Here is a 128,312-nt window from a genome sequence, read left to right as displayed (position 1 = left end):
AGCTTGCCGCGCCTTTTGGCCTTCAGAGCTGCCTTCAATTGGTCCAAAAGTTCAATGTAATACCTTGCATTGATGGTGGAACCATTTTGAAGGCAGTCGACTAGCAGCACGTCCTCCTTATCCCAGAACACAGACGCCATCACCTTATTGGCTGATTTTTGCATTCTGAACCTCTTTGGGCGACGAGAACCACTGTGACTCCACTATTTTGACTGCTCCTTGGTTTCAGGGTCATACAAATAAATCCAGGTCTCATCCATTGGGACAAGTCGATCCAGGGAGTTCTTATCAGTCCGGAAACGCTGACAAATGGACCGGGAAGTTTTCACTCGCATGCTTGTCTGATCTGTTGTCAAACATTTGGGGACCCACTTTGCAGATAGTTTCTTCATGTTCAAGTGTTCATGGATAATGACACAAACACCTTCACGAGAAATCCCCATAATGTCTGCTATTCCTTTAGCTGAAATTGGCCGATTCTCCAGTATGAGGTTGGGCACAGCATCGACGATCTCCGAAACACCAACTCTCTCAGTCATCCAGGACGTTCCTCATCATTGGTGCTGAAGTGGCCTGTTTTAAATTTGGCAACCCAGTTTTTAACTGTAGAATATGAAGGGCATTGATCCCCCACTGTCTGCGACATATCACCATGAATATCCTTCGTGGTCTTTCCTTGCAGAAACAAGAATTTTATCACTCATTTGCTGTTAATATCGCCTTAGACTCCGCCATTTTGTTTTCCCATGTGCCTAGATTACTGTTGCCATAAGCTACAAACACAAAATTTTGAAACCATATATTAGACATATAAGGCTTTCATGTGATGTAACATTCGTTACCATAGAAACAAAATAAGAACACAAAGCCAAAGACTTATCAGCACCCCCTTGTATATATATCTCAATACCACTGCTTGCTTCTTTTGAAAAATATTTCATTTTTTAAAAGTAATACAACAAAAACTACTATACAAATCTGATACCAACGTTATAATACCGACCCACAGAATAAAGTTATCGTGTCATTTTTGCCATAGTGTGTGAAAACAATACCCCCAAAATCGCGCAATTACATTTTTTTTCCATTTCACTCCATTAATACATTTTTAAAAGTCTTTCAGTACATTATATGGTATATTAAATCATTACTTTGCAAAATGCAACTCAAATCCTCAGACAGCTATATCATTGGAAAAATATCTTGTACTTTAGACCCCAAGCATCAATTAGACCAGAATGTACCAAATATATCAGAACATTGCTATGCACTCCTCATAAAATCTAGCGCCCCATGAATCCAACAGTGAGAACCTAAAGGGATTAGCCCAGCAGGCCTACAGAGAGGTTAGTGTAGTGTAGGTCCCATCTTCAAGAGGTCACCTTGACGTGGCAGATGGGCTCACATGTTTTGATCAAAATGTGTGCTAAGAACCTCACGTCTTCATATGTCAGTAAATATAACAAGAATGTAATTTAAATTCAGCTACTAAACCAGATGCCCCCTGCCTGGCATTAAGCAGAGCAAGACTGCCACCATCTTACAGACCAACACTACTATTATAGGAAGCATGTTGGCATCTATAATAGACTTTATTCACTCGAGTGTATATTGGCCGCCGTTTTCATGGACGGCCGATATATGCTACCATCTGATGCACTGGATTGCAATGCATCAGATCAGGTGGGCGATCTTCCACCATGTAAAATCACCCGGACTGCCAAGATATCACATTTTGGCTAGGTGCTGTTATGCTGACCAGGAAAGATAGTGCTGGGACTTCTTCCTGGCCAGAATATAATGGCTGCTCCCATAGACTCTTATGGGAGCCTATGACAGCAGCCGGAGAAGGGAAGTGGGATGTAATTCCGCAGCGTGACTGCTAAACTCCCACCCCCTTCCTTTCTTCTTTCTGCCCCTTGCTAGCTGTATGCAATGGGAGGGGGCCTTCCTGCCGACAAGGGGCGGAGAGGGGGCGGGAGCTTAGCACACTAGCTCCTGCCCCATCCAGCCTTCTCCCCTTGCTGAGAGCCGGTGGGGGAAAGGGGGGAGACAGTTTAGCAGAGCAGAGCTAAACTGTCTTCTCCCTCCCGATGGCATTCCAGGCTTGACATATATGCGCTGAACCCAAGCTGTCTGAACGAGCGCACAAGCTTCAGACTTGTGCGCCCATTCATGAGTTTTTATGGCACGTAAAAATGCCTATGCTCGTGTGAATAAGCCCATAGGGCGTATAACTGACATGGCGTCCAATGTGCAATTACCCACTAGATGAAAATAAAAGTACGTCCTCCCCCCATTCCTTCCGCTGCCGGTCTGTCGTGAGGTGGATTGGTCAGACTCAGCTGAGGCGATCAACAGGGTGAAAGCTTAAAGGGGTTCTGTCAGCAAAATAAAAAAAAATTATACTCGCCTGCATCCTGCCCAGGCATCCCTTTAAGTCTAAGCTGTGGAAAAAGAAAAGTTAAAAAAACAAAGCATACTCACCTAATCCCGTTGTACTTGGTCCCTCCGTTGTTTGGGTGCCGAGTGAGAGGTCACCTCCCAGCAGCTCCAGCGCGCACATGCGCACTCCTGCGGACCTGGCCGCGTCTAACTTCTGCTGTCCATGCCGGGAAGGGGGGCACATGCGCACTCGCCGTCGACTCTCCTAGGACAGAGGTAATACGTGGTCAGGCCAATCAGAGGGTGACGTGTTGACCACTGACCTGGGTGGCAAGACTTGCCGTCCGGCAGTAGTCGGAGCAGGGGCAAAAGCTGCCCTGTGATCGAACGACTGCCGGAGGGAGAAGAGAAAACCAGCAGGATCTCGGTGACCAGCCCGTAAGGCACAGGTGAGTATGAATTTTTTTTTTCCTGACTGAACCCCTTTAACCATTGCAACGCGGGGTTTTACAGATGGAAACCCTGCAACTACTTGATTCCAACGAATGGAATAACATGAAGATGTATTCAGACACTTTGGTTTACGTGCGGTTAAAATGACATCAAAAAGCACACCTAAACACAATCTGCATACAATGTTGCCACGCTTTGTTAGGAGACGGTTATAGTTTTTACCGCAACAGCACAAAAAAATGAGGCAAATCACTATAAAACCAGATTCTGTATTTTCAGGTCTGTTTTCAATCACAATTTGTAACCACAGTTGAACCGCAGTGTCTGAATACACCCTACGTGGGTTTGTAGTCTGACATTATTTTAGAGGATCTTTGTGAGATCTCAAAATACACAGGATTCCCCTCCCATCACTGTGTAGGGGCTCATTACCACGAGCGGAATATCACCGCGTATTACAAGGTGAATGGAGTCAATGAAAGTACATTGATTTTCATTGCTCCATTCACATTAGCATATATACGTTGTGTATAATACGCGTGTAAAAAAGAATGCAGCATGTTCTATTTTACAGCATATTACACACATACAGCCCTGTTGTACAGCCTATACATGCTACTATCTGATCCAATGACAGCGACCGGAGAAGGAGGGGAATTTAGCAGCATGACTCCTCCCCCCTTCTCTGCCCTTGCCGCTGTTTGCAATGGGAGCAGGCGGAGCTAAACCCCACCCCATCCCGCCCACTCACATTGCAAACAGCCGGAGGAGAGAGGAGGTGAGCCAGTGAGGGCTTGTATAATTAAAAAGCTTGTTGCCCAAAAACAAGCCCTCAGACAGCTATGTCGATGGCAAAATAAAAGATTTTGGTCCCATAGCAAGTAAAATAATTGCTTCCCATGACAATTCCAGGTTTTGCCCAAAATAGAAAAGCCTTGTGCTTGTTTCACACTCGGCAACTTTTCCATGACCATGAGGCCAATTACCAACCCACCTACTCACTCACAATGCAGTTAATCTGAAGATAGGGGTCACCCAGTAGTAAAAGGTATATAAATCCAACCAAGCCTGGGCCCCTTCTTTGCAAGGGCCATATAGTAGTCACATGATTTGACTTTATTGTATGTGTAAATATAAGAAACTTTCAAGCATGTATTATTAGGGAAAACTTGCATCGCTCTCAGGTCCTGATGCCCCTCTGTTATTTAAGGGGGCAACAGTACTACATAAGGCTAAGTGATATATGCGGATCTCACACTACTGACTAGGAGCTGTATCTTGTTCCTCTTATATATGGAATATTGCTGCACATAGAATAAGGCCGTGTGGGAGGTCCGCAAATCAAGCTGCCCACAGGGATGCATTAGTGTCCGCAAAAGAATTAAAAACATGCGGATGCCATTTTAACCTGTGTGTGGATTGCACACGCAGAAGAAAATCGCAACATGCTCCATCTTCTGTGGATTCCCGCATGGACGGCTTTCATTGAAGTCAATGAAAGCTGTGCGATCCACGGTACACCCATAGCTGACACTGCAGATGTCCACCGGATCCTATGGGAAAGCAGATCATCTGAAAAAAAAAGCACTGCAATGCATCGGGCGTGTCGGCCGCACTGGATTTGGAGAGGTAAGAAGATGACCCATGCCCGCAATTAGAATCCATGCGCGCTGTGTCTCTGCAATAGTTCATGAACACTCATGGCGGGATAGCGCACGTGATGTTGAGGTTCTTCTCATGATGATGTAGGGGTTGAGGGTGATGATAGGCATTAGGTCAGAGATGGTGATCATACTGAAGACACTTCTGGCCTCGGCCCCTCAATGTTAATTTATTAGTAGATAATTAGTCCAGATTTGTGTTGAGCAATTAATAAAATATTTGGGTTGGGAGTACCTGACTCAATTTCATAAAAATTTTTGCAAATCCGCTTGATCGATTCCTACTCCTATTGAAATCAATTGAAGTAAAAATTGTCTGTTTCTATGAATGTGGCTCAGTTGCTAGCACTCTTACCTTTCGTGCTGGGGTCATAGGTTAAAATCCCATCAAAGATACTGTGGCGGTCACTATTACTGCTGAGACCAATATAGCGGACACTATTACAGTACTACTGTAACTTGTCACCACCAGAAGCTAGGGGTTTGGCAGGGCTTGCATGGAGGAATGCCCCTGTTATGCCCCAAGCTCCCAATTGCCTGAGTTCTTCCCCGCCGTACAATCCGGTGAAACTCTTCTCCAGCCTCCTCTCCAACCACACTAATAATGTGGGCTCCCGTTCCCCTGGCGCACACTGCAGCCAGGAGCGCTGTCACTGGGGTCCCTGCTGCTCTCCCACTGTACTCTCCAAAACCGCTTTCATGTAGCTCACTACTGCCGACTGGCACCTCCACCTCTGTCCCTCCAGTTGGATGCTGCAGCTGGGGACCGCTGCACATCTTCTCCAGCCACCTCTCCATCCAGAATAAGGTGGCCCCCTGGCGTGCGCTGTCACTGGGGTCCCTGCTGTAGTGTCATCTCCGGTACTAGTCCCCCTGCAGCAGGAACCGCTGTGACTCACCACCCATGGCTGTCAGCTGCCCTGCCACTATGTATGGCTGGCGGGGAGCGGTTGGCCAGGGGAGATGCAAGGGGTGCCTGCTCCGAGGAGAGTCTTGTACCTATCAGTGTCTGCATGGATGTTTGCCTGGCCTGGAGGGTTAGTTTTCCTGTTAGGCATAGATTAATTTGCTGTGTATAGTTTCCATGTTACCGCTGTAACATGGAAGCATGTAAAGCTAATAATGTAAGCCTAAAAGGACAACAAACCCCTAACCCTCCAGGGCAGGCAAAAATCAATACAGACACTGCTAGGACCTTACAGAATTCAGCCAATCATGAGCTAGGGGTGTGACAGGGGCGTTCCTGCATGCAAGCCCGGTCAAACCGCTAGCTTCCGGCGGTGACAAGGTACAATAATACCGTGCTGCTCATTATTCAGTGGCGGCTGCAAGAGCTTCCTAGCCCTGGAAATGATGACCGGCACGTGATCACTTGATGTTTAGGAGCGTCCAGGTTCCCAACCGGCGGGCACAGGAATAGTGTGCGATGTTTAGAAGGTGACTATTTGCATTGTTTTTTTAAAGTTGGAATATCCCTTTAATGCCAAGATAGAAAGACTTCAGACACGAATGCAAGGAAAACTTGTCGGGATGCGAAGGATCCCCTGCAAGAAACCGACTGAAGTCCTGCCTTCTCTGAAATAAAGGGTTGTGTCTGCTCTAGTATTACCAGTAAGGGTGCATTCAGATGATTGTATATTGTCTGGGTTTTTACACACAGCCGATATACGGCGTCCCTCGCTGCAGGGGGAGGAAGCTGGAAGAGCCGGGAGCAGTGCTCTGAGCTCCCGCCTCCTCTCCGCCCCTCTGCACTATTTGCAATGAGAGGGGCGGAGCTATGTTCCTGGATGTAGCTCCGCCCCTCTCATTGCAAATAGTGGTGAGGGGCGGAGAGGAGGCGGGAGCTCAGTGCACTGCTCCCGGCTCTTCCAGCTTCCTCCCCCTGCAGAGAGGGACGCCATATATCAGCTGGGTGTAAAAACCCAGCCGATATACGATAGTCTAAATGCACCCTAAGGCCGCTATTTCTCGAACGCTGTCTGCTCTATCTTCGGCCGCTTAGCGCCCTTCATCACCCATCACAATGATGGGGTGCGCTAAAACTGGCTGTTGGTCGAAAGCAAAAGTAAAATCGCAGCAAAGCGCTGCGGCTGAAAACAGGGTGCTGCGTTCGTGTGTGAGAGGACCCTCCCTAAGGAATTACTTGCCATCAATGACGAATTCCGAAAAACGGTGGCTTACAACACGCTGAACACCGCGAGAGGCTGCAGAACGTTTGAAACAAAATGATGCGGAGCGCCGAGACCAAAATGGTGAGCGCGCTGGTGGAGCTGCTGTGATGGAAAGTCATTTAAAGAGAACCTTTTGTCACCTTAAGCCTAGGTTCACACAGGGCGGATTTGCCGCGGTTCTGCCGCAGCAGATTCGCCCGTGGCAAAACCGCCCGCGGCCGCTAATCTCGGGATTAGCCAGCCATGTGGACGAGGTTTCTCAGAAACCTCGTCCACACGGGACGGCTAATCCGCTGCGGTATATCCGGTTGAAACCGCGGCTGCGGCAGCCACAGCCGCGGTTTCAAAAGAAGCAGCATGTCTATTTACTTTCGTTTTTTTGTTTATGTTACGGCCGCGCTCTCCTCTATGGGAGAGCCGGCCGCAACGGAAAAGCAAGCGGCCGGGCCGCTTCAAAGCCACCGCGGCTTAAACCGCGACGGTTCTCCCGGCGGAAATCTCGCGGTTTTTGCTGCGGCCAAACCGCGAGATTTCCGACGGGAATACGCCAAGTGTGAACCCAGCCTTATAGGGTGCCTTTCCACTAGCCTTTTTTTATTGCTGCGGTTTTTTTTCACGTGATTGTCAATGGGACTTTCTAATGTTAAAAACACAACGCAATGCACCAAAAACGCAAGATAAAAAACATTAGAAAGTCCCATTTTCAATCGCGTGAAAAAAAAAATGCAGCGATAAAAAAGGCTAGTGGAAAGGCACCCTTAAGCACTATAAATTAAGTTTCTGGGCTTGTAGGACAAGGCGTCCAGGGGTGTGCATTATACCCTTCCCAGGTCCCCCATTCCCTCGCTGTCGCCCCTGGAAACCACCGTTTGGTCCGTAGACTCCGCTCTGCATGCACACTAAGGTCTATCCCAGGCTGTGAGTCACGGACCGATATCGCCCTCGCGGTCCCTCTGAAACCCCCTGCAAAACCCAACTGCTGTGTGCAGCCCGACGTCCCGCTGGGAAGACTGCGGAAACAATGCCGCTCTGCGCTCCTTCCGTGGGAGCTGTGAGCGCAGTGCAGACCTGCCGGCTGTCTCCTTCCCTCCACACACCGCTAGGGGCCGCTCTCACACCTTGTAATACATTACACTGCAGCAGGCGCCCGGGGTCCTCGCTGCCCGCAGGCGGCTGAGGGAACATCTCGGCTTCCTCACCCGGAGCGGCCGGCAGTGAGGTCCCGGGGAGGCGGTATTGTCCCGACACACGGCCAGCCGTCCCCTGCAGCACCGTGATTGGGCCCCACGACGGCCAATGCCGCTCCTCGGGACAACCCGGCATCCCCGCCATGTTTGTCCCGGGCTGCGGTTGGCCGCCGCCGCTCATCCCCTTCCCGCTCCCTCATCCCTCGCCGAGCCTAATTGGAAGGCCGCTGGTATTCGCTGCGGACAGCCCCGCGTGTGACGCCTGTGATTGGCTGAGGGGGACGGGAGAAGGAGGCGTGGCCTGCCGGGGAAGACGCGCCATTTTAGCAGCACAGTGCAGTGGCTGCTTGTTGCAGCCTTTGTGGACGCGGGTGAGTGAGGCTCTGGCTGCCGGGCGGTGCGTGCCACGTGTGGGATGTGTTCGTGCTGCCGGTGGGCGTGGGAGGTAATAGGCTGACGGGGAGCCCTGCCTCCTGCAGACAGCTGATGAGGTGCCGGGGATGCGGGACTGTCCTCCGCCGGTCCTCGGCTGCCGGGTGACTGCGGCCTCCTCTGCACCGTCCACATTAATCCCCCGTGCGGCCGCGGGGTCACCTGCGGGGGGCGCTCATGTGTCCAACAGTGTACAGCCGGGCGGGTTACTACCAGCAACAGCCAGCAGGCTGTCCATGCGGCCGTCAGGCTGTAAGCGGTTCTCCCAGCGCTCTGCATGATCACTGCGCCTGGTGCTGCTGGAGCTCCGGCCGTCTCACCCGCAGGTGGCCATGGTGTCGCTGTCACACCCCATCAGGGCGGACTCTGCGTAGGGCATCCACAGCCGATGATCACAGGAATGAATGGCGTGCGGTGGCGTATAGCTGCGGCTGTCTTTCGGATGTGCTGTATCCTCCGTGTGGGAGAGCGAGGACCAGCAGGGAGTGACCTTGGACAGCCTGGCGCCCCCTGCTGATGCTCCGGGGACATTCTCTGGTGCTGCCTAGTAGGATGTTCTGGGGGCTCCAGGACGGCCGCTGGCTTATACTACTTGCATTGGTGGTAGTATAAGCCACTTGTTCTGGAGGAGGCACCCCGGAGACCTCATCGGGCTTATGGGAAGCATCGCACCCGTCTGCTCATCACAGGGCATGCCATATTTGACTATTCCATTGAAATCGATGGGCGATGAGTGCCGCGGGTGATGAGATATTCGGACATGCAGCTATTTTCTTGCTTCCAGCATGGCTGGTGCGGGGCTGCATCCAGGGGAGGGAGGACATATTTGCAGGAGTTTTGTGCATCTTGCAACTTCCAGAACTCATCCTAGAGTCTCCTGTGTGAATGTAGCCGATGTGTGTGTACGCAGGCCTCCCACCGTCCGCCATGAGCTGTGCTGGAGTATCGGGTGTAGAGCACAGTCCTGGCGTGCACCGACCCTCCGGATGCGTCACACAGACATGTCTTGCTGCGCTTTTTCCTTGACCCAGTCTCCTGCACCTTTGCACACATTGGTCTACCTGCCCCTCCCATGAATGGAGCACGGTTGTGGTTGTGTTTTTTTTTTTTTTTTGAACACACATAGTACAGTAGAACATGCAAATATGCCACACCCCTTGTAAAAATGCAGATGCTTACACCGGTGTGACAACGGCCTTAGGGCTTATCCAGACGTCCGCATATCAGTTGGGTTTTCACGCCCGGCCAATATATTATGTCCTTTTCTGCAGGGGGAGGAGGCGGACCAGGAGCAGTGCACTGGGCATGGGAACTTGGCTCCACCCCCACCCCACCCCTCTAATTGCAAACAGTCGTGAGGGGCGGAGACGGGGCAGGAGCTCAGAGCACTGCTCCCGGCCCGCCTCCTACCCTAGCAGAAAGGGGCATCGTAAATCGGCCGAGCGTGAAAACCCCACCGATATACGGACATCTGAATAAGCCCTTGGACTGTAATTGTGTACCAGGCTTTCTGGGCTACTTGGCTGGTCCTGGTTCTCAGACTGTTTCACAGTGTGGGTAAAGGCTGATTTACACGGGCTGATGATTGCTCAAACTACAGTTTGAGTGACAGCTTTGAGCGATCATTTTGCATAAACTATTAAGTAGCTATTTAAGTACCATTCAGGTGTGCAAATGAAGCCTTCCCTGAACACAGCTAATAGCCGGAGGCTATTATCTGCGCTCAGATCCTTTGTTCTCCACAGGGAAACAATGCTATCAGCACTTCCTGTGGAGAACTGCTGATAAGAGTGAGTGACGATTTTTATGTTGGACTGAGTTTAGCGATCAGCCGAAAAGCAGACGATGGGCGCACATTTACACGCACAGATTATCGCTAAAACGATCGCTGATTAGCGATTTAATTTTTTCAGCGATCATCGGCTGGTGTATATGGGCCTTAAATGGGTGTAACCTTGGCACATAAATGTTCCCCATTTTCAACCTCGTACTAGGGCAATAGTGGTACATTGCATAAAACAAGCATGTTACTTATTAGCTGTAGGGTCACTGCTGCTGTTCTCCTCCCAGACCTTGTTCATCTGGCTCCCCCTGCAGGCGATCGCTGGCCTCAGTGGTCATATTATCATCCTCATCCTCATCCTCATCTCTGCAGACATCTAATTACAGTGCAGTGGGAGAACCAGAGCTACATATGTGGGTCTGTTAGATTAATGCTTGTTTTATGCAGGTTGTTGCCACCATTGCCGGGTTTTGGGCTGAAAACAAACTTCTAGCCCTTAGAGCAGACGGCTGTTTTTTTTTTTTTTTCTCCATTTAAAAAAAATCCTAAGTGTATTTTTCCTCCTATATAGTACATGAGGGCTTTCTCTGTGGGACAAGCTGTATTGTTCCTTAATTCTCATTACTATTTAATGAACTATATAATTTACTGGAAAACTTCTAAAAATTTCTAAGAGTGGGAAAAAAAGAAGAAAAAAAACCCTCAAGTCCACCGCTTTTTTTTGTTTTTGTTTTGTAGTGGTGGGGTGAAGCGGGAGTTTAAAAAAAGATCTCTACTGCGCATGTTCAACAGCGAGCAGTGCGGACCATCTGCAGTACATAAAGAAGAAAGCGAAAGCAGGTGCATGGGCGCCGCTGCCAGGGCCAAATTTTGCATGCGGAATCTGCCCCGCCTGTGTGCATGCGGTCTTACATGGTGGGGCAAGTGGAAAGGAAGCAGGCTGCAGCTTTGTGTGCACAGTATATAGGAGACAGCACAGTGTGAGGCCCTACCCGCCAGTACTGAGAGGACTGACATTCAGATGTATCCTACACACTTATCTTTCCTCTCCGCAGGCTTTACTGGATATAATGGCCAGACGTAGGGTTTTTGTACATACACGGCAGCTTACTCTGAAAGGTATGCCTTAGGCCTCCTGCCCACGGCCGGGTTGGATTCTGACTGCGAAATCTCGCAGTGGAATCAGACCCAGCGCCCCCCAGATCCACGCTAAGAGTCTCCGCCGCAGTGCATGACGCGCTTTCCTGCGATACTTCTGCTGTGCTCATAGCGTAGAGTATCGCAGGATAGACTGCTTGACTGCAATGGAAGCACTCTGTGCGATTTTCTGCAATTAATAGAACATGCTGTGATTCTGTCTGACCGCAAATCCCGCAGCAAATCTCCGTCCGTGGGCATTTGTGCAGATAGTATATTGATAGTTTCAATAAACTTTATTTAGAATTCCTTTTAATTTCCTCTTATTTTGCTCAATGACTACCTTGTAAAACGGATGACTGATATGATTGGAGCCTGGAATATACCGCTAGGGGATTGGTATTTCTCGTGGAGGGTGCGTGAATTTGACAGTTATCATTAGTGAAATAATATACGGTAAAACCTCCTGCGCAGACCAGAATTCTGACACTTTCAGTTTCACCATCTTCTTTGATAAGACCACCACCACAGAAAACCACTTTACAATCCAACGTTGTGTGGTCATCTCAGAGGTTTCTGTAACTGTAATGCTGGTATGAGCAGGGATGAAAGGGGTTCTGCCAGTGTACCCAAGCCTTTCAGAATACAGCTCTTGGCACCCCCTGGCAAAACACTGAGTTTGCCAGAAGCCACAGCTAGACAGGCACTTCTGCAGGGAAAGTGGAGCAAGTCCCCTTGACCGGTTGTGCGACATATAGGGGTACCCAGCACGGGACCCTGCTCTTCATATGCCCTGCTAGAACATATGGACATGGGCTGCTTACTTGGCACAAACCGTTTAATTTTTACTACATACCAAGGAAGTTTAATACATAGGCATATTTGGGTACATCGTAATAGCTGAAAATAAGAGAATACTTTTTCCCAGTGCAGCAGTCTGTTTATCACAAGTGTCTGTAGTGTTCTGGCAATCTAAGGTTGGGTCCACATGTGGTAGAAGAAATCCACGATGACTCTGCAGCAAAATCCTAATGTGTTACAGGTGGATTTCACTCCTATAGCTATATCTACTAATCTACTGTCTTAGGGCTCATGCCCATGAGCGTTGCGGGATACGCCCGCGGATTTAGGTCGCAGGAGTACCGCAAGTGATGGCGGAATTCCGTGGTCTCCATTAATATGCTATGTTAATGGAAACCTCCTGCAGCGTAAATCCACGGCAAATAGAACATGCCGCAAGTTATTTCCCACTGCGGAAATCTGCAAGTGAGCATTGGCAGGCAGAAAGCTTTTAGGTTCAATAGAAGTTAATAGCTGCAGAATTCACGCGCAGTAGATATCTATCCGTGGGCATTAGCTCTTAAAGGGGTTTTCTAGACACAAAGTAGAAATTCTAAAATTGCTGAAGTCTAGGAGGTACAGCTAAGTAGCAACAACCTTTCATCTGCTTTATCTGGACCCTCTTCTTCATCCCGTGCAGCCGCCCATCTTCCCTGTGTTACATGCATCACTTCTGTAGCAACACAACAGACTGTTCCCTACAACTGCCAGCATGCATAGAGCTTGTTTACTGGCCAGCACTGTAGCTCCGCCCCCAGCTCATGGGTCCTACAACTTACTGGCTAAAGCCTGCGGAAGCAGACAGACAGAACCCTCCAAAAATGAAGAAAAAAAAATAACTTCCTCCATCTTTCGGTGCATCTTGTTTCTACGGCACACAAATTGCAACAAAAATGATATAACATTATTCTATGGGTCAGCACTATTACTATAATACCAAACTTATATTTTCCGTCGACATAGTTGTGCGAGAGCTCATTTTTTGCGAGCCGTCCTGTAGTTTTGCTTTGGTACCATTTTAGAATACGACTTTTTAATAGCTTTTTATTGCATTTTTTTTTTCTTGGAGACCACGTAACCAAAAAAAGCGCATTTCTGGCTTTTTTTTTCTCTTCTGTTGACGATCATCGTGCGGGGTAAATAATGCGTTACTTGGATAGATCTCCCTTCATACATACCCTGACCTTGCATGACGTAACTGTACGACCTATAGCGGGAAGGCGTAAACCCTTTAGGAACATAGCCTAATATGGGCATAAGGACGCAATGATTTTTGGTGGATTTTCATCTCCATTTTTCAAAAGCCATAACTTTTTAAAAAAATCTTTTTGTAGACCCTGCCCTATAAGGGCTTGTTTTTGGCATGGTGAACTGTAGTTTTAATTGGTGCCATTTTTGGGTACAGAAGACTGTATTGTAAAACTTATAAATTTTTTTTATGGTAACATCAATTCTGCCATAGATTTTTAAAAAATTCTTTTACAGCGTTAATCACGCAGCATAAATGACACAATACATTTTTCTGCGGGTCGATGCGATTACAATGATATCAAATTTTTTTTTCCGCAATAAAACCCCCCTTTTTTTTTGGAAAGTTATATTTTTTTTCCTGTATAGCTGCATTCAAAGTTCTAGAATTTTTCCATGGACGGAGCTCTGTGGAGGCCTATTTTTTGCTGTCGTTTTTATTGGTACCATTTTTAGGTACATATGTTTTTTTATTTGGGTTTTTTTGAGGCATAGTGAAAAAAAAGTATTTTGCCTCCGTTTTCTAGTTTTTTTTTTTGCCATGCAGGATAAAAAGCGTGTTCGATTTATTGTATGTGTCATTACATATGCATCCTGATAGGGCGATACCAAGTGTGTGGAATTTTTTTTTAAAAAAAAAACCTTTTTTATGCTAATATGGGAAAAAGCGCAAAAGTTTTTTTACACATTATTTTTATCTTGTTTTTGCACTTCTGTCCCTGGCAACGTGTCGGGCTCTCTGCGATTATATTGCGAGAGTCCGATAACATCACAGAGGGAGCGCGCTCCCTCTGTGAACTCTTTACATGCAGCAATGTACATAGATTGCGGCAGGGAAGCTTATAATGGTGGGGGTCTCTGTCCCGATGCACCCCTGCTGTTGCAGTGGGAGGCTGGCTATCAGTGACAAGCGTCTCCTGCTGCCGGATAACACAAGATCTCTTCTGACCTTGTGCTTTCCCCAGGACGTAACTGTACGTCCTATTGTGTTAAGTACCCCTCTACCAGGATGTACATTTATATCCTCTGGCGGGTAGGGGTTAAAGTACTTGGAAATGTATCTAGAACCATTTCTGTGAAAAACAATGTTCCTGAATTTAAAAAAAAAGGAAAAAAACACACAAAGCCCTTAAAAACTAATTGCAGGCTAAGTTTGTAATAACGTGATCATATCTCATTCACTATAATATAATTGGGTATAAACTCATTTTTCCCCCCTAGTGATTTAACTTGGATTGTTTATGGAACGACCTCTGGGAAGAAGTCAGATTTTACATGTAGTATGCAGAGTTGGTGTTTTGGTCATTAGTACCCCAGCAGTCCCATTACATTTAGAAAAACCCTCGCCAAAATGTCAGGGTTGGTTTTTTAAATAGTAGATTTTAAATGTTTGTCTAGTAAATATATTTGGTCAGAACCTAGTCGCCTAAAGTGGCATTGTAACCCCTTGGTGACATAACTAATTTTTAGCCTTCAGAATCAGTAAATCCTTTCTCTTATTATGTTCCAGGTGTTATAGCTTTTTTTTTCTATTTTCGTCAGTTTCGCTGTATGGGACCTTGTATTTTGCAGTACGTGTCCCAATATTTTATAAGAACTAATTTCGGGTACGTACTTTTTTTTTTTTTTCCCCATTGGCTCCCAGAAAAAAATAAGATGTCACTATAGTTTTTGGAACTTTTATTTTTATGGTGTTTTACCATGTGGTATAGGCATTGTGTTAAAGGGGTTTTTGGCTGGAATGCATCGGGGTAGGAGTGGACGCACGCTGCTCTGACCCATATAGTGGCCGGCGCTTGTAATTGCAGGCTGGAGTCTAATTGAAATCAGTGGGAGCAGTGCTCACAATTGCAAGCACCGGCCACTGCATGGGTCGTAACGGTACCTTCCGCTGCAACCCGATGTATCCCAGTTATGACAGCAGATGCGGACTACAAAACCCCTTTAACGTTATTCTATGGGCCATTACAACTTTGAAAACACTAAGTTTATAGAGATTTGACTACTTTTGCAACTTTTTTTTAATACTTTTTGTGTGGCGCCACATACAAGACTAGACTGTTTCTGTTTTGCAGTCGACAGCTGTATTTAGGTTTGCTTTTTGTGGGGCGACCTGTAGTTTTCATTGGTATGATTTTGAGGTATATACGATTTTTCTATGTTTTGGGGGAGCAAGATGAACAGAAAAGTGATATCTTGGAATTTTTCTGTTTCATGGAATTGACCATGCTGGTACATTTAATATTTTCTAGTATGTGATGTTATGGATGTGGAGACACCAATTGTGTGGTCCCTCCCCCCCCCCCCCCCCCAATATTTAAAGCCTTGTGTAAGGGGGGGAAAATGTCTGTAAAAACATTCAGGTGTCGCTGTCAGCAATGACTTTTGGCATCTGCAAAGGTTAAATTGTAGAAGAGTTATTAAATGAAATAAGTCTTCATCTTTTCACTCCTTTTTTGTGGGAAAAAAGACCCCCATATCTGACAATGAGAGAGCAAATATTCTCTCTGATTGCTGGGAGGTGGGTGATTAACATAAAGAAAATTTCATGACACCCCTTCCCTAAGACAGGGGAAGAGACAAGAGAATCACAAATCTTCTATACTGCCTGCTCATCCCCCTTCCACTTTGCATTACACACACACACACTGAAAGGACATCTGTAAATTCACTATTCCCGACCCCACTTCAAACTGCTGTAGCTCTGGTTCAGTAAGTGCTACTGACGTGTGTTTGATGGAATTTTAAAGCCAAGAATCTCTGCTTTAAAATAATAGGAAATGCATGTTGATAGAACCGGAGCTACAGCCGTTTGAAGCATACTCACCGCGTGATTTTATTGCAAGTGTGTAGGCACCTGACGGGTGGTTTCACACGGGCGATAAAATTGTGCAATGCAAGAGTGAGAAAAATGCAGAATTCTGAAACAAATAGTTTGCTTCACATCTGTGGTGTTTTCACTCATGCAATATTGCACCATGTTCTATCTTTCTGTGTTTTGCAATTTTTCTTATTGCCCATGTTTCCCTATGGAACCTCCTTTTTTTTTTTTCTTTTTTTTTTTAAGCATCGTGTGTAATGCGTTAACATTATTGACTTTCACGCTAGAAAATTGCAAGAGTCAGTGATGCTTTTGTGAAAAAAAACAGCGCTGATGCTAAAAAATCATGGGAGCTAAGACTATATTGCCGCGACTTTCTCACAGCGATAATGGGATCGCCTGTGTGAAACTACCCTAAGGGTATGTTCACGAGATACTTAAAATCATCAGAATGGGGTTGTTGCTGCAGTAAGTACATGGATGTCTGCAATCTAATCATGTGAATTAGGCTGCCTGTCCACGGACATGGCGCTATCCCGTGGCGGAGATACGCCGCGGGATACCGCTGCCTGGGAGCAGGAGCCGGCAGACGGAACTCCGCTGTCAGCCTATCTGATAGATGGGCTGACTGCGGAGAACCACGATAAATTCGCAGCATGCGAATTGCAATGATTCTCCGCTCATGGACAGGGGGGCTGTGCTCTCCATAGTAATGCTACGGGCTCCTGCACAATTGTTTTTTGTTTTTTTTTCCACATGATTTTGTTGCTTTTCCTTTTTTTTTTTTTTAACATGAAAATCAATATGACTTTTTAATGTTAACCCCTTAATGACATGGCCTATTTTGGCGTTGAGGACCAAGCGTTTTTTTGGGGGGGTATTTTTCCATCTCTATTTTTCAAAAGCCATAACTATTTTATTTTTCTGTGGACGCGGCCGTATAAGGCCTTGTTTTTTGCGTGGCGAACTGTAGTTTTTATCGGTGCCACTTTTGGGTACATAGACTATATCGTAAAACTTTAATGTTTTTTTTTATAACGGAGAGAAAAGCATCAATTCTACCATAGATTTTTTAAAAAAAAAATTTTTTTACAGCGTTAATCATGCTGCATAAATGACACACTACATTTCTTCTGCGGGTCGGTACGGTTACAACGATGCCAAAATTCTTATTTTTTTTTTTAGGTTTTAACATTTTTTTTGCAATAAAACCCCCTTTTTTGGGGGGGGGGGGGGGAATCTTTTTTTTCTCTATAGCTGCATTCATAGTCCTGTAAGTTTTTTTATTTTTTTATGTACGGAGCTCTATGAGGGCTTATTTTTTGCGAGACGAGCTGTAGTTTTTATTGTTACCATTTTGGAGAATGTACGGCTTTTTGGATCACTTATTGCATTTTTTGGGAGGCAAAATGCTAAAAATTAGCATTTTGCCTCTGTTTTTTAGCGTTTTTTTTAACGCTTTTTGCCATACAAAATAAAAAGCGTGTTCAACTTTTTGTATACGTCGCTACGGACGCGTCAATACTAAAGATGAGCGAACACCAAAATGTTCGGGTTCGCGTTATTCGAAACGAACTTCCCGCGATGTTCGGGTGTTCGTTTCGAATAACGAACCCCATTGAAGTCAATGGGCGACCGGAACATTTTTGTATTTTGCCGATGCTCGCTAAGGTTTTCATGTGTGAAAATCTTGGCAATTCAAGAAAATGATGGGAACGACACAGCAAGTTCTCCTCTGCCACAGCTGTAACAGCTGTGCCAGAGAAGAACGATGTTAGCCCATTGAATTCAATGGAGCCGTCAATACAGCCGACTCCACTGAATGCAATAGGCTGCCGGCGATCGCGGGATGAATTGTCGGAAAGGGGTTAAATATATAAGCCCTTTCCTGCAATTCATCCAGAAATGTGTAAAAATAAAAAATATATATATACTCACCTGGTGCGGGCAGATGGAGTTCAGCGCGGCAGGCTGCAGTTCTCCTGAACTGCTCTGAACAGCTGTGAGTAATATTCAGCAGCCGGGGATTTAAAATCCCCGCCTGCTGAATAAGATGCCTCTGAATGGTCACAGCCTGACCAATCAGAGGCCAGCCCTCACTCACACCCATTCATGAATTCATGAATGGGTGAGTGAGGGCTGCCTCTGATTGGCTCAGGGGCAGCTCTCCTGCCCCTGAGCCAATCAGAGGCAGCCCTCACTCACCCATTCATGAATTCATGAATGGGTGTGAGTGAGGGCTGGCCTCTGATTGGTCAGGCTGTGACCATTCAGAGGCATCTTATTCAGCAGGCGGGGATTTTAAATCCCCGGCTGCTGAATACTACTCACAGCTGTTCAGAGCAGTTCAGGAGAACTGCAGCCTGCCGCGCTGAACTCCATCTGCCGGCACCAGGTGAGTATATATATATTTTTTATTTTTACACATTTCTGGATGAATTGCAGGAAAGGGCTTATATATTTAACCCCTTTCCGACAATTCATCCCGCGATCGCCGGCAGCCCATTGCATTCAGTGGAGTCGGCTGTATTGCCGGTTCCATTGAATTCAATGGGCAAACATCGTTCTTCTCTGTCACAGCTGTTACAGCTGTGGCAGAGAAGAAGGATTTGTCTTCTATACGTTCTCAATGGGGTTGGCGCTGCTGCCGCCGGCCCCATTGAGCGCATATAGACGAACATCCGAACATCGTGTGGTGTTCGTTACGAATAACGAACATCCCGAACACCCTAATATTCGCCCGAGCATCAAGCTCGGACGAGTACGTTCGCTCATCTCTAGTCAATACCAAATACGTGGGGTTTTAATTTATTTTTTACCTTTTTTATGCTAATATTTAAAGCACAAAAAAAGGGTTTTTTAACTTTTTAACTTTTTTTTTACATTTTTTAACTTTTTTTTTACACTATTTAAGTCCCTCTGAGGGACTTGCAGCACTGTACCTATGATCGCTGTGATAAGGCATGGCAGAGCTACTGCTCTGCCATGCCTTATCGCTTATACAGCGATCATAGGCATTGGCAATACAGGACGCCAGTGTCTGGCGTCCTGTTGCCATGGCGACAGGTCGGGCTCTAGCGATAACATCGGAAGAGCCGGCCGGAGACACAGAGGGAGTGCGCTCCCTCTGTGAACTCTTTCCCTGCCGCGATCTACTTAGATCGCGGCAGGGAAGGGGTTAACAGCGGGGGGTGCATCTCTGATGCCCCCCTGCTGTTGCAGCGGGACGCCGGTTGTGACTGACAGCCGGCTCCCGCTGCGGGATAGCGCGAGGTCAGTCATGATCTCGCGCTATCCCGATGACGTACCGGTACGTCCTGTTGGCGGGAAGTACCCTGCTCCCAGGACATACCGGTATGTCCTGGGGAGGGAAGGGGTTAAAAACCATGTTTCTTTTTAAAAAAAAATTTTAAGGGACTTTTCTTTAGCTAAAATAAGTAACAACTGCTCAGCAGTAACCCGTATCGATGCAGTTTGAACATTGGAAAGTCCAATTAACTTTTTTGTTTAAAAAAAAACGTAGCAAAATCGTGTGGGTAAAAAACCTCAACTGTGCAGGAGCCCTTAGGCTGCCACTGTACATTTTCTACCCATAGGGCATGTTCATTTGTGCGCAGCAAGCAATCACATCAATAGCTAATGAAATGGCTAATGAGGTTCAGATGTGTTCTTTTTCCAGTGGAATCACAGGATTTCATGTAACTAATTGTGTATTGCGCAACCCCCATAGACTTCTATGGTGATCTTTGGCGCACAAAGACACAGCGTATTCTTTTTTTTTTTTTTTTTGCATGTCCGAAATGTGCATGCAAAATGCGCACTTGTGAACAAACCCATTGAAATCTATGGGTTCTGTTCACTGTGTTATGTGTGCAAATACGTAATTTTACATAGGCGAGTGCGATGTAGCGTTCCTCCAGCGTGGCTTTTAGTCATGGCAAGTTTGCCAAGTGTTTCCCGTTGTTTTCAATGGGTAAACTTTGGATCACACTCATACATGCCATACAAAGCTGTGCTACCCCACTGAAAACAATGGGCGATATGAGGCATTCCAAGGGAATGCCCAAAGATAGAACATGCTGCATTCAAAAGAATGCGGTTCATATTCGTGTGTCTCGCACTGTAGAAATCTTGTACGATCTTCTCGTCAATGTGTAAATGGTAGTAGGCTGCATTTAGACGGTGATTTGCATTTTGACATGCTGCCGATCCACCTGCACATTTAGTCCCATTTAATAAAGTCAAGCTGTGTGTCCCATCCCTTTGGTCCTAAAAAACTGATGGGATTGACTGATATGGGTCGGTGTGCAGCCCAGGTCTAGTCAGTTGTAGACAGCACACAGACTAAGGCTTAAGTGTATGATGAAGCAGAGCTCTTAGTGGAGGCAGATCAGGTTTAGTCCGTCTGCTGAGCTATTTTTGACACCTGCGTACATAGTTTCGCTTGTGTGGCCTGAAAGAATAGTTGGGTGTAACGTTACATTGCTATTCTAATAAGGGTGGGTATCCTGCAGTGCAGTCCATCCTTATTTACTGAGTGGCACATATACTAATAGGATACTCTACTGTAGTATAATGGATTTAACCCGTTAGTGACTGAACTGTTTTGTAATTTAAGGACAAAGATTTTCATAGTCTCTTTGCAAGAGCCATAATTCGTTGACATATAGCCAGTCATATGAAGGCTTGTTTTTATAAGGCCTGTTGCCCACAGCCATATTTGCATTGCAGAACCGAAACGGACTCTGCTCATGGAGGAAAGGTCCATTTTAATGAGGTGCCCGCACAGACTATTTCCATTGAAGTCAATGGGAGCCGTCCAACCCGCGGCTCGTCCGCAGTTACAATTGCGGTTAGGTCGCAGATTCCGTGTCATCACCTACCGACAGTGTGGGAAAATCTGTACTGCGTGTGTCCAACAGCGAGCCGTCCGGACCATACGCAGCACAGCTAAGAAAAGAAGACAGGTAACTCTCTGCAGCGTATTCAGAGAAATAGTAGCCTCATAGAGAAGTACTGAGCAGTGTAGATGTGATTCCGGTAAATTACTGTTAGCCACAACACATCTGAGAGTCTCTTTCTACCTCTGTCTTCCTCCAGCAGCTCCCTTTTTCTCTTCCCAACTGTAGACTTTAGGGAAGCAGGAGTCATCACCTCCCCCCCCACCTCCTTTAATATATTTCATTGTCTGCACCTATGGATGGGCATCACTTGACAATAGGCAGTGGAATGCAAATTAGAAGGAAAGGAAACCCCTAGTGGCCAGCAGTTTAGAGCAGTTTTTCATGACAAAAATATCATTTTAGGTAAATTTTTAAGTGATTTGCACTTTTATCACTTTGAGACAACTTTTGTTAAATATGATAAGGTCATTCCATATCAAGTGGCCTAATGGTCCCTGCTCGACCACCTTGAAGTTTCAGTGAGGTAGCTGAATTTGCTTAGACCAAGAACAATGGCAACTCAAACTTTGATATTTTTTTCGAAACTACTTCTGTGAAGGAAGAGCTATTTATGCAAATGGTTCTACCGTAGTGCGTCAACCAAGCTGAAACTGTGCAGATTCATACGGGTGATGTATCAACATTCTGTAAAAAAGCAGTATGACATAATGCTATAGCATTACGTCATACTGCAGGAGCGATCAAAGCATTTTTTTAATTGTTAATTAATTGTTAAAAAAAAAAAAAAAGTTATAAAAGTTTAAATCACCCCCCTTTTGCCATATCCATTATTAAAAAATCAAAATCATAAAATAAAAATATGTATTTGATATCGCCGCATCCGTAAAAGTCAGATCTATCAAACTAGTGCATTATTTTTCCTGCACGGTGAACGTCGTCTGAAAAAAAAAACAACCGCCAGAAATACACTTTTTTAGTTACCCTGTCTCCCAGAAAAAAACGCAATAAAAAGCGATCAAAAAGTCGGATGTATTCCAAATTGATACTATCGGAAACTATAGGACATCCCGCAAAAAATGAGCCCTTGCTCAACTACGTCGACGGAAAAATAAAAAAGGTATTGCGCACACAAAATGACCGCAGAAAATAATTGAAAAAAATTAAATATCTTAAAAAAAAAAATTAAAAGTACTACAGCAAAAAAAATACTATACAAGTTTGGTATCGTAGCAATCGTACTGACCCATAGAATAAAAATATCAGGTCGTTTTTCTTGCAATTTGTGTGCTGTAGAAACAGGACGCACGAAAGATGGTGGCATGTCGTTTTTTTTCCCTTTCCGCTAAGAATTTTTAAAAAGTTTTTCAGTAAATTATATGGTACAATAAATAGTGCCATTGAAAAATACAGCTCGTCCCGCAAAAAACGAGCCCTCATACAGTGACGTCGATGGATAAATAAAGGAGCTACGATTTTTTAAAAGGGAGTAGGAAAAAACAAAAATGGAAAAAAGCAAAAAAGCTCCGTCACTAAGGGGTTAAAGGAAACCTGTGCAAGAGGACAGTGGGTGAATGCTGAGGGTTTGTTCTCTAGATTCAGCATTTTACCAATTACACTGGTCAACATATTAAAAAAAAACACATTTCTGTATCTGGCTTTGAAACAGGTTGGTTTAACTAATTTTGGGGTGCTGAATTCAGTGGAAGAATCAGATTCTATCTATCACATTACATTTCTGAGATACATAGCACTATTACACAGACAATAATACAGGATTGCCAAATATTGTCTGGTTTTAAATACAAGAAAATAACACTCAGAACTCAATGATGTTTTTCTGGTAATGTATTTGTGAATGAAACTCAAAAAATTCTGATATGCTGCGGTAAGAATGAAGACGTGCTTCATGCAGATTACAAGAAACACTAAACAGCAGTACAGATAGGCTCATGTCGGTAACCTTACTGCTCAACTGCTGTGTTCTGCCATCTATTGACCATTTTAAGAACTTCATCTACTGTATTACATTGAAATAAAGAGCTTAGCTTAGCACTGATTTAATTTTATATAAATAATTCACCAGAAAATGAGCACAAAAGCCTTTTAAAAAATTGAAGAAAAATCTACATTACATGCATAATTTTTAAAGGTAAATTCAGATTCTACACCAAAAAGCCCATAAGAATTGATACATCGCACAACAGATGCAAAAATGCTGTTGAGCAGTGTTATCAGCCCAAAACGTTAACCTAGGAGGCTCGGAGGAAGGGACTGATTTTCTTTACCTTGTCTCTTAACCTGACATATCCCAAAATGTGAACCATGCATATCGCCCACTGCACAAAAATCGGACTCTTCAGCGTCTTGTGCGCATGCTATCCTATACAAGCCTTTGGGAGAGTGAGCACGAGACTCTGAAAAAGACTCAGGTTTTTGTGTGTTGCTGGGACGTCAGAGGACACTCCTGGATCCATGGAGCAGGTGAGTATAAAAAAATACATCACCCAACTCCTAATAGCATCATAACTTCGTTTATGGTGCCGTGAGGATATGACAGGTTCCCTTTAAGGATAGACACATACACCCAGTTATAGATATGTAGGGGGTTAAAAGCCATTTACAGTGGTGGGCTAAAATTCATTAACTGCATCTGGCTGCAGTTACTGTATATACTCGAGTATGTATAAGCCTGGTTTTTCAGCACATTTTTTTTGTGCTGAAAAAGTCCCCCTCAGCTTATACTCGAGTGCGTTAAAAAAAACAAAACAAACCCAATAAGTGCTTCCTAGCCGGCGTCTGTCCCTGGTTCGCTGGTCTCCCAGGCAGTACGGCAAGCTGCTTCAGAATTCTCCCCGCTGTCATCTCCCTGCTCGGCTTTGAATTCCCCCGCTGTTTAAGCATACCTGTAAAAATCAGGGTTTTATGCCTGATGTCCACGGGCACGCATGGTTTTCAAAGTGTGACATCCCACAGGCTTGAAGCCTAAACGACATTTTCTTACCTGTCCGGAGCCGATGCGAGTCTTCTCCGTCCATGGCTAGATCTTCCTTTCCTGCACTGCGGATTTGCTTGGGGCGCCGGATGCGCTCAGTGCAGGAGCATGCTGCGATTCCATAGTAATATGGTAGAAAGGTGCCTTTATATTCTTCACAAAAAGGGCTAATGCCCACGAACAGATTTCTGCTGCGTTATCCTGCAGCTATTAGGTTGTATTGAATCCGTGGTAGGTAAAAAAAAGTAACTGCACTGGTTGCTTATTTTCAGAACTACTGGTTCCTTTACCTTTAGGCCCGGCCTTACAGCTGAACCGCTCTTTCCCGGACTTACAGCTGAACCGCTCTTTCCCGGACTTACAGCTGAACCGCTCTTTCCCGGACTTACAGCTGAACCGCTCTTTCCCGGACTTACAGCTGAACCGCTCTTTCCCGGACTTACAGCTGAACCGCTCTTTCCCGGACTTACAGCTGAACCGCTCTTTCCCGGACTTACAGCTGAACCGCTCTTTCCCGGACTTACAGCTGAACCGCTCTTTCCCGGACTTACAGCTGAACCGCTCTTTCCCGGACTTACAGCTGAACCGCTCTTTCCCGGACTTACAGCTGAACCGCTCTTTCCATCTGATGACTTTGTACAGTTTGGTTCCCCTAGCTTACTCCTCACAACTGCAGGAACAACAAAACCAGAGGACTGGGGTGACGCCAAAAGTAAAACTAAGTAGCTGCCATTACAGGTTTGTGGTCCTGTATCTTTGCAGGCCAGGACAAATCTTAAGCTGGCTGCATAATGGGCCATTTTTTAAGGCCCATTTACACGGAGCGATGATCGCTCAAAGATTGCTCAAATGACAGTTTGAGTGACAGCTTTGCATAAACTATTAAGTAGCTACTCAGCTACTTAGAAGCAATTAAGCGTGCAAATGAAGCCTTAAGGCCCATTTAGACACAACGGTTGTAGCTCAAAATTCGCTCAAAAGCTGTCTTTTGAGCGATAATTGTTGTGTGTAACTGCACTGACATTGTGCAGTTTTTGTTATCCTGTCGCTCATCGTTGTCTTTCAGCGGTCCAGCTCGGTTCTCCATACCCGGCACGGAGCGCTCGGCTGTATAATGGCTGGGCGCTCAGAGCAGGGGAACAGCTGTATGCAGAAGACAAGCGGGAACACCCCACTTGTCTTCTGCATCCTTCGCTAGCGGCGCAAGGTGATCGCTTATCTTGAGCGATCATCTTTCACTGTAAATGACACAACAATGATCGCTCAAAAGTTGTGACATCTTTTGAACTATTATCGTTGTCTAAATGGGCTATTATCTGCATTCAGATCGTTTGTTCTCCAGTGGGAAACACTGCTATCGGCACTCCCTGTGGAAAACTGCTGATAAGGCTGAAGGATGATTTTTAGGTTGGCCTGAATTTAATGATCAGCTAGCAGTTTATTATTTCAAACATATGTTATTGAGGGGGACTTTCAAAAGCAGCCCAGGTAGTCTTTGGCTACTACTTTGCTGCTATTTGCACCCAGTTTGAGCTCTATCCAGTTTTCCATGCAGATGTTCCTGCTGCCCTGCTGTTTGTAATCCATTTAGGCTGCCTGTCCACGGGCGGGTTTTCATTGCGTTCCCTGCGGCGAACTCAGTGAAAGCTCTCCATAGCGTTGTGATGCTCCACTTGCAGCATGCTAGAAATTAACCGCTATACAGCCTATCTGTCAGATAGGTTGACAGCATAGATCCGCCTGCCGGCTCCTGCTCCCAGGCGGTGGTATCCTGTGGCGGATCTCCGCCACGGGATACCGCAACGCCCGTGGACAGGCAGCCTTACAGGTAGGGGTGTCCATGTGTCCTAAACCAGCCATTCTGCCAGTACTGTACTGGCTGGGACTACCTGTACTGCCTTACACAGCCTGCTCCAATAAGCTGCATCTAAATGTCCACTCCTCTGTTGCATGTATTAACTAGCAGTGTCCCCATGACCCTGTTACTAGAGAAATAGCATGCCTAATGAAAGACAGTGGGTTGTAAAGGCGCTGGAAGGGAAATCTCTAGTGAGAGGCACTTTGAAATTTGATTTTCAGTGGTAAAACAAAAACCTTTTTAATGCAAGTATTGATTATACACACATGGACTGTCTAGGTGAGCATATGTTGTAAAAAATGTCCTTTTAGGAATGGAAATACGAACAGTTGGCACAGTTCAAAACCAGATCAGAATTTGTGGTTTTACCACAGTTGTGCATGGTTTTGAATAGATGAAATGTGTGAGTTCTCATCCAGAATACAGGGTAATGTATTTTACTGTACTGTTTGACCATTTGTATCATTCCTCTTGAGTAAACAATGTTCTGCTGGCCACTTGACTTTATTTTTTTCCCGGTTTCATCATGGTTGTGATATAGTAACTTTTCTCAGAGGAAACATTTAGCACCACGGTACTAAGGTGTTATTTTTAAGCCATCAGTATTTGTTCTGAAACTTATTGCTTACAAAGGCATGGACTAGTTACTTGCACATACAAGAGAGCAAGTAAGGCCTCCTGCAGGTATTTGCTGCACGATCTGCAGTGGGTGTCGATGGAAGCCATCTGACCTGCGGCCTGTCTGCAATGAACATTGTGGACAGGTGGTTGATTCTGCATCGTCGTCTAGTCACGGCGCGGCGAAAAAAATGTTAAAGAAAATAATTTGTACTGCGCATGTCCTGCAGCGAACCACTGGGTCAATCTGCAGTACAGAGAAGAAGTTGACGGAGCAGGTACACGCGGATGCCACTGCTGCCAGAGCCGGATTGTGCTGTGGGTTTCCACACGCGGAATCCTCCCCTGCAGTGTGCCGGAGGCCTAAGGAACAAACTATTTCTATTGTAATTTAATACATTTTAGCGAAGTTCTGTTTACTGTTTAAATTGTTTGCTGTAACTATGACGTTCTGTTGTCACAATGTATAGTATTACTTGGGTATTCAAAGGGGGACAAGGTCATCACATTTGGTTTTAATTAAAATTGTAATTTGAATTTTGTTCATTTCCAGAAATAGAACTTCCATCCTACTGGAGTCATGAAAACCTATAGACAGAGGGAGAAGCAGGGGAACAAGACTCAAGAAAGCGTCAAGGCTCCAGATGAAGCAAAGATCAAGGTAATGCACATGTTTCAGAGTTGTCTGAATGACGAATAACACTTACATTGGTCCATGCAGTATTTTTATTGCCACTCAATATACTATTAAATAGGTTGTCCGAATAAACAAACATTGGTATCAGTAGAGGGGATGAGCCAAAAAAAATAAGGCTCACCTATCTGTTCACCCCCGACGCCTCTGCAGTCACTCCAGTCTTCTGGTTGGTCCTTGTTTACATTAGCCGCGGCTTTGGCGTGGTTGTTGACCACTCACATTAACTGCAGCGATTATCAGTGACATCTAATATAAAAAAAAAGCCTACAGGCTTTTTCTTGCCTCACACTTTGACCCCCTTGCCTGACCTTTGGTGGACGATTTTGGTGTCATTAGATATGGGACATCCTCGCCACTTCGGGAAAATCATCATATTTGATTTTGATACATTGAGTGACCTGTCAGGCAAGGTCAAAGTTCCTGTGTTAAGTCTAGCAGCGCTGTTGTGCTTCAGCCAGCAGCGCCATTAGGGAGAGTCAAGTGTTGCATTACACTGTACATCACTCCTGCATCTCTACAGGGTGACCCCACAAGTACTACCATCCTTGTGGCCTTTTTTTTACTTCCTTCCCTGACCTTGCACATAAGGTGCCCAGGAACCCTTTTCCAGTGAGATGCCCTCCTGCAGACACCAAAACAGAGAGCCCAATGGCAAGGTGACGGCACTGGGCATAGAGCTGCAGTGTGTTCCTTACCATGTGCAGAGTCTGGGGGCGACAGTCCGGGCTGGGGAGCTTCTGTCTTCATTCAGTCTCTGGCGGCTCCTGGAGGCAGCTCACGGGACAAGAAAGTAGAAGGGGGCATGTCATCCCCGCCTATCATCGGCTGACACACCCCGTACCCTCTGGGATAGAAGCTAGAGGTTTATGTGAAAATAAAACTGCTCCCTGCAAATTAGACCCTGCCACCAATATGGTGCCCTGCCCCTGTAATAAGCCCACCCTGACACCTGTCCTCACCCCCTCTACTGAGCCAGCTTGCCACTGACAGTCCCTAAAGTTACTGGAAATGTGGAGGTGGAGATGACATCCCTGCAGGACTTCATATAAAGCAGTAACTACGGCTCCTGAGAACAGAGGCCACATGTCAGCCAATTCATAAATCCTGCCTCCATGAAGCGATGGCCATGATTGTCTGAGCAGTGCACAAATAACCAATCCATGCAGCGCTCGTTGAACCAATCGCAGGTATCGTTTGTGGAGTTCGGATTTATGAATCCCATAAACAGGAAGTGATTTTCCCCCCCCAAAAAAGCCCTCCTGTAGCAATGTAAAAGAAAAAATTAAAAATTTGAATTTTTTTGAAAGTTGGGAGAAAACAAGGATGAAATTTGAAAAATGATCTTGGCACCAACAGCACCGCTAGGGAGTCGAGCATTGCTAAGCAACGTTCATATCAAGTGCAATGCTTACCAGTTTGACTGCTACCATGTCCCCAAAACGTGGGAGACCGAGCCGTGGACTGCGAACAGCTCAAGCTGAAGCCTCGGGTCGGCAACGTAGAGCCGATAATCTCAAGCGAATGCGTGTCTCTAGAAGGTCAACATCACCCCATACTGAAGTTCAAACTCTGGAATCCATGGACAGCAGTTGCCAGCATTTTAGGGCGCTGCACTTTTAAAATGAATGGAACCGTGACCATTACAGTGCCGGAATGGAAAGGTCATGTTGAAAACCTTCCCAATCCATCCTCAATTTGAAAAGGTAACAGCATTGAGTCCTCAATACTTGAAACGCATCTGTCAACTAAACAGTAGCATGGCTCTGGCATCCTTTACTGCTGAGCAGTACCACTTCGGCTCCGGTCCAAAACGTTTAACTGTTAAGGGCCAAGTCTACCGTCATCTTGGATCACTTCATCCTAACCCTCGTGAACAGCAGCGCCTTGCTCAAATCTGGGTCCTGGACTTTGAAGAGACAATAAATCAGGCAATCGATACCAGCAAATGAAAATGTTCCAAATGACTTTGGATAAAATTCAACAAATTTTATTCGATTGTAACAAACGGCTGAAAATGAGGGACGAGCGTTTAAACCTAACTGTTATCGCTAGAAATGTACTTGGCATTTGGGCGGTTCAGTCTTCGATGTGTCGCTTGGTAGCCTTTACATATAAGGGATAATGCCCATGGTTGGCTTTCTGCCATGTTTCGCATGGTGGAAGTCCACAGCTATTAGGTTCTGTTGAAAGTTGGGAGGAGAAAACAAAGGTTCTATTGAACCTAATAGCTTTCTATTTTTTTGCGGAAATACTCGCGTCCGGCTTCCATTGCAGTCAATGGAAGCCGTCCGTCCCGCAATACTTCTGCTGTGAGCATAGCAGAAGTATTGCGAGAATACATTTCACCGCATCATACGCTGCACTATGCATGTGGAGAGGTGAGTATGGTGTCTTTGGGGGGGGGGGGGGGGGAAATCTAGGTGTCAGGTTTAGGCTTTCTCTGAATTGGCATTGTAAAAGAATCAGTAGGTGATAGGTTTGAGTAAATGGAAAGCAAGGGGAGTTTTGTGAATTGACATTTGAAGCGTTTACTATCACAAATCTTTAGTTGGAAGAAGTAACGAAACCAGCTGGCGCCCAAAGATGAATACTCGATGTAGATGCCGTGACCTTAGCATGCAAAGTAAAAGATGGCAAATGTATTTTCGATGCTCTTTGTAGCTTCTACGCTGTACATCAGAATGGACGATTTACCACCAATAGTGGAGCACTAGGAGGGAGTGTAAAAATAGTTGCTTTGTTCCAACAGCCAATCGCTGTGCCTTTTTGGACGCAAGCTAGTATACCCCGCCAAACAATAAACCCTTCCCACGAATCGCTGAACGATTGCTATTTAAACCAATTAAAAGGCAAACAGCCAAATGACAATTTTCATATGGACTAAAAGTCAGCAATGAACAAAAATTGCACGACTGCCCGCGTTACACGTAATGATTATCGCTCACTTTTGGTTGTTTGAACTAATTTTGTGCGACAATCGTTGCGAGTAAAAGGACCTTTAAGCTGGGGAAATGCAGTTATTACTTGTTAGCAGTTCACTTTGCAATCCGTTGATTTACCCACTTCTATTCCCTTATTGCTGACCACTGTATGGGATTCCACTTTCCCACCCATGGGTGCAAGTTAATTTTAAGTTCAACAAAATAGAACAGTATTACACAACTTCAGTTCTACCAATATCACTTAGCAATCTGGGAAAGCTTCAGCTTTCTTCAGAATTATATGAAGTGGTCACGAAAATGATGATTCATGGTCCATATGGAGACAGAAACCCAACATGTGTTTGCTTGCGGGACAGTGAATGTTCCAAGACGTTCCCTTTAAAGTTCAACAACGAAACACTGTACAGCCCTGATGGCAAAGTGGAGTACATCAATGCCTGCTGTAAACTGAGGCATGTGTGCACTTAATCCGATTGAAAGAAGACGGAATTGAAATTTATAACAAGCTGTATGAAAAATTGAACCAAAGACCGAAAGGAATCCGGGATGACTGGATCAATGTTCGATAAAATACGAGATTATTTTTCATTGACGCGCCTGGTGGAACTGGAAATACCTTCCTCCTAAAATGTCATCTTCACTATCGAGGAAACTCTATTTCTGCCATACCTACAACCTATACTGGAATCGCAGCTCTTTTATTGCAAGGCAGTTGCGCAGTTAACAAATGTTTTGGTCTTCCATTGGCTATTCATGAATTGTCAACATCGAGAATCATGCAGTCTTCAAAGGAGGGAAGATTTTTTTAGATCGGCCAAAGTCATTGTTTGGGATGTAGCAGCAATGGCTTCAAACATTACAGCTGATTGTGTCGATAAATTGCTTTAGGATATCCATAATAGCACCGATTCATTTGGTGGAAAACTTGTTTTTAGTGGAGGCTTTAGGCAAGTTCTCCCTGTTGTCAAACACAGAAACTGAAACGCTATCATTGATCAGTCTTTCACACAAAGCAAATGTTGGAACCATTTTACAGGAACGCACATGACACAAAATATGTGAGTTGGTGCAGAGTAAGTTAACTACACCGAGCGGCTCTTAAAACTTGTAAGCGGAAGATTGACCATAACAACGAAATATCACCTTTCAGCATCAATGTGCCTCAAGAATGTATTTCAACTACATGCTTGATTGACAAGATTTATGGTACCAATATTGATATAAAAAACATCCGAACTCTTATCAAGTCATCCTTAGTCTACTTAACGAAGATGTTGAGCGTCTAAACTTTGAGGTTCTATCTCGACATGATGGTAACTCAGTAACTTTCAATTCAATTAAGTTTGCGTGTGGTAATCCATCTGCAGAAGTCAACTATCCAATTAAGTTTCTCAATTCACTTACTCCTTCAAGCCTTCCACCCCCATAAGTTAACTCTCAAAGTTAAAGCTATTGTGATCTGATTAGAAACCTTAACTCAAACGCTGGCTTGGTGAATGGAACTCTGTTAAGTGTAAATGAGATTGACAGTCATTGCCTGGTCTGTAATGTTGTAACCGGCGAGCAAGCAACATTGGAGACAATTTATCCCGAAAATACAGCTAACATTTCCTGAAACTGAGTTTTCCTTTGTATTTTCAAGGAGACAGTTTCCACTTCGACTGGCCTATGCGATTTTACTATATCAACAAATCTCAGGGGACAGACTTTCAACAATGTTCGAATTCACCTGGAATCGTTCATGGAAAGTTGTATGTAGTATTTTCGAGAGTCACCAAAAAGCAGAACTTAAAACTTAAAAATACCCCGATCACTTCAAGGAATATGCTCAGATGGAAGTTGGTACCCTGAAAATGTAGTTTTATCCTGAAGTCCTTGACAGTTTAAAATCAGTTCTTAAACCGTTTACAACCACTTGAAATGGTGAAACTAATTCCATAAACTGTCCTGCGCTTCCACCATTACTAGGTCCTGAGAACAGTATATGGGATGTCATTGGCACCAGAAGACCACTAGAGTGCCAAGTGATCACATTGGCAGTATAGGGTTCAATTTAAAAAAAGTGAAGGATTAAATCTGAGCCCCTCTTAAGGGATGCGTTCACATGTGGTAGATATTCCTCGGTGGAATAATGCATCGCAAAATCGGCACAAATTTACAGTGGATCTATAGCAGACTTCACACCTCTAATTGGGCTGAAATCTGCTGCAGATGCACATCAAAATTGATGCCATTTGGATTTTTATATATAGGCACCAAAATCTACCTGTGTGAATGCACCTTAACATCACTTTTACACATCAGTGTTTTGCATCAGTCACATTTGTCAAAATCAGGAGTGGATCAAATGCTTGGATGTTGTGCCAGTCTTTTCCTTACTCTTTTCTGTGTGGCTACAGCAACATATGGCAAATTTTCTACAGTTGAAAATCCACTGTGTAAATTTTTACACAGATTTCACTGCTTTTGAGGAAGAGAAATCCCAAGCATAAATCAAAAATCCTCACTGTAGGTCTTTTTACGCCGCAGACTTTCTCTACAGCAACTGTGAGCTTTCTTTGAACTTGCACACCGTACTGCTAAGACTATGTTTGCATCTGTATTAGGAAACTCCATTCACTGGTTCTGTTGCAGCTCCGCCACAAAATGGGGGAACAAAGTCCTGCAAGAAGGACCTATGTCCTGTAAAATGCTGGACTAAGACCAAACTGATGACATTGGCCCCAAACAGGCCTCATTGACTACATTCAGTTACGTTATAAGAGGAACCCGTTCGGCCTGAGGATTCCTCCCTCCTACTCCCAGAACCGAGCCGGAAACTGGAACCCCCGAAAGCGGATGTGAACATAGCCCTAGTACTGTAAAGGTCTACAGCATTTCTACTATGTAAATCTATCTTGTAGATTCCACTAAGGATTGTAGTAGTATTTAACCCCTTAGTGACGGCGCTATCTTAAAACTACGTCCTGCTCTTGCAGGACGTGTATGGAGGGAGGTAGCGCCGCTGTTTATTACAGCTGACACCCACGGGCAATAGCCGTGCTCTGCTGTTCGGCCGATCGCGGCTATTAACCCTTTAAATGCTGCTGTCAATTCTGACAGCGGCATTTAAATCCCCCGAAAGCTGTTTGGGGGTCCCGCACGGCCCCCCCACGGTGAGATCGGGGGATCCGTGCAGGTGTCATGGCAGCCGGGGGCCTAATGAATGGCCCCAGGGCTGCCTTAACAGACTGCCTATCAAGCCATCCACACAGGGTGGCTTGTTAGACTGCCTGTAAAAAAGCAGTATGACGTAATGCTATAGCATTACGTCATACTGCAGGAGCGATCAAAGCATCGCATCTTAAAGTCCCCCAGGGGGACTTCAAAGTAAAGTAAGAAAAAAGATCAATAAAGTTTTTTAAATTGTAAAAAAAAAAAAAAAAGTTATAAAAGTTTAAATCATCCCCCTTTTGCCATATCAATTATTAAAAAATCTAAATCATAAAATAAAAATACGTATTTGGTATCGCCGCGTCCGTAAAAGTCCGATCTATCAAAGTAGTGCATTATTTTTCCTGCACGGTGAACATCGTCCAGAAAAAAAAAAATAAAGAACGCCAGAAATACACTTTTTTAGTTACCCTGTCTTCCAGAAAAAATGCAATAAAAAGCGATCAAAAAGTTGTATGTACTCCAAATTGATACTATCGGAAACTACAGGACACCCCGCAAAAATTGAGCCATTGAACAACTACGTCGACAGAAAAATAAAAGTTATCGCGCGCACAAAATGACCGCAGAAAATAATTGAAAAAAATTAAATCTCGTTAAAAAAAATACAAGTACTACAGCAAAAAAAAAAAACTATATAAGTTTGGTATCGTAGTAATCGTACTGACCCATAGAATAAAAATATCAGGTCGGTTTTGTTGCAGTTTGTGCGCCGTAGAAACAGGACGCACCGAAAGATGGTGGAATGTTGTGGTTTTTTTTTTTTCCATTTCTCTCCGCTAAGAATTTTTAAAAAGTTTTTCAGTAAATTATATGGTACAATAAATAGTGCCATTGAAAAATACAACTCGTCCTGCAAAAAACAAGCCCACATACAGCGACGTCGATGGATAAATAAAGGAGCTATGATTTTTTAAAAGGGAGTAGGAAAAAACAAAAATGGAAAAAAGCAAAAAAGCTCCGTCACTAAGGGGTTGATTTGTATTATATGCTATGTGAAGAAGACTTTAGGCAGAATTTCTAAGTCTCCATTCATTATTTGTCAGTAGATGGCAGGAGGGCTAAAAAGAAACCATTGTTGAATAAGAACCACATCAAAGCACATCTAGACTTCGCAAGCATCATTAGTGTGACCCATCTGAAATGTGGGATAAGCTTGTGCACAGATGAGTTACAAATTGAGCTTTTTGGCCCAAATTCAAACACTGTGACAGAAACCTAACACTAAGGCCTCTTTCACACGGTGACAGCAAAATCGCTGCAATATCGCAACTTTGTACACACTATTTTGTAGTCAGTGCTTTTCTGGTAAAAATCTCGCATCACGTCACTGTTAGGGCTCCTTTCCACTGGCGATAGCTATCTCTGCGAGAAAATCGCAATGTTAAAATCGCATCGCTGCAAAATCGCAAGCTTTTGCGTTGCGAGAATCTGTTTTGCCATTGCACTGTATGGGCGACAGAAAAATGCAAAACGCTGAAACAATCCTCCTGCTGCGGTTTTTAATCCTCGCGTCGCAGCTTGCCCTTAAACATCGCTAGTGGAAAGATTGTCATAGAACAACACGTGTGGGACTTTCCTGCGAGAGCTCGCACTCTCGCATCGCACTGAAAACGTGCAATTACCTCGTCAGTGGAAAGGAGCCCTTACTCACAATTTTCTCATGTGATAAACTCGCAAGGAGGCGAATAGGAGTTTTTAATGTTAAAAATGAATCGCATCACACACAAATCGTGCTAGGGGATGTGATAAATAAGGATGCTCTCTAGGGAAACATCGGCTACAAAAAATAGCACATCGCAGAAAGAGCATGCCACAATTTTTTTTTTTTTCTACCAACATAGCATCAGTGAAAACATAACTAATGTGAAGGAACCTACTGGCAAGCATGGATTTCACAAACGTGCCTTTTTGTAGCGCCATCACATTGCCGGAAAATTGTGTGTTTTTGGTAGCCCGTGTGAAAGCGGCCTCACCATTCTTCTGCAAAACCTATCCCAGTAGTGCATTATGGGGGGGCTCAGTATTGTTGCTGGTGGGCTGATTTTCCTCAGAGAAGCTCTTGTTAAGGGCTTATTCACAATGGCAATAATCTTGCACGTGTTTTGTGCAATGTGCTCCAGACTTGTATAAATATTAAATCCATTCTTTTGAATGGATTCATTTACACGATTAATCTATTTCTTGGCAGTGTGTCCTATCTTTGGATGTTCCCTCAGAACGCCTTGTCCATTGTTTTGAATGGGACCTTAAAAGCCATCACATGGCATTCGCATGCCGTGTAATGCAGTGTTTCCCATTGAAGTTACTGGGAAACACTTGAGATCCTAACACATGCGTGATGATCACCATTTGACAGAAGCAATGTGATTTTTGAATTAACTCTTCATATCGCCGTGAAAAATGCATGTTTGCAAGCGCAAGTTTCTTGGCCCGATATCGCCCCGTGTGAATAAGTCCTAAGACTAAAAGATGCAAGATAATGCAAAACGACCTGCTTCGGTCTGCCAAACTAATAGATATGAAAAAAACCATGTTGCACTTTCTTTGTAATAATGAATAAAATTATAATTTTTTTTTTCTGATGAATAAAACATATAGCTTAACAGCAAAGAAAAAGATAACTATGCCATAGTTGCATCTAAGATATTCATACATACACGAGAGGATTGAAGTATATAAAAAATATTAAATGTCATGTTTTTAACCCGAAATAAAAGACTAATTAGAGTAGTAGTGTCTGTGTCCTCTTTCAAAGTAGACTAGGAATAGGGTCAGGCTAGGAATAGGGTCTCCCTTCGATTGCTATGACCTTACAGGCTAGGAATAGGGTCTCCCTTCGATTGCTAAGACCTTACAGGCTAGGAATAGGGTCTCCCTTCGATTGCTAAGACCTTTCAGGCTAGGAATAGGGTCTCCCTTCGAAAAATCCATACATAGTGTTGCTATTGTTCCTCATCCAAAGACCGAATGGACACTTATGGGTTGTTTGGAATTGGAATCCCAAAGACCTATGAAAGCAGGTTAGTTACTTCATATGAGAAAGCTTGTATCAAATGACAATCCCAGATCAAGTGTATGAAATTGGCATTAAAGGGCTTGTCCCGCGAAACAAAGTGGGTCTATACACTTCTGTATGGCCATATTAATGCACTTTGTAATGTACATTGTGCATTAATTATGAGCCATACAGAAGTTATCAGAAATTTTTCACTTACCTGTTCCGTTGCTAGTGTCCTCGTCTCCATGGAGCCGTCTAATTTTCAGCGTCTAATCGCCAAATTAGACGTGCTTGCGCAGTCCGGGTCTTCTTCTTTTCTCAATGGGGCTCCGTGTAGCTCCGCCCCGTCACGTGCCGATTCCAGCCAATCAGGAGGCTGGAATCGGCAATGGACCGCACAGAAGCCCTGCGGTCCACCGAGGGAGAAGATCCCGGCGGCCATCTTCAGCAGGTAAGTAAGAAGTCACCGGAGCGCGGGGATTCAGGTAAGCGCTGTCCGGTGTTCTTGTTTAACCCCTGCATCGGGGTTGTCTCGCGCCGAATGGGGGGGGCTGTTGAAAAAAAAAAAAAACCCCGTTTCGGCGCGGGACAACCCCTTTAAGTTGTGAGCATTAACAACATTTTGACTAGGGAGTTCTAACGATTTTAAAGAACCAGATAGGTGTAATAAAACTGTGTACGTTTGTTGGCTGCTCCAGAAACACAGGTGAGACTCCTTTGCCACCCTACACATATCATTGCTGACAGAAGGGATAACCTCTCCCCATCTTTCCTCCACCCAGAAGTGTTTATTAACCACCTTGGATTGAATAAAGTGCGTGTATAAAGTGAGATTAACTCTTAATTTGTATTACTCCTATCCTCCTATCCCATCTGCATACTATGAGATGAGCTGGCATAGTTCAGAGGGACTGTGCATCTATGGCTCAGTTAGATACCTGAGAACATTGTGTCTTCTGCTATTGCTGAAATAAAACAATACCTTCCACAAATACATCCTGACAAAGAAGTGATCAATGAACTCTCCAAAATCTTGCATCAGGGAAGTTGTACAACTGTGGGCATTTCCCCATAGGGGGTTGCTGTGGGGACATCTCCGTACCCTGTCAAAGATTTACACAAGCTGCACATGTGGGAGGCTAGTTTGTGAATAGGTAGGAGTCATCCAAGACCTAACTCGGGACTTTCTAATACTGCCCACAGTTGATTCAGTTAGCGGGTCAGATCACAGCCAGTGCCATATTTTATATACCTTAACTTTTTGTTATTTGATAAACTGGAAGTGTCATGCCTGCTTGGTCTCGAGGCCTCTGCAGACTCTATACTTCCCCCAGATAAAAGCCTATATCAAAGAATTCACGTTTGTGAAAAATTTCTTTGGGACCAGGTCATCCGCATGCTCCAAGTGGTATTGAAGCTTGGGGACACAAAGATATTTGAAGCTGAAGGGCTCCCACACACTTGTTTTTTTTTAAATGCGATTGTCAATGGGACTTTCTAATGTTGAAAAAGGCATCACAAGTTTGTGCTTTGCGACTTTTGTGTGCGGTTTTAACATTAGAAAGTCCCATTGACAATCACGTTAAACGCAGCAATATCGCAGCATTAAGGAAAAAAAAACAACAAAAAACGCAATTGGGTAAGAGCCCTAAGGGTAATAATTGGCTTACATATTTCACCCCCATGGTCCATCCTATCGCTTTTAGTGGTGTAAATATTGCTTTCTGCCAGTTTTATATATAACCCTGAGAATTGTCAGAATTTTCTATGATAGGTATTGCATAGGGGCACCTGTGTCTCTGAGAGGAATATAATCATATCATTGGCATATAATCCTATGCAGTCTTCTCTAGGACCAATAGATGTGCCAGAGTTTTCAGGACTTTGCCAAATGGCTAGGACCAAAGGTTCATTCACCACCGCAAACAGACGACAATGAGCAACACTCTTGTGTCTCTGGATAATTGAAAGGCAGTAGACCTTTTCCCGTTAACAAATAACCTAGCACTGGTGATTTGGTAAATGGATACCAATTTAATAATTTTCTCACCCAATCCAAAACTCCTAAGCACAATCAGATAAGCCACTCAACTGCATCAGACTTTGGCGGCATCTATGACGCCAATGCCCAATTCTGCAGCTATCTCCAGCCAGAGATTCTCTATACTCCTCTACTTTTATAAAAAGTAGACTTTCTAGGGAACAAGCTTGATTGAATATTGTACACTTTGACCAATCTGTTTGCCAGGATTTTGTTTATAATTTTATAATCTGTATCAAGTGGCAATATGGCTCATATGAGACACATTCTTTATCATATTTTAAGATCTCCACAATGGTGGCATCATTAAAGGAAATGTGGAAAGTGCCCCCACCCCACCTGCAAACACTTCTCAATATAGTCAGTAATTCAGATGCTATAATGTCACAATATCTAATATAGACTTCCACTGGTATGCCATCAGGGCTAGACTGTTTACACTTGACCGTAGAAGGCGTAGCCCTGGCGATTTCCTCAGACGTTCTAGGCGATTCCGAGATGGCAGTTTGGAAATGTAATAGAATGAAGATGAGCAGTAAACTTCTAACCAGTGTATGACATTTGATTGATATAGGTCACAGTAGAATTGTCTACATCTTTTTAGTATGTCTCAGGGGCTGTAAGAAGACCCTTTGTCCACACCCCTTCATGTAGGAGGAGAGGAGGAATTCTGGTGAACTATATGTGGTTATAACTTGCTAGATTGATTACCCATCTTACGGAATTCTTGTTTAGAAAAAAAAATAGGTGCTGGTGTGTTTAGGATTTGCAAATACTTTTGTCCAATCACCAACCATCTAGGCCTGTTCTCATCAATTTCACCAATTTCTTTTCTTGCCTTGCTGATGCCTATTTAATAAAGGTAATTAAAAATTTTAGGCACTCTCCCAGATACGACTTAAAGGTTTCCCATAAAAGTAGAGCATCAGAGTACGAGGCATGTTTTTCAAAACAAGTTCTGGAGTTGATCAGGAATGCGGTCAGAGGCCCCAAGGAGGAAAAGCCAAAAAGGTTTTTTTCCCGTATCTCCTAGTAAAGGCATTGGGGGTTCTTAGTTTAATTATACTGGAGAATGGTCAGATATTCTCCTAGGTAGGTGCTTTATCGCAGATTTATATTGACAGCTAGCCAAAAAACACAATCAAATACAACTACGAACCTGCCTGTGGGGGTGTGTGGCATGTGTACTAATAGCTTTAATCATTGCACCTCAGATAGAACTGCCAGTCTAGTAGGAGTGGCAGTAAGCACAAGCCTCTGTAATCCTATTCATATCTCACATACATATCCCAGCTGCCTCAAGGCTTGATGCAGCAAAAAAGAGACCCTCTACAATGACAGATAGCGAGGTGGGGTGTGGCTGGGTTGTAAATACTGAACATAAGCATACATTAGCCTTTATAAAGATACTAGTAGTAATTAGGAAACCATAGTACTAGTGTTTCTGGTGGCACAATGTGCCACGAAGCTGTGCTACATGTTACATCCATTATGATCCCCACACATCACACACAGAGCTCTGCTACATGGTACATCCATGTTGATTTACAGACATCACCAGCTCAGCAGACTCCTGGATAGTGATCAGACCCTGGTCATGTGATCCCTGACCCCACCCACACAGGTGATCACATGACAGTGACATCACAGGTCTTGGTGGCTTCTGTTGGCTTGTCCAGTATACAGTACTTTCCATCAAATTGCACAATGGCTCCTCCCACAGCACTGACATCACCGGAGTTCCTTCAGCCCACCGGATCTCTGTAGTGGCGGTAAGTCGATGTCTTCTGTCAGGACTTCTGAGTTGTCTGAGATGAGAACAGCTTAGTTGTATTATTTTGTTATTTTTGTCTTCCCCTTCCAAGAGCCCTAACTGTATTCTTCAGTCGGTCAGGCACTGTGTTTTTATGTGTTGTAGGACCTGTGAGGCTGTCACTAGGGGGTGGAGCATGAGAAGCACCCCCCCCCCCCCCCCCCACACACACACACACAAACACACGGTCAAGTGGTCGTTAGTAGTTTGACATCTGCCCTCTAAGTTGGTTTTGACTTGTTCTGACTCCCATCTAAGTGAGTTATGGATCAGAAGACACCCCTTGTGAACAAAGTGTGACAGACCACCTGTGCCCACTGTACCCATGGTTGGTGCAAGATCCTGGTGGTCACTGAGTTGAGGTGTCTCCTGAAGACCTACAATATGTGAGGGTGTTGATTTGTGAAAAGCTCATGGGCCTATTACCAGGAAACACCATACGTCTGTCTATGTCCTGAACATTATCTTAGCCATCTTTAAAGGGAAGTCCATAGTCAGGAATGTAAAGATATACAGTGGTTGAGTGTATGATGGCCTTCATGAGGGGTATAAAACCATATCACGCACAACGATGCATAGTAAACAAAGAAACTTGCAGCATATAATTCTGAAAAACAAATCCAGTGACTTCTAAACTGAATGCTTGACCAATGATTATCAAGTAGGAAAAAAGTTTTTTACATAAATGTGTAGCGTTCAAACTAGTTTATCTGCACAGGCAACCTGGTACTAGTAATGTGAGCTGGCCACCTATAACATGCACCTACTCTGAATCACCAGAAGGCTCATACTCTCAACTACGGTATATACATATAGCTGTACTAGGAGGAAGCGCTGTAAAACATTGTCGGTAAAATGTAGATTTCCGCCGCTTTATTATAGCATATGGACTCTGGTGCAAATTATAGAGGCTAATGCTTATGAGGCGTACATGTAAGACTGCAAGGTATATGACAGACATTGCCTAAAATATAGGAAGGCTGTAAACTACTCATGCATATTGCTCAAAATCCTGGCAGAAAATGGGGCTTACTGTTATGTTCCGTCAGGATGATGCCTAGTAGCTAGCCAGTCCTCTGCTTCAGAAGGTGAAGAACTGGGCACACTCGCCATCAATTACTCATAGGCGGGCTGGGTATGCTATGAAATCTGAAGTTCTTGCATCTGACGCTTGACTTCTGTAGATCTACTGAGAAGTCTAGAAAGAGATGCATTTTTGTGTCGCATTTCTACACTCCAATGAGCGTGCTGCAGAATAACATCCTGACCATCAATTTAATAGATAAGCAAGCGGAGGATGAGCCCTGTACACAGCCGGTCTTGCTAGTACATGATGAGCTTGCTCTATTATAAAGGCTCTAGAAACCAGACCATCTAGGAACGTATCCCTAAGCCATTTCTCCGCAAATTCCTCTGACTTCTAGCTTTCCGCTCTTTCTGGAATACTAAATGGTTTTCAACGTGTTCTGCTTTTATCTGTCCGAAAGTTCAACCTGCCAAGTTAGGTCCTGAACTGTCATTGCAAGCATGGCAGTATGATCATCCAATGTGGATATGCAAACCTCTCTATGCTTGACCCTATCACAAGCTCTAGGGATCTGAGGAGATTCCATTTCCCAGCTTTTCTTCAATGTTGCCCATCAAGGCAACTGTAGAAGATTTTGAAAGTCATCAGATCTGTTAATCAGAGTCCTCTGCCCATGGGCTGACAAGTGGTGTCCTGTCTGGGAATGCTCTGCTGGTTGATGCACTCTGTAGGGCTGGGCTACATGAGACCTCCTGAAACCCTTATAGTAGTTGAGCCCTTTCCTGTGCTGTCTGAGGTGGTATCGGGGTGCCAGTTTCTGAGCCAGAAGACTGGTCCTACTTCACAAACTTCATCTATAAGGCCCCCTTCACTCACGGTAACTTGGCGCCTTGCCACCATTCCAGGCTGTCCTTTCCCATTTGCGCTAAATGCAAGTCCTGGCCAGAAGTCGCTGCGCTGCTCCTTGGGTAAGATGGCAGGCTCCTCTTCAGTACAGTATACCTGGGTGCACATGGGCAGTTATCAGTTCAGCGTAGCTCACCACCCACAATGCTCCGTTATTTGCTGGGGATGTTGAGCCAGCCACTTGTCATGTTCAGCAGATGCATAATGATCACAGGATTTTCCTAGTAGCCAGCGCTTGTGGGAGTGCTCAGCACACGCGTACAGCCATGTTGAGTGCAGTGGCCTGCCAGCAACCCCTGCAGTGATTTTCGGGGAAGGGCTTTAAATATAAGCCCTTCCCTGAAAATCTTCCCTCGCTGTAGTAAAAAAAAAAAAAATACTCCCCTCTCCGCCGCTGCCGGGGCTATGATGTGTCTAGCCGCCGCTTGTTCTCCCGGCATTTTTATTCCCCGCCTGCTGGAAAGCTTCAGAGCAGTGCAGGGAGAACAAGCGTGGGATAGACGCGCCTGAGCCCTTGCAGACGTGTGTGTGTGTGTGTGTGTGTGTGTGTGTGTGTGTGTGTGTGTGTGTGTGTGTGTTTTTACTACAGCATGGGATGATTTTCAAGGAAGGGCTTATATTTAAAGCTCTTCCCCAAAAATAATGGCGGGGGTGCCAGCGTCCCATTGCTTTCAATGGGGCAGTGCGATTCCTATTGAAATCGGTGGCAGAGCTTCGCGATCTGAAATGGATTAACGGCTCTTCTATTCATTTCAATGGGGAGAATTGATTTGACTTACGAGGGTTTTGGGTTAAGAGCTCCGTCACGTAACAAATTAAACTCTTAACCCAAGGCACCACCATAGTTGCAATTAGATGGTTGCTTCAATTTCCAAAAGTTCTTTTAAAATATAAGGGCATAAATGTGATTAGTTGCTATGGGCAATCATTCAACATCACTCCCTTGGCACAGTGCTGATAATATCCCCCAAAGAATATTAGAAAGCTGATAAACCTTTTATTTGAACAGTGATCAAATTTAGTTTTATGTACACTGTGGAAAAATTGTTTGAACTGACTATTTTACGTATGTAATAAAGATATTGCTATATAATGTTCTACAATTTGAAGTCCAGTATTATTCTTTATTCATATGCCATCTCTAATGTGCCTTCAATGCTTTTATTCAGGCGTTACTGGAAAGAACTGGATACAGTTTGGATGTAACAACGGGGCAAAGAAAATATGGTGGACCACCTCCAGAATCTGTTTCCTCATGTCCCCAACCAGGCATTGGAACAGAGGTCTGTCAGTTTTTGTATTGGCTTATCAATGTGTTCTATACCTAAACACATGTTAACGTGTGTTAGTATTGTTTCCTTTTTATAGGGTTATTGATATTATTTAAAGTAACGGCATGTTTTTAGGATCATTGCCATCACTTTAATTTGTTGACATACTGCCTCTGGGGCATCCACCAATCCGGTGAATGGAGTGCTAATTTTAGTAATTGGGTTTTCCCTAGACCGCAGTGCCTCGGCCACCTGCAAAAACGGTAAAGGAATGAATCCTTTCATTCTCTGGACTGTTTTGATTTCCAAAGTTTGGATGCCCACCAATCATAAAGTAATGACAGTGATCCTAGTAATACACCATAACATGATAAAATAACCCTTTAATGATAATTTCTATTTTAAAAAGGTGTTTGTTGGAAAGATACCAAGAGACTTGTATGAAGATGAGCTAGTACCTCTCTTTGAAAAAGCAGGCCCCATCTGGGATCTTCGGCTTATGATGGATCCTCTGTCTGGGCAAAATCGGGGTTACGCCTTTATCACTTTCTGTAACAAAGATGCCGCACAGGAGGCTGTCAAGTTGGTAAGTTTTTGGTTTTTTTCCCTTTTTCTTCTATCTATGACTGGTCACACTGTCCCTCAGCTTCTGTTGGGGAGCATTATATGGTGTCTGTCTCTTTTCGGTAAGAACAGTGCAGCATGCACCCTTATTATTGATGTCAAAATAATAGACCCCAAAACTGAACCCATCAAAGTTATCTTAAGATTGTGACTCCTTTTGGCCTTAAAGTGTACCTGGACTTTAACTATAAAATGAGGATGATGGCAATGTGTCTATAGAATGGGTTTAGCCATCCTCCACGTTCTGCTAGGCTCCTATTAGTCCCTTTTTCAGTCTCGCTGCTACTTGCGTTTCTCTCAAAGCCAGTGAGCATGTACCAGGGCTTGGAAGTTTGGCAGGACAAGTCTTACAAAGACTTCTTGCCCTTACATCCAATAATAATACATTGCATTTTCCTTATCCACGCAATTCTCTTGTCCATTCCAGTTGTTGCCCCTGACTTCTGCTGTTCAGTGCTTGCATAGAACAGAGTAACCAGGCATTCGAAAGCTCTATGCCTCATGTAGAACTGGTTAGTCAAGTACGATTTTTGATCCAGTTGATCTTGAAAACCACATGTCAGATCTATTCCTCCTCCTTCAATAACCAAGTTGCAGTCTCCACGCTTGTCTCATACTTGCCATGCTAACATGTCCCTCCAACAAGCAACACATCTCTACCTACACTCAGCACCATCACAATATAACAATGAAAGGGCATTATTAACAGACACTGTACTTTACAGAGTTTGTAAACAATGGTGCACATAAGAAGGCAGTGGCATCTGGATGTTATTAGAGCAATAGAGGCCTGTTGAAAACGAAACCATCATTTCCGCTGCAGAGGTTATAAGCTCCAGCAAGTACACAGAATGCAAGAAAGGAGGGATAGTAGACCTACTAAGGAGCATGCTGCAGTGATGCTGGTGGAAACAGAGGTGTAAGGTCTGGGAGGAAATGGGAATGTGCCTATGGTAATGAAAGACCCTAAGGTCCATCTCTGCAAATAGAGACTGGCTATACTTAGCAGGCAGTGGACTACAAAGTAGGTGGTAATGAGCATATCAGTGGACAGCAACTTAGCGGCTTTTTGGATGGAAGGAAGGAACATTTTTAAATGATTATCTGGAGTCTTGCTATTTATCACAATGACTGGGCCTTCCTATGGGAGGTGATGACTAAGATAGGCTTCGGTCCCGTCTTTATGCAATAGGTGCAGATTTTGTACTCCAATGTACGGGCATGTGTTAGTGTTAACTGCAGCATCATTTATCACAATGACTCAAGTAAATAAGTATCGTAGCGGCATGTATAGATGCAAAAAATCTTACCTTTTATTCCCCCATGACACAAAAAGCTGCAACGTTTCGATCTCTCAGTAGATCTTTGTCAAGCACAATGGCTATGGAATTAGAACAAGTGCAGTGACCATTTAAGAATGCAGCAATATTGGTAGTTTGTACGGCAGTTTGGGGGAACAACACTGCTACAGGGCTGTACATGTGTGACAGGCTTAATAATGGGGTCTAATTTATCTTGTCATATTGAGGATATATCATAGCATTGTAACATATTTCCATCATAGACTTTTCCTATGGCACGTCCACAACAAATGTGTTTTCGGCTGTTTCTGTTACTCCCATTTCAGTGAATGGTGAGAGCTGTGTACATGTGTATCCACCTTCACATTTATACTGCACCTGCATGCCTTGGCCAGAGGCTCTCTTGTCAAGCAGTGTGAGGGTCGGGGACCCCAGTTCTGAAGATAGATGTAGGTGCCTTGTCTGGGAGTCGGCCTTATCGAACATTTGACATATCCTGTGCCTATGCTATAAATGTCTGAGATAAGAATGCCCCTTGAATGGATGAGATATTTTATTCCAGATTACATTTTTTTTTTTCATATGCTTGGTCCTTTATATTACATAATCAGGTGCTTAAACATTTGCTCACTTACTTCTACTTCTTTTGTTTCTTAAAACTATCTTCCTCAGTGTGACAACTATGAAATACGTCCTGGGAAACATATTGGAGTATGCATCTCTGTTGCAAATAACAGACTCTTTGTTGGATCCATCCCCAAAAATAAGACTAAAGAAAATATTCTGGAAGAATTTAGTAAAGTCACAGGTATTACTGAATGCCAAAGAACGGTTTCTTCCATCTGGAAGAAGAATAAAGTTAGCCAGAACTCATATTGCGTGTTCAGTCGTCAGTGTGCTTTATCAAGTAGATTCTGCTTTGTTTTAAAGATATTGCAGCCAGAATGTTAACGTTGTGTGCCGCACTAGAAATGTAAAGGACACGCTGTCATTTTCATGATTGGCAATTTAGCTGTAGTCACGACTCCATGCAAAGTCTAGAAGATTTCACTACTACCCTGTAGTGTGACTTTTGGGCCCTGTTCATATAAGGTAAGAGCCTACATTTGCCTCCTGGTTCATGCATCAAATGTATTCATAGGGATCCACCTCACCTGATGGAGTCCAGAAGAATGTTCTATATTCGTTGGTATCTCTTTATTTATTTTTTACATAGGAAATTAATGGACAGGTGTATCCCTCTCTGTCCACACTGTGAGATATGGCACAGCCTCCATCTAAGGTATATGTTGTGAGATTCTCCTGATATATACCTCCAACATAGGCTGTTAACCTGATATGAACAGGGTCTGCTTATATTTTCAGAAGCATACCTTATTGGGCAAGTTACTATAGATTTTTATCGCTTTTATGATACCCAAACCGATGTATATAGCTGTTTTTTCAAGTTGATAATTGTGTACTTTTTAGAGGGCCTGGTGGATGTGATTCTTTATCATCAACCTGATGATAAGAAGAAGAACCGTGGATTTTGTTTCTTGGAGTACGAGGATCACAAAACTGCAGCACAAGCTAGACGGAGACTAATGAGTGGCAAAGTGAAGGTTTGGGGCAATGTTGTAACTGTAGAGTGGGCAGATCCAGTCGAGGAGCCAGACCCTGAAATAATGGCGAAGGTGAGCAACTTTCTCAAAAGATTAGTAACATAAGATACCTGTTCATCGTGGTTTAAAAAAAAATAACAAAAACGAAAAGAGCATTACACACAGGCACAGTTTTTATTCTACACTAGACATGTGAGGACAGAAAAACTGGTATTGTGGCGCCACTCTACAATAAAGGTTGTAAGATGGTAGGATGTAAGATCCACCTTCTTTTTATCAGATAAATTAAAACCAGCATAAGATACACATTTCGGGGTGAACCCCTTCATTAGTCAGGCTGGGTAGGACATCACTTTTGGGATTGGGAAGATATGGACCCCAAAACGCTGGTGGTACTAGTAACGGAGACAATCAGCAACACCTTTGCATTCATATCTCTCTAGAGCCATGTTCAGTATTCAGATAAATGCATTTAGTTTTAATAAAGGGATGTGGGGAGAGTGCATTGCATAATGCAAAGCAGTGCAGTAGTATCTACAAACAGCTTTCCAGATGTGCTCTGCCAGGTAGTTAGCATGTAGGTCTAGCTGGGAAATCCCACCAGTGATGTAGCTATACCACCCATTGCCGTGAATATCCCTGCATCTACACACAGTGAAGGGAAACACTGTCCTTGCACTGAGCATCGGGGATAATCTCCTAACATGTGGGTGAATTGGCAGCAGCACCTAGAGCCACAAACATGAGAGAGCTTGTATAAATCAATAAGCAATGTAGCCTGGCCCTGTCAGTTTTAAAAACTGGAAAATGTGAATTGTATAAGTGATAGATACTTGGCTCAAATAATCTCTCCATCCATGGATGGCTGTATAAGGTTGTGTTCACCGGTATAAATGAATATCTGTATTAGAAATCGTGTGGATTACTGCTACAGATTTTCAGTTGTGTGAGCTGCTGATTTGCATGTGGATTTAGCCCAGCGGGAAAATCCACATGCAGATTTTTTTTATTCGGATTCTGTGTCAAGAAATCGCGTCTCGTCGCGTTTTTTTTTTTTTTTTGCATGAGTATTTCAAATCCATGTGCGGAAAAAAATTAGCAGCACAGATTCCCATTAAGACCAGTAAGACGCTTCAAAATTGGATTCCTGCCTACATTGGATATGGAATCTAGCAAAAAACACCCTTTTGTTCATAACTTAAACGGCTGGGTGCCAGAGGTGGTAATTGGATGCTGAAAAAGCATACTGTTTACCTGTATACAATAATAGACTTTATGATATGCATACTGTATGCATATGTATCCTATTCATAAGGTAAGTGCCGCCCCTCCTGACTCCAATGTGACAGCTGCCGTGCATTATGCTGCTAAGCAGAAGAACTGAATAAGGAAACAGGAAGTATTATCCTCTTGAAACAGTATTCATAATGTCACTACCTGCTTCATACTCCTTGTAACGGCTGTCATTAACGTAAGGCTTCATATTTTGAGCGGTATATACAAAGGTAATGAATATAAAAATAATACTCCAGATTCCCAATGTAATTGAGAATGTATCACACTGTCATTTATGTTCTTTATTCTAAGTAAATGTTTTTTTGGGTTTTTTTTGTGCTTCATTCTTTTTTTTTTTTAGGTTAAAGTGCTTTTTGTGAGGAACTTGTCTTCTACAGTAACAGAAGAAATTCTAGAAAAGGCATTTTCAGTGTTTGGAAAGTTGGAGCGCGTGAAGAAACTGAAGGATTATGCTTTTGTGCACTTTGAAGAGAGGGATTCTGCAGTTAGGGTGAGAAGTGTATTTGTTTGATCAAGCTAAACACCACTAAGAACAATGGGGCAGGTGAGTCAGTGTTATCAAAAATTTAGACCACCTGACCCTAGACGAGGCAGCCAGAAGATGTGTGATAAATTGGACACCTCTTACTAAACACTTTCCTATTGCTTATACCATCTCTTCATTGGCATAAATATTTGAAGCCAAACTTTCAGCACACACCAGTAATCTGGCCAATTTTAAGACTACTTAACCACAGTCTATCTTTTCTAGACTTGCAAAATGGTTTAGTGAGTTGCACAAAGTATCTATCTAAAAAAAACAAACACATAATTGATCTAGCACATAGCATGCCACATGGTGGTCCTCTTTCTTTTTTGGCATGGTTTGGGACTGAATTATGGCACATTTTGTTTAGTAAATCTCCCTCAATGTTCTAAATGGGTTCTCTGGAATAAGAAAAACTGTATTGGATATAAACTATAATATTAGATATAGACCATAAAGAAAAGTGACACAGTTGCTGAAGAAATTTTTTCCCCCCTATTCCTGAAAGTTCCTTTAATCTTAAATTATAAAGGCACACACAACTGTGGCTGTGACTGTGCAGGTTGCTGCAGCTTGTTGTCATTCACTATAGTTAGCTGCAGCATTAGGGTGTGTTCAGATGCGGCTGATTTTGGTGTGAATTTTGACAAACTTATATGCAGATCTGCAGCAAATTTCAGCTCTTCAGTTTGAATTCAATTGCAAGGGTGAAATCTGATGAAGATCCATACCAAAATTTGTGCCAAATCAGCTGTGTGTGAAAACACTGGGTTTGTTTACATAGGGTGGAAATGCTGTGGAACATCTACAGTGCAAATTCCACTGCGACTTGCATAGGATTTCCGCATCCAAAACAGTTAAAATCTGCATAGTTGGTGCAGATTTTGACTTAAAATCAGCTGTGGACCTGCTTCAGAAGATATAGAACTCATATCTGAAGTCTTCGGGTGTCAGCATCTCCTTCACCCGGTACCTGGTGTCCTCTAGTGCAGTGTTCCCCAACTCCAGTCCTCAGGGACCACCAACAGGTCATGTTTTCAGGATTTCCTCAGTGTTGCACAGGTGATGTAATTATCGTCAGTCCTCAGATATTGCCACAGGTGTTCTTACCATAGGATATCCTGAAAACATTGACCTGTTGGTGGTCCCTGAGGACTGGAGTTGGGGACCCCTGCTCTAGTGAGTGCAGTGCTGCTGGTCAGGAGTTGCGGAAGTGCAATCACCTGACCAGTGGCGCTGCGCTCAGTACGAGCTACCAGGTACCTGGTGAAGGAAACACTGACAGCTGAAGACTTTAGAGGTGAGTGCTGTATCTTCTGAAACCTTCTGTGGGTACGCAGCTGATTTCAAGTCAGAATGTGAAGATTTTGACAGTGTTTTAGATGCAAAATACTGCAGAATTTGTCATAGAATTTCCACTGAGGACATTCCATAGCATTTCTGCCCCGTATAACACCTTAGGCCTCCCTCAGACAGGGCGTTTGCAATACTGCCCATTTATTTCAATGGAAGACTCAGCTGAAAATGCCTAAAGATAGAACATGCAGTGCTTTCAAAACGCAGCGTTTTCAGCCTTGTGTGAGCAGCCCCATTAAAATGAATGGGAGCGTTGTACAGCGTTTAGCACAGGGCTGAAAACGCCCCGTGTGAGGGAGGCCTTAGGGCTTATTCACACAAGTGTATATCGGCTGCGTTTTCACAGCCAGACAATATATGCGACTATCTGATGCATTAGATTTCAATACATCAATTCAGATGGACAATTTTCCGTTGTGTAAAAACGTCCGGCCCGAAAAGATAGCACATACAGTGTGCGTTCTGGCCAGCTGTTTTTACGCCCACTGGAAAAGATAGTTCTGGAACTTCTAGCTGTCCCCATAGACTCCTATGGGAGCTGCTGGTTGGCGATAGGAGGGGGGGAGATTAGCACACTAGCTCCCGCCCTGTCTCGCCTCCTCCCTTGGCCGACAGCTGGCAAAGGGCGGAGAGGGGGAGGGAGTTTAGCAGAGCTTAACTCTTTCCCGCCCGACTGTATTCTGGGCTTGGCGTATACTCGTATAAACGGGAGATGCAGCCGTGACTTGTTCATGGCTGCCTCTCGTTGGTGCGATTTTCTCCGCTGCACTGCGGCCGACCGGAAATCGCAGCCCCAGTGTGAAGGAGCCCTTAGGCACAGTTAAAACCTTGTATTGTGCCTTTTTAAACAATTAAAGGGGCTTGGTGTCTGCTGCATGGCTAATTATATTCCGCAAATCATTGCACGGTAGGTGTCATGATTTGAACTCTCACCAATCTAATATTGATGGCCTATCCTAAAGGCCATCATTATTATTGACCCAGAAAACCTTTATTATAAAAAGGTCTTCCCTAGCTGTGTGATTTTAGGCTATTTTGTTTTATTTTCATTATATAGCATGCTTAAGTCTGTACATTTGCTTGCTTCTTGGTAGGCTATGGATGAAATGAATGGAACAGACTTGGAGGGGGAAGAAATTGAAATAGTACTAGCAAAACCCCCAGATAAGAAGAGAAAGGAGCGCCAGGCTGCACGACAGGCGTCTCGTGGTACTTTGTAAGTATTTTGACTGTTTCATCCAACCATATATAGCCAACAGTTCCTAAAGGGGTTGTCCCTAAATTTTAATGTATCCTTTGTTTCCTTGTAAGGGCACACGCCCTTCTGCATACTTAAGTTTATTGTACTGATGAAAACTGTTTTGCATAGCTCCTTTTAAACTCCTAGCTACATGACCCTGTACTGACGATTGGGGGGTCCCAGTGGTCAGACCCCCACCAATTTAACATTTATGCTTCTACAGCAGAATATCCCTTTTTAATGATCGTGTATGTTCTTGTTATATTGGATTTACAAAAATGCTTTTCTGTGAACTGATGGTGAGCAGTCACTTTAAAAACTTTCTAGAATTTATTTCTTAATTCAAGCTGTTCCACTGCATTTTTTAAAATAGTCTTGAGGGTTAGTTGTGCTTTTACTAAAGTGAGTTTAGTTAATTATCCTTGGTTCAATGTCAATAACTGAATCTGCAAGTTATTTTTATTTTTTTAAAATTGGTATTTTCATCATGCACTTGCTTATACTTCGTTTATATTCTTAGGTATGATGATTATTACTATTATGCCCCTCCTCGTATGCCGCCCCTAGGCAGAGGCAGGGGCCGTGGAGGCAGAGGTGGCTATTCATATCCGCAAGATTATTATGGCTATGAAGATTACTATGATGATTATTACTCATATGATTATCATGACTACCGTGGTGGCTACGATGATCCATATTATGGGTATGATGATGCATACCCTGTGCGTGGGCGAGGAGGAAGAGGTGGCAGAGGCGGGCCTCCACCACCTAGAGGCAGATCAGCTGCTCCTCAGCGTGGAGGGCGCTCCAATTATGTACCAAGAGGTTCTCCCATGGGCCCTCCTAGAGGATCCAGAGGTGGACGAGGTGGCCCGTCACAGCAACCCCAACGAGGTCGCAACTCCCGTGGTAACCGTGGAAGTAGAGGTGGGAATGTTGGTGGAAAAAGAAAGGCAGATGGGTACAGCCAGCCAGACTCCAAGCGTCGCCAGACCAACAATCAGCAGAATTGGGGAACCCAGCCTATTGCGCAACAGCCATTGCAGCAAGGTGGTGATTATACTGGTAACTATGGTTACAGTAATGACAACCAAGAGTTTTATCAGGATTCGTATGGTCAGCAATGGAAATAGGAAAGTAAAGCATTAGAAGGTTTGATTTTTCAAACACCTACATTTACATACACTCAGACACAGGCTTCAGTATCAATTTCCTGTGATTTGTACTTGTTTCTTCACAATACTGTAAATAGCTTTCTTTTATTTTCTTTACCATTGGTGTGCTCCAATTATGTCCTGGTACAGTAATTGGAATTTAATTTGGGGTTCACTTTAAGCCAAGCTGAGAACCAAGCTTTTGATGAGAGTTCTGTAATACTACTTTTGTTCCAATGGTTACTTTTTGTTACAGATGTTACCTTCTAGGTTTTTGTTACTCGCTTTTTGATTGTGATGCTATCGGTTTTTTTCCCTCTTTACAATTATTTTGCTTTACCCTTTAGTTACTCCCTAACAAAGACTGGCAGATACTATTGTTTTTATTGTTTTTTTTTGTTTTGTTTTTTTTAATATTATATATACACAAGTTAGAGGAGATTTTAGGGGTGGACAAAATAATTTGTGCAGAAATGCAGTATTTCTGGCGAGGTTTCCTTTAACTTTTGAAGTATCTGCAGTAGCATCATGTTGTACATAAATGTAAACAGTATTGAAGTCTTTAGTGATTTTAAAGGTCGTCTTTATAATTAAATATTTTAGGAATTCATGTATTTGCTGTTTTTTGACTAGACTAGTGAACTTGTATTTTTGTCATAATTTCACATTTTTTGGAAGGGAAAAAAGATGCCCTACCAAATTGTTTCGCTTGAAGCCTTGAAAAAAAGGTTTTGTGACTGTATTTCCCGTCTACTTGTTCATGTGCAATTTCAATAAAACTCTTCACAAAAAAAAAAAAAAAAAAAATTATAATAAAATTAAAACAAAATTCCACTGCAAACAACCTCATCCTTTTCCAAGCTTGGTTGTATCCTATTAAAAAGTGAAACAAAAAAAGAATTGTTGTGATTCTTGAAACAAACACAATTCAAGACTGGACTGCATATGTGAGTGATCAAATCTGGTTCGAAAGAAATTTGGGCTATCAAAATGGATATAAGGCAGGTGAAAGTGGATACTCAAGGACATTAAATTGATCTTGTACTCCTAATTATTGACTCTCTCATTATAACAGTACATGTCATGTGACTAGGGTTGCTTATTATTGGGTTCTGAAGAGGTGGCTTATTGCCATTTTGATTTTTCTGCAGACATTGCTTGTTGTAATTGAACTTGAAATTACGCTACTGAATAGAGCGGATACCTAATTATTAACAAAGCAACACATTTCTAAAAGATGAATTATAATTGTACGAGCTGGAATTTACTGTACATTTGCATCTTGACTTTTTCTAGTAGCAATGAAGATCTCAAGGAAAGGTTTATGTTAAAACATCTTCTAGCATGTTAGGATATGTCATTGGTGAGATTCCCTGAGCGGCATCATGGATAACCGCTACAAAGGAGGAGCCTGGAGTGCTTTTCTGAGCGCCGTCCTCCTTTTTGTTGATCTTTGGATGATGTTTATTTAGGCTGTACTCATGATTGGAAACTTGACACAGCCTGGACATCTGAAAATCTACAAATTGGACACCTTACTCCTTTCATATTTTGATATGTCAAAAAGTGAACTTTTTTACTAAGATATTTTTGGAGAGCTTATCCAAAATGTAAATATTTACCTCTAAAATGTTATAATATAATTCACTACATTCAAAGTTTCCAGAAATAAAAATGTGGGGAACAATTATAGTAGCCCTCATGTGTAAAAGCTATCTTGGAGAAAAGAAGCTTTCTTATCCATAGCAACCAATAAGTGCCCATGTTAAACGGTTTAATTAGTCCACCTGTCCACAGGCGCGTCAGAAAACACATGCGGAATCCCGCAGTACAGAGGACGCTGCGCCATCACTATGTTGATGATGCTGCAATTCTGCAATGATTATTGCAGAATGGCCGCGAGGCGGATGGCTTCCATTGACTTCAATGGAAGCAGTCTGTGCACAGCCTGCACAAAATTGCAGCATGCTGCAATTTCTTCTCCACGAGTGGAAAATCTCAGTCTATTTTGGCTCGTGGGCAGGAAATTACGTTTCTACATTGCATGCTATCGGTTCGATTTGCTGCGGAATCCGGAGGTGGAATCCCGCTCTGTACTCCGTAATTCAGATCTGTCTGTGGACAGGAGCCCTAAATAAAAACTGAACTTTGGCATCTATGGACAACGATTCCCATTGACCCTAATGTAGCTTTCATACATGAGTCCTAGTGTATTGCACTACTGAAGGTCCAAAGTAGCATTCTGCTCATATGAAGTTGCTGCTACAACTTGGTTTTCAGCTACACAGCGGCTTTTAGTGTTCTCAGAAGCAGGCATGGAATATAGTATTGTGTAACTCAAACTGCAGGGACAGAGGCATTCTATCAACGATTAAACCTTTTTGTCAGATTTACAGCGACCAAAATATGTAATAATGTTTTTGACACTACACATCTAAATCGTTAGCAGACAGGAGGCCTATGCACATACTGTAAAATGATTTAGTTTGAATTCATCTGGTCATTGATGGGCTTTCAGGAAGCATCTAAAAGTTTTACTGTGGTGGATTTAGTTGTATATACCTTTTTTAGGCCCTAAAAACACATTTTTTGGAAAATGAAATGCTGTATGTTGACGATTGGTGTGCTAGACCTCCAAACATGTGAAGTCACCTCCAGATTATTTCAGAATATCAAAGGCATTTATTCCAGTATTTCCACTTTACTTGGTGATAACTGCATTTTCATCTAATTGTTTATCAAAGCAATCAGACATGAGTAGTTCTGCAGTCATGTGCTATGACAGGAGAGGGTTATATCAATATGAGCTTGCATACAGGTGTATTACATTTAGTGAGCAATATCAATTTAAAGTCTGTCCCAAATTGAAAATTGTTTGGACTGGAAAACCCAATCCCATACTCCTTTTATCACTAAGGCCTCATTACTGGATGTCTCTGATATTCAACATGGCATTTAAGCCAGTGTGCCCGGTCTTAGTAAGCCAAAATGTATGTTACCAGTCCTTGAAGCCCGGTTATCCACAATGAATATCGATGCTATTAATGAACAAAATGACAGATGAATGAAGTGAAAATCCTCCAATTCTTAACATATTTGTCATTAAAACCTATGATGCAGCTGTGTAGAAAATTTATATATTTGCTGGTAATGGAAAAAAAGTTGAAAAATCTTTAAAATTGTTTGCAGTTTTATATATCTAATTTAAATTGCTTTTAAACCTGGGGAGAAAAATCTTGAGAAATGATTTGTGTCTTTAAAACTAGACAATTTGTTGTTAGTTTACTAATTGTACTAACTTGGTCTGGGTATCTTCAACAAAACTAGCTGTACTATGTAGTTTGACAATTCCGATTTCAAATTATTTGATCACTCATTTAAAGCAGTCACAATGAAACCAACTTTGTCGTCTTTTATTCTGTATGGAAACCAAATTCATATTCCAAACAGGTCTGAGCAGAGGACACAAAGTCAGCTTACAGATCTCAAAACTATACTGAACGTGGATTCTTATTCCAAGATCTACATCAAGAATCTTCCTTCTAAATTTTCATCGTGCAATTTCCTTTTGCAAATAAAGTGATTTTATTCTTGAACCTGAATCAAATGATATTTATCCTGTTGAAACTTTTGAAATTGTTCTAAAAGCAAATCAATTGAACTTCAATCTACTTCGGTCTTCTTTATGAAGTGGACTTAAGGCCTCCAACAAAAAGCATCTGTGTCTTTATTTGTATTCAATTTGCTTTGACATGATATATTTTGAGGGGCAAAAGAAAATATCAAAAATGTGACATGCCTAAATATGACGATGATGATGATTAATCCCTTCACAGAGTACTGCAAAAAATGTGAAAAAAAACTTTTTCCTTCCTTCATATATTTTGTGCACGATTTCAGGGTATATGTCAGGTGTCAGTGTAGCACCTATGGAACGAACTGTTACCAGGCACAGCAGCTCACTTGCATATAGTGACACTGATCTGTATGCCGCTAGAAAAACAGATTTTTTTTCCCCCTTTTTATAGTGGTTTTAATTTTATTCTTTAGCTATTGTGATTTTGTTTGTACATATATTGTACTTAATTGTGGTGATTTATTCATATAGTTTGAGTTTTGTGGCTGCAAGAAACATCAATAAAAAAGTAATGCATCCTAAACTACCGATTTTAATCAAATAAGAAAGTAATTACACATTCAGTACCTGATGCAACATTTCTTATAGAGAAATGCCTTAAATTAAAATGGCAACCGACCTTCATTTTGCAGCTGTTTTAGGCCACATTTTGGTTTTTAAGTTAATTAGGAGCATAAAGTTTTAAAAGGGTTGCCCATAACTTTAGGGAAATGTTCTACTTCATGTAGAGAAAAAATAATAAAGCAGGAAGGGCTCATGCAAATGGTAGAGCCTCCATGCACTTGCATTCAGACTCAATCAGCATCTTAATATATTGGATAAGTCGTATATAGGTGAGATATAGTTTTTTAAATTTTATTGTTAGTATTTTTATAATACTTCTCCCCAAAAATATACCACTGTTTGCTATATTAAAAATAACTAAAAAGATATAGTTATCTGTTTGATTGTCTACCTACTTAAAGACCAAGCGCAGGAGCAGGTCAGGTTCTCAGCTTTCAGATACAGCTGAGGACCCAGAGGAGAAGGAAGAGGCGTTTTTTACCCACTTCTGCCTCCTCCTTTTTTGGTTACATAGTACTCAATGAGCGCGATGTACTAAGTGGAAGTGTTTCTACCACTACGTGTTTCATCCAGTCTGCCAGTGACTATTGTCACTATAGGGGGATGTTTTCCCCTGGAACTGGGGCTCCTATAGATGCTCAAGCTACAGTGGAAACGGGTGTAATTTAAAAAAAAAAAAAAAAAAAAGCGAATGACCCCTAGGGGGTCTAATGTCATGGCTGGTAAAAAACAAAAGGTTACATAAACAAAAAAAAATTACAGAATAAAATTAAAATATATGCATAAAAAAACCAAAGCTGACGCCAACCAAAACTGTCGTATGCACACTGTGATCTAAAACCACACATATTCTATATTAAAATGTATGAAACAAATGAGGAAGCCATTCCCATATGCTATTTTAGCATAAATTTACTGATTTTAATTTTTTTTTGCTTCTTTAAGAGCCCTTTACTCCCAATAAAACTAAAACAGAAAAAAGGCAATGAAAGAGAGATAAATAAAAAACCCTATATGTCACAGGGAAAAAAACCTCAAAATTGCCTGGTCCTTAAGGGGTTAAGCAAAACCCGATACTCCTGTATTGCATAACTACCCATTTATTTAAATAGGCGCCATGTAACCCTTCATTCTTTACATGCTTTGCTACATGTGAAATGTGCACCTGCTAGAAAATTCTCTGGCCAACGGCCAGGGCTTCTAGCGGCCCAACCATTGATCCCCACCTCTATCACATCTGTGGAGAAGTCAAGAGAAAGGTTGTCATGTTAGGATAACCCTTTTATAATGTGCCCTGGCAGGAATTAAAGCTCTAACTCCTAAGGCCCGTTTAACCGGGACGAACGCTGGGCACTCGTCCCTGTGTGTTCTCACTCTCGTGCTGCTGCATGGGAGCTAGTATTACTGGCTCGCTCACAGAGCGGCCAGCAGGAGGGGTGGGGAGGCTGCAGGAGATTTCACTTCTTGCTCTACTTCGCCCTTTTCCATTGACTTAACACAATCGCTGTTCAATACTGAATGGCTGCTATTTACACTGAATGATCAGTGATCAGCTAATTGGTCATCGTTTGAGTGTTCAGTGTAAATAGTGTCCGTTCAACACTGAACAGCTGCTATGTTAAGTCACTGAAGAGGGGCGGGGGAGCTCGAGGAGTGAAATCTCCAGCCTCCCCATTGTAAGCCAGCAATATAGCTCCCATGCAGCAGCATGGGAGTATGTGGGGGGGACGAGTGTCGGGCATTGTTTGCCCAACATTCGTGCCGTCTAAAAAGACCGTTAATAAAAGGCATAGAGCTATGGTTCCATGCAGTCTGGCATTGTTCACTCTTCTGTTTTTAATGGAATCTATCTCAAATTTGTTATCAGCTTTATGCATTTAATCAATTCATTAGAATCAGTTTTTCCTTTTCTTTATCCTCATTACCTTGGAAGGAGATACAATTTTTTTCCTTGGACAGTGATAGAAATTGTAGATCACAGAATAGAGAATTTAAATATATTTTCCAAGACTTTAAAAAAAAAAAAAAAGGTTGCAAGGGGCCTGGAATGAAATAATAAACCACCAAGTCCTCACCTGTTAAACATCCTTTTTGGTCCGGTGGCGGAAGCCCATGCTGCAATCATGTGCAGTGCATCGTTAACATGACTCCTATAGTCAATCATTGGCTTCAGCAGTGATACTCCCATGTATGACATGGGAGCTATGAGGCCAGGGACTGGTTGTGGCAGTCATGTGAATGATAGCACAACACCGCTGCAGGACCTTCTTGTATCGTAACAGGAGATGTAACAGGTGAGTACTGGATGTTGTTGGATTTAAAAAAAAAAAAAAAAAAAAGTCATGCCCTCATCCAGTCCTAAAGTAAGCTAAAGTGATTTAAAGACTTTTTGCAGTACATCTTATAAATTGATTCAAGCTGATTTTAACATTCAATGTGTTCATCTCCTGCCCCTATCCTTATTTAGCTATGCAGCAGAAACTATGTTAGGGAAATCTGCCTTCCTCTGCATAGCTCAATACAAAAAGACTTGGGACAGCTTCCCTCCTGTGCATGCAGCAATCAGTTGTAGTCTAGGCACAGGCCTCTAGGTTTTATGGGTCTGCGGGCTTATACAGACGTCCGTATATTGGACGGGTTTGTCCGCCCGCCCGATATACGCTGTTCCTCTCTGCAGGGAGAGGAGGTGGGCTGGGCCGTGAGCAGTGCACTGAGCTCCTGCCCCCTCTCCACCCCTCGCTACTATTTGCAATGGGATGGGGTGGAACTTAGCTCTGCCCTCATCCCGCCCCTTCCATGGTAAACAGTGGCGAGGGCGGGAGCTCAGTGCACTGCTCCCCACCCGGCCTGCCTCCTCCCCCTGCAGTGAGGGACAGTGTAGATCGGTCAGGTGTGAAATCCCAGCCAATGTACGGACATCTAAATAAGCCCTAAAGACTTTTTTTTTTCTCTTCTACATCTGTCACCCCCTGAATGAGTGCTTGTCTTATGCTCCTGCTGGACAGCTGTAGACTGATTCCACCTCCTCTTCACACACAGTGTATTTCTGTGTCTGTGTGTGGGATGAAGAGAAGTTAGTGTGTAGCGGCCAGACAGGAGTAGAAGATAAGTGCTCGTTCAGGATGTGACAGGTGGAGAAAATAAGTTTAGACACATAAAATTTAGAGCGCTGTGCCTGAACTACTTTTGATGGCTGCAGGCACATGAGATGAGCCAATAGTCTGTTGCCGTATTCCGAAGCATCTCACTTTCAACGCATCTTCAGCTGCATAGCTTAATAAGCATAGGGCTAGCAGCACCGCAAAGCAATCTGAATCAAGTAATAGGATCTACTGAAAAAAAAAAATCCCTTATACCTTACATTAGAAAAAAATTGAAATTCTAGGTACAATTTATAGTGAGGAAAATTGGGTAGTAGATTCTTGCAATTTCATTACTTGGGATATGACCCTGGTTTCCAGAATGAAAGTGCTCTATGGAGTGTTTTAAACCCTTTACACTCCAGGACTAACAGTTTACGTACTGGAGGTTTGGGGTTTGTATGGAGGAAGATCACTGGTCGATCCAACTCCATACGGTGTGGGGGCTGGTTGTTTCTTAAAGCTGACACCTGCCTGCAACCGCTTCGATCAGCACTGCTGCTGACCAGAGCTGTTTACCCTTTAAATGCCACTGTCAATTCTGACAACAGCATGCCCTAATCAATGTTTGGGGGTCCCAAACAGCCCCCTGTGATGAGAGCACAGGGTGTTGTGCTGTTGCAGTGCTTGCCTTCTTAAATCCCCCCTCAATTTGCCATTACAGACTGCCTATTAAGCCAAGCCTATCAGATTACGATATTATGAAATACTGTGGTATAACCTCATACTACAGGAATGTCAAAACATCCCTACTTAATGTGCCCTATGGGGACAAAAAAAAAATTATAGAAATCCATAAAAAAAAATATATTTTTTTTTTAACGTTTTGCCATATTTATAATAAAAGACCCTAAATAAAAATTTGCTATTGCTGCGCCCATAAGTAACGCATTAAGTCTGTACAGGAAATGTCATAAAAAATATATTGCCAGAATTGCACTCTTTTTGGTCGCCCTGTCTCCAAGAAAAAAGAAACACAAAAGCGATTGAAAAGATATATGTACAAAATGGTACCACTAGAAACTACAGGATGTCCCACAAAAAATGAGCCCTTGCACAACTATGTTGTTGATGAAAAAAAATTAAAGTTATGGCTTTCAGAAGATGGCAGTAAAAAATGTAATTTTTTTCCTAAGATATAATATAATGTATATTTTTTAAAAGTAGTGAAGCAAAAAAAAAAACAAAAAAAAAAACCTATAAATTTTGGTATTGTAACAATGGTACTGACTAGTTGAGCAAACATGCTCGTTCGATTATTAGCATACTCGATGGTGCTCGTTACTCGGGCGTGTACCACGCAGTATTCGACCCCCTCACGCATTAACACTTCCTGCTGTTATGTGCCAGCGTGCGCACGTCCACAGCAGTATGTGGCTGGCTGGCAGAAGAAAATGCTCCAATACAAAAATGCTCGAACCCGAATGAAGTCTCCCATTGACTTCAATAGGGTTCGTTACTCGAATAGAGTTCTCGAAAAGCTTGACTTGAATAACGAGCACCCGAGCTTTTTGGTACTCACACATCTCTAGTACTGACCCATAGAATAAAGCCCTGTAGCTTTTGCTGCAGTGTGTGCAATGTAAAAGCAAGGCCTTCCCAACCCCCCCATAAAGATTGTGGAATTTTTCTTTATTTTCCATTTCACTCCATTTTAGAATTTTGTTTTAGTTTTCAGTACATTATATCGTACCACTGAAAAATACAACTCGTCCCACCAAAACAAACCCTCAGTTAGTTGTGGATAAATAAGAGTTATGATACTTTAAAGAAACAAAAATGCGCAAAAAATGAGGGGGGTATTTAAATCTGTTTGGCACTGCTCAGAATTCTGTTACTGGAAATCTGATTACAACTTTGATGGTCAACATCATACTTGGAAGAAAAAAGACATATGTCTTCACACTGTTGAAAATATGTGCGATTTTTGAGCAACGTGAGTGAAAATGCATTATTATGAAACCATTGATTTTTTCCATGGTTTTTCATTACCACTTGCAATGTTGCGTGAAAAAAATATCGCAGCAGAAGGAGCCCTAATGTGTAGAGAAGCCTGCTAAATGTATGTGTTTTTATTCTTTTATTTTTTTTTCCCCTTGGAAGAATCTACGTCCACTCAGCCAAGTATATATTTTATGGTAGACTTGGGAGAAGTACCTATTAGCTGAGCTTGTATAGCAGGTGAAGAGCCACTCCAGTGATTATTTTTTCCATTCATTGTGTAACTAGCCTCCTCTATTACAACCTTGTTTAGTTCCTCAGATGGGTTGTGATACTATGATCACCTGAGACTAATTTTAGTTTTATATTCCTCTCAAAGAGTCAGTTTTTCAGTCAGCATAATTCCTGTATGATGGAACCTACCACACAAGCTCTTTAGACGGGGACATAGAAACTCCTGTCAGTTACTGAAGATGATTAGAGACTTCTGTCAAATTTCTAATGAAGGTGATAGTTCAGCCTCCTGACTGTATACTTATGATCTGTAACTTATTTAGTTGAATATACAGATTAGTGTTAATCACACTGTTCTCCCAGCAGGCAGAGATAGTACAGGCTCTAGCTGCTCATGTGGAAATGTGCTGATGCATCATGGGATTGATGGCTCAGAATGGTGAAAAGGAAAGCAGGGACAAATGTCAACATCAAGAATTTTGTCTGATAAGCATCATAAAGGAGGCTGCACTGGAAGTGACTGCAATGCAATTAGGAGATGTCAAACACTGGCTATCAGATGAGAGGGCCAGGGATGGAAAAATGTGTTTCCGCTGAAGTGGTTCTTTAACGATTTATCACTTTAAGCACAGGCTCATTACAAACAGTAATGATTTGTTTAGAATGTTTGTGCACAGGTAACTTTTTTTTACAGCATTTCTCATTCAAATTTATATAAAACTTAAGTTTTAAAATGCTTTTTTCTTTTTTGGTCTAGTAAAGCTTTTTATTGTGAGGCTGTAATATTAAATTCTGTAGACAGTATGCAGACATTCATGTGGCTGAACCTCTCAGGCCGGGCTCACACAGTTAGATGCATAAAACTCTGCATGAGTCACATGGGGTTTTACTGCTGTGGAACTGGCCTATGACAGTGATCTTGTACATGAGTCTATCTCATGCATACTGTCATCCGCAGTTCTCCTGTTTTTTTTTAAATTTCTCCCGTTGCTTCACAACGGTGCATATGTGCGCCGCCCATAGGCAGTTTAATTGCGTATGGGCAGTGTTGGATTAAATGCACATAGAGAACAATGGGCTCTCTCGCATGTAATACATGGCAAAATAGAACATGCTGCATTTTTTTTGCACTTGTGTATTACACACTGCATACACATAATGGTGAGTGAAACTGCATAAGGCAATGTGTTTGAGTGCCTTAAAATGACTGCGTATTACATGCATGAACATTGTGTGCGTAATACGCAGTAAACTTATGCTCGTATGATCCCGGCCTTGGTTCTAATTCTAGTTCTGACTAATCACCAATCGGCAGAATTATGAATATTTTTAATGTAAGTTTAAACTGTACAATCTTGTAAAACATTTGCAGTTTTCTTGGTTCACACTGGGTTGATGCTTGACTTTAGTTTATCACCAATTTTGATCAGTAGCACAACAGCAAATAAAGTTAGTTTTCACATTTATTTAAGAAAAGACACTGCAAAAAAAAATCTCCAGTGTGGATTTAGTACAAAGTGCTTCTCCCATAGTTACGGCCTCACTTTGCTACATCTATCGCCATGCACACATTTTGTTTAATAGCAAAATAATGAAGAGTTGGAACAGCACCATTATTTGTATTAACTGCTTCTTTTACCTAACTATCAGGAGAATCTGCTCTGCCCAGAAATGCTGAGTGGGGTTTGCTAAGCTACAGTGTCAGTGAAGATTAGCATTGGATTACTTGGTAAGACCTTTTTGTTCATTATTGTGTTTCCACACTAAACTTTTCTCTTATATTAAACTAATATCGCCTTTCTTACTTGTGCACGTTGTACCCTGTTCAGCCCACAGTGGCCTGATTCTTTTATTAGAACGCAGATGATATTAGACCAAGATGATCAAATATGGTGACAGAGCCCTGCACAAGAAATATGGAAAGTAAATCTTCATATTCCTGTCACTAGCTACAACCTCATGCACTTACAGTACAAAACCACCCTGTCCTGCCCCTGCTCTCCGCAGTTTAAATTGTACCGTGCTGATTAGATTTATTTAAAAACGCCTCTGGTGGTTTTTCTTTTTGCACTTTAGACATCTCTATTGTTGGCAAACTTTTTGTAATTTTACAATATTTTATTATCCAAGGCTGCACTGTCTAGCTGGCCTCACGTTGCCAAGCAAGAGCCATGCAGGGTGGCTAATGACCTAACGGTTTTTCTGGAAAATCGCATGACGTGGACATAGTTTGTGCAACCAGCCAGACTGTTTGCTTTTCTACTTTTCAAAATATAAAGAAACCTTTGTAAATAGAAGAGTGTTTTCTAAGACATAATATGCAGCCCATTTCCTTCCACATCACAGACTTAAAAGGCCTTTCCACATCCAAAACCATTTGTGCGGTTATTGACTCAAAATCAGCTGCGTATCTGCAACAGTTTTTAGAAGATACTCTTCTTCCCTTACCTGTCAGTCTTCAGAAGTGAGAAGAGTATCATATCTTATGAAATCTGCTACCAATACGCAGCTGATTGAGTCAAAATGGTGCAGATTTTGACTCTGTTTTGGATGCAGAATTTGCTACAGAACTTTCTATTGTGGAAATTCTGCAGCATTTCTGCTACATGTAAACTTACCCTAAGGGCTCTCACACACTTGAGTTTTGTTAATGCTGCGTTTTTTTTAACGCACTTGTCAATGGGACTTTCTAATGTTAAAAATGCATCACACAAAAATCGTCTCTGATTGGCTGAGCACTATGACCAATCAGAGGCAGCCCATTCAGCAGGCGGGGATTTTAAATCCCCGCCTGCTGAATACTCCTCAGAGCAGTGCAGGAGAAGAGCCGGCTAGACGCGGCTGAGCCCGGCAGCTGAAGAAAGGTGAGTAACATAGTATGTAAGGCCAAATGAAGACAATGTCCATTTCCATAGTTCAGCCTGTATATCCTCCTATGTCGTTGATCAAGAGGAAGGCAAAAACCCCAAGAGGCAGGAGCCAATTAGCCCATTTGGGGGAAAATTCCTTCCCGACTCCTTAATGGCAATCAGACTAATCCCTGGATCAACCCCTAATAGTTCCTACCTGCCTGTATACCCCGATTAAAAATTGACCTAAGATTCATATCCTGTAATATCTTTTCCCTCTAGATAGAGATTAAGTCCCCTTTTAAACTGCTCTGTGGATTTTGCCATCACCACATCCTCAGACAGAGAGTTCCACAGTCTCACTGCTCTTACAGAAAAGAAACCTGCTTTCTTCTAGACGTAGCGGATGCCATCTTGTTACCATCGCAGTCCTGGGTATAAACAGATCATGGGAGAGATCCTTGAATTGTCCCTTGATGTATTTATACATAGTTATTTGATCACCGCTTAGCCGTCTTTTTTCCAGGTTAATTATTCCTAATTTGGATAGCCTCTCTGGGTATTCCAGTCCCTTCATTCCATGTATTAGTTTAGTTGCCCTTCTTTGAACCCCCTCCAGCACTGTAACATCTTTCCTGAGCACAGTTGTCCAGAACTGTGCGCACTATTCCATGTGAGGCCTGACAACTGCCTTACATAGTGGGAGGATAATGTTCTCGTCCCTTGCCCCTATACCTCTTTTAATGCACCCCAAGACTTTATTAGCTTTTACAGCAGCTGACTGGCATTGGGTACTCCAGTTTAATCTACAATCCACTAGTACCCCCAGGTCTTTTTCTATATCACTTTTCCCTAGCAGTACCCTATTTAGTGTATATTGGTGACATCTGTTTCTCCTGCCCATGTGCATAACCTTACATTTATCAACATTGAACTTCCCTTGCCATTTTTCTGCCCAAGCCCCCAGTTTATCGAAGTCCATTTGTAGCCGTACATTGTCCTCCGTTGTATTGATTATACTATGTTACTATATATAGTATGTGGTGTCTTTCAGAGTATGTTTGTTTGTTTTATTTTCACCACCATTTTTTCCTTTTTTTCAGGAAAGGGCTTATATTTAAAGCCCTTCCCTGAAAAACAATTACAGGATGCCGGCAGCTGGATCCCCTACTGTAGCTGCATCTGTCACAGATGTGGCAGGTGCTGGAGGGAATTCTTTTTCCTCACGGGGATGAAGGAAACATCTGCCACAGATGTGTTCTTAATCCCTACGGGGACATGGCAGCAGCGGACAGGTAAGTTTTTTTTATTTTTTACACTAAAATTCTTGTTTTTCAGGGAAGAGCTTATATGTAAAGCTCTTCCCTGAAAAACAATTAAGGGGTGCCGGCAGACCATTGTCTTCAATGGAGCCGCCGGCAGCAGCCGCAGCTCCATTGAAGACAAGGCATGCATTCCCTATGGTGCACGCATGTCCTATCTTTACAGGCACGCACCTGTAAAACACGGACATGTGAACACACCATAGGGAATGCATTGGTTCTAATAGAAGTGTGTTTTTGTGCACGCGTATGCACGCACGAAAACACGCTCGTGTGAAGCCACCCTAAAGGTAGATTTATGTAACATATAGGGTATGTTTCCAAGTGGCGGAAACACTGCGGATCATCCACTAGTAAGTTGTAATTAATGAACGGTGTTCTTATAGGTCATTGGTTAGACTAAAAGAATCAAAATCGTAAAACAAAAATACATATTAGGCATCGCTACATCTGCTAAAACCAGACCTATCAAAGTAATGCATTATTTACCCTGCATGGTGAACACTGTTAAAAAAAAAAAAAAATTAGGAACGCCAGAAATGCGCTTTTTTGGTCACTGTCTCCAAGAAAAAAATGCAATAAAAAGTGATAAAGTCTATGTATTCCATAATGGTACTAACGCAGACTACAGGACGTCCTGCAAAAAATGAACCCTTGCACAACTATGTGGATGGAAAATTTAAAAAAATTATTGCTGGCAGAAAATGATGGCAGAAAATAATTTTAAAAAAAGTCTTTTGAAAAAAAAAACTAGTACAGCAAAACAAACAATTTAAGTTTGCTATCGTATTAATCATACTGACCGATAGAATAAAGTTATCATGTCGTTTTTGTTGCAGTTTGTGGGCCGTAGAAACAAGACGCACCATAATATGGCGGAATTTAATTTGTTTATTTTTTTTTTCATTTTACTCCACTTAAAACTTTTAAAAAGTTTTACCAGTACATTATATGGTACATTAAATAGTACCGTTGAAACCTACAACTTGTCCCACAAAAAACAAGCCCCCATACAGCAACGTCGATGGATAAGTAAAGGAGTTATACAATTTTTTTAATGAAGAAAAAAAAACATTTTTTAAGAGGTTAAATAACTTGAAAATGAGACGTGACGCTATTATTCAGTTTTACCAGTGTAATCAGCAGGTTTTAATTTTACAGAATCAATTACTTTCAGTTACGAAAATGGTTTAAAAATTTGTTGAGTAATTGTCCGGTGTAAAAGCATGCAGAAACTGTATGACCGGACAAGAATCGTCCAGTCATTCAGTTTTAATCCCTTTAGGGTGCATTCAGACGACCGTATATCGTCCGGGTATTCACGCCGGCCGATATACGGCGTCTCTCTCTGCAGGGGGAGGAGGCTGGAAGAGCTGGGAGCAGTGGTCTGAGCTCCCGCCCCCTCTCTGCCTTCACTCCACCACCTCTCTGCACTATTTGCAATGAGAGGGGGCGAGGCGGGGGCAGGGCTAAGTTTCGGGAATTAGCTCCGCCCCCGTCCTGCCTCATTGAAAATAGTGCAGGGGGGGGTGGAGATGAGGCAGAGAGGGGGTGGGAGCTCAGAGCACTGCTTCTGGCTCTTCCAGCCTCCTCTCCCTGCAGAGAGAGACGCGGTATATCGGCCGGCGTGAATACACGGCTGATATACAGTCGTCTAAATGCACCCTTAATGCCACAGGACGTAAATGTACATCCTGGCTGCGGGGTGCGTATCGCAACAGAACGTACAATTATGCCCTAGGGATGGCGCGAGATCAGAAGAGGTCTAAGTAGTCGTGCATTGCCAATGCCTATGATAACTAATACAAGCGGTTAAGGCAATGCCTTATCATAGCGATCATAGCTGCTATTGTACAAGTTCTCTATATGGACATAAAAAGTTTAAAACAAAAAAAAAAAGTTTATTTTTCGTGTTTTTTTTTTTCTTTTCCCCTTATCGGCCTAATTAAAAAAAAAAAAATACAATTCCACATATTTGGTATTGTCGTATCTGTAACAACACATACAATAAATTGAAAGCGCTTTTTATCCTGCAACGCAAAACGTGTAGAAGAAGGAAATTTTTTTTCCTTTAGCCTTGCAAAAAATACAATAAAAATTAAAACATTTTAAAAAAGCTGTATGTACCCCAAAATGGTACCAATAAAAACTACAGCTCTTCTTGCAAAAATAAGCCCTCAAAAAGTTCTGTCCATGGGAAAATAAGAGTTATAGGACTTTGAATGCAGCCATTTTAGAAAAAAATAATTTCTTGCGGAAAAGTGGAATCCCCCCCCCATTTAAAAATTTTGGTATCGTAACCGTACCGACACGCAGAAAAATTGCATTGCGTCATTTATGCTGCATGATTAACGCTGTAAAAAAAAAAATAAATCTATGGCAGAATTGATGCTTTCTCTCCCTGCTATGATAAAAAAAATGTGAGAGAAGTTTTACAATATAGTCTTAGGAACTTAAAAATGGCAACAATTTAAACTACAGTTCACTACATAAAAAAACAAGCCCTTATATGGCTGCGGTGACCGAAAAATAAAAATGTTATGGCCTTTGAAAAATGGAGATGAAAAATCCGCCAAAAATCGTTGCATCCTTAAAGGGGTTGTCCCGCGCCGAAACCCCCCCCCGTTCGGCGTGAGACAACCCCGATGCAGGGACTTAAAAAAAAACCCGCACAGCGCTTACCTGAATCCCCGCGCTCCGGTGACTTCTTACTTACCGGTTGAAGATGGCCGCTGGGATCTTCTCCCTCGGTGGACCGCAGGGCTTCTGTGCGGTCCATTGCCGATTCCAGCCTCCTGATTGGCTGGAATCGGCACGTGACGGGGCGGAGCTACACGGAGCCGGCATCCTGCACGAGTGGCCCCATTGAGAAAAGAAGAAGACCCGGACTGCGCAAGCGCGTCTAATTTGGCCATTAGACGCCGAAAATTAGGCGGCTCCATGGAAACGAGGACGCCAGCAACGGAGCAGGTAAGTGAAAAACTTCTTATAACTTCTGTATGGCTCATAATTAATGCACAATGTACATTACAAAGTGCATTAATATGGCCATACAGAAGTGTATAACCCCACTTGCTGCCGCGGGACAACCCCTTTAAGTTCAAAATAGGCCATTTCATAAGCATGTTTAAAAGCCTGAACCACACATCATTCAGTAGTGAACGGCTGCTATTTAGGAGCTGTGGGAGAACGGAGTGAGAACTCTCCTCCAGCTCCCCCGGCCCCCCACTAGCTGTCCGCTCTGTGAGCACAACACTGTGGAACAGCATGGGAGCGAGTAAACATGGGGATGAGTGTCAGGCTTCGTTTGCCCAACATTCGTTACGTGTAAAAAAGCCTTTAGTGAGTTGTGATTAGCAGAACTGTTCCATTCAATTCTGATCAGTATATATTAACCCTTAGTGACCAAGCCTGTTTGCGCCTTAATGACCAGGCCAAATTTTGCAAATCTGACGTGTCACTTTAACATGAAAAAACACCAGAAAGGTTTTGCATATCCAAGCGATTCTGACATTGTTTTTTCGCCACATGTTGTACTTCATTTAGGCGGAAAAAATAGACCGATAGAATTTGTGTTTATTAAAAGCGCCAAAATTGGGAAAATTTTGACAAAAATCGTCATTTTTTTCACATTTCCAACTGCAATATATCAAATATGTGCAAACATAATATAGAAATTTTTGCTAAGATATATATTTCCATCCGTTTACTTGGAAATATATATCTGGGCGCACGTTGGAAAAACTTTCGTTTTTTTTTTTAACCATTTAGGAGACGTACAAATTTAACATTACTTTTTCAGCATTTTGAGGAACACTTTGTTTTCCTACACCATGCCAAGATTGGAAAGGCTCATAGGAGTCAAAATGATAGATACCCCCACAAATGACCCCATTTTAAAAACTACACCCCTTATCGTATTCACTGAGGGGTGTGATGAGTGTTTTCGCCCCACAGTTTTTTTCAGGAGTCAATGCAATTTAGAAGAGAAAAAAACAAAAATTTCATATTTTTGCAAATACGTCATTTTAAGACAGGACTTTTTTCTATAGTCCACATGAAAATGAGGATTTGCACCCAAGAATGGATACCCCTGTTTGTCCCGTGCTCAGAAACATACCCATTGTGGCCCTAGTATTACATCTGTTTGCACAATGGGGCCCAAAATGAATGGAGCAACCAGTGGCTTTCGGAACAGAAATTTTGCTTGAAGGAGATTTAGGCCCTATTGCACACTTGTAGAGCCCTTGAATAACCAAAATGATGAAGAACCCCCACAAGTGACCCCATTTTGAAAAGTAGACCCCTTAACGAATTAGGGGTACGATGACTCTTTTGACTTCAGTTTTTGAATGAATCTAAGCCAAGCAGAAGGAAAAAATTTATGATTTTCATTTTTTTGGCAATGGTGTCAATTTAAAAACTGTTTTGTTTTTTTTTGTACAGCACACATATGAATGAAGACTTTCACCCCAAAATGGATACCCCCGTTTGTTCCGTGTTCAGAAACATACCAATTGTGGCCCTAATCCACTTAAAGGAAACATGGCTAGGCCTATAATGGAAGGAGCACCCGTTGGATTTCAGGGTACAACGGAATAAATTCCAGGCCCCATTGCCCACTTCTAGAACCATTGAGTGGCCAAAACGATAGAGAACCCCCACAAATGACCTCATTTTTAAAACTAGACCCCTTAACGAATTCATCTAGGGGTGTATTGCGTATTTTGACCCTACAGTATTTGAATGAATCTAAGCAAAGCAGAAGGAAAAAATAACGATTTTCATTTGTTTGTCAATTTTGTCAATTTAAAAACCTGTGTTTTTTGTACAGTGTACATAGGAATGAAGACATTCACCCCAAAATGGATACCCCTGTTTGTCCCGTGTTCAGAAACATACCCATTGTGGCCCTAATCTACTTACAGGAAACATGGCTAGGCCCATAATGGAGGGAACGCCCGTTGGATTTCAGGGTCCAACTGAATAAATTCCAGGCCCCATTGCCCACTTATACAGAAAAAAATTGACTGCCTAAAAATAATCCCCCCCCCCCCCCCCCGCCATCCCCATTTTTTGGCATTAGATAAAAGTTATAATATAAACTGCGTTTTATGTCCGAAGACGGGGGTAGTTACGGAGGCTGGTTAGGATGGGCACATGGGGCAAGAAAACCGTGTATCCCCCCTCCTCTCTCGCTTTTTTTTGGGGTATTTCGTGACCTCAGCGGCGGGGATAGGTTTAAAAAGTGGCGCTCTGTGAGGCTTTGTAATCTTGCTGCAGTGCGGTGGTCTCACACAGAGGGCGCTTAACAAGCTGCTCCTGGAACTGCAGGAAGGCAAGCGTTCCCAGAGCTTCTTGTAAATTACGTATTACAGGTAGCGGTCTGAATAACGCCGGGCTCACATGGCCGTATGGGGAATTCGCTTGTGGAGGCCAGCAGCGGATTCCAGCTGTGAGCCTGGCTGTGGCGCTGCGTACAGCCGCGTAATGTACTGCGCATAACTGCCTACACACACAGGCGGTCATGCGCAGTACACCGTTTTTTGTTTATATTTCCCGCGCTGTCGCTTAGAGATGACCCCGGTACCCGCAGCCCATACACAATGTATTTGCATATGGGCTGCGAGTATATCCTCGGTCATAGAGCACAATGGGCTCTAGGCCGCGGATATCCGCGGTAAAATATAGCATGCTGTGTTCTGTTTATGCGAGTGGATTACGTAATTCCGACCCGCTAATTGGGGGGAATTGTGTAATCCAATGCATGTGATTGATCTGTGGTTTACCGCTGATCAAGCGCATGCAGAACCCGTAATTCCTCTCCGGTCATGTGTGACTGGCCTTATGTTATATTGCTGCTTTATCACGTGACCGGGGACCGCTCAACGGGGCCTCCGGTCACTGCTCCAAGCACTCAGCGACCGTTGGTCGCTGGGAGTAAGGAGATTTGAAATTTCCTGGGCTCCCCGACTCCTGCGAATGTGTCCGGCATTTTGCTGGCGGGCGCACGCGCAGAGGCCGGAAGGGTCCATGGAGGATAATCGCACCTGGATTCAAATGCGGAAGCCTCCGAGAAGATGTTTCATCTCCTCTCACCGATCGCACCGGTGAGGGGAGATGAAACTTCCACTTTTTTAAGAACTTTTACGTGATCGCCATTATGCATTGGATAACGGCGATCACGTGACCAGTAACCGCATACCGCTGCTCCCCGTGACCTCTCTAGGCTCTGGGTTACCTTTTGGTAGCCAGGAGCAGGGAGATTTTAAATTTCTTGGGCAATCTTTCACTTTTGCGCATGCGTTCGCCATCATGCTGACGGGCGCATGCGCCGAAGCTGGGGTAAGGTCCGTGGAATAGCATCCCATCAGGGAACAAATCCGGGGACCTTGGGTACGTAATTTCATCCCGCCTTACAAATACGATCCGTAAGGGGAGATGAAACTTTAACTTTTTAAACTTTTTTTTTTTTTTAAATTTTTATATCATCATATGACTGAGATCTGCATACAGCGGTCCCCAGTCATATCTCCCTGCACTCGGCTATTTGTGACAGCCGGGTGCAGAGAGATTTTGAAATTGCCGGGCTCGCCGGCCTTCGGCGCATGCGCATAAGCCAGCGGTGGGTCCCGAGACCGGCCGGAGGACATGGAGGAAGGGGGGTGAGTATTTTCACCTTCCCTCATGGGAAGGTGAAACTTAATTTTAACTTTTAAAATTTAAACTTTTTTCAACTTTTATGCGATCGGCGCTATCCATTGGATAGCGCCGATCGCATTGCCGGGGGGGACTGCCCACAGCCCAGGATGACAGCTCCATGCTGTCGGCTACCTGCGGGCACCGACGGCATGGAGCTGTCACGTCCAGAGCCCACGTGGCTTTATTCTCTGCAGGACACATGTTTTTATGTCCTCGGAGAATAAAGCCCACTTGGGCACGACGTAAAAAGGCAATGGGCTGGTCACTAAGGGGTTAAGAAATTGCTGTGTGCAATTCACTTATGGGAAAAAGGTGTCCTGGTATTTTCAGCTTGTTTAGCAACACAAATCAAAAAGGAAAATCAAGATGAAATTGAAAAAATCTAGATTTTAGTTTTTGGTCTAATCGCCCAGCCCTAGATCTCAGATATTCATATTGCACACTACTAACAGTCTTATATATTTCTGAAAGGAAGACCGTTAACTTTAGTTATCAGGAGAAGTGACCACACAGAAGTACAGGAATTTCTGCACTACTTCAACATCTTTACTGTTTAACTATTCTGGAGTTTTGAGGTTTGCGGATTCTGGTGGTGCTCAGCAAACATAGTTCATAGAGTTTTCAATACATCCAAAAGAATAATTTGCGACACTCAAAGGTTCCAGTACATGTGCAAATTATTCTTCTGGGTGTGCTGCATGCATTTTTGCTCCCCTATGTACTGCTTAATAAATGGTCTACAGTGTACTCAAGGAGCCAGTAATGTCTGCAGAAGTAGAGCTGAACCAGGACCGTTCTGTCAGCTTCTGCTAACCTACACCTGAGGATCAACCTAACGGTTCTCCTTAAGTTTTCTTGATTGATCCCTACAGGCATGAGATCCGTGTGGTCTTTGCTGGGATACTCCTCTGTTATCTTCTATTTTATAGGGAAGTAGGGTTATTAAAGGGGTTTTGTCATTAGAAAAAAAATGTAATACTTACCTATTCCTCCTAAGGCCGCCTTCTTTCTGCATCTTCTCCTGGCTTCTCCAGTCCTCCGGGGTCACCTCACTTCTAGTCGGCCGAATCTTCTTCCTATTATGTAGCGTCCATTCTCGACAGTCTCCTTCCTGCAAGTTAGTGTAGGCTACATCACTTGCAACGTAGCCTCGCCACGAGTGTCCATATACTATTGCAGCAAAGCAGCGCACGTGCGCAGTCCCAGCAATAGCTCGGCATTCCGTGCTAAGCAGTAAATGCTTCATCACTAGTGACATAACGTACACTGAGCTGCAGAAAGGAGAATGTGGACAATATACGTAATGTCACAGGAAGAAGCGGATCCGGTTGACTTGAGGTGATGTCACTCGGGGGACTGAAGGAGCCAGGAGTAGATCAGTGAGAAGAACATGCGGTAAGACGAATGCCTGTGGAGGAATAGGTAAGTATTACATTTGTTTTTTCTAATGAACCCCTTTAACACCTTGAGTATCACGTCCGGAAATTTTCGAGGACGAGCTCCACTGCCCATAGTAATATAGCCGGAAGATTTCCGGGCTATGTTTCACTATGGGAAGCTGCAGAGCACATTGCCATAAGCTATGGCAGTGTGCTCTGCCTGCACAGACTCACACAGAACAGTGCAGGACTTTGAAAAAAGAAGCAGGAATACATTACCGATCTGCTGTAACTTCACACTTTTATTTTCAAACTCCTGCACTGCTTTGTTTACAGGTTGCCACGGAGACCATCAGCTTGTCAGAGACGCTGGTCTCTGTGGCAGGAAGAGCTGGTGCTTGGCTGTCAGAGGATAGCCAGGCACCAGCTCTTACACAACTAAGAATGGAGAAAACCTCTGATCTCTGCTGTTAACCCTTTACATGCCGTGGTCTATATGACTGCAGCATGTAAAGGACTGTCACCATCGGACCCCTGGAATGTGATCAGGGGGTCCTGATGGGTCTCTGTAGAAGCGCCCTAAAGGGACCAAAAAATTTTTTTAAAGTTTAATTTTTTTCCTTTTTATTTTTATAAAAAAAACACTTTTCTCCCTTTATTTTGTAAAAAATTTAAAACAAAATTACACATGTGGTATCCCTGCGTCGTAATGACCCAGAGAAGGAAGTTTAATACATTTTTTAACCCCTTAATGACGCCCCCCCCCTTTCCCGGTTAAAAAATCATAACTCCATTATTTATCCATCGACGTCGTTGTATGAGGGCTTGTTTTATGCAGAACGAGTTGTATTTTTTAATGGTACTATTTAATGTACCATATAATGTACTGGAAAAAGTGCATTTCTGGCACTACTTTGATAGATCAGACTTTTACGGACACAGTGATACCAAATATGTATTTTTCTTTTATGATTTAGATTTTTTTTATTATAGATATGGCAAAGGAGGGTGATTTTAAACTTTCATTTATTTATTTTTTTAATCTGTGAAAAAGTCGCGAAAAAGAAAAAAACTATTACAATTTGGTATTGGCATAATGGAACTGGCCTGTAGAATTACTTTAATATATTATTTATACTGCTCAGAGAATGCTGTGAAAAATAAACATGCCAGAATTACAGATTTTGTTAATCTTGCCCCTAGAAAAAATGGAATAAAAAGCTGTCAAAATTTTACATGTTCCTAAAAATCAGATAAATGAAGACTGGAGTTCATCCCGCAAAAAACACGGCCTTCTAGAGCTCTGGCAATGGGAAAAAACAATAATACAGCTCTTGGAATGTGGCGACACAAAAGCAAACCTTTAAGAAAAAAATGTTTTAAATATGCAATAGCAGAACATAAAAAATACTGTATAAACTTGGTATCGCCGGGATTGTGTGACTCAGAGAATAATGATATCACATTATTTATTCTGCACACCGAACGCCATAAAAATGAAATCTAAAAAACAAATGGCAGAATTTCTTTTTTTTCCCCCAATCTCCCTACAAATTTTTTTACAAAAATTATGCAATACATTCTATATACCCCAAAATTATGCCATCAAAAAGTACAACTTGTCCCTCAAAAAACAAGCTCTCATATGGCCGTGTCAATGGAAAAATGAAAAAGTTATGGCTCTTGGAACGCGACGGGAAAATTAGTTGAAATTAAATGATTGGCCCATTTAAGAAAACCTACCCTGGTGGGCACGACAGGGTGGGAAGAAACCCACCACTGAAGGGGTTAAGACCCAGGCCCTGCTACCTGCCTGGGACTGCTCAAAAAAGTATGAACTGGAACAAACAATGCGAGTCTGTAGATGTCTTCTAGAGACTACTGAACCTGTTAGTTTCAGACTTTAAGGATGTTCCATATTCCCTGCTACAGGTGAAGAGGGCAGTAGCTGCCATCAAAGGTAAGTAAAACTTTTAGAAATTCGCTATAACCTTTCATTATCCACAGCAATCATTTTGTAAGGCTGCCTTTTAAGTTAAATGAGAAGCTTTGTTCTTTGACATAGTTGCCATACATATTTGACAAAGCCCCATATGCAGGTTGAAATGTCATGGTTATGCTGGATAACTGACCATTAGATAACTTCACACCCGGATGGATACGGTCACTCTCCACATACCTTGGAACATGTGCGACACACATTTTTTACTTGATTACTTGGTAGCTGTACAGAATTTTAATTGGTTATCTGGTAAATGTGAAGGGTTAACTTAATAATAAATGAATTGCCAAGGAATACATATAGTGATTTGACTTTCCATTAATCAGTAGACAGGAAATGGCAAAATTGCCCCTGGCTAGCAGATTTCATCTCCCATAAGTGATGTCCTTTGCTCAGCGTGTGACACAAGGTCCTTGTACACATGGCTATACCATGGCTCTCTGCGGGAGATGTAAATATTTTGGACCACTGATGAAAACATATAGCATCCTGTGAGATTAGCAAACTGTATCCCAGTTATGATTATCACAAGGTTTGTCATACAAATTTGAGCATATTTTTGTTTTCTGATAAAGGCCATTTCCCAATATTATGCCTCCAAGGCAAACTCTTCCTTTGGCTGCTACATGATTGGAAACTTTATTTAATAGAGAAGTAGGGGAGGGAGATTGTGAAGAAGTCATGGCACTGAAGATCTGTTTTTGTTTCGGGCACCACAAATTTAGGGATACGGTATAAAGCCCATACACGCTTCACAACTTTTAGAGTGCTCCGATAACAAAAGATAAAACTGGAACTCTTCTGTTTTTGAGTGTATTCAGATGGGGTGCTTGAGGTTTTCCTGAAACGGCATGTGGTTTTGCAGCAATTCGATGTGCTTGCAGTTGTTACTGCAATCGTGGCAAAACTACATTCATTTTTAACCGCCTCACAACTGCACTGAATACTCTTATGGTTGGGCAGAGTACTGTGTACAGGAGGAGCACTCATGGCCTGATAATCTTCCTGAAAAAGGAAGCTTGCATTATATGGATTTGCCTTTCTCTAGGTTTAGAGGGATGCACATGAGGGTAGCAAGCTGGGCTTCACTGGTGTCTACCATCACTTCTGGGATATTACATATTTTACTAGATTAAAAAAGACCAACCCTGTTTAACAGAAAAAAATTATACTGTTTCTAATGTATTTAAAGCTGGCAATAAATGGCAATATACTTCACAACAAAATTTGTTCTCTGAAACCTGATTTAACCACTTAACGCAGTGTTTCCCAACTCCAGTCCTCAGGGAGCCCCAACAGGTCATGTTTTCTGGGTTTCCTCAGTATTGTACAGGTGATGTAATTATTGTTAATGCCCCAGACATTGTTACAACAAGTGTTCTTACTAGAGGATATCCTGAAAACATGACCTGTTGGGGTGCCTTGAGGGCTGGAGTTGGGAAACACTGATTTAACGATTGCCTTTTACTGGTAACCATTAAGGGGCTTTATTCTGCAGTGCCATCTTTTGACGTTGTCCGCATGAGAAGCCTGGTGCAGGTCTCCTGGGACAGGGAGAACGGTGCTCGGCTGTTAGAGTAAGTGCCCGGGTGTCATCCAATAGCGGGGGCCAAAGAAACCCTCGATCCCCACTGTATAACCCTTTACACACCCCGGTCAGTGCGACTGCGGCAGGTAAAAGACTGACAAAGGGAGGCGACTCCCTCTGTCGCTCATCGGACCCCTACGCTGTGATTGCTGGGTCCTGATGGGTTGCTGTGGCACCCAGAAGCTTAACTATAGCCTCTGGGTCAGCCAGCTATCATTAGAAGAATGATAAAATATGGTGATAATCAAGTTCCCTAGTGGGACAAAAATAAAAAGTTAAAGTATTAAAACATTAAAAAAGGAGAAAAAAATTCTGTGAGAATCCCTACAGCCCTGCCCACTCTTTCAAGCGCTACCCACTTACTCTCTGCTAGGGGGATATCCCTCGGGATTTCCCCATAGTAGGGAGATTTAGTGGAACTATGTGGAATCTCCCCACAACAGGGAGAGTGAGCGGACCTATGGGGAAACACCGCCCCCCCCCCCTTCCTCCTGATAGCTCCGCTCACTCTCCCTGCTTTGGGGAAATCTTAAAGCCCTCTCTCCTCCTGGAGCAGCTGCACTTCTCCAAGCGCAGCAGCTCCAGTGAACAGGCAAAGTTTAATGCGATGCGCATATGAAGCATTGCCCGTTCATGTGTTTTCAGCGTATGCGAGCGGTGCATTTTTTTGCGTGCACAAAACACGCTCGTCTGACTGAAACCTTACTATGTATAAAGTAATAAATAAAAAAATGACACGTGGTATCGTTGCAAGCGTAATGACACAGAGAAAAACGTAAGTACGTTTATTAACCAACACAGTGCACATCGTGAGAAAAGCATGCAAAACTAGCTATTTTTATACCAGGTTTTTTGTATATCTGGCCTTGCAAAAAATGAAAAACAAAGTGATTAAAAGGTCGTGTGGATCAACAAATGGTAATATTAAAACGTGCAACTCATCCCACAGAAAACCCATTCACAGCACTTGACAAAAAAAGAAAAATGTTAGAAGTCTTCGAGTGCAGCAATAAGCCAAAAAAGTATTTTAAAAAATTCCTATATAAATTTGGCGTTGACATAATTGTGCTAGCCTGCAGTGTTAATTTAATATATCATTTATACTGTTCAGTGATTGCCGTTAAAAAAAAACCAAAAAAACACACCGGAGTTGGAGATATTGTTAATCTTGCCTCTAGATAAAATGGCATAAAGAGCAATCAGTGTTATATGTTCCCCAAAAATTAGATAAATGAAGACTAGAGTTCATCCTGCAAACAACAAGCCCTTTTTAGGCCTCCTGCAGACAGCTGGGTCGAATCCCGCTGCGAGGATTCATGCAGCGGGATGCGAGTCGTACTCCTGCAGTGACTCGCAGCTCACCTGCTACCGGCAACTCGCTCTGCTATGTGCCGGCTGCCGCCCAACCGGTCACTAGGGACGTTTCTGTGCGTGTTTTCACGCGGTCAAATCGCGGTTGTCTGCATAGGATTGCATTATCTAATGCAATCCTATGGCAGTTGGCATGGGCAGAAATTCTGTGGGAAATCCCGCTGTGGAATTTCTGCCTGTGTGCATTTAGCCTTAAGCTCTGAAAAATAAAAATGCTGTGGCTCATGTTGAAGTGCGGCAACACAAAAAGCAAATCTTTCTAAAACAAAAGTATTTTTTGTGTATAAAAATAGCAAAACCAAAAAAAAAAAACTGTAAAATTTGATATCACTAAAATCATGGTGAACCACAGAAGAATGTTATCCTATTTTTTACTTTGCACACTAACTGTTGTGAAAATTACAACTTGTCCCACGAAAAACAAGCCCTCATATGGCTATGTCGACAAACAATTTAAAAAGTTATGGCTTCTGGAATGCGGCGATACCGGAAAACTGAAAAATTAGTTGGTCACCAAGCGGTTAAAACATTGCTCATTTTATAGTTTTATTACACCAGTTCTCCACTTGTTCTTGTCTTTTGCAGGCTCTTGGATATAACATTTAGGCCTCATGTCCACGGTCTCACACGGTTTCCCCGTACAGAATCCCGCAGCGGATTCCAACCGGCCCGCAGACATGAGGCCAAAAATACAGTATATTCAGCTGTCCGGACGCTGCAGGGCTCTCCTCCGTCGTGGCTGGTTCTTCTTTCTTCTGGACGGCGGATGCGCTTTTTTAAAAGTCCTGCTTTCCCGCGGTCCTGCGGCACAGATGCAGTGACAGCTGCGTCTGTGCCGCGGATCTGGATGATTTTCATTGGCTTCAATAGAAGTCGTGGAAGCCATCGTGTGAGAAAACCGCACAAAATAAAGCATGCTGCGGGTGTTTTCCTGTGTGTCCGATCTGTGCGCTGGTGAAAAACTGACATCTGCAGATATTTAATTACCTTCGGGTGCCCAATGATTTCCTATGGACGCGGTTTGCACGAGCGGCAGACTCACGCGGTTTTGGTAATTCTATTTTCCCCGTGGACATTGGGCCTTAAGGGGAACCTGACACATACCCAGAGTGCCAGAAACTAAATTATGGTGCTGTTGTGGGGATGTGACAGGAACCGGGTGATGCACGGCACAGGGAAATCTGACCCTTTTCAGAGTCCTGCACATACACTCTCTTGTACAAGTCTACAGTAGATTGCGTGCATAGGGCTTTGTAAGGGGCAGGTTTTCCTGTGCTACATGCTCTTCGCCGTGTAACAGCGCTGGATCGTGGGACTGGGCAAATAGAAAAAATATATCACCTGGTTCCCTGTCACGTCCCGTAACTGCACCATAACGTAGTTTATGGTGCTCTCTGGATGTGACTGGTTCGCTTTAAAGGGGCTACTCCATTTAAGATAGAGTAGAACTACTGCAAAAAGTGGGGCAGAAGGACTTTGCTTGTTCATGTGTATGCATGGTCACCCATTAATTTGTATAGGTGCCAAAAACTACATTTCTCGCTGAAGGACAAATGTGTGGCATCCTGTAGCTTTCCTTGGTCTCCTCTGGTGGGGATTATAGCGACAAAAGAATTTTATAATGTTCTGACTGTGGAAGGTAAAACGGGAGCTTTCACATTAAATTGTGTGCAGTACCCAATAAAGATTAATCTGAACAAAAAAACACAATTTTTGACTGTTATTTCTATTAAATAAAACTGTACTGTGAAACCACTCCTATGCTAAAGAGGAATGTTTCTGATCACAGCATACGCCATTTTTGTAATTTTAGGAGCTTTTCATGATTGTTATTGCACAGATGCAGGTAACTCTTGGGTTTCATCGCTAATTGTCCAGTTGTACCTTGACTTGGAGCTAGAAACAATTACAAGTCTTTGTACAGCCCAAAAGTGATAAATCATGAACTGCTGTACTAGCACGCTTGGGCTACGTTCACACTTCGAGATTTTTTATGCAGTTTTGAACACCAAAAATCTGTAGACCTTTTTCAAAAATCAGACTGTTTATTAAAAGCTACCTGTGTTTTTCAGAAACTGTGTGGTTTTTAATGGTTCATACATTTTTTTTTTTTTAAAGTATGCAATTTTTGAAAAGCGTGTGGTTTTTTTTAAATGCGCTTTTGAACAGCAGAAAAAAAAGCAGCAACAATAAATTAAAGTGTGAACGCAGCCTTAGGCTAGGATACACACGAGTTAGAAAAACTCTGTACAAAATGATTGCTACAAACCGCATTATGTGAAGTTCATGGCTTCCAATGGGTTCTTTCAAGCTAAAAAACATCTCATGTGAAAGCACTCATTGGAAACCATTGGCTTCACATACATGTGTTTTGTAGCGAGATTTTCTAGCCCGTGTGGATCCGGACCTAGGGTGTAATTACACAGTACTTTTCGAAGACTTTTAAAAACGCACGCACTTTCATTCTCTGTGATATTTCTAAAAACCATTCTAGGGTCCATTCACACGTGTGGAATTCGTGCAGATTTTCTGCAGCAGAAAATCCGCACCAAAACGCATCAAATGTAACCCCTCAAGTAAGTTGAAGGGGTCAGATCTGCTGCGGACCCACCTCAAACCGTGAGAATTTTGATGCAAATCTGCATTAAAGTATGCTACATATGAGAATGGCCTAAAAGAAAAACTTGCACCACTTTCATGCTTTTTTTTAAAAATGTATTTTAAAATCACTTACCAAAATATTATATTATAGTACACTAACAGTTGCTGATTTTTTTTTTTTAAAGAGTAGTGTGGGGATTTAAAAAAAAAAATAATTATGTAGTAATCCACTTTTTCTATCTGAAACTCCTGGCCTCTTTCTTACTCAGATGAGCATGTGATCTCGGTTCTGACCAGATCAGATTTACATGGGGTTCTGATCTCTGAAACTAGTCTCACTGTGTGATGCTATAGCATGAATTTTACCATAGAAACTGACTACGGAGGATACAGAATCTTCTGTCATAGTTACTTAAGAGGATCACACAGCTGCTGTAACATAGGTATAATAGAGGAGATCACAGCTCATCCTCATGACTGTATATTTATGGTCTGTGAGCTATTTAGATTTATACAGATAAACTGCACCCCTCCACACCCCACCCCCTTGCAGGCAAACATGGTATAACCTTAACTAATGCTGTGCTGATGCATGAGATAGATGTGAAACGGAAAGTAAAAAATCTCAACATCAAGATTGTGCCTGATGGGCTAGAATTCAGCTGATCTGAAAGGATCCTTAGGGTTCCTTCAGGGCATGTTCCTCTGCCGTGTGCAAAAAGTACATTAAAATACACCGAAATACATGCAAAAAAGGCTCCATAGCGCAAATGCATTGTGCCGAGTTATGCACAATTGTGCATATGTGTATGTGAAGCCGCCCTTAGGGCTCATTCAAATAACTGATTTTGAAGCGTATTACGCATGTAATGCGCAGCTACGTGATTCATGTTGAATGGAGTAAATGCAAGGACTTTCATTGATCCATTCACATTAGCCTGTAAACACTGCGTGAAGATAAACGTGTGAAAAAGATTTGCAGAATTGCGTATGGGCGACAATACATATGCAACCCCGGTATGAGACAGAGGGTGGAGTTAAAGAAAGAAGAAAAAAAAATGACAATAGGCACACTGCACATGACCGCATACGTGAAATACAGAGTCATGAGCAGTGTACTCACCGCCATATACGCTGATAGCCGGCTCTCCGCTGGTTTTACGTATACGATCGTATGAATGAGCTCTTAGGCTGTTACAATTGAGCTCCTGAAAATCACTGGTAACAGACCAAATGTTCCTCATAGTCTCCCTCTGTATTCTAAAGTAGCTCATTTAACACTTTTTTCAATTCTTAACTGTCCATTTTTTCTGCTTTATATATGTTAATGACACCATTTTATGTACCATATAATGTTTTGAAAAGCTTCAAGAAAAAAAAAATGGATGAAAAAAGCTGCAGTTCTGGATTTATCAAGGGCATTTTGGGGGTTTAGTTTTTACAGCATTCACTGTTGAAAATGCTACTGTAACTTTATTCTGCAGGTCTGTGTGATTATGGTGATACCAAATGTATAGGTTATTTTTACTGTTGCAAAGTAAGAAAAAGAACAAAAAAACATTTTAATTTAAAACTACTTTTGTTTCATCATATTCTAAGACCCATAGCCTTGTAATTATTCTATAAATGTGCTGTGAGGGCATGACTTTTTGCGGGGTGAGCTGTACTATTATTGGTAGCATTCTGTGTGAGATGACCAGTGAACAGCATTTCTGGAAAATTTTTAAAGGAGTTATTCCATGAAGAACATTTATAGGTATGTCCAGCCCACGACTATAAACATTTACCCTTTCTATCCCCAGATATTCCACAACTAATGTTACTACAGTGTTGCATACAGAAAATTGTGCAAGATTTGTGCAATGCGAGATGTGACAAATCACTCATGAATATGAACCCGCTTATATTAAATTGGTTCATACATGAGTGATTCCCCCCCCCCCCCCCTGCATCGCAGCGCATGCTTATCATTTGGCAGTGCTCTCTCATTGCATGAGCCATTGTTCTTAATTGGGCCGGCAGCAGCATCGCCCCACATGCTAGTTGTATGTGGAGCGATGCGAGGTTTCCCCATTGAAAACAATAGTAAACAAACTCCGCAATCCTCTGCCGTGACTGTCAACCGCTACTTCTCTAAAGTGATGCGAGGCAGTTTTGTTACAAAAACGCCTCACATCCACAGTAAAATCATATGTTGGCGAGCACGATAGCGGGCCGTGAGTCACAGCCTGATATCCCACTAGCCCCTGTGAAATTATCCTTACTCTGCTGTATAGACACAAGCTTGAGAAGGTATGACCACCTTGGAACATTTATTGAGGTGAACCAGACATAGAAACCGTAAGCTGTATACAGCAAAATATTGCTTAAGGCTCCCCTCATATAATGGACAATTAAATGGCAAAAGATAAAATCCCTGGAGTTCATCCCCATCACAGCACGTTTCACGAAAAGCCCACGTTCAATGTACGAATGTAATCAGGGCCATCCCAATGCAACTTGTTTACGAGATGATATATCACTTTTAGTCACTTTATCTATAATATATGTTCTTGAGAAAGGAGATGTTAGCTTTGAACCGCTTTTGCACTGTTCTTGTACCACTTCTTATTTTCTTCTATGAAGTAATGTAAGCTGAGCTTTACAACGCACCAGTGGATTTAATCCAGTGTTTCCTGAAAAACAGATTTTATCATATTGTATTCTTGGATAACAGGGAAGTCTGGAAGTTCATTAGACCCCCCCCCCCCCTCTCAAGTAAGTACCCTTATGTTTATTTTAATGAATTACAGATATCTCTTATCGACAGACCTTTTTGAGCGCTAGATTTTCTCTTGCTATCTATTTATCATTATGACCGAGACCTTCAGAAGCTTCTTCGGCCATCTCCACTACGCTCTGCCCTATGGATGTGGTTCTTAGGTCCCTACTGATAGGTTCCTGGGCATAATGAGAAAATGAGATGTGAAGATTTGTCTTATTTTTTTTACTAGTTTTGTTTTTCAAATTTTTTTTCACACTTTTTAACGTTTTTTCCCTCCTGTGTACCAGAGAGTGCAATTGGGGAAAAAAAGTTTATGGGTACATTGCAGCTCAATGTAAGCCAAAAGGACATTCTTGTCACACATAGGGTGCATGCAGCCTATGGATTGATTTAACGCAACTTCCAAATGTAATTTTAGAAAAACATGGTTTACTTTTAATAGTTTGTTTTTCAATTTTCTCTTTTTTTCTTTCTCATGTTTGCTGACCATCTAGAATGTGAGGTGTATATAAGATACTTACAAAAAGTCTGAGTTTTCCTTACACTTAGAGAAACATTTAGCGTCATAAAGTGCAGAAACTGGACAAATCTTTGTCTTTTTTATTTTCTTTTAATCTGGTCATAATTCCCTAATGATTTCTCATGTACCTTTTTTGTTATCTTCTAGATCTGCAAAATAAGCATTGTAAACTTTGGCTATTTGACGTTCTATGGATGTTCTTTCAGGACCAGGTACATGGTTTGGGTGCTGTCTCCATGTTTATATCAGGGTCATATTTGTTAGCAAATGGGTAAATAAAACCAGACACATACAGGAGATTTGTTGGTGCATTCTGCAGACAGCTGAACCAAGTATGCATGTTCATAAAGCAATGAGGAATTATATCTATTAACCAAACACCTGCTGAATTGTCCCAGCCAGATAACTGTATCTACTATGTGGGCACATGGATGTCATAGTAGTGGACGTCTTGCCTTGGGACCCCACTGCGTACAGCACTGTTTCCTTTAGAGGGCTACACTGCTGCATGTTGACTTCAATAAACTTGATTTTACCTGCAGCTTGACAAGAAGACAGTATTCTAGAGGGTTGTGCTACGCCTTTTAAAATTGGTTATAAAGGTGTTATTTTCCATTGAGGTTTGATGTAATGCCCCTAATCAAATTTATATGGTAATATATTAGCTCAAGGAGAGAAACTATCCAGTTTCAGTAAACTAATCGCTTCAAAAACTGCACAGACAAGGTTAATAGCAAATAGCCAAAATAGGGGAGATGTAGCAAAATCCTTGGCAAACAATCTGATTTTTCTTTATTTTTAAGCAGTAACCTCATTGAATGTTATGAGTAAAGGCTGGTTTAGACACAACGATACTCGGTCAAAAATCGCTTAAAGCAGTCTCTTGAGTGAGAATCCTTGGGTCCAACTGCACTGACATCGTGCAGTTTTCATTAACAAGTCGCTGATCATTCTCTTTCAGCATGCTGAAAGAGAACAATCAGCCTTATCAGGAGTTCACACAGAGATACCACTGATACTATTGTTTCAGCAGGTATTCCGCTCCCTGAACACAGCTGGGGTATGAAGAACGCAGTGCTCCAGCTGTGTTCTGCATACTCCACACGGAGCGCGCAGCTGTATCCCAGCTAAGCGCTCCGTGAACACAGCCAGGGTATGAAGAACACAGTGCTTCAGCTGTGTTCTGCATACTCTGCTCAGAGCGCTCAGCTGTATGCCAGCTGAGCTCTCCGAGAAGACAGTAGCTGTATGCATAAGACATACATCACATGCAGCACTGCTACATTTTTCATCCCATACAACAGGGATCACAACCAGCACAGGAAAGTCCTGCACACTGATCACCCCCTGGTCATGTGACCCTGGACTACTCCCACACAGGTGACTGATCACATAATGGTGACCTCATTACAGGTCCTGTAAGCACACAGCTGCTGTCTGGTTCTACAAGTTTTTAAAGTGAAGGACCTGTGATTTGTCACTGTTATATGATCAGGGGCGGAGCTCAGAGCCCTAGTGACTGATCCTATGACAGTGGCATCTTTACATGTAACTCACAGGCAGGTGGTTGTTAGTGTTCCATTGCAACTGAGGCTGTGGGAGTTTGCAGAGAATGTGGTCTACCCGTAATCTGCACAGGGATGAAGGACTTGTGATGACGTCACTGTTGTGATTGGGGCCGAGAGTGTAAAGGTGCATTTACACTGCAAAGATGATCGCTCAAAGGATAGCTTTTGAGCGATCATTTTGCATAAATTACTACTTACTATTAGTAACAAGTAGTAGTGTGTTAGCCGCCGGGAGCTGTAGTCAGTGAAAAGAGATCACGTGCTGTTCCTTGGTTACATTCCTTTAGTTCTGCCCTTGGGGATGACAGCTGGGAACAGCTGATACAATGTAATCAGCTCTCCTCAGGCAGAACACAGCCTGCAGTACTGCTTATCAACTGTCCTGCCGAACGATGGTTTTCAAGCAGAACTGAAATTCATCGTTCGGCAGAAAACTGAAAGATAGGAACATTTACACCCAACGATTATCTCTCAAAAGATGGCTTTTGAGCAATAATCGTTGTGTCTTAACTCAGGGACACAGAGCCTAGGTGACTGATCATCGCCCCTCTCCTGCCCAATTATTACAATTGATGTCAATTGCTTTTTGTTTTTGTTTTTTTTGTCTTCTAGCCATTATCAGGAGTGAAACTTAAAAGAAGACTAAGGTAAATCAAGTTTTGGCATGTAGCAACCCAGCCTAAGCAGGTAAGCAGCAGGTATTGGCTTATGTTTTTATTGGAAATGGTTATGATTAATGGGAAATAGTGACTTTTAGATCTTTTGTATGACTGTTGGATAAATACTCCAAAACTTGCAAGCTTCTTTCCAGCCAATGATTTGTCTTAGGTTGGCCAAAACGATCGTTATATTTCACATGACAAATGATCGCTTTGGTTGAAATAGTCTATTTTCATTAACTTTAGTCTAATGCGGGCAATTCTAGACTGCTATTACATGGTACTGCCAAGTAGTAGCAGTCTAATGGCTTGTTCATTCCAGGGTTCAGGCTTTCCATCTCTGTGTTCCTTTTTTAGAACAGAGAGATGGAATTAAACTGTTCCATATTTTTTTATAAACTATTGATTTTAATGTGTTTTTTTTTTTTTTTTTTTAAAGGAAAACTTTCAGTTTGTTTCCATTCCATTAGGTTTCCTTTTTTTAATGAAACAAATAACGCAGTCTGCAGCACTATTTGTCCCGTTTAAGAACAGGACCCTGAAGGAATAAACGCAAACTGAAAACTTATTTTTGTGTTCCATTTAAAAAAAAAAAACCATTGGAATCAATAGTGTAAAAATGTAACTGTTTAATTCAATTTTAGCCTGAACATTAGTGTAAATGTTGGCTTCCACTTCCCAGTCTTATTTCACCGAACAAATCTGCAAATAGGATTCACAAAAAGAAATCTTGCTATGAAAAAAAAAACATAATTATCTTTACAATATATGCTGTAAAATTAAACAACTAATTAATTCATAACCATAAGGTATTGGGATGGGATGTACAATGATACATGGCTATATTTTCAAATCACACTTGGCATACGCAGTTCGGTACAGTAGGTTAACTATCCGTGTTAAAAGGAACTTGTCAGTGCTTTCATGCTATCATAACCATGGGTAGCATAAAATTCTGACAAGCTGCCTATTGATAATGAAAGTGTGTAAAACCGGAATGCCCTGTCAGTCAAGCTGCGCCAGACAAGGAGATGTTGGAAGGAGAGATGTCGTGAGTGGGAAAATGGTATACTCCGCGAGCGAGAACAGAGCTTGATTCCAAATCGTTACCACTGTAAGCTGGTCAGCAAATAAGTTTCTATGTCCATGTACTTAAATAAGTTTCTATGTCCATGTAGACAGAGTAGAAGCAACTCCTTACTCTGTTTTTGCATTAAGTCAAACGCCACCAATGGAGGAATGCTACAAAAATGGTGCTCTCACTCATTATCAGCTGTCCCTCATGCCTGACTCACTAATAAAGAATGTCCTGCTGGTTTTCCCCTTTTATTTTTTGTTTGCTCATCAGGAAAGTTTTGAATAGTAAGAAAATGAAGCCCCAAGCACATGGATGTGTCCTGTATCCACAGCACTCAACATAAGCTATAAAAAATTAATATGCTCTGATACTATACATTCCTTCTCGCTTACCTTACTGTTTAAAATTTATGTTGGGACAGAGATTACTGTGGCCCCTTTTTATGAATTTAGTACTCTGTAAAAATAAAAAAAAATCAAGCACCTAAAAGGAGTTGTAACTGCATTCATAGTTTTGCAGCAAAATAACATCTCGGGCAGACATGCAAGTGATTAAGTTGTGGCATGACTTGACAAGGCCCCAAAAATGATGCAATTGAAGAGATTTCACTCAGTTTAAAGAATTTGAGAAGGAGCGCATTATTGGCATGCAAGAAGCAAAATGGTCATATCGACGAACTGCCCATCCCTTGGGCCCTTTTGACCAGACTGGTCTCAACCAACACTTCCAAACAGTGAATGTGTGAGGATATGCACTCAAGGCAACTCGGACTCAGGATGCCCTTGACAGACCTCCATAGAGGGGATCATCTGCTCATCCGACAAGCATAAGCAGCTTCAACTGTTTTGTTTTCCACCATCCAGAGACAGGTGGCACCATCGTTACAGATCCCTGTATCTGTTGGAACAATTTCCAGGTGTTTGGCTAAAAGACATTTGGTCTCACGGCGCCTATTTTGTGTACTTCCTTTGACACCAACCGTCGCCTCAGTTTGTCATGAACGACGAAACTGGAGTGCTACAGAGTGGACAAATCCAGATTTAGTTTGGGCACTGATTACAGCTGTGTTCGTGTCTGGAGACCTAGGTGTGAGCTCCATAATCCTGCATACTGCCCCCACTACGGGTGTGATGGTCTGGGGGCCATCACATATTCTATTTGGTCACTTCTAGTACTGGAACGAGGTACAATGACGGCTCAGTGATATATTCAGGACATCCTGCAGCCACGTGTGTTACCTCTCATTTTCAGGATTCAAAGAGGCATTTTCCAGCAGGATAAAGCTTGGCCACACACAGCAAGGGTGTATACAAGAATGCCCTCACAACATTTCCACACTTCTGTGATCTGCCCGGTCACTAGATTTATCGCCAATAGAACGTTTATGGGACCACCTGGGATGCCAGTTTCGAGACTGAGTTTGCATAATCTAGAGGCTCAGTTACAGCAAATATCGATTGATATGCCATAGGATACCATGCGGAACCTTTATGCCTCCATGCCCCTCCGTATCACATCTTGCATCCAATCTAGAAATGGACCAACAGGGTACTAGAGCCTCCCTTCAAGTGTTCAGTTTTCTGCATAAATTATCCTTTTGCGCTGTTATTGTAATGACTTACTCATATCAACTTACAATCACACACAAAGTTTCATTCAATTCCGATAACTTTTTCTAGATGCTTGATTTTTTTTTTGACAATGAGTGTAATTACTGAACTCTTGGGGCCTTTTTATACAAAATGATTATTTGTTCAAATTCTCCCTGGATCGCAGGAATCTGAATGATAATCTTTCATTGTAAATGCTACTCGTGACTGAATGATAAACAATAATTTGTTCCCTTATTGTTTAGCGTTCGGTTTTAGCGGACATAAAAAACAAATGACTTATCTGCCTGTGTAAACAGGCTGTCGTACATCTATGAATGGAGGCGAGTAGCCGGAAAGATCTCTGCCCGGTTTTGTCCCCATTCACAGAGCGATTATTACTGGACGACTGTCGGGAACTAAAACACTCGAGTTGTCCCATGTAAAAGGGGCCTTATAATGATCCCTTAGTTTGCAATAGCCTCAGAATACAATATTGTGAACACACAGTGGTCTTTCCCGAGCAATTTTAACTTGAAACTAGATTCAACATGCATACAACCCAGATTTGCAGCATGTGTGATTGGCTGGAACTTCCAACCAAACATCATGGGCATCTCACTGGTAAAATGCCTGTATACTGTATGCAAAGTATATGAACTGAATGACTGTCTAGTAGCTCTTCTCTGAAGAAAAGTATAGGACTACACGTTCTGTACTGCTCCTTATCTGCACTACGGTAAGATTAGCTGCCCCTTCAGACAGCAGCTGAGGGCAGCTCAGTTTTATTTTTTTCATGCATTTAATATACTGTGCAGTATCCTGAAGCTCTTATGGTACTCATTATAGTAAGTGATTTACATCTTCAAGTAGATGTTTGACTCAATGTGTAAGAACTTATATGCTTTAATTTTCACTATGCCTTGCTTGACATTTTGGAGACTTCAGACTTCAGAATCACTGGATTTTCTTAAGTTATGGTCTCAAGTTAAAATAGATTCGACTTACAATAGTTGGTCCAGAGCCAATTAATATTGTAACTTGAGACCACTGTATGGGAGACTATTTCGAACCTTGACCTTACCAATGGAAGCAAAGTGGCAGAAATATGTAGTCTTGAGACTTGAGCCGCAGTCAGACGAGCGTTTTTTTTTTTTTTGGCGCATGAATAGGTGCGTAAAAAAACGTCTCTATTAGAACCAATGCTTTCCAATGAAAGCGTTCACATGTCTGCTTTTTACCGCTGTAGCAGGGGATTCCTTCATCCCTGCAGAGAGCTCCCTCATCACTGAATACTGTGACAGGAGGGGACTTCCCACAGGGATGAAGGAATCCCCTGCCACAGCTGTTATGTTTTCAAAGGGGCCGACTCTGCTGTGATCTACTGTATGTAACAGATCATCTGCATATAATGAGAAATTAGTTTTCTCAATTTCTCCATGGTGAAATCCAACTATGGATATGGATGGTTGCCAAGGCAAGAAGAAAAGGGATTACCCTTGTTTCCTTCCCCTCTCCATCACCATCCATCGTAAAATTTGACCATTTACCCTCACTTTTTTACCCCTGGCATTAAATAGACCAGTTTAACCCATGCCACAAATTTCTCACCCATCCTATGAAGAACAGACCACAAATAATTCCACTTGACTCTATCAAAAGCTTTGGCAGTGTTGTGTCAAAAAACAGCCATACTCCCACAAACTTGTCTTAAGATCTAGATATAACCTCCTTAAATTAATGGCAGTTGATTTGTTTGGCACAAAGACTAAATGATCCTCTTGTATTAAATAAGTCATGACTAAAAATAATCTATTCACAAGTACCTTCGCCAAGATTTTTCATTGGGCAGCAAAAATATCAGACAATAGGAATCCGGAAGAGATGAATCCTTTCCCAGTTTAGGAATTAAAACAATCATAGCATATCTTATTGATGGTGTTTAATAAATCATTACATGAAGGCAGACTTCCTCCACCAATAAGTGTGACAGAAGCATATCCTGGTAGCGCTTAAAAAATTCATTTGAAAGACCTTCCAACCCAATGACGTTTTATTAGGAAGTGCTGCTACTGCATCCCTTAACTCTTTCAGAGTTAAAGGAGTCTCAAAAATCACTCTCTGATCATCAGAAAAAATTTGCAATTGCACCCAAGCCAAATATTCATAAAGATCTTCACAATCCACACTTGACTTACAGCATACAGTTAAATAGAAAACAAATGTCTCCAAAATTTCATCAAGATCTCTCTCTCCCTCTCCCCCCCCCCCCCCCCCTCCCCTCCCACCTGCTCACTCCTGCAACTCACCACTCACCCATGCCGGTACCCAAATCTTTTCTTCCGAGCGGGCAGGTACTCGCTAAGGACAATACTCGCTCAAGTAATTGCCCTTAGCGAGTATGCTCGCTCATCTCTAATAATTAATGCTGTTTTTTTTTTTTTTAATTGTTTTTCCTCCCTGCCCTCCCCCAAAAAACTAATAAGTTATACAATTCATAATATACGGCCAAAAATTGGTAACAATGAAAACTATAACTCGCCATTGCAGGAAACAAGCCATCATACAGCTATGTCAATGGAAAAATATTAAAAGTTATGGCTTTTGAAAAGTGGAGATGAAAATCTCCGAATAATCATCACAACTCTAGGCCCACAGTAGGCTATGTCACTAAGGAATTAAATTAATTGTATTCTAAATACATCTCCATGAAGTTCTCTATGAAATTAGGTTTTGGTGCACAGTATTTCTCACACCCTCAAACACAGCATTGTGCATTTGTGCTAAAAACCTTGCTTCATTTGTCCATAGAGCATTTCCCCAGAATTATAGCGAAACTACGTAGTCCAAGGCAAACTGAAGATGAGCTATGTTGTGGGTTTTTTTTTTTTTTCTTGTGGTGGTGGGTGGAGGGTTGGGAATGCACAGTCTTTCTTGAGTCCTTCCATGAACCCCATTTTTATTTATTTCTACAGGACCTTTCACACGTTCCGCAGGATGCAGCGAAATTTCACATCCTGCTGAAAATTCTGCTACAAAATTCACATGCCTAACGTGCAGATTTTAATTCGGAAGTGTAAATTGTTTAGATTTCCATGATGACAAATTACACTGTGTCCTGTGGAACACTTGCATCCTTGTCAAAGATCACAAAAAATGGACACCTGAATAGAAGTTTTTAAATTTAGCAGGGTCTTTTGTAGATCTTTTTTTCCATTACCATAGGGTTCTTTCTCGCCTCCCTCAAGGTTGCCCTTGAAGTGATTTTAACAGGACATCAGCCCTAGGAAGAGTAGTAAAAGTCCATTTTTTCTGTTTGTATATCATTTGTTCAACTGTGGATTGATGTAATAGCTGTGGGTAGCAATACTTTTGTAGCCTTTTCCAGCTTAATGCATCTCTCTAACACATCTTCTGAAATAAGTTGTTTGCATGGTTCATAATAACCAATTTTTCTTGAGAAGAACATACCTGTCAGTAACTAGGCTTTGTGTGGTTTTATTTAATGGGCAAAGCACCGTTGAAACGCATACTTCCAATTTCATCTCCTTACATAAAACACGTCTTGTCAATTAGTTCTTAGAAAAGTTATCAAGGGTTCTTCTACACGTAGTAATAATCATTTTCCCAAGCAAAAAATATCACAGATTTCTCATTCAGTTTAAACACATCTAAATTGTTTTTTTACAGGATCGTGCAGTTCACTGTAAGGCCTCGGTCACACGGGCGATTTTCTGTGCGACCTGCGCATGCGATCTTAGAGAACCATTGCTTTGCAATGGTATCGGACACATGAGCGCTTTTTATGCGCTCGTCCGATAAATTATAGAACAGAAATCGCAGATCGCACCTATCTGCGATTCCTGTTCTCTTCTCTATATGCGCTCAATGGGGCCGGCGGCAGCAGCGCCGACCCCATTTAGAACATATAGTAGACAAATCATTTTCCTCTGCCACAGCTGTAACAGCTGTGGCAGAGAAGAATGAGGTTTGCCCATTGAATTCAATGGAGCCGGCAATACAGCCGGCTCCATTGAAAGCAATGGGCTGCCGGCGATCGCACAATGAATTTTCGGGAAGGGCTAAAAAATATAAGCCCTTCCCTGCAATTCATCCAGAAATGTGTAAAAAAAAAAAATGTATACTCACCTGGTCCCGGCAGACGGAGTTCAGCCGCAGCCGCCCGGCAGTTCTCCTGAACTGCCCTGAGTAGTATTCAGCAGCCGGGGATTTAAAATCCCCGCCTGCTGAATGAGCTGCCTCTGATTGGTCACAGCCTCACTAATCAGAGGCAGCTCTCACTTACCCATTCATGAATGGGTGAGTGAGTGCTGCCTCTGATTGGCTCAGTGCAGGGACCAATCAGGGGCAGCTCTCAGCTGAATGACAGCTAAGAGCTGCCCCTGATTGGTCCCTGCGATGATGCCAATCAGAGCCAGCACTCACTCACCCATTCATGAATTCATGAATGGGTGAGTGAGAGCTGCCTCTGATTGGTGAGGCTGTGACCAATCAGAGGCAGCTCATTCAGCAGGCGGGGATTTTAAATCCCCGGCTGCTGAATACTACTCAGAGCAGTTCAGGAGAACTGCCGGACGGCCGCGGCTGAACTCTGTCTGCCAGGACCAGGTGAGTATATATTTTTTTTGTTTTGTTTTTACACATTTCTGGATGAATTTCAGGGACGAGCTTATATTTTTAAGCCCTTCCCGAAAATTCATCGTGAGATCGCCCGCAGCCCATTGCTTTCAATGGAGCCGGCTGTATTGCCGGCTCCATTGAATTCAATGCGCTGGACAGCTCCGGCCCGTTTCTAATGAAATGCGGCTAGGAGCAGTTTTTTTGGGCGATTTTTCGGCCACGGTCACGCGATTTGCGGATGCGCATCCGTCATGCGATCCGCAAATCGTGGGAAAAAACGCCTGTGTGACCGAGGCCTAACAGTGAATGACTAAACTATTGGTGTTTAAACCAAACCAAACCATTAGCAAGTAAGCCAACAATCATATCTGCATATCAACAATCATATCTGCATAAAATGAATAAGTAAATTAATTAATCAGTTGTTGGCCAAGTTTACACTGAATAATTATCTTACCTGTAAAAGCACCTTAACAGCACTGTGGTGTGCTCAGTAAAAGGTACAACTGTTTGGTGTAATTAGCTAATGGCCTACTTACACGTAATGATTATTGCCTTATGCAAGTGAACTAATTTCAATGCTAATCTTCAATGTAAATGCGAAAAAAATCGCTCACTATTCGTTAACTTGTCTATCACTTTTAATCAGCATAAAAACGGTTGCGGGATCACTGGCTTCCCGTTTTCTCGTTACATATAAACACTCCCCGCTAAGCGCTTCACAGAGGAGATGAAGCGCTGAACGAGAATCCAGCGAAAAGTCTTTCAGTCTAAACGCTCTGTATGAGCGCTGACTCCCTAAGCAGTGACGTTCGCGCTCGTGCTGTCATTTAAAGACTGACTTCTCATGTGAAAGGGCTATAAGTTAGATTGTTATCCAAGTTATGATTATAGGCAAACGCAACAGACCACACTTTATTAGTAATTTGCAAAAATCCAATTAATACCCAGAGGTTCAGCTACTTTTTCTTGCAACTGTGTAGCAGCAAAATTTGTTGAATGGAATGCATTTTTCTTTTAATAGAGCAAAATAAAAAGGTCTGCAAGCCCAACTATGTACCAAGTCTAAGGAGAGAAGATACTCTAATGACATCCTAGCATCCTTTTTTTTCCCCATGTCTGGCTTAGCATTATTGATTACGGTTTATACACTTTTTTTTTTTTTTATAATGGAAATCATATGTGAATTGACATGTACATTTGTGTCGTTTTGGCTTGATTGTTTTCTATACATTTTTTTTACTCTGCATTGAAAAAATAAACATTTCACCCAACTATGAACACTATTTTTTTTTTGTGGGATTTGCAACAGATTGCATCAGACTGAAAAAACATGGCTGCTTTCTTGCAAACATAGCACAATTATCATCCATTGTGGTGTGTGGTACTATAGCTGAGACTCATTTGTTTGAATGGGGCCTGAGCTGCAGTACCAGAAAAGCTCCCATGTACATATATAGCACTGTTCTTGTAAGAAAGCAGTCATTTTTTACTAATCTGATACACCGCATTTAAGATACTTTTATGGCATACAAGTATAATTTTTCTTTCTTTTTTTTTTAAGAATGTCACAGTATCATAATCTGACATCCAATACATTATTGTCTAGAAAATGCTGTTTTTAATAATGTTGTTGAAATAATAAAAATTAACCAAAAACTGTGTTGCCTCTGGTTCCTTATATACTATTGACATGTTTGTTGGGGAAGTTATTCTGTAAAAAGAGGGGTGGGAATAGAATGGGGCAAGTCCTTAGATATTGATCTAGTGGGGGTCGAACCTTCAAGAGGGTGGAATTGGGAAGAATTTTGACCTAGGTAAGAAAGTAGAACTTTCAAGCTGCTGGGGGGTATAGGGTGGCTACCTAAGAAACTTCTTTCCTGATACCACAGAGTATCAGAAAAACAAGTTTCATCTTTGTTTGCATTCTTGGAAGGAGTAATTCAATGAACTTGCTCCATAGCAAGAATAACCTTACCCCTTCTTCTTTGGGCTAGTCTTACAACTGTATGTTGATTGTGAACTACCCACGCATGTTTTGCATGTGTAATAACCATTAGCCATCAGCCATACACTTATTGTGCCACTTACGCAAATTGTGCAAAATACTCGTAACACACAGCAAGTACGCATTGTGATTGGGTATTTGCTGCATGTCTCTTGCGGGCGGCACACAGCGAATTACGACCATGCGAGCCCAGCTTTATGCTGAGCTGCCTCTACACAAGCAATCTTCATGATACATTAAAATATTCTAAAAATCTCCGGTGGGAGGGTGAAAGTGACCTGCAAGGTAGCCCTACAAGCTGCAGCCAATTACAGTGTTCGAATGGTTCCTTCCGGATATCAAATTGACTGTTAGCAACATAACTGTAAATTGCCCATTTTGAGGTCAAAAGGTGCATTGGGAACTAGGTATTCTTCCAGAATAATAGTATGTCAGAGCAAGCCTAGAAACAAAGGTAAAGGGCTGCACCACACTTGAAAAAGTTGGATGTTCTATAACATGAGACTTGGTGGCATAAGACTTTGGATTTCCACTCGGAGATAAACAGGTTGTTGCAAATGTATGTGTACCTTATATGTACATGTCTGTCTATTACCTTTTTTATAAATAATAAAGCCAACAGCAGCACTCACATGGATTCTCTCAAAACTAGTCTCAGTCGTTCTGCCGCAAATGCAGCGAGGAGCAGGTGGATGCAACAGCCCAGCTTGGTCCGGATCACGACCCAGTAGTCATCAGAAGTGTAAGGCAAAGACCAGGCAGCATCAGATGAATTTTCAAGACAACGTCAAAATCTTTATTCCTCCATCAAAGGAAAACCTGCGACGTTTCGGCCACTATCGTGGCCTTTCTCTTGCTTGAGAAAGGTGGCCGAAACGTCGCAGGTTTTCCTTCTATTACCTTTTTTATGACCTGATCTGAAGCTGTGAGGAAACAGGCAGTATTGGAGAAACTACAGTAACTGCTTCCTAACTGCAGGAGTCAGCATTGCTCTACAGTATGTCTGCTTTTAATAGGCCTTTTAGCTTCATCATCCAAAAAGGTATCATTTACAGTTGTTAGTGTAATGATGCATCTTTAACAAATCTGAGGTTGACAGTGTATGTAATGACATCCTACAAGAAACTGAGTTAAACCGTCAAAAAAAACAAACCACTACATATGATCATTTCAATGTTTTGCAAAATGATAGGATACATTGTTTACCAGATATATGTATATATCTCTGATTAGACTGGGGAAGTATTTGCACTATTTTGTGCTAAGAGTTACCATTCTCCTTAATATTTATTTTCAGATTCCCCATAACCTCATCATTTTAATTTAAAGCACCAAAGTGTGCTGTACACAAAACTCTTTTGCTTGGTGTACATACTTGGCGTACAAAGAAAATAATTGTCCCAAAGTGTGTGTGTGTGTGTGTGTGTGTGTGTGTGTGTTATGTGTGATCTCTCCCATGTGGATTGCATATTTAACACATTTCCTGTATTCACCGTATAGTGCTACTCTTGTCCATGGTGGCGTGCAGTCCTGCAGCTGAGCGTATATTAGTTTGGAATGAATTAAAGTTCAGCTTGTCTGTTTAGCACATATATTTACATTTCTTATGGGGGAACAATTCTGAAGCATCTTTTCTTAGAGGTCCCATGTAGATTAGACTTAAGGGGTTAAGGACCAGGCTGTTTTTTTACCTTAGAGGGTTCTGTCAGTAAAATTTTAAAATGTATACTCGCCTGCATCTCTGTAGAGTGTAAGGTGTAAAAAGAAAAGAGTGGGAAAAAAAACTAACTCGCCTAATCTCATTGTTCTCCCTCCGCTGTTTACCTGGCTTGTGAAGGGTCGGCTCCTGCGCGCTCTCATTGACCTGGCCGTGTCTATCCTCTGCCGTCCTCGAAGAGTCCACGGCAAGTTCGCAAGAACGCAGGGAAGGAGGACGATGCGCAATCAGTGGGCAACGCGTCACTCGTGATACGTCGACCACTGTCCGGAGCAGCAGTACTTGCTGCCTGGCATGGTCGAAGTGGGCGGAAGCTGGAACTTTGCCAGCTTCTGCCCTGCGATCGGACAGCTGCCGGAGGGGAAGAAGAGGAGCAGCAGGCTCCCGGTCACTGTCCCCGTACAGCAAAGGTGAGTGTGATTTTTTTTTTTTTTTTTTTTTTCTGACAGAACCCATTTAAGGACCAGACACTTTACCCATGTGGCTGTTTTACCGCCCTATTTTTTTCCTTTTTAGCTATCAAAACTATTTTTGATGAGGTCTTTTTTCATCGTGACATATAGGGCTATTTTTTTCAAATATATTTTTTTCCCCTTTTTTTAGTTTTATTGCGGGTAAAAAGCTAAAAACTTTTTTAACATTTCTAGTTTTTTTTTAAATTAGTGTGTGTGTGTGTGTGTATATATTATGCTAAAATAAAGTATGGCAACGGGTTTCTCACTTTGTTTTGGACGTTTCGATATATAATTATGTATGGTTTTGGATTACAGGGCGCTTAAAGAGAAGGTTTGGGGTTATTTTCTTTCTTATGTATATTGTTTTATTCTGTAATTTTGTTTTTCTTATTTATGTAATTATGTTTTTTACGCTCTATGTCCCCCATGACATGATGTAAGACCTCTGGGGAACATTCACATGTTGTTGTCGTGGTTTTTTGTTTTTTTTTTCGACACTTTCACACTGTAGCTGGGGCATCCATAGGAGCCCCAGTCATAGGGGAAAACATCCCCTGTAGTGACAGTCACTGGCAGAGCTGGTCAGCTGTGCTATAGCAGGGAATCCTGGCAGTCACGTGACCCCCGAGCTCCCGAAGTGAAAGTTACACTTCCACTTTTCAGTAAACAGGGCTTACTTAGCGCTGTGTACTCGGAAAAGGCAGAAAGGGTTAAAAACCCCTCCTGTCGTCTTCTTCGGGTTATCAGATGTTACTAACAACTAGAGATGAGCGAGCGTACTCGTCCGAGCTTGATGCTCGTTCAAGTATTAGGGTGTTCGAGATGCTCGTTACTCGAGACGAACACCACGCGGTCCTCGACTCCATTACATTTCCTTCCCTGAGAAATTTGCGTGCTTTTCTGGCCAATAGAAACACAGGGAAGGCATTACAACTTCCTCCTGTGACACTCCAGCCCTATCCCACCCCACCCCCCTGCAGTGAGTGGCTGGGGAGATCAGATGACACCCGAGTATTTAAATCTGCCCCGCCCGCGGCTCGCCACAGACACAAGCTAAGAGAGATCAGGGACAGTGCTGTCTTGCTGTAGCTGCTATAGGGAAAGTGTTAGGTGTTATTTTAGTCTTCAAGAACCCCAACGGTCTTTCTTAGGGCCACATCTGACCGTGTGCAGTACTGTTGAGGCTGCTTTTAGCAGTGATGCACAATTTTATTTTTGTATATCGGGCGTGCAGACCATAGCGTCCTCAGTCTGCAGTCATTGTACAGAGTATAGGGGCAGTACTGGTGAGGCAGGGACAGTGGGAAAGGTGAAACAGATATACTGTCTATATAGGCAGTGGGCTTTTTAAAAAAAATTGGGGAAAAATACTATGTTTGGCCTGCCTGTGACCATCTTCAGTTTACGGCGTGGGTGCTGGGGGTAGTAGTCGCTGATTAATACCCAGCCTTGCGCATAATTGTTTCTTGGCTCTGCTGTGTCCGTTACATGATCGCCGTCATCCCGCCAGAGGGAAAGAGTATACATATATACGCTGCATACGGTGTCAGAGCCTGGGACCGCTTACGTCCTACCCACCCCCAGAATTGCGGGCCCCAGCTCGGTGGTGGTATCTGTGGCGGTGTATGCTTCCTCCACTAAACCACCCTCCTCCTACACAACCTCTGTCTCACAATCAAGATGTGTCAGCAGAAGCACGTCGCCAGCAGTCGGTGTCGCGCGGTGGGCAAGCGTCAGCAGGCCGTGCTGAAACTACTCAGCTTAGGAGAGAAGAGGCCCACGGCCCACGAACTTCCGCACGGTTTGACAGCAGACCGACCGTTGGCTTTTGCCGCTGAGCCTCCAACCGGGCATGGTCGTGTGTGACAACGGACGTAACCTGGTGGCGGCTCGGCAGCCACACGCACGTGCCATGCCTGGCCCACGTCTTTAATTTGGTGGTTCAGCGGTTTCTGAAAAGCTACCCATGCTTGTCAGACCTGCTCGGAAAGGTGCGCGGGGTCAGCGCACATTTCCGCAAGTCCAACACGGACGCTGCCACCCTGAGGACCCTGCAACATCGGTTTAATCTGCCAGTGCACTGACTGCTGTGCGACGTGTCCACATGGTGGAACTCTACGCTCCACATGTTGGCCAGGCTCTATGAGCAGCGTAGAGCTATACTGGAATACCAACTCCAACATGGGCGGCGTAGTGGGAGTCAGCCTCCTCAATTCTTTACAAAAGAGTGGGCCTGGTGGCAGACCTCTGCCAGGTCCTTGGAAACTTTGAGGAGTCTACCCAGATGGTGAGCGGCGATGCTGCAATCATTAGCGTCACCATTCCTCTGCTATGCCTCTTGAGAAGTTCCCAGCAAAGCTTAAAGGCAGACGCTTTGCGCTCGGAAACGGAGGTGGGGGAAGACAGTATGTCACTGGATAGTCAGAGCACCCTCATGTCTATATCTCAGCGCGTTTTGGAGGAGGAGGGGTGGAGCATGAGGGGGAAGAGACAGCTTGGCCCACTGCTGAGGGTACCCATGCTGCTTGCCTGTCATCCTTTCAGCGTGTTTGGCCTGAGGAGGAGGAGGATCCTGAAAGTAATCTTCCTAGTGAGGACAGCCATGTGTTGCGTACAGGTACCCTGGCACACATGGCGGACTTCATGTTAGGATGCCTTTCTCATGACCCTCGCGTTACACGCATTCTGGCCACTACGGATTACTGGGTGTACACACTGCTCGACCCACGGTATAAGAAGAACCTTTCCACTCATACCCAAAGAGGAAAGGGGTTCGAGAGTGATGCTATACCACAGGACCCTGGTGGACAAACTGATGGTAAAATTCCCATCCGACAGCGCTAGTAGCAGAAGGCGCAGTTCCAAGGGCCAGGTAGCAGGGGAGGTGCGGAGATCAGGCAGCATGTACAGCGCAGGCAGGGGAACACTCTCCAAGGCCTTTGCCAGCTTTATGGCTCCCCAGCAAGACTGTGTCACCGCTCCCCAGTCAAGGCTGAGTCGGCGGGAGCACTGTAAAAGGATGGTAAGGGAGTACGTAGCCGATCGCACGACCATCCTCCGTGACGCCTCTGCTCCCTACAACTACTGGGTGTCGAAGCTGGACACTTGGCCTGATTTCGCGCTGTATGCCCTGGAGGTGCTTGCTTGCCCTGCGGCTAGCGTCTTGTCAGAGAGGGTGTTTAGTGCGGCTGGGGGAATCATCATGGATAAGCGGATACATTTATGTACCGCCGGTGGGTTCCAGGGAGCCACCCATGCTTTGGGTCCACACGGACTTCACATTAGGGATTTGTACCTGCCTGTGTCTACTTATAAAGAACCCCAGTCAGACTGGGGCATGCAGTGTGGGCCGAAGCCCACCTGCATTTAATCTGACGTTACCTCAGCTGTGCTGGGCAATGCAATGGGATTTATTTATGTAACGCCGGTGGCTTCCTGGGACCCACCCATGCTGTCGGTACACACGGAGTTGTACCTGCCTGTGTCTACTTATAAAGAACCCCAGTCTGACTGGGGCTTGCAGTGTGGGCCAAAGCCCAGCTGTATTTAATCTGACATTAGCTCTACTATCCGGGGCACTGCATTGGGACAAACTACAGGAGGAATACAGCGCTGATGAGACGTGCACAGCTACGCTAGCATTGGAGTTCGCTGTAGGCACGCGATTGCTGAGGGTTTGTGCAGAGGCCTATGTCCTGGGTGCAGTGAAAGTCCGCTTCCAGCCTAGGATTGCTGAATCTGTGGGCCGAGGCCTATGCCGCAGGCGCGGTGCAAGTCTGCCATGTTTGGCCGCTCAGATCAATTTTTTGTTCATGTCTTGGGTTTCCTAGGACCCACCTATGCTGTTGGTGCAAACTTAGTTCCCATTGCGGTGTTGGACCTGTCTCGCACAAAGGCACTGACTGACTTGGGTAGGGGGCAGAGCGCGGACTGCTTTCCCCTTGCAGTGTGGATTGAGCTATGCGACACCTTGACAGAATGAATACTGTGTGGCACATGGATTCCCCATTGCTATGCCCACGTTTGCAGCTCCTGACGGAGGTGGCACAGGATTGGAGTTCTCATTGCTTCTGTACAGCATTGTGGGCTATCACCCCGCCCCTTTTAAAGAGGGTCGCTGCCTGGCCCTGCCAACCCTCTGCAGTGTGTGCCTTCGGTTCCTCCTCATGGCAGACGCACTTATAAATAGACATGAGGGTGGTGTGGCTATGAGGCCAGCGTGTGGCATGAGGGCAGCTGAAGGCTGCGCAGGGACACTTTGGTGTGCGCTGTGGACACTGGGTCGTGCGGGGCGGTTGGGCAGCATGTAACCCAGGAGAAGTGGCAGCGGAGTGTCATGCAGGCAGTGATTGTGCTTGGTTGGAGGTAGTGTGGTGCTTAGCTAAGGTATGCCTTGCTAATGAGGGTTTTTCAGAAGTAAAAATTGTTGGGAGGGGGACCCACTCTTGCCGCTATTGTGGCTTAATAGTGGGACCTGGGAACTTAAGATGCAGCCCAACATGTAGCCCCTCGCCTGCCCTATCCGTTTCTGTGTCGTTCCCATCACTTTCTTGAATTTCCCAGATTTTCACAAATGAAAACCTTAGCGAGCATCGGTGATATACAAAAATGCTCGAGTCGCCCATTGACTTCAATGGGGTTTGTTACTCGAAACGAACCCTCGAGCATCGCGGGAAGTTCGACTCGAGCAACGAGTACCCGAGCATTTTGGTGCTCGCTCATCTCTACTAACAACCCATCCTGCCCTCTGATTGATTGCAGAGCAGGAGGCTTAAATCCCCGCTGTAATTTTACTATCGGCTGGGCTTTAAGCCCGGGACCAGGTGCTATATATATTTCCAGCCCTAAACAGGTTGAAGGTGTTTTCAAAGTTATTACTTTGATATAGTTTTTTGCTAACTGTGCCTAAAACTACATAAAAGAAATACCATAACTGTCCAATCAGCTGTTGGCATAGACTGTGGGGTGGGTAGTGCAGTGCCAATGGCTGAGTTTGTGAGCACAAGGTCAACGCCTCTCATGTACCTATTGTAGTCAAGGACGCATTCTACCTTGGGGGTCTCTGTACTGGTACCTCATACTGGGCAGGGGGTACTGCTGTGGCCGTGTGTTGTGCTCAATATAAGGACATCCCTCCTGTTTTTATACTTGACAAACAATACTTTGTCGCTGCATAGTACCCTGCTGTTACCCCTTCTGTGAATTTGCCCAAGCAGCGACTTAGTGAGGTTTTTCTGTCAGTGTCACATTGCCACAGTTTTTTGGAAGCCAGGCTGTAGGGGGAACACTTGTGTAAAAATTAACCAGGTACAGATGGTAACCCTGGTCCTGCCGTGGGTGCACCAATTCCCATACAATTTTTTTATGTAATTCCCAGGAGCGGGCTCAATTTCGGTGTCTTTCACTTCATAAAGTTTGAACTTATGGGTGCCCTGATGTGCTGTTGCACACCTTGTACATTTTCACACCATACTGTGCCTTTTTACTGGGCAGGTACTGGTAGAATTGAAGCCTTCCTTTTGAAATGCACCAGGGATTCCTGAACAGAAATGTTTTTCTCAGGGGTGTACATCTGGGCAAACGTAGCATTAAAATGGACTATTGCAGCCTGGTTTTATATAAGTGATCATAATTGGGGTCATCTCTGGGTGGGCACTGCATATTGTCTTTACAATGCAGGAATTTTATGAACTTTTTAAAATGCGTCCTTGACATAGGCATGTGGAGCATTAGAGTGTGGTATAAAATATCCATGCTCCAGTAAGCCCTAATGTTTAGCTTCTTTACTAGTCCCATACAAAATACAATGCCCCCAAATTTTGCGATTTCTGATGCTTACACAGGGGTTTTGCAAAACTGGAGTTGGGGTTTTCTGGGATTAAATTCTGGGCATATAAAATTTGGGTAAAAATTTTGGAAATAAAATCATCAGAAAAAAATAAAATAAAAGTCCACTTCTCTGAACCCTGCTGTATTAAATTGTATCTGACTTGCCAGTAAAATCAGGAATCAGGTGTCTAAAATATTCTGGGGTAATCCACCCAGCATCAGACGAATCAGGGTCCTCTGAAGGGCACTCCTTGGACGCCTTCTCAGCGGTACAGGAGGTTCAGGCTCGCTTAATGATGAAGATGGGCCATATAGATGTATCAATTTATTATGCATCCAAAAAAGCACAATTTTTTTTTATTGGGTGGGTGACCACAGAACACTGGGTGATCATCGTGATGGGGTCTGGAACATGGCAGGAAGTTTTGTTTTTTGTATAACCACACGCTACGCTGACTAACAACCGAATAAGTGACTGCGGAATGGGAACACAGCAGGAATTTTTTTTTTCTTTTAAACAGAGTGTTACATTATATTGTCTAACCGCACGTTGCACTACCTATATGAACACTGATCAGAGTTTTTTAATTTTTTGAAACCATTCTCTCCTTGGCCCTCTCTCTCTCCAGCTACTGATAACATGCTGAGGTGGTTGGAGAGGGCTTGCATTATAAATAGCACAAACTTGGCCTGCTGCACCACTCATCGGTCAGTCAGTGCTGACTGAGCAATCACTGAGGCGGACTGCTGTGATTGGTCCCCCAGAGTCAAGGGGTTACCACGTGACAAAAACATGGCATTTTAACAAGGGTGTGTAGACTTTTTATATCCACTGTAGCTCTATTTTAGTTGGTTTCATATTGAATTTTTGTTAGATGTTTTACTTTTAAACACCTCTAAATAGAAGTATAATGAAGTGCTGATACTGAAATCAAATATGCATATTATAATTTTGCCTCTTTTATGCTCTTTCTCCTCTACTGAATTAAATGTGCAATAGCAATTTTAGGAGGATTATGTGCCCACAGTGAAGTGTTGTGTTTCATTTCCTCTCTTACTATGCAATCTTACTGTATTAGCTGATATCGCTAGAATATCACTCTAGGTGGGTGGAAATGAAACATTGCTATCTACCTTCTTATCTTTAATTTTGCCATTTTAGTCCATTTTACAAGAAATAATTACAGTTTTAGCTTTCACCAATGTAGCATTTCATATTGTATTCTATTTCCCTAAGCAGTTGAATACTATTGTGCTGTGAACTACATTACATTTTTAGAAATGCAAATTAAAGTACTCCATTAATGTGTGCATTAGTGCATGCTTGTAATGTATGAAATGTATGAATGATGCCTTCAACAACACTAGTAACCTGGCTAGTGAATGCTACCATTATTTAACCCCTCAGTGACCAGCCCATTGCTTTTTTACATCCTAGCTTGCTGAGCCTTAATCCCTAAGGACGTAGAAACATGTTTCCTGCAGGGATTAAGGCCCTGCAAGCTGTGGATGTGACAGCTCCATGCTGCCGACTTCTGGAGGTAGCCAGCAACCTGGAGCTGCCATTCCAGGCTGCGGGACCCCTCCCCTGGTCACATGATCGCCGGCATTTACCCAATGCCGGCGATCATGTAAAAGTTAGCAAAAGTAAAAGATTCAGCTGGCCTAATGGATTGGATCCATCAAAGCAGCTGAAAGTACTCACCCGCCTTCTCCGCTATGTCCCACGCTGTCCTGGCCTGCCGGGTCTCGATTACCAGGGTAATTTAAAATCTCCCAGCACCTGGCTACCAAACATAGCCAAGAGCCTGGAGATTTCACGGGGGCTTGCAGTTTGCGGACCCTGGTCACGTGATCGCCATTTTCCAATAGAAAACGGCGATCATATAAAAGTAAAATAAGTTAAAAGCTTCACCTCCATTCACGGATCTGATCCGTGAGGGGAGGTGAAATTACTTAACTAAAGCGATGTCGCCCAACGGGATCTTTATCCACAGACCTTTCCCCAACTTTGGCGCATGTGCCCATCAGCAAAATGGCAGACGCAAGCACGGAAGCTGTGGAGGGCCCAGTAAATTTAAAGTCTCCTTGGTCCTGGCAACTAAAGGTAGCTGAGAGCCTGGAGCAGTGACTGAGGGCCGCAGTGAGGGATGCCCGGTTATATGATTGCCGTTACCCAATTGATAATGGTGATTACGTAAAAGTTAAGACACAGTTGAAGTTCAATGCGCCTTTTGGTTTGAGCTCCGTTGTGCATACAGACTTAGTATTAGGGCCACAACTGGTATGTCTCTGAACACAGGACAAACGGGGGGATCCATTTTGGGGTTAAAGTCTTCATTCAGACATGTGTTGTACAAAAAAATGTTTTTAAAATGACACAATTGCCAAAAAAATTTAAATCCTAATTTTTTTGCTTCGGCTTTGCTCAGATTTATTCAAAAACTGTGTGGTAAAAATACGCAGTACACCTCTGGATTAATGCGTTAAGGGGTCTAGTTTTCAAAATGGGGTCATTTGTAGGGGTTCTCTGTCATTTTGGCCGCTCAAGGGCTCTACATGTGGGCAATGGGGCCTAGAACGCCTTCAAGCCACCAGCTGCTCCTTTTGTTCTGGGCCCCGTACGGACATAAGATTAGGGCCACAATGGGTATGGCTCTGAACACAGGACAAACAGGGATCCATTTTGTGGTACAAGTCTTCATTTCCTTGTACGCTGTACAAAAAAAAACTTTAAAAGTGACATAATTGCCAAAAAAATTAAAATCGTAATTTTTTTCCTCCTGATTTGCTTAGATTCATTCAAAAACTGTGGGGTCAAAATGCTCAGTACACTCCTAGATGAATTCATTAAGGGGTCTATTTTTCAGAATGGGGTCCTTTTGTGAGGGTTCTCCATCGTTTTGGCTGCTCAAGGGCTCTAAAAGTAGGCAATGGGGTCTAAAACACCTTCAAGCCAAATGTCTGTTCTGGAAGCCACCGGTTGCTCACTTCGTTTGAGCCGCATTGTGCATGCGGACACAAGATTATGACCACAATGGGTATGTTTATGAACGCAGGACAAACATGGGTATCCATTTTGGGTGCAAATCCTCATTTTCATGTGCATTATAGAAAAAAAAATCATGCGTTTTAAATGGCATATTTGCAAAAATATGAAATTTAATTTTTCTTCTCCAAATTGCAATAATTACTGAAAAAACTGTGGAATCAAAATACTCATGACACCCCTCAGTGAATACATTAAGGGGCGTAGTTTTTAAAATGGCATCAATTGTAGGGGTATCTGTCATTCTGAAACCAATGAGCCTTTGCAATCTTGGCTTGGTGCAGGAAAACAAAGTGTTCCTCAAAATGTTAAAAATCAATGTTTAAATTTGTATGTCTCTTAAATGGTAAAAAAAAACTGAGGTTTTTTTCAATGTGTGTACAGAATAAATTAAACAGATGGGAATATATATCTTATCAAAAATGTGTACAGCATGTTTACACATATTTGAGATATTGCAGTTAAAAATGTAAAAAAATTACATTTTTTTTTCAAAATTTTCCCAATTTTGGTGTTAATATACACAAATTCTATCGGCCTATTTTTACCGCCTAAGGCCGCCTGCACACGAGCGGGTCGGATCCGGCAGCGAGAATTCTCGCCGCGGGACCCGACCCGAGAGCCTGCAGGGACGAGCGCATACTCTCCCGCGCCTGGCGGCCCCAGCTCTTTTATGTGCCGGCTGCGGCGCAGCCGGCGCATGCGCAGACCGGAGCCAGCGGCCGGGTGAGTGCGTGCCCCGCACAAAAATAGGACATGCCACGGTTTGTTTGCCGCGCGAGATTTCGCGCGGCCAAACCGCGGCCGTCTGCATAGGAGTGTGTATTGTAATGCACTCCTATGCAAACGTTCAGTGGCGGAAATCCCACGGCGGGATTTCCGCCCGTGTGCAGGCGGCCATAATGAAGTATAATATGTGACAAAAAAAAGTCAGAATCACTTGGATATGCAAAACCTTTACGGAGTTATTCTATGTCAAAGTGACACATGTCACATTTCCAAAATTTGGCCTGTTCATTAAGGCGTAAACAGGCTTGGTCCCAAAGGGGTTAAAGTGATTCGGATTAATCCCATCTAAAGTTCAGCTCTTCTAGTAGGATTTTCCTTACATTTTCTTAGTTGCATTTTTCAGAAAAAGACATGGTCTGTAAAGAACATCAAAGGAATCTAATTGTTGAAAGGTATCAGTCAGGATAAGGGTACCAAATGTTTTCAAGGCATTACATATATCATTGAACAACGTGAAGGAGTGGATTGAATTTGGCACAACAGTGACATGAATCAAGAACTAGACGCTCCTCAAAAAAAGCATGACAAGACCAGAAGGAAATTGGTCCCGGAGGCTGCCAAGAGGCCTACAGTAACATTAAAGGAGCTGCAGGAATTTCTGGCAAGTACTAGTCTTGTAGTGCATGTGACAACCATCTCCTGTATTCTACAAGACAGAACGCTTTTCTAACAAAGAAAAACATCCAAGCCAGGCTGTGCTTTGTCAAAACATTCATCAAGTCTGCCAAAAGTATGTGGGAGAGCGTGTTATCATCTGATAAGACCAATGTTGGAATTTTTGGCCCTAATTCTTAGATATGTTTGGTGCAAAGCTGAAACTGCACATCACTAACAGAACACCATACCCACTGTGGTCTTTACCCGATTACTCATGGATCATCTACTTCCAGCACCTCACCACTACCAATTTGTCACGGCTGAGGTGATTGATCACTCTAGCGAGATTGCAAGCTTTGAGTCGGTAGAACACAGGCTGATTTGTATCAAGTTTTACTGGGCTTCTGCACACATGCTAAGTGAAAGCTCAAAAATCACCACCTGATCTAACATACTCCAGCGCTCTACAAGGCCGTGCACATACACGCTGCCACCACCAGCTTGTTACAATATCACCAGTAAGCTGGAACCCAGGCTATGAATTATGAACACAATCTTTGAAGTTATGATCTGTTTTAAAACAGACAAGGCTTAATTTAGACAAGCAGTGCATGTGTGTGTATGTATGTGTGTATATATATATATATATATATATATATATATATATATATATATATATATATACACACACACACACACACTATATTATATAATATATTACAAAAAGGTTGTTACACCGGAGTAAAAGGATATTCAGGCATACACAAAAAGACAGTATTTTAAAATAAAATAAAGAAAAATAAACCCAAGGTTCTGATTAGGGCAGAGTCACTGAAGCAAACGGGAACAGCCTTACGCCGAGGTGTGTCTCTGAAGTCTAACAACCTGTCCTCTATGAGTCCATGTTTTAAAAGTTTCCCCGGAACACACCTCCCCCCGCCCCCTCTCAGGTCATACAGAGAACAGTGAGTTGGATTCATATGAGCTCTGAAAAATCCTAATTCCCTATTTTGGTCATATCTCCTCATGAAGATATGCCTGCCACATTTCTGCTCATGATTTTATCTATTCACTGATATCAAGCATAACACGTAAATTATAACCAGGTCTGGGGTATATGTAGTTTGAGGTGGTTCCGGGGCACATACTGAAATGTGTGGATATATTTTATTCAGCTGGGCCACCCGATGCTTAATATATATATATATTATAATAAATCCCCGCCTGCTGAAAGAGATTCAGAGCAGTGCAGGGAGAAGATGCGCCTGAGTCCCGGCAGCTGCGGAGAGGTGAGTATATTTTTTTTAATTTTTAACACATTCTAGGGATAATTTTCAGGGAAGGGCTTATTTAAAGCACTTCCCCGAAAATCCTTGCTGGGCTTGCCGACAGCCCATTGCTTTCAGTGGGGCTGCAGAAGCGCCGATCCCATTGAAAGCAATGGGAGAACATTGCTATCCTCTGTGGCAGGGGAATTCTTCAGTCCCATGGGGATGAAGAAATCCTCTACCACAGCTATGGCAGGGGATTCTTTACTCCCCGCGGGAAGTCCCCTTGTCACTGAACACTGTGACAGTATTCAGTGACAAGAGGACTCCCCATGAGGAATATTTACATGGCAGTGGGGGAGAGGTGAGTGTGTGTATGTATATTTATTTTTTGCCACAGCCCAGGAATACTTTTCACGGAAGGGCCCTTGCCTGAAAATCACTGCAGGACTTGCCAGCATCCTATTGCTTTCAATGGGGTAGCCGCGGCCCCATTGAAAGCAATGCTGCATGGACCTGCATTGGTGCATGGTTTTGTGCGCATCTATGTACTCACACGCTCGTGTGAATGCACTCTTAAGTAGGGCTAGGAGTTACTGTAGGTACTGCCAGGAAAAAATTGAAGGAGGTTTTAATGTTACATTTATTGAATGTTAAGTGAATAATAAGGAAAGAACATTAATTTAATGGAGGGGAAGGGGAGTAGCAATGTAGAAGTAATAATAAATTATGCATATTTTGCTCTTCGAATGAATGTTTTAAGGTTACTAAAGTAGTAAGTTAGGTGTTTTTCACGTGCAACTCTACTGTCATCTTATATGTCCAGCAAAGACTAGACCACAGTGCAAGATTTCTAATAGAAGCCATACTATGAGTATTGTAATGCAGAATGACAAAGGGATATGTGTGCTTTGGACAGATTGAGGGATTGTTCTACTGTAATTCCAAGGTTAGTAAGAAATACATATGCTGGACCTTTCCATGGTCCAGGAAACGTCATTTATCATTACATTGGTCTGATTAATGTCACCTGTCTAAGATTTACAGTTACCTTGAGAACGGTTTGAGAATAGTTTTCCAGCAGTAAAATGGTTTAATGAGTCTAGCTAAGTATCTAGTGACTGTGACAAGTGCAAAGGCGGAATGATTGAAGAGAGGTGTAGAAAACGTAACAGCAATCTCCTGCCTCAACTATCTCAAACCTCAGGCAAATTGGAACTAACCATAATGGGTACCTCTAGTTTGAAGGTACAAAAGCAGATATGCTGTATTAATGCGATTGTCACAAAGTTTTAAGTTAATGTTTGCCTTTGAATACTTTTTTTTTAAAATATAAATTGAAATAAAAAATCTGAACAGAATTTTGAACCATCTGCATAGTGGTCATACAGTAGCTGTTTTTTCCGATCCACATCATAACATGGCCTTAACAGCCATAGATTTAGGGAGCATACTTTAAACTCTAATAAAACTGTATTCAATAGACTCCTAAACTGAAGATTAAAGACAGCATACTAAAGGGGTTGTCCCGCGGCAGCAAGTGGGTCTATACACTTCTGTATGGCCATATTAATGCACTTTGTAATGTACATTGTGCATTAATTATGAGCCATACAGAAGTTATAAAAAGTTTTTTACTTACCTGCTCCGTTGCTAGCGTCCTCGTTCCCATGGAGCCGACTAATTTTCGCCCTCCGATGGCCAAATTAGCCGCGCTTGCGCAGTCCGGGTCTTCTCCTGTCTTCAATGGGGCCGCTCGTGCAGAATGCCGGCTCCGTGTAGCTCCGCCCCGTCACGTGCCGATTCCAGCCAATCAGGAGGCTGGAATCGGCAATGGACCGCACAGAAGAGCTGCGGTCCACGGAGGAAGAGGATCCCGGCGGCCATCTTCAGCCGGTAAGTATAGAAGTCACCGGAGCGCGGGGATTAAGGTAAGCGCTGAGCGGTTTTTTTTTACGTCCCTGCATCGGGGTTGTCTCGCGCCGAACGGGGGGGGGGGGGGGGGGTTGAAAAAAAAAACAACCCGTTTCGGCGCGGGACAACCCCTTTAAGTTATATATCTCTGTCTACTCAGACAATATGAGGACTATGGCCAAAATTAAAGACTTGGCATTATAAACATATTCTTATCGGGGGGGGGGGGTTTGTCATAGAGTCATTCACTTCAGAAACTTAAAACCTGTGGATATACCTGTGGATTTTTATCATCTTCACAATTTTCTTTCAGTGGATTATTATCTGTCCTGGGCATGTGACGGACATACACAGCACAGCTCAGTACCATCACAGCCCTATAACTGTAAGATATTGTGTGCATCCATAATATGACCAAAATGGATTATGATCTGCTGGAAATAAAAATGATGGTTCCCATTCACTAACTTCGTTGTACCATGAATAGGCTTTATTTCCAGAAACCAAGGTTTTTTGACTCTTATGAATGTACTGTATTCATTAATCTTTTCTAATAGAGATGAGCTAACGTACTCGTCCGAGCTTGATACTCGTTCGAGTATTAGCGTGTTCGAGATGCTCGTTACTAGAGGCGAGTACCACGCGATGTTCGAGTTACTTTCACTTTCATCTCTGAGATGTTAGCGCACTTTTCTGGCCAATAGAAAGACAGGGAAGGCATTACAACTTCCCCCTGCGACGTTCAAGCCCTATAACACCCCACTGCAGTGAGTGGCTGGCGAGATCAGGTGTCACCCGAGTATATAAATCGGCCCCTCACGCGGCTCGCCACAGATGCATTCTGACAGAGATCAGGGAAAGTGCTGCTGGTGCCGGAGCTGCTATAGGGAGAGCGTTAGGAGTTATTTTAGGCTTCAAGAACCCCAACGGTCCTTCTTAGGGCCACATCTGACCGTGTGCAGTACTGTTGAGGCTGCTTTTAGCAGTGTTGCACAATTTTTTCTTTTGTATATCGGCCGTGCAGAGCATTGAGTCCGCAGTCTGCAGTCATTGTACAGAATATAGGGCCAGTACTGGTGAGGCAGGGAAAGAGATATTCAGGCTATATAGGCAGGTGGCTTTTTCAAAAAAATTGGGGAAAAATACTATATTTGGGCTGCCTGTGACCGTCTTCAGTTTACTGCGTGTCTGCTGGGGGTAGTAGTCCTAATTAATACGCAGCTAAGCATTACAGCAGGCTTGCGCAAAATTGTTTCCTGGATCTGCTGTCTCTGTTACATCAGCGCTGTCATCCCGCCAGAGGGAAAGAGTATACATAATATTATACGCTGCCTACAGTATCTATCTGCTGGGGGTAGTAGTCCTAATTAATACGCAGCTAAGCGTTACAGCAGGCTTGCGCAAAATTGTTTCCTGGATCTGCTGTCTCTGTTACATGATCGCCGTCATCCCGCCAGAGGGAAAGAGTATACATAATATTATACGCTGCCTACAGTATCTATCTGCTGGGGGTAGTAGTCCTAATAAATACGCAGCTAAGCGTTACAGCAGGCTTGCGCAAAATTGTTTCCTGGATCTGCTGTCTCTGTTACATCAGCGCTGTCATCCCGCCAGAGGGAAACAGTATACATAATATTATACGCTGCCTACAGTATCTATCTGCTGGGGGTAGTAGTCCTAATTAATACGCAGCTAAGCGTTACAGCAGGCTTGCGCAAAATTGTTTCCTAGAACTGCTGTCTCTGTTATATCAGCGCTGTCATCCCGCCAGAGGGAAACAGTATACATAATATTATACGCTGCCTACAGTATCTGTCTGCTGTATCAGCTCAGCATTTAAAAAAAATAGAAGCAAAATACTTAAGGCCTACTACTGGCCTTTGGCCACTTGACTGCTTCTGCGCTGTGAATTCCACTAGCTCAGTCATACGCACCTACGTCTCACTACAGGCGTGCGCAAAATTGTTTCCTGGCTCTGCTGTGCGTTCCGTAAGGGAAGTCAGCCTCCAACCACAGGCCAATAAGCGGCACATTTAAGTACAGCGTTCTGTTTCTGCACTACTGGTAATACAGCATGCTGAGGGGTAGGGGTAGGCCTAGAGGACATGGACGCGGGCGAGGACGCGGAGGCCCAAGTCAGGGTGTGGGCACAGGCCGAGCTCCTGATCCAGGTGTATCGCAGCCGACTGCTGCGGGATTAGGAGAGAGGCACGTTTCTGGCGTCCACACATTCATCTCACAATTAATGGGTCCACGCGGTAGACCTTTATTAGAAAATGAGCAGTGTGAGCAGGTCCTGTCGTGGATGGCAGAAAGTGCATACAGCAATCTATCGACCACCCAGAATTCTGCGCCGTCCACTGCTGAAACTCTGAATCCTCTGGCTGCTGCTCCTCCTTCCTCCCAGCCTCCTCACTCCATTACAATGACACATTCTGAGGAGCAGGCAGACTCCCAGGAACTGTTCTCGGGCCCCTGCCCAGAATGGGCAGCAATGGTTCCGAATCCTCTCCCACTGGAGGAGTTTGTCGCGACCGATGCCCAACCTTTGGAAAGTTCCCGGGGTCCGGGGGATGAGGCTGGGGACTTCCGGCAACTGTCTCAAGAGCTTTCAGTGGGTGAGGAGGATGATGACGATGAGACACAGTTGTCTATCACTCAGGTAGTAGTAATTGGAGTAAGTACAAGGGAGGAGCGCACAGAGGATTCGGAGGAAGAGCAGCAGGACGATGAGGTGACTGACCCCACCTGGTTTGCTACACCTACTGAGGACAGGTCTTCAGAGGGGGAGGCAAGTGCAGCAGCAGGGCAGGTTGGAAGAGGCAGTGCGGTGGCCAGGGGTAGAGGCAGGGCCAGACCGAATAATCCACCAACTGTTTCCCAAAGCGCCCCCTCGCGCCATGCCACCCTGCAGAGGCCGAGGTGCTCAAAGTTCTGGCAGTTTTTCACTGAGAGTGCAGACGACCGACGAACAGTGGTGTGCAACCTTTGTCGCGCCAAGATTAGCCGGGGAGCCACCACCACCAGCCTCACCACCACCAGCATGCGCAGACATATGATGGCCAAGCACCCCACAAGGTGGGACGAAGGCCGTTCACCGCCTCCGGTTTGCACCGCTGCCTCTACCCCTGTGCCCCAACCTGCCACTGAGATCCAACCCCCCTCTCAGGACACAGGCACTACCGTCTCCTGTCCGCTGGTGGAGAAGAGAAGTCTGCGGAAATCCAGGCTTTGTTCATCTTGATGAGTGTAAGCCTGTCGGCACTGTCGGTTGACAGGCGGGTACGCTTATCTGTGATGATTCCCCCAGCCGCACTAAACACCCTCTCTGACAAGACACTAGCCGCAGGACAAGCAAGCACCTCCAGGGCATACAGCGCCACGTGTCCAGCTTCGACACCCAGTAGTTGTAGGGGGCAGGGGCCCGAGAACAGTTCCTGGGAGTCTGCCTGCTCCTCAGAATGTGTCATTGTAATGGAGTGAGGAGGCTGGGAGGAAGGAGGAGCAGCAGCCAGAGGATTCAGAGTTTCAGCAGTGGACGGCGCAGAATTCTGGGTGGTCGACAGATTGCTGGATGCACTTTCTGCCATCCACGACAGGACCTGCTCACACTGCTCATTTTCTAATACGATACACCTGGATCAGGAGCTCGGCCTGTGCCCACACCCTGACTTGGGCCTCCGCGTCCTCGCCCGCGTCCACGTCCTCTAGGCCTACCCCTACCCCTCAGCATGCTGTATTACCAGTAGTGCAGAAACAGAACGCTGTAATTAAATGTGCCGCTTATTGGCCTGTGGTTGGGGGCTGACTTCCCTTACGGAATGCACAGCAGAGCCAGGAAACAATTTTGCGCACGCCTGTAGTGAGACGTATGACTGAGCTAGTGGAATTCACAGCGCAGAAGCAGTCAAGTGGCCAAAGGCCAGTAGTAGTCCTTAAGTATTTTGCTTCTATTTTTTTAAAATGCTGAGCTGATACAGCAGACAGATACTGTAGGCAGCGTATAATATTATGTATACTGTTTCCCTCTGGCGGGATGACAGCGCTGATGTAACAGAGACAGCAGATCTAGGAAACAATTTTGCGCAAGCCTGCTGTAACGCTTAGCTGCGTATTAATTAGGACTACTACCCCCAGCAGATAGATACTGTAGGCAGCGTATAATATTATGTATACTCTTTCCCTCTGGCGGGATGACGGCGATCATGTAACAGAGACAGCAGATCCAGGAAACAATTTTGCGCAAGCCTGCTGTAACGCTTAGCTGCGTATTAATTAGGACTACTACCCCCAGCAGACACGCAGTAAACTGAAGACGGTCACAGGCAGCCCAAATATAGTATTTTTCCCCAATTTTTTTGAAAAAGCCACCTGCCTATATAGCCTGAATATCTCTTTCCCTGCCTCACCAGTACTGGCCCTATACTCTGTACAATGACTTCAGACTGTGGACGCAATGCTCTGCACGGCCGATATACAAAAAAAAAAAATTGTGCAACACTGCTAAAAGCAGCCTCAACAGTACTGCACACGGTCAGATGTGGCCCTAAGAAGGACCGTTGGGGTTCTTGAAGCCTAAAATAACTCCTAACGCTCTCCCTATAGCAGCTCCAGCATCAGCAACACTTTCCCTGAGCTATGTCAGAATGCATCTGTGGCGAGCCACGGGAGGGGCCGATTTATACACCTGATCTCGCCAGCCACTCACTGCAGGGGGGTGGTAAAGGGCTTGAACGTCGCAGGGGGAAGTTGTAATGCCTTCCCTGTCTTTCTATTGGCCAGAAAAGCGCGCTAACGTCTCAGAGATGAAAGTGAAAGTAACTCGAACATCGCGTGGTACTCGCCTCTAGTAACGAGCATCTCGAACACGCTAATACTCGAACGAGTATCAAGCTCGGACGAGTACGTTCGCTCATCTCCACTTGTCACGCAAAAAATAAGCCCTCACAGAGCTGTTAGAAAACAAAAATGAAACACGATAAAACGAAATGAGAAACATTTAGTTTTTTAGAAAACCCATTGAAATCAATGGGGAAAAATGGAAATGTTTAATTCAGTTTGGTTTCCATTTCTCTGTTCTGAGAATTGAACAGAGGAACAGAAATCACTAACAGAGTGAACAAGCCCTTATCTGTAAATATTCACTGAAGTCTGTGCTTAGGCTGATGCTCAGGTGGGGTACAGTATGTATTAGCTATTCTTTTATGATCATCCTTTAAATAAACTTGATTTTCTTAAAATAACTTATACTTAAGAATTTATATTTTTAAATATTAACAACGCCACAGCAATCAACCATATGCCAGCCATAAGTACTGACAAGCATGTAGTTCTTTTAATGGAGTTAGGCCTTGTTAATAAACAAATGCAATGCTTTTCTTGCCCTCCAGCGTCTTAGGTACCACTGACTATGGGCAAGAAGAATTTCAGTCAAATGATCTCCATCATAGTTATGCTTATTACCATCAAGCTGTGTATGGTGCACCACCACATCACGATGCGCCTTCAGAAAACAGAGAACCTGGTGTCATGTAAATGCTTTGCTTTTTCTCTCCCTGGCCCCATGCCAGACCACCCAAGACACAATGTCCAACTACACTGAAACAGAATTGGAAAATAAACATTGAAACTGATTGTCAGATTTTAACAACGCTATAGGTTCAGCCAAGCTAAAACTGTAGGTGCTGAAGGTCTTCTACGAACCTCTACTACAATGCATAAACAAGGAAATTCAAACAAGAAGAGCATACTTGCAGAAAAGCATGCACCACTCCAACCGGACTCTTAAATCCACTGAGAGGATTGAGCACTACACAGCTTAACATGCTCAAAGACATCTGCTAGGGCAGTGTTCCCCAACTCCAGTCCTCAGGGACTGCCAACAGGTCCTGTTTTCAGGATTTCCTGTGTTGTACAGGTGATGTAATTATTGTCAGTGCCTGAGGCATTTCTGCAGGTGTTCTTACTATAGGATATCCTGAAAACATAACCTGTTGGTGGTTCCTGAGGACTGGAGTTGTGGACCCCTGGGCTAGGGTGCATTCACACGAGCGCGTACGCACAAAACCACACACCCACGTATGGGCACAAAAACAAGCGTGAATGCAGGTCCGTGCCCATTGCCTTCAATGGGGCCGCAGCTGCTGCCGGCTGCCTCCATTGACAGCAATAGGCTGCCGGCAACCCCTGCAGTGATTTTCAGGGAAGGGCTTGAAATATAAGCCCTTCCCTGAAAATCATTCCTATCTGGTGTAAAAAATAAATACTCACCTCTCCTCCGCTGCCGGGGCTCAAACGCATCTAGCAGCTTGGGTCCCGTCGCTGTAATGAAGTTCTTTCAGCAGGCGGGGATTTAAAATCCTCGCCTGCTAAAAGAGCTGTATTTAATTGGCTGAGTGCTCAGCCATTCATTGAATGACAGCTGCGTGCTGCCTGTGAATGGTCACAGCGCTCAGCCAATCACAGGCAGCGCTCGTCATTCATTGAATTCAGGTATGTGCCTGTAAAACACGGGACATGTGAACACACCATAGAGAACCAATGGTTCTAATAGACGCGTGGTTTTGTGTGCACCTATGTACGTACACGCTCGTCTGAAAGCACCTTTATTGAACAACGTATATGCTGGTGAATTCCATTAAGGGAGCAAGTCACATTCTACAAGGATAGATCACCTACCCAGGTTGCACTGGGGGAGTGGTGCTCACAAAACACAATTGAAACTTATGCAAAATGGGGTACCTCAAAATCAGAAGAACATATCAACCAAAAAACACAGGTCAAGGGATTCAGTTTACCATATACTGATAATTTGACCTGATATATAATGAAATTCCCTGTTACATCAGACCAGAAGATAAAAAAAAATGTCTTTCTAGCTGCAAAAAAGATAAAATCTCATGCAAGCAGAAAAAATGAGACATGTTCACTACTAAGGAACTTGCCTCTTACAACCACTCGCTCCTTACTTTACTATGTGTTGTTATGGTAGATGCCATCAATGATTTTTTTCACTAGATGTCATCAATGATTTTGTCTGAATCTGTTTGCAAAAACCTGCCACTGAAAACAAGAGAAAGCTCCAACGAATACATTTTGCATACTGGGACACACTGGAAATATGACCAGCAAAAAAACTAAACCAGATGTTAGATTGCAAGATCTGCAGTGTAAGACCAAACTTCTGAGTAGCACCAACAGAGGAAGAGAAAAGGGTGACAAACCGTTAACAGCATGAACAATAGACAAATTATACATCCAGAAGGCCACCTCTGCATTAGCCATGTGGAGACTAAAGCTCCACAGCCAGAACTATTGGAAACAACTCCAGCAGAGCTAGGTCACAGCACCAACCCGTCTCAACCTCTCTTCTCACAAGGATGGGTCCAGTATAGCACTAGAGCCCTTAGGAACTGAACTGTCACTGAACAACGCTACACTCTAGTTGAACACTGAGTCTGGCCTGCAGCAGATCTGACCATTGTAAAGGACTAAGAACTCATGGCAAACACAAGTCTCATAAAATGTAGGCTTTTTATGTCAGCAGTTGCCAAAGACAACTGCCAGGAAAATATACTGCAAACAGGCATCACTTATGGGACAAATATAAGGAGGTGTACTAAAGATTGTACCTTCCACAGGTTGACCTTCCAAACTGACAAAAACTCGTGCAAAAAGGTATGAAACTGAGTTAATTTGTCAATCAAGAGCCTTAAAACCATTGCCATAAGTTGATTTCAGTTCCCAGTAACATCTTGAGGATGCACAACGCTGTCTTCTGCTCTATTATCACTTTGAGGGCAGTTCTCCCCACTGACATGTCATTGTTAACACAGAGCAGAATGAGTGCCCTCCAGAGGACAAACCTACCGAAATTTAACAGTCCTGTAGAAGTGACACTGGACCCTCATTAAAAAGCCAGCACATTTAAGTGGGATGTCGAAACTAGGCCCTCACACAGATTGCGAAGAGAAACTGGAAAGCGCATACTGTATGATGATGTGGCAGCTTCAGTTCTTTCAGAGTGACACATCAGTGGCCTTAGTTTCCCAACCTTCTCCTAAGCACTACATCATATTGCATTGAGGTGTTGTCCCTGTTGAACTGATGCACACTGAATATGTAGTGTGGCGGAATGAGGCTGATGGGTGAAGGGCTGTACTGAAATATCTACAGGGTCACTCTCCAAAACAGCTGCACAGTGATTAAAAGGGGAGGTGATGTTATGTGGCACTGGAACGATTTATTGTTTTGCCAGTATAGATGTGGCTGTGCTTAAAAGTCCAGAGAGACATGGAAAGAGAAAAACTTTTGTAAATGAAACTTTTTTTTAAAACAAATCTTTATTTGTAACCGGGGAAAGGGAAAGTGGGAGAAAATGCTTACATTATTTCCTCTGTAACAATTATGGCATAAAAAAGTGTCAATTAATAAAACAATAAAAAATAAGAGTTTTGCCAGCTTAAATACACCTTCTTTGTAAATGAAACTTGATGGTTAAGGTCATCCAAGAAAGAGTTACAGTTCTTTAACATTAACAACTAAAACAGACTTTTTATTCGTGGTGGCTGTGTTTATCCTCTTTCGTTCTCTGAGGCTGATAGGTGGCTGAGTTTCTCTCTCTACTGTCCTTCTCCTTGGCACATAGTTCACTGCAAAGCCACTCTGTGGGATTTCCTCTCCCACAGTGCGGGGCTTCTGCTCTTGTTGCTTCTGTGGTCAACTATAAGACTGCTATTTCTCTCCAGTTGTGAGTTCTCAGGTACCACTTTTCTGTCTCAGACACTAGCAATTGCTACCTACACACTACTGCTTTTTGTGATATGTTGTGTGCTTCCTTGTCACTAAAGCTCTAGCTCCTCCCACTTGTCTAGACTTTAAGGGTACTTTGACATGGGATGAATGTCGGGTGCATAAGCGCCTGACAGCCATATCAGATATATGAAAAGCTGAGGAAACCTCTACAGAAACCTTTAAAAATTGACACAAGCTCTTAGGACTGGCAGACGTGGGTGTCGTGCTCTGAATCTGTGATTGCCTTTTTTTCCAGCACTTTCATAGGTAAACTGGTACTACCTCTTCCAACCAGCTGCAGATTGTTGGTCATCTCTTCACCACTATATAGAGGCCTCAGAGCTGACAGCCCCTGCTGCAGTGTTGGTGTATGAGCCCTCATATATGCACGTGTCGCAGCTGCTCCTGTTTGTTCCTGTGTTTGCAGTTCATGCTTTGTCTTCAGTTTGCTCAGTACTTCCAGCTTGGTCCTCAACTTGCTCACTCCTTGGTTCTGCAGATGGCGTGGTGTTATCCAACTTCCTGGCTTCCTGTCGATCAGTCCTGAGAGGGTCAATCAGCACCCAGCTTCCCATGGAGGGCCGCCCTTGTCAGGGTGAATTCTCTGAGGTTAATAGGTAGGGACTTTCTATCTCCTGCTTCAGCATAGGGCTAGATCCCTTGGTCACCTTGTATTCCAAGTCACGCCTTACAGTGGTGAGCATCCGGGTTTCCAGAGTCGGCTGTCTGCCCTGCCGGTCTGTTCCATCTACCCGTTGGGTGACACAGCAGATCCACATTAAATCCCTAACACAAGCCTACATGACATACCAGTTAAACAGTTATTGAAGGTTTTACGAGGCTTGCTTTTTTACTAAATGCTTATCATGAATTTTTGCTTCTTATCCATAGACAACAAGAACCAAATATCTACTTTTAGTCATTTTTTAGACTGTATGGGCATTTTCCAGGGGATGAGAACTCACTAGAGAGACACTGCAAAAATAAGTGTGCGTAAAGTCAGTGACTGGTGGAGTAGAAGAACTGTAAATGTGTTCACCTCAGATATTTTAACCACAGGCACAGCAATATCTACTACTGCAAGGTCTAGCTTGCTCACTAATGTTCATATAATGAAAATTAACCCTGATGAAGAACCTCAAGACTGAAAGCAGTTAGTCTTACCATCTGGTGCAACTTTTAAGAGAATGAATGACTGCCTATTTACATAGGCAGATTTGTTTGATTTTTATAGCTATGATCTGAGCAAATTATCGTTCAGCATTCAGATTGTGCAGACATTTACACTGAACAATTATTGCTCAGATTCCCACGATCCGGCGAGAATCTGAATGATAATTGCTCAGTGTAAAATGTCCCGAAGTATTGCCTCACATGCACAGAATTTGAGGGCTGCTCTTTGTTGCAGATCCATGAAAGATGTATCCAGAAGTACATGAACTTTCAAGCCATAGTGAGGAAATTACTCATCTTTTAAATTCTGTCCTACTGTCCACTAAACTATAAAATATGCTAAATGCTTGGGTTTGGCTTGTGGCAGGTGATAGTTAATCTCCAAGACACTGGGAAGTCAGCTATGGTTGATATAAGGTGAAAAAAAGCTTTAAAACTTTGGAAGCCATAACACTTTCCAGCATGTAGCTATGTGGCGCAGTTTGGGCCGATTTTGCTCATAAGTTTGACTTTTTATCTCATAGTTGTGAATTGTGAAAGAAAAAAATTCCTTCTCCCAAGTTTTACATAAGTTTTTATTTTTTCACTAAACATTTAATATTTCTACTATTGGCACAAATATAATTTTAAAGGCACATTCTAGATATCATACAATGTATGCATTATAATGAAATTTTAAATCAGAGATAACAATGAGTATATATTTGATCCAATACATTTTTACATACCTGCTAACATATTAACTTTTCCATTATCCAATGTAATGTCAGAGGGTTGGCTGTCAGAGCCTAGAACATTTTGATGTAGGATTTCTGAAATTCTTACATGTTATAACTGGAATAGATTCTCGCTGGTATCAAAGGGATGTAGGTTCAAACTTTGTAACGCTATGCCAGCACAATTTCTTTCCAATTACTGTCTTCCCTTTAAGCAGAATCTCTTTTCAAAAACCTATCTATACAGAACGATTTCCACACTGGACTCAAAATAGGCTGCACTTTCATGGCCATTTTATTCATCTTCAGATGCTTTTCCATTGGCTGTCAACAATTGCATGATTTCTATGAGCAATTCGATGAAATGAGTCTGCTCTAGAAAGTAGATAAATGCCAATATAAAGTCTTTATATAACCCATAATTCTAATTCCCTTTCTAAATAAGATGAAAATTTACAATGTTTAAATTGACTTGATCACTTGTGATTTTTTTTTTTTTTTTTACTTTGCGCAGAATAAAAATTAAAATATCTCCTGCTGCTATCTACAAGCTATTATCAAGCAAAGTAGCTGCTGACAGATTTTACCAAGGCTTGTTTTTTTTCCATCTTTTGAATACATTGTTCTCAATAGGTTATATAGGCCTGAATGGTCAAAAGGTTATGTGTTTTGACCCACTTGGTATTTTTTGCAGTATTTAAGGGCTCATTGCCCTCTCATCCATCATTGTACCCCATGTTAATCCTATAAGTACACACTCATGCACACACAGCATGTCACCCCCTTCACACTTAACAAACACTACACACAGGATGTACCCAGAGTCTTACTACTTTGATTCTGCCTTCCTACTGGCTTCTGCATGGGATGCCTGCATAATAGGTACAGCATGTAGTACTATACACGTGTCATGTATGGGACACACTGCATTGACTGTGAAGTCATTCAGAGTCTTTCAACATTCCAGAGGATGTGATATAGTCAACCATTAGAAATATTTAGGCTGGGTTCTTACAGGGCAGAATCGCGGCGGAAATTTCCCTGTATTGCCACAGCGAAAAACCGCAAGATTTCCGCCCGCAAAGCACTGCTTCAAAACCCGCGGCTTTTGGAGCGGCTTGGCTGCATGCTTTTCCATTGTAGCCGGCGCTCCCATAAAGGGCAGCGTGGCCGCAAAACACACAAAAAAAATGGACATGCTGCGGCTGGGGAATCCGCACTGCAGCATCGGCTTCTGCTGGCTTTGCCGCGATTGTCTATCCCGTGTGGACCAGATTTTTGACAAATCTCATACATATGGCTGGTTAATACCAGGATTAGCGGCCGCAGCGAAATCCCGGACGGAATTTCCGTGGCAAATCCGCCATTTGTGAACCCAGCCTTACTAGTTGCCTAAATAAATCCTGTGATCACTGCTAAAGATGAATCACAGAATCTTTGAAGGAGAATTCACCACCTTCCATGGCAACTCATTGATCACCCTCACTGTCAAAATGTTTTTCTAATATCTGATATTTGTCTCCTCCCTTTCAGTTTCATCTCATTGCTTCTTTCCTTCCTTCTTTCCTTGTGCAAATGAGAATAGGGCTGATCCCTCTGCAGTGTGACAGCCCTTCAGATATTTGTAGACAGCTATTAAGTCTCCTCTCAGATTTCTTTTTTGCAAGCTAAACATTCCCAGATCCTTTAACCGTTCTTCATAGGACATGATTTGCAGAACGCTCACCATCCTGGTAACTCTTCTCTGAACTTGCTCTAGTTTATTGATGTCTTTTTTAAATCGGGGTGGCCAGAACTGGACACAGTATTTTAGGTGGGGTGTGACCAAGGAAGAGTAGAGGGGAACTAAGACGTTAAATTCTCAGGTGATATTAAACTAGTTTTTAAAGAAGGTGGGCATGATGTAACAGTGAGGTGAACAAGATTCGTGCTGAATCTAAACACGTTCTTCTATACTTGTCCTGAGATGTAAGCACTACAAAAAATAAAAAGCAGAATACTTCACACAAAGCCTTGTTTCCGCTGTTATAACGTTCTGAAGTAATGTCTGCTAGAACACAAAAAGGGAAATGATTTACTGGTCTTAACCCCTTAAGGACCAGGGTGTTTTGTTCCTAAAGGACCAGACAATTTTCAGAGATTTTACTCATGTGGTGGTTTTACTGCCTTATATTATTTTCTTCAGCTTCCAAAATTATTTTTGCAGTGGTTTGTTTTTTTACCGTGACACACAGAGCTATTTTTTTATATATTTTTTCACTGACTTTTTCTCCCGTTTTCTTTTTTGTTTTATTGAGGATATTGTTTATTTTTAAAATTAGCATATTTATGCTACAATAAAGTACAGGAATGGGTTCCTCATTTGTTTTGGACATTTTAAAATAAAATTTGTATAGTTTTGGATTACAGGGTGCATGCGGCAATGGTTTTGGCTGGCATCGGCAATGAGTCATTTCGTTTTTATGTATATATTTTTATTTTATTCTGTCATTTTTTAAACCTTATTTTTGTATCTATGGGGCACATTCACATGGTCTTTTTTTTTAATTTCACACTTTTCCACTGTAGCTGGAGCATCTATAGGAGCCCCAATTTGTATGTTGGTTTTCCTAAGGGGCTTACTCTTTTTCTACCGTTATACAACGGCGCTATATGCTAGCTAAAGCCAGTACTGCATCAGGTGACACGTTGGATAGGCTCCAACAGCAGAGAGGCTGGCAGTATGCAGTAAGAGAACCCCGATGGACATCTTCCAACAACGGAGCTGTACAGCCTTAAATCATAATGTCTTCACAGGTCAGACAGTGGATTGTAAAGGGTTAAGGCTTAAATTAGTTAGGTCACTGAGGAGTTAAAAATACACTTAACAGAAATGAGCTCTGTGCTAAATATATTTACATGAGACATAAATTCAAAATTTACAATGAAATAAGTAACATTTCCAGGGGGAGGGGTTCCAATTTTAATTTGGCTGTTAGAGGGTTAAGGGTATATACTATGCATATGAACTATAAAACTGTTATTTAAAAAGGTTTTCTTCTTCTAAACATGGAAGTTCCATTAGCTCTCAACTTGCTCATACTGATCAGATTGTAATTTACTTACACTTCTGAAAGTATACTGTTCGCCTGTTCTCTCCTGGTTCCACGATGCAGCCACTGTCTGAAACTCCGACTTATGATAACGTGGCTTTTAACTGAAATGCTGCAGTTTTAGGTCCTGGCTGTGAAAGTCTTGTCATCAGCCACATTATTTTCAAAGGAGGGTCAGACGTCTTCAGCTTGCTTTCAGAATTTTACTCACATGCGCATTCCGGGCTGGTAAACCACCACAGAGAACGATGAGAAATATAGTCGTGGAAGTGTGGATGTGGAAGTGACGAGGGCAGAGGTGAGTGAGGTAAACCCATTGGATGTGCAGCAGTTATAGTCCAACTTGTAATCATGGAAAAAGGCAATAGAAGGTATTTAAGGTTTATAAATGTTAAAAATGGCATACTTGTAGTGGTTTGTCAAATGATCAAATCCTGGTCAGAAAACCCCTTTAATTCTAAGCAAGCATAAAAAGATAAGATTTAATTTATTTAAAATGTTACATTTTACGTACCTGCTTATATATGACAGATTACATTAACTCAATTATATTTTACAGTTGCTATAGTAACACTATTTTGAAAGATTTTTGCCCAGGCAAAGAAAAAGTAATGAGAATGCTGGCTTTTCTTATAAAAGGGTTTATAAAAGGCTTAGATTTTATTACTAGTACCGATTTTCAATAGCTTCAAAAGCATATAGGTTAAATCTTTGAAAGACTATTCCGACACATTTTGTCTCTCATTACCTCTTAATCGTTACATGAACTCTCCTAAAATAGTTTCCCATCTGTAGAGAACTACCTCAGTGTAGGTCAGAATCCAGGTAAATGTTTTATAAATATGCCATTATTTCTAACCTGTCTGCCTTCTCTCAGTCTTTCATGATTTGTTTAATACACAGGATATTACAGCCATCAAGCTTTAATCTTGGCCTTGGCCTATTTTGTCTAGCATCACAAATCTAGCTCTTAGCTCCAGAGCAGAATTGAACGAGAAGTGACCAGACGGCAATAACCAAATCTCAAACACATCTTCTACAATCGTCTTCTGCCATTTAAAAAGGCAGTTTAATAAGGCAAGAGACAGGTATTTTATATTTGCTACTCAAGAAAACTTAATTTCATCACTATTGTCATAGCTTCCATCTCCCTGCTAACTAAATTAACAGCAATGTCTACCTTCAGAGCATTTTATCCACATCAGCTCCTCTCTCCATCCCTCACCCATGTACAGCTAATATGCACTAGTGACTGTCTTAAAGGGGTTTTGTCATCAAGAAGGAAAAAAAAAATCAATATTCACCTATTCTTCCCCAGGCCGTCTTCTTACAGCTTTTTTTCCCCCGCTGGTCTTCTCCAGTCCCCAGGTCACCTCACCGCAAGTTGTCTGGATCCTCTGCTATGATGTGTCCATTACCAGCATTCATCCTGCCAAGCAATGTGTGCTATTTCACTAGTGACGGAATGCCGATCTATTGCTGAGACTGCGCATGCGCACTGTTTTGCCACGAGAGTTCATAGACTATTGCAAAGAGACAGCACGCATTGGCAGTCTCGGCAATAGATCGGCACTCCCTGCTAGGATATGAATGCTGCATCACTAGTGACGTAGCGTACATTGCCCAGCAGGAATAAGACTGCAGCTAATGGATGCTTTATCACAGCAAGCAGAAGAATCGGCCAGCTGGAGGTGAGGTGACCCGGGGACTGCAAGAGCCAGGAGAATATCGGCAGGGAGAAGATGTGCTAAGTAGGCTGCCTGGGGAGGAATAGATAAGTATTGATTTTTTTTTCTAGGACAGAAGCTGTTTAAATCACCTGAAACCATCCCATTCCACTATGCAACATAGAAGTTGCTTTCATAAATCACTCGCTCATTTGTTCACCCTCTTTATCCACTTTCTACTGGTTGCGTGGCACATCGTTCCTAACCCTGGTCCAACTTCTATTTTAACTTACCTGCCCCACAAGGAAGCCACACAAAATTGGTTAATACTTGAATATTTGTTGTATGCTCTCTCCTATCTCCTTTAAGTGTGTGTCGTGGAACTTTCAATCAGTGTGCAATAAACTTCCCACCGTTCACACCTTCTCTCAACCTGTTGGCTTTCACAGACACCTGGATCCAACTTGTTTCATAGACCGTCAGAGAACAGGCATGGTGTAGGAGTGGGTGTTCTCTTTTTCCTACAATACAGTTTCCAAATTAATCCCCTGTCCCCTCACTTACATTCCCTTCTTTTGAGGTCCTCATGCTCAG

At 42.9% G+C, this 128,312-nt stretch overlaps 1 protein-coding gene and 1 long non-coding RNA gene across 2 annotated transcripts; both read left to right on the top strand.

Annotated features, from left to right (window-relative positions):
- Positions 1-8,074: 8,074 nt before the first annotated feature.
- HNRNPR (heterogeneous nuclear ribonucleoprotein R) lies at positions 8,075-53,402 on the top strand. The gene is made up of 9 exons (XM_066573310.1): positions 8,075-8,228; positions 27,044-27,151; positions 43,300-43,413; positions 43,811-43,987; positions 45,999-46,134; positions 46,797-47,002; positions 48,567-48,716; positions 51,203-51,324; positions 51,869-53,402. Exons 2-9 carry the CDS (start codon positions 27,071-27,073, stop codon positions 52,479-52,481), a joined length of 1,599 nt encoding a protein of 532 aa, XP_066429407.1. The 5' UTR covers positions 8,075-8,228; positions 27,044-27,070; the 3' UTR covers positions 52,482-53,402.
- A 31,311-nt stretch (positions 53,403-84,713) lies between these two features.
- LOC136611828 (uncharacterized) lies at positions 84,714-96,311 on the top strand. Its single transcript, XR_010790313.1, has 3 exons — positions 84,714-85,328; positions 87,297-87,371; positions 95,676-96,311. It is a non-coding gene; the product is annotated as an uncharacterized lncRNA (long non-coding RNA).
- The last annotated feature ends 32,001 nt before the right edge of the window (positions 96,312-128,312 follow it).

The sequence above is a fragment of the Eleutherodactylus coqui genome, chromosome 1, assembly GCF_035609145.1.
Source record: "Eleutherodactylus coqui strain aEleCoq1 chromosome 1, aEleCoq1.hap1, whole genome shotgun sequence".
Lineage (NCBI taxonomy): Eukaryota > Metazoa > Chordata > Amphibia > Anura > Eleutherodactylidae > Eleutherodactylus > Eleutherodactylus coqui.
This window is presented reverse-complemented; position numbering and strand designations above follow the sequence as displayed.

What these genes read in the sequence shown, in the direction of transcription:
- HNRNPR (XM_066573310.1), top strand. Translation starts at nt 27,071, where the DNA reads ATGAAAACCTATAGACAGAGGGAGAAGCAGGGGAACAAGACTCAAGAA. An exon ending in AACCAGGCATTGGAACAGAG is followed by an intron (nt 43,414 to 43,810) that starts GTCTGTCAGTTT and finishes TATTTTAAAAAG; the next exon opens with GTGTTTGTTGGAAAGATACC. An exon ending in AGAATTTAGTAAAGTCACAG is followed by an intron (nt 46,135 to 46,796) that starts GTATTACTGAAT and finishes TGTACTTTTTAG; the next exon opens with AGGGCCTGGTGGATGTGATT.